Source organism: Diadema antillarum, unplaced genomic scaffold (genome assembly GCF_040938485.1).
Source record: "Diadema antillarum isolate AM-2024a unplaced genomic scaffold, OU_Dant_1.0 seq00000134_RagTag, whole genome shotgun sequence".
In the NCBI taxonomy this organism is placed as follows: Eukaryota; Metazoa; Echinodermata; class Echinoidea; order Diadematoida; family Diadematidae; genus Diadema; species Diadema antillarum.
Window position 1 is genome coordinate 252,758 of NW_027271211.1, and position 129,743 is coordinate 382,500.

Consider the following 129,743-nt stretch of genomic DNA (forward strand, 5'->3'; position numbering starts at 1 on the left):
AAATGCCAAGTGGTGCTCATACTTATTTTAGTTTTTTCTGTAACTTAGTCCATACAACAGTCAACACACTACCCAATAATAGTCAATCCCAATTTAATTAACTGTTACATTATAGATAAATTATTATAGACATCTACACAACTTCAACAAGGCCAGGCAAGCTCATCATGTCATGACACGAGTCATGACAGTCAATTACTATGAATTAGGCCTTGTGAGACGGAGCGCGGAGGCCCCCTCATGAGCGGATTTCCCAGAATTCCCAGACAGAATTGCACTCAATTATCGTAAATCTAACTTTAAATATATACTCTAACTCTACCTGTCATCAGGCACGTCCTCTTGATGTGCCCTGACTGGTCCGAGGCTGAGCTGAGCTGAGCCGAGCACTGCAGCACTGCAGCAGCTCGCAGCTAGCCTACATGTACGACGCCGGCGGTCCGGTAGCGTTACCGCTGCGCTGTCTGATAAGCCCTCGACCTAGCGCCTAGTCACAACGATACGTACAGACAGTGTTAACTCGTTACTGCCACTGCTTGCTATCTGCTGGTAAACCAACTTGAGTGCCTAGATATTGAATTCCTCAGTGGGTAAGAATTGACCAAACCGTTTAGTCGTGTAGAGATCAGCATGAAGTCGTCCCAACTCCAACTTTTCCCTTGGGAATACCTTGAACTCAATTTATATTTTTTGAGTTCCGCGCGCTGCTGTCAGGTGATCAGTCATTACATTTCGATGGCCGCGCCAACCGGTCGATTACTAGTATCTGGCTGGAGCTGTCGATCGGAATCAGATGATGATCGGAATACCAGTAGCGAGTTTGCTGCCCTCAACGTCTGCTGGTGGCTGAAACTAGGACAATTATTTTATTTCTATCGAACAGTAATTAACACATTTACTGTAAAACATGATATATTCGCGGCATGAAATTTTCGCGAATTGGAGCTGACAGCCCTTTTCGTGGCATGAGATTTTCGCGAATTGCCACTGGTGTTCAATGCATGTAGTGTAGACAAAAACTTTCGCGTGCATTTTAATTTCGCGAATTTTGGCGCTCGCGAAATTCTCGAAATTAAAATGCACGCGAAAATTTCTCGTTTTACAGTACTTTGAAATTCAAATCGCTCATTTTCTAGTCTTTTAATGTGATATAGACAGCCCTACCAGTCAGAAAGATCCATTCTTTATACAATGCTTATATTCCCTATTATTTACCAAATCCTTTATGTAGCCTATGTCAGAAGAATATCTCATCCCTCCACTGCTTAGCAGAATAGATAAACTCTGTGCCTTATTCTCCTCCAAATTCAAGACCTTCCTAGACCTCGGTTCATTTTGTGTAGGTTATACAGCATTTCTGCCATCCATTGATATCCTTGTGCATATTATAGTGGTAAACACGCAGGGGCGTCACCAGCTTTTTTTCAAGGGGGGTGCGTTTTGACACTAAATGTTTACGAGATTTTTTGGACAGACATTGGGAACATAGGAAGCTCTCAATCCCTAGACTTTTACTGTTTTTTTAGGGAAACCAAGCGGGGAAAGGGCACCGGCGTAGCTAGGATTTCATCTTGGGGGGGGGGGGGGGTAGTATGCCAGGGAGCGAGCAAGGGTGGGGGGAGGGTGTGGAAGTGCCGGAGGGGGTTGTACCCCCTATAAATGGATTATGGAATGACGGTGTGAAACGACAAATTACTGGCAGTGATATCAGGAGAATGGCATAACGACTGCATGCGAGCGAGCTGGAAAATTTTGACATTTTACAATCCAAACTCTGCCGTTTTTTGACATTTTGACATTTTACAGTCCAAAAACTGCCATTTGGAGCCATATTTTTTTCGCTTTGGAAATAAAGGAGGGGTGGGGGCGCACCTGGCGCAACTGCCGGTAATTACTGGTAGAGCTTGGTAGCAACATCAGGAGAATTGCATAACAATTAAATGCGAGCGAGCGAGCTTGAAAATTTTCACATTTTACAGTCCCAAAACTGCCATTTGTAGCCATATTTTTTTGCTTTGGAAATTAAGGGGGGCGGCACCGGGCGCAACTGCTGGCAATTACTGGCAGCAACATCAGGTGAATGGCATGACAGCGAGCGAAGAGAGCGAGCTTGAAAATTTTGACATTTTACGGTCCAAAAACTGCCATTTGGAGCCATATTTTTTCGCTTTGGAAATAAAGGAGGGGGCGGGCGCACCGGGCGCAACTGCCGGCAATTACTGGCAGCAACATCAGGAGAATTGTGTAACAATTAATTGCGAGCGAGCGAGCGAGCTTGAAAATTTTGACATTTTACAGTAAAAACCAAGCAAACTGCCGTTTGTAGCTATTTTTCTTCGCTTTAGAATTTAAGGGGGCGCATCGGGCGCAACTGCTGGCAAATACTGGCAGCAATATCAGGAGAGCATAATGATTACATTCGAGCGAGCGAAACGAGCGAGCTTGAAAATTTTACCTTTTACAGTCCAAAAACTGCCGTTCTTAGCCATATTTTTTCGCTTTGGAAATTAAGGGGGGAGGGGCACCGGGCAGAACTGCTGGCAATTACTGGCAGCAACATCAGGTGAATTGCATAACAATTAAATGCGAGCGAGCGAAGAGAGCGAGCTTGAAAATGTTGCATTTTACAGTCCAAAAACTGCCGTTCTTAGCCATATTTTTTCGCTTTGGAAATTAAGGGGGGGGGGGGGGGGGCGCACCAGGCGCAACTACCGGCAATTACTGGCAGCAACTTCAGGAGAATGGCATTACGACTAAATGCGAGCGAGAGGAGCGAGCGAGCTTGAAAATTTTGACATTTTACTGTCCAAAAACTGCCGTTTGCAGCTATTTTATTTTTTTTTTCGCTTTGGAAATTAAAGGGGGGGGGGGGGGACGCCCGGTGCACCCCTCCCCCTGGATCCGCCACTGGTAGTCAAGGGTGTGGGTTTATGTTCATGACTGGGGGAGGTATGACCAGCGAGATGGCGTCGAAGTGACCAAGCGGGGAAAGGATGTCCAAAATCTGCACTTCAGAGCATCCCCTAAACTAATTGTGCGTGTTTGTTTGTGTGTGTGTATTATATACATGGAAAAGTTAGGAATTAGCCCAGGTCAAGTCTTTTTATTGGCAATGCAAGACATTTTTATATAGACTAGTATGTAAAGCAACACTGCAAAATCAATGATCTAGCTTTGATATAACGAAGCGTAAGGTACAAAGGTGTACATTCTACATCACATTGCGCAACATTGTAGCGACTCTTCGTTCGGATGTACTGAGTGAGTACACTGCGCTCATCCTGCTTATAATATGCAGAATGCCAACCAGGAATCACAATCTTTTGTCGGGTCCGGGCTTTTTGAACAGTGTTTCACACTATATACCTATTTAATTATGGTTAAAAGAAATCATAGAAAAATATCTTATTTCTGGATCAGCCTTTCATTCAAAAGCAGTTTACTAACACTAATTGAACTACTATTTCGGTATTTTTGTATTTTTTATTTTTTTACCAGCGGATTGGGAGGGGGCGCACCCCCCCCCCCCCCCCCCGTAGTTACGCCACTGCTTTTGGGTGAAATAATTGGACAGATTTCTTGAATTCTAACAAAAAAGAAAGAAAATCATTTCATTGCGGGAATTATGATTATGTGGGGTGGGGCAAATGGTGCGCTTGCCTTCCAATATTTTTATGGGGGCAACATTTTTGTTTTCTTTCAAAAGCAAGAAAATCTTCTCATTTCGGGAATTTTTAATTATGGGGGGGGGGGGCAAAACTAAAATATGCTTGCCCCTCCATTTTTTTCTTTTTTTTTTAATGAGGCTAAGGCTCGCTCTTTGGCTGGCAATATGGATTGGTCAGAAGTAACGTACATAGACCACTTGTAAGTAGCACACGTAAATGCAAACGTGTATAAGTGCTCCGCATCGTACGGATGTACAGTACGGTCGATAAATAGTTAACACTGTAGAATACTAATAGATATGTATAAAATCAGTGCTGCCAGAACCAGGGGTGCGAATTGTTTTTGCCGACGATTTATTTTTTCTTGTGTGTGTGTGTGTCCCTGGTGCAAAATATTCAAAAAAAAAAAAGAAAAGAATAATTATTTAGCGTCCGGCGTTGAGGTCGCTCGCAGACTGATTTTTTTTTTTTTTTTTTTTTTTTTTTTTTTAAGGATCTGAAGGGGGGTGCGTTCGCACCCAACGCACCCCCCCCCCCCCCTGGTGACGCCCATGACACGGGCCGTTTCTTGCATTATTATATGGTAGGCGCGATATGTTTAACCAGATAGTTTATAGTTTATAATGTGAAAACAGAAACAAGTAGCCCTATTACATCCATTTTTTTTTGCAAATCTAACAAATTTCAGATGAGAGCTGCTGATATGCTGAAAATAATTCTAACATAATGTTATGCAGAAATGCAATTATGTCTTTAACAATATTTTTGTAATAATCATATCGATAATGCAATTCAATTGAATTCATTCACCATCTTATCAAGTGCATATATAGTTTCATGAAAAAAAAATTATCTTTGTCTACTTGACAAAACTTACTTTAAAGATTCGAAAATTCTCCTTTTCTTTTGTAATCATAATCTGACAAGTTTTCCATTAAACTGTATAGAAATCTTCAGTTTTGATAAATTCATCTTTTAACATAAAATTCAATAAAAATGGGATGTATCCTTCGCATCGAATTATAGTCTTGCATGTCAACCAATAATTACTCTTACAGGTGGTAGTAATGTTGGAGTTTCAATACTAGTATTACAGTAAATCACTAGTAACAAAAACTTCATCAGAATGATATATGAGTACAAACTAGAGATCTTGTCATTATTTCAGAAAGTTAACACTGGTAAGGTCAAGACCGATTGTGAGCCAGTGTAAAAATTATTATTTTAAAATTCAGGGCTTGTGTTGTGAAATACGACGACCTAAACCTTACTTTATGTGACTCACCTGAGAATTGGACTATATACCTGTTTCAGGGACCGTAGCATCGCATGCCAGTGCTCATTGGCAGAGATGTCCGCTCTGTATATGGTTATTATTATGTCCCCATCAGAGCTACAAGCTTAAATCCAAGCAGGCACATAACAGGGCTCTCAACCCTGCACCGCAACTTTACTCTGTATACTAAAACAAAGTTGGGTCCATGCAGGGGTCTTAGGTAATACACTAGTTTTGGTTAAGACCTCCCGACCTGGTCTCTAGCATCTTTTCATTTATTCATATATTTTTAGATGATGAGAAACCTCTTATATGAAGTAGGAAAGAGCATTATATTCCAAAAGGGATTCAACGTTTATTAATAGTCATAAAAATAATTGGTTTTGAAATGGCTGAGATATCCAAAGCAGAGCAATCCTAGTAAAAGGTGGGACCCACCGTAAGCATGTACTACATCCAATTTTGTTTTTTTTGGATAACTCAGCCATCCCAAAACCGATTTTAATCTAATGACTACTCTGAAAAAATGTGCGGATCAGGTGGAAAAGAGATTATAATCATGATCAATTAGCTAAAAACTTAGCTACCTCTTCAAAAGTACCGGCATTTCGCTAATGAAAATACCTTTGCGGTGATATACCAATACATAACACAACTGCACATGCATTTTGTTATCTTCTGCGCATTACTAGTTTATAGATTAAGTTTTTCAAAGCTGCGTTGTGTTTTGCCCCGGCTTGAGGGCGACGGAGTTGATCATACGATCAAAGCAGAGAAGAACGTTTAAAATGCTTTTGTGACACTTTTGACGTAGACAGAGGCATGCATTGTAGGTCTATGATTATAGGAACCATGATTATCCGGCTTCCTACAGAAACAGTTCCATCGGGCCTATGGCAGTACTTTCCCAAAGTTTGTGTTGGGGATACGTCACTTTGGTCTATTGTACGCCGTTTTAGTCGGAATATTGAGCTCCGGATCTCCATGCAGTATAGGCCAAGTCATGCAGCAGTGTATTATCAAAGAGCAAAGAAGCTATAATGCTAGCTTCTAGCTTGCTGTCAGAAGTAATCGAAAAAAAAAAAAAACCAACAACGATAAATCCGCGGCATTCCGGTGAGAATACAGTTTTAAAGTACTTTCTCATCATACAGCTCGAAGTTACATTTCCACACCTATTTCTTGACGTGATTTGATTTTGTTTGCTTGCTTTATCATGGGGTGAAATGTTATTTTATTCTATTTCATTTCATTTTCATCATACACTGAAAAAAAATGAAATGGTAAATCAAATTTTAAATGTCACTCCTCCAACCTTTGGTTAATGTCAAATTTTAAAAACGTCATTCAAAATGTTGAACTACCACTTCAGAAATGATAAATTTTGAGTAGTAAATGTAACATTTTACAAAAAGGTTCAAGGACTGACAATATTCAAAATGTTGATTTATACCATTAATGTAATTACGGTGTAAACAAGCAAAATATAGGCGTTAGATTGCTCAGAAAGACGGCGGCACCGAGCCCCATCATCATTGGCACAAATAAACCTCTCTAATTATTTTGTGCATCCATAGAAAACTGAGAGCTGTTTGAATAATACAGCCAGTTGGAACTCTGTCTCTTGAACCTCCTTTTGGTACGAAAAATGCGTCAAAAGCTAAGAAACCGAGATAATCGCGCTGTTGTTGTTTTTATTCTTATTATTTTGTATACACTGTACTCGCCTCGTGCAGTACTTGCCCGCAGATGGCGCACCACTTTTGACCTTTGACACTCGTTCCCTAACGACGGGCTGCCGCTGTATTTTGGTTTGTGCTTCGTTCACACGCGATGCTCGCGAGCTCCAGCGCAGCTTGCGTGGGTTTCATTGGGGAAGCATAGCGATCGCGAGAAGATCAAAGCCAAATAGCGATTGTATCTAACGCGACGCGAACGCTAACTGGCGAAACTGTGCTGTGGTGAGCTGCGAAGCTGTGTATCGACATCGACGAGTTGGTGTAAATTTATCAAGAATCTAAGCTTGGGGGATAAGCTGTAGAATTTATGAGGTTGAAAGGATCGCATCTAGACTCTATATTGCATCAGCGGGTGATGAACGAGTAAATAAAGCGTTTTCGTGCCTACCTCACTGTAAAAACTTTTAGATTTCAGGCAATCTAACCCGTGAGTAACCCACACGTCGGATCGGGAGATTGACACAGCATCAGCTGTGCAGTGACTGACGCAGTGACGGCAAGTCCCCCGTTGCCAAACAAGTGCCATGGCTGTTCCATTCTCAAACACAAAGTTACGAGTTCCAAGAGGTTTCCAAAACCTCTTGGAAGGTTTAGCTCGTGAGGTCTTGAGAAACCAACCGGACAACATCTACGCCTTTGCAGCAATCTACTTTGATAACCTGCTGCAAATGAGAGAACGTAAGTAGATTGGTACTGTTTTCGTGCATATTTAATCGTGGTTTTCGACATGATGATGCCGATCAGTTGCCGATGGAAGGTAATGTTTACCATGGGATGGCATTACACAGTATACTGTCAGTACTCTCCGCGTAATCGGGTATCGTTTAATAAAGAAGAAATTTACAGGAAATGATAAAATTGACTGTTTTCCGACATTTAATGTTATTTTGATTAATTTCTGACATAAAACATGCAATGAAGTTGTCTCTGCTTTGAATATTTAAGAATCTTTATTTTTACCAAATTTGAGCACTGGAAAAAGTTCAATACGGCTATGAAAAGTGCCAAATCTGCGACATCACCAAATGTGACATGGTATGCAACCCAGTGGGATTTGCTTATCTATACTAGGCAAACTGTGTGCACTTTTCAGGAAATTGGTGTGTAATTTGTTTTCAATCTAACTAACAGAATAAATCGTACGCCAAAACTACACATAGGACCTAGGTCTATATATTCATGTCATGAAATTGTTTGTTTGTGTTCATAGGAATCATTTTTTACACCCATAAATTTACGGAAAAACAAAGTTTAAAAAGCACAAAACCTATCGTCAGCTCAAGATTCACGATCGCCGTGATCAGCTGTTCCTTCGTACAGCCTAAATTTGTTGTTATTATTGACACAACAAATTGATCATTGTAGGGGAATTGCGTATAGCTGAGGTAATCTTACATGAAGGATGATAACTACAGTGTAAGTCAAAGAGCTGTAATTGATTGGAAATCATTTTTACACCCATAAATTTACGGAAATATGACGTTTGAAAAGCACAAAACCTACCGTAATTGGCTCAAGATTCATGATCGCCGTGATCAGCTGTTCCTTCGTACAGGCTACAGCCACAATTTGCTGATATTATTGACATAACAATGATGCAAATCGATCATTGTGGGGGAATTGCATATGATGTAGCTGAGGTAATCTTACATGTAGGATTTGCTTGAAAATCCCATATAATTTTCTTGGATGAGAATGAGATTTATTGTAAATACCAATGTTACATGGACACCACATTGAAAATGTTTTGTATCTCTCTCCTTTTCTCCGAGAAATGGCATGAGAACTGTAATTTAATAGCAGTAATATGACAAATGAAAGCCATTTACACTATGAACCAAGGATCAAATGCTCATGTCCTCAATTATCTGTTTTAGGGAAAATTTGATCTATCACTCAAAGAATGTGTTAAAATACTGCCGTTACAAAAATAATTTTTTATTATAATGCAAGACAGTCTTATGCTATTTGATAATGTGATACAGTGGTTATAGGTTATGGTGAAATCTACATTCCTGCACCAGGTAACAGCAAATTTCTTGTGTGTTTTTTTTGTGTCGCTCCAGTAGTAGAGTGATCTACTGATGTTACATCAATGGACAGCGTGTCTTAATTTCAAAAGCAGAAAAGGGGGCCTTTTTAAAACAAAAGGATTATTTGAAAGATATGTTCATTGTATACCATGTTGATATAAAGTATTTGAGCCAAAAACAGAATTATTCAATGACATCTCATGCAATTTTCTGTACCCCTTTCATACCAGTGTTACACAGAGGACACGGTGTCCATGTAACACTGGTACTTGTACTATTGTATCATCTCCAAAAAGTTTATTTTCTTGAAGATGTAGAAGCGTTTTTACCTTGGATGCTAAGTGATCCTTACTCAAGGAAAAGATATGTAAATAAGTCTTTGACTCTTTGCTCATTTGAGTCTTGAGTCGCAGTTCTAGTTGCTCGACTCATACGTCAGCAATGTTGACAATCTGCGGAAGGTATAATAAACAACAGAAAAGTAACACTATAACATACAAGTTCCTCTATGCCCCCCCCCCCCCCCCAGTCTTTGAGGCAGTCAAAGATTTGTCCATAAAATGTTCCCTTGTTAAGCTATACTGGGGGGTGGAGACGGGGGGATCGGCGAGGTCCTGGAGGCGCGGAGGTGGCAAGGTCAGCAACGGGGCGTTCCTTGAGACCTGGGGCGTTATGTGGGAGGAGAGAAGTAAGTGCCCGTGGAAGCCGTGCCGATGGACCAGGATCTTGGGGCGGGCATCCAGGTTGAGGGGCAGTTGCAGGGGGTGGGACGTCGTCGGCCTGTGAACGAATGGGTGGAACGGCTTGAGGAGTTGTGGCAGGAGGTGGGTCCAGACGGGCCGCTGGAGGTGCATCAGTGGAGGCAGGGCGGGACTGATACCACAGGATAGGAGGGTGACACAGCGGGCAGGGTGGGGGACATGCAGAGTGGTGCCCGGGGCACAACGGGTGTAAACTTGCGGAGGAAGCGCCGGTTCCGGAGGGTGACGCGGCCAGATCCATCAATGCGCACCACGTATTGGTCAAACTGGCGGACTTCCACAATGATGCCAGTCTTGTCCCATTTGGTGGGGTAAGGGCCAGTCTGGTTTTGGATGCGCACTGAGTCTCCAACGACCAAGGGTGGTAGATGGCGGGTGTGCTCGGACAAGCGCTCGGAAACCCGCATGTGTCGATGGCGGAGCGCTTCCTCTCGCGCACTTAAGGTGTCCTTCCAGGTGTGATGTGGATGGGTACCTCCCTGGGTGTATTGGGATGAAGTCCCGGATAGATCTGCCAAAAAAGCACATTGCGGGCGATAATCCTGTGTCCCGATCTGGCGTGTTCCTATACTGTAGCATCGCCCGTTGGAACTGATCAGAGTTCAGTTTGCCATCACTGTTGACGTTGCCGGTGAGAAGCCGCTTCACTGTCTTCACGCCCACTTCCGCATGCCAATTGCTGTGGGGGAAGGCAACGGACGATATCCTGTGTCGAACACCCCAGTTGTGGAGGAAGGTAGCCGTTTTGTGGGATGTGAATTCAGGCCCTCCATCAGAAGACAGCTCGTCACTGATGCCGTATGTGACGAAAATGCGCCGTAGGGCAGTAATGAGTCCATCAGCTCCAGTGGCGGCCTTCTCAACAATGGGCCAATTGCTGTACCTATCCACAATGACGAGGTAGTTGTGGCCCTGGAAGTGGAGATAGTCAGCGGCAATGCACTGGAAAGGGTAGGCTGGAGATGCGGGTGGAGTAGGGGGTGCAGCTGGCTGGGAGGGTGCCATGAGATTGCAGGAGGAACACCTTGTGCCCATCTCAGTGATGGCGGGGGTCATTCCAGGCCAAAATACATGTATGGACGATTCAGCCCGTGAGCACATTTGTGTGATACCTGATGCGCCGAGTGTAAGGCCTGCAGCACGCGGCCACGGAGGGAAGGGGGATGACTACAGGATCACGATACAATGCCACACCGTCAAAGTGGGAGAGGGAGTCTCTGAACTCATGAAACTGGCGCAGGTCAGGCGGGAGGTCATTGCGGTTCTCGGGGAAGCCCTGTTCTATGGCCTCCAGCAGCAGGGACATGGATGGATCACTTGTCATGGCTAGGCGCACAGCATCCCAAGTGACAGATTTGACAATCTCTGTAGGGGGAGAAGCACTTGCTGTGCAGGTCTGGGAAGTGGCCTCGGCAGGGGTATGTAAGTCAAGTAGGAACCCTGGAGGTAGTGGAGGTGGGGCATGGGTTGCAGCAGGGTACTGAAGGGCTGCAATGTCGTCGGGGAGAGACAATTGCTGAGGTTTCCCGACAGGGTGGCGGGAGACGGCATCGGCTGCTGCATGGCGGACACCTGGGACATGGACCATCCGAAAACGATAGCGTAGCGACTTTTCTTTCAAGTTGCGAAGACGGGGGTTCGGGATGTCATTGAGGGAACGATCGCCAAAGGTTTTGAGCTAGGGTTTGTGATCAACGGCCACGATGAGGTCAGAGCATCCGATGACGAAGTGGCGGGCCTTGTCTAAAGCATCGATGACAGCAAGAGCCTCGCCTTCTATTGGGGCATAGCGAGACTCTGCGCGAGACGTGAAGCGACTACCCACCAGGGTGGTCTTCCAGCCAGTTTTGCAACAGAAGGGCCTGGTGGATGAGCACGAGCAGTGTTTCTGGAGGAGCCAAAAGCCGATCCCATCATTACTCCAGTCAGTTGCAAGGCAGGTGGGACGACCTTTGTCGAAGATTTCCACTCCATTGTGAATCTCATTGATGATCAGGCGTTTGGATTCCTCAAACAAGGAATTCAGCTCTGCGGTCCAAACGAAGGGTGTGTCAGGTTTCAGCAGGGCACGGAATGGCAACATGCGCTCTGCTGAAGCGAAGGCATAGGATACCTGGTTGATCAAGCCAAACCAACTACGGATGTCGGTGATGCTTGTAGGGGCAGGAAAATGGCGAATGGCCCTCAAGAATTGCGGACAAGGTCGAACGGCAGTTGGGGTGATTTCCAAGCCTACGAATTCCACTGTTTGTTGCGCAAACACAAACTTGGAGGGGTTGAGTGTGATGCCATTGCGCCCACAGGTGTCATGCCAATTCGCGACCTGGAAGAATGGCTCTTCAATAGAGTCGGACCATATGAGGGTGTCATCCACACATTTTGTCTTCCTTGGGATGTTGGCAACAACCTCATCAAAACGTTGGCTGTAACCATCACCAGATGCAATGTATCCCTGGGGGGCAACACAATATCTGTAGCGACCCCAGGGGGTGATGAAGGTCGTGAGGTCCCGGTCGCGCTCGTCAAGAGCTATGCTGTGATAGCCATTCCATGCATCCAACACAGTCTTGCGGGTGTGTGGTGGAATGATTCTGGCCTGATGAAATGGTGATTGGGTGTGGTGGGTCTCGCGAACAGCATGCTCGTTCAACGGCTGGAAGTCAACTGTGCGTCTTGGCTTGCCTGACTTCTTGGGGCAGATCACCATCCTGTGACACCAGGTGACGGATGTGACAATGGGGACCGGTTCAATCACTCCGAGTCGAACGTCCTGGTCGAGGCCCGCTTTGACGTCGTCCTGCCAGTGAATCGGGACGGGTATCAGGGTGTGGAAGACCACGGGCTGGGTAGGCCACTGTGGGTGTCTACAATGTGGATGCCTAGTTCCAATCAATTCTTAGTACCATGAGTGATTCCATCCACCAGCACAGCACATACATTGTACAATGTAGATACAGATCATATATGCAAGAGTGTACCCAACTCGCAAAAGAGAGATTCACTTCTTGAAACTTGACTTCAAAACTAAATCTTCATTGCACAGTACTTTTCCAATGTATATCTGGGCCCCATTTCATAAAGAGCCGATTTGATGACAACTCTTTGCTGGAATGACAATTGTCATGGTAATGCAGTGGCGGATCTACGGGGGGGGGGGGGGGGTTGGGTTTTAGGGGGTTTAGGGGGTTTAAACCCCCCCCCCCCCCTTGGGCTGCCAAGTAAAAAATATAATGTGCATAGGAAAACGCCACCATAATGTCCAGACACATACAATATTTTCCTGTATAGCACTCTGTCTCAGGCTCAGCCTCAGGCAATAGGTTTTAACCCCCCCCCCCCCACTACCAAGTGAACATGTGTTAATTTTTCTCTATGCACATCACTGTGATGCGCACAGAAAAACGCCATCACGTATCTAGACCCATTATGATGCAGTGCGCGGCGCAAGCATGTAGCACTGATGACGGTGCGCGGTATTGCATCGGATGCATGCAGTGCGCGCGCGTATTGTATTGATGCAGTGTACATATATTGCACATTACATACACGCCGGCCTAGCGCTATTTATTCGCTATCGACAAGCGTATGTTCCCCGGGACCCTTGCTCGATCATCAACCGGCTCATCAACTTTGTGATTAATCATGGAAATTCACGTCCCCAAAAAACGATTAAATAACATTGTGTCCAAATATCATCTTCAATGCTCTGAAAGCATTCAAATTACAATGATTTAAGTGGAAGGATTGAAACTAACCAAAACGCATTTTTGCCCCCCCCAAAAAGCCCCCCCCCCCAAAAAAAAAATAATGATAATAATAAAAATAAATGAATAAACAAAGAAAATAAAATAAATATGTATATATATATGAATAAAAGGGAAAAAATATGGCTACAAACGGCAGCTTTTGGACTGTAAAATGTCAAAATTTTCAAGCTCGCTCGCTCGCATCCAGCAGTTGAGCCCGGTGCGCCTCCCCCTTAATTTCTAAAGCGAAAAACATAGCTACAACGGCAGTTGTTGGACTCTAGAATGTCAAAATTTTCAAGCTCGCTCGCATTGAATCGTTATGCCATTCTCCTAATGTTGCTGACAGTAATTGCCAGTAGTTGCGCCCGATGCCCCCACCCCTTAATTTCCAAAGCGAAAGATAAAATATAGCTACAAACGGGAGTTTTGGGACTGTAAAATGTCAAAATTTTCAAGCTTGCTCGCTTCGCTCGCTTGCATTGAATCGTTATGCCACTCTCTTAACGTTGCTGCCAGTAATTGCCAGCAGTTGCACCCGATGCCCCCCCTTAATTTCCAAAGTGAAAGGTATAGTTACAAACGGGAGTTTTTGGACTGTAACATGTCAAAATTTTCAAGCTCGCTCGCTTCGCTCGCTGGCATTGAATCGTTATGCCACTCTCCTAATGTTGCTGCCAGTAATTGCCAGCAGTTGCGCCCGATGCCCCCCCCCCCTTAATTTCCAAAGCGAAAGGTATAGTTACAAATGGGAGTTTTGGGACTGTAAAATGTCAAAATTTTCAAGCTCGCTCGCTTCGCTCGCTCGCTCGCAGTGAATCGTTATGCCACTCTCTTAACGTTGCTGCCAGTAATTGCCAGCAGTTGCACCCGATGCCCCCCCCTTAATTTCCAAAGCGAAAGGTAAAGTTACAAACGGGAGTTTTTGGACTGTAACATGTCAAAATTTTCAAGCTCACTCGCTTCGCTCGCTCGCATTGAATCGTTATGCCACTCTCCTAATGTTGCTGCCAGTAATTGCCAGCAGTTGCGCCCGATGCCCCCCCCCATAATTTCCAAAGCGAAAGGTATAGTTACAAACGGGAGTTTTTGGACTGTAAAATGTCAAAATTTTCAAGCTCGCTCGCTTCGCTCGCTCGCAGTGAATCGTTATGCCACTCTCTTAACGTTGCTGCCAGTAATTGCCAGCAGTTGCACCCGATGCCCCCCCCTTAATTTCCAAAGCGAAAGGTATAGTTACAAACGGGAGTTTTGGGACTGTAACATGTCAAAATTTTCAAGCTCGCTCGCTTCGCTCGCTCGCATTGAATCGTTATGCCACTCTCCTAATGTTGCTGCCAGTAATTGCCAGCAGTTGCGCCCGATGCCCCCCCCCCTTAATTTCCAAAGCGAAAGGTATAGTTACAAACGGGAGTTTTGGGACTGTAACATGTCAAAATTTTCAAGCTCGCTCACTTCGCTCGCTCGCATTGAATCGTTATGCCACTCTCTTAACGTTGCTGCCAGTAATTGCCAGCAGTTGCACCCGATGCCCCCCCCCTTAATTTCCAAAGCGAAAGATATAGCTACAAACGGGAGTTTTTGGACTGTTACATGTCAAAATTTTCAAGCTCGCTCGCTTCGCTCGCTCGCATTGAATCGTTATGCCACTCTCCTAACGTTACTGCCAGTAATTGCCAGCAGTTGCGCCCGATCCCCCCCCCCACCTTATAATTTCCAAAGCGAAAGATATAGCTACAAACGGGAGTTTTTGGACTGTAAAATGTCAAAATTCTCAAGTTAGTAGATGCCAGGAAAACATCACTTACGGGGTTCAAATAGCTAAAAAAAAAAAAAAAAAAAAATCGGCGCGACGCCACGCGGCTCCACGCGGCTCACAGACATCGCCATGTGGACGATGCTCTGCATCGCCATTGGGACATCACAAACCCAGGGACCGCGGAGCCAGGGTCGGCAAAAAAGACAAAAAATAGAGCATGCAAGTATGCTTAAAATCGCAAGCTGGCAACCCTAAAAATGAAAAATCTCCCTACTGTGGGAGGGGGGATACCCCCCTCCCACACCCTCCCCCCCTCGCTCGCTTGGCTCGCTCGGGCTTGGTCGCTACGCTCCCTCGCAATACCCAGCTCAGCCCCTCAAACCCCCACCTTGGAAAAAAGCTAGATCCGCCCCTGTAATGACAAGAATACAGCTTCCTGATTGGCTGTTTGCTGTGGGAAGTTCGAAGTCATCCCAGCATGAGTTGTCATCCTAACATCTTTTATGAAATGGGGCCCTGGTAGTGAAAAGATGATGAGGCTTTTTATATTCAAGCATATCGTGTAAATCATACCCAGAAAAATAGCCTATCTTGTAATTACATTTACTTTGATAGTCAACATTTAATTTTGTTTTATGTACATACAGAGCTGCAGGTGGGAAGAATGAGATGATTACCTAATCACTATAATTATTCAAAAACATGATCTAGAAACTATTTTCCCCCTAATGTGACATCAAATCCAGTGACACCATGAATCACACCTTCTCAGGCTGTTCAAAAAAAAATCCAAACTTTGGAAAACATTTTAAGACACTACAGGAGTTTCAGATTTATCAGGACCTATGGCGTTGTATTTTATGACATATAATCACAAATCAACTCTGGTTGAGTGTTGGTATGACATTTCGAATATAGGCACCAAGCTTCTAGCTTCTGTAGCTTCTGTCCAAAGCACAGAAATCTACACGCGTGCCTGTGCAGGCATGTGCTCTGCACGCACGTGGCATGAAACCATAGAAGCGTAATGACGTAATGCAAGCACTGAATGCAAGTGCTGTCCAATGAGAGAGCTTACTCTTGAGATTGCACGGTTTCAAGCTGACCAGCACTGACATCGATGTATATTTTACTGGTTCCTGACCGGATTAAGCAACAAATTGTCAAGATATTTACATGGATACAAAGATTAAGAGATGGGCTACCAAATAATAATGCATTTTCATTGAGACGCAAGGTGAATTTGGTATTCTTTTGACGTCTTGAACGTGTACTACACGAATTACTTTTTTCATAATTTTTCAAGCTCAAATTACGCTATGATATTTTTCATTTACAATAATTTGAGTAACATGTGACGATAACTTACATATTTTCCTTGGATTTGATACCAAATTTGTGAATATAAGGTGTATTTTTGTTGCCGAAAGCCCAAGGACAAAATCCCCTTCTGCAGTTCATTACGTATGGAAGCCTAGAGCGGGCTTGCGTACGAGTTGAATAAATACGAGCGAATTATCGGGTGCTGCGGTCTGACTGTGAAGTTCATACTTTGGGGTCATTATTCAAAGAAGAGTAGATTTTTTACTCAATTGAGGCTTGGAGTTACAGTTTACCTTTGATGTGCCTCTAGGCAGTTACATACAATTTATGCAGCTTAACTTATGTTTAAACATTTTCATCAGCATTCAGTGACCCAATATACATCCTTAACCATAACATGAGTGTAAGTTAGCAAGTTTACTCAGGTATACATTTTAGCAATGTGCCTCAGTCCAAGAGAAATGCCATGGTGACACATTGGGGATTAAAGGGGATTAGGAAATCTTTATTTATTGACAACATAGATTCCAGACATCTGTGCCAGTCAGCAAAGAAAGTTAATGCGTGTGCTTGTTGGTGAACAAAGCATGGTAAAAATTCAAATTCAATCTTGGCAGTCTGACCAAGCAATATTCTCTTGCCTGGTCTTGTTGCTTTGAATTTATGAAATACAGTAAGAAATCTGTTTCTTCTTTTAGAATGCAGATTGAAGAAAAATCCCTTTGGCCACATGATGCCAATTTTTTATTGTTGTTGTTGTTGTGGATTTCATGTGCTGACACTGTGCATACAACATTTGTCAGAATATGAAGCTTGCCAAATATCGTATGACATTTTTTTCTTTTCATTTCATTTTATTATTTTTATGAGGGAGCTGCTCGCTGCAATGTGAAATGTTGTGCTTGATAATTGACTCTAAATCAGATTTTGTTGCACTTCCTGCCTTGTTTGAAACTGTGCGGTATCGAGCTCTTCCCCCCTGCATCATTTGCCTTGTCTGACGTGGATTAGTGTGAAATCCCGTTCGTCTCAGATATAAATCTCTCGGGGGAAAAGGTCACAGCTGATATTTTATCTTAATTCCTGACTCGCATTTATAGAGTCATTAAAGCAATTTTTGATGCTGCCGTTGAATTATGAGTGTGTAAATGATACTGGTGGGGCATGTTATCGGGAAGTGCAAAATCTGAGAGAGTAGGCTATCAAAGAAATTGTGAGGAAACTTAAGTGGGAGATATCCAGAACTTCAAACATTACATTAGATTGAAAGCCCGGTAAGCTAGTGCGGATACAATGTATTTGATGTATTCTGAGATAGTCAGTTGAGAATGAGTGAGGGAAGACACGTAGTTCTGAATGTCATCTGGAGATTATCTTATATGTAGTAGCTGCAATCTGCCCACTATTTCAGGCATGTTACCAGAAAGAATGCAATCCCAATTGTAATGGTAGAAATCGTATTTGATCTGATATACAGGGCTGTAGACAATGATGGAAAACAAAACTTTTTTGATGAAATGATAGCTTCATTCTCAGCTTCAGGCACTTTTTTACATTGCATGCCCAAAATAGCTAGGTGAAGATATCTTTTGCTTGAAAAGATGTGAATCATTTTAGCATCACATGTAATGAAAATATTAAAGTTTCTGTAACAAAAGCAGACCTGCTGAAATCAAGAGGAACTTTCCCCCTCATCTTACAGCCTAGGGTGTGTCAGTGACTGTTGACAATGTTGAATTCATATTACATTTCATTTCTACTTGAGTGTAATTTTGTTATACATGTATGTTTGAACAGATACAACCTTGCACATTTGATTGAATTTGATTATCCTATCTCTCTGCCACTGTACAGGGGATGGTATTGATCCTGCAGAGATAGGTGCTAAGCATGAAGACCGCTACTACAACAACAAAGCCTTCCAGGTAAGCAACAGTTCCCCCCACCTCCCATGAATGAAGGAGAATTAGCGTTGAAAATAAACTGTTTGAAAGTCATTATCGAAATGCCAATCTCTTGAAGAACATACACTTGTGTTTGATAAAGAAAATCAACAGCAAACAATTTCAGTCCTTGCATGCCAGTAATAATTTGGCTTCCTGTTAGCACCTCAAAATAGCTTACACTTGTACCTCGGTCACGAGACGGTAGTATGGGTTGGGCTAAGAGCCTGGGATCAGGGCGACACATAGCAAATGTACACCACAGTATCAAGAGTCTTGTTCAGGGTTTTTTCCTATTTCTAGTTGCACCTACAGGTGTATGATATAGTCTTTGTATTTCTGTAATAGCGTGTTCCATTAGAGTTGTGTAGGTATGGTGCTCAAACAAGCAATCAGCAAACTTGTACAATCAACAAACTTGTACAATGATTTAAGCATCTAATCATGGACATTTTAGTGCAGTATCAGAAAGTGAAACTGCAGTGTAAGAATTTATTCTATTCTTGTGATGATGTTGATTATGAAAGAGATAAACAATCGTATATTGTTAAGATAGTAACTTACAAGGATTGCTCTCACCACTCACAAATGATCACAGTGAAGTAATGAAAATGATGTGATAGTGATGACCATAATGGCTTTTGGAATTCTCATATTAAATATTACAGGATTTGACACTAACTTTTTTTCTCTAGACTGATGGCCCACTTGGGTCACTAAAATCTTTGAATTTCAAATTTTGGTGGCCTGAAAGAGAAATGCTGTGGCCCCAAATAAAAGGAATGTAAAAATTCATTTTGAATTCTAGTTGCCCGATTGGACCACGAAAAGATAACATTTTTAGTTTGAGCCCCTGCTAATGTTGAGCCCTGCATTAATGTAGACATCTTTGTTTACTAAAAGAAAGACTGACATGACTGCAATGATAAGAAAAAGAAGAACACATTAATTACCTCCGCCAAGGGGGGAGGTTATGTTTTCGTTACCGTTTGTTTATTAGTTAGTTTGTCTGTGTGCAAAATAACTCAAAAAGTACTGGTAGTTGACGGATTGGGATGAAACTTGCAGGAAAGGTTGAGAATGACACAAGTGACAAACAATTAACTTTTGGTAGTGATCCGAGAATTTTTGGGGTATTTTTGAAGGATTTTTGATATTTTGGCAGGTAGGGTCAGTGAACGTGGGAGTTCAGGCTGCGCTTATTTGAGGTTTGCATGCGCGCACTAAAAGTGCGTGCTTTAGTTTCTGCTAGCGCTTGGGCGAGGGGTGCCGTGCAGCTGAGGGTTTATGACGTAACAAAGGCTTCTATTTGGGAAATCGGGCGACTCTCAGCACACAATGCTGTAAGTACATGTACGTATGGGTGGAAATCACTGATATCTCTATAAGAACAAGATCAGTGGTGGAAATGAGCTGCATACTTGGCGGAGGTCTGCGCTCTCTGTGCTTCTCTAGTTTTATTTGATTTCCATTGATTTCTCATGATATTACAAAATGAGTAGCATGCAGTATTATATTTAAGTACATGTGAGCAGATGGGATGGAGAAACCCTTTAATTTTCCCCTCACTTTTAATACCGCACCCTGCCTTCTTTGTGTTTCAGAGTGGTAACATAGGAGATGTCGGTGACCCCCAGCAGCAAGAAGCCGCAGTCAAGATCCAGTCAGCGGTCAGAGGACACCAATCCAGGGAGGCGTTAGAGGCGGAGACCAAACCCTCACCGGAAGATGCCGCCGTCAAAATCCAGGCCGTGTACCGGGGGTATGAGGCTCGCAAGCGTGTTCATGCATTGAAGTGCGTCTAACACACGTTTTCTGGTTTGAAGTTCTCCTTTAATACCTGCTCGTACATTGCTCGCCGAAAGTATCCTGTGGCACAAAACTCTAAATATGATCGCATGCCCAAATCATATTTTCATTATCATTATAATCATCTTTACTTTTATAGACCACTCAAAATTCATTATCGAGGCCAATTGTTTTATTGCTTTGACCAGTCGACAAGTGATCATAAGAATTTTGTGTCGCAGGGGGCTGTTTAAAGATATTTTCAGGACATACATTTGAAGTAATGTTTTCATTGGTTGTAAAATGACATGGGTTTACCATTATGAAAATGTAAGCAGTACTGATATTCAAGTTATATGCCAATATTACTGGTTTCTTATCTTCTCCCAGCATCATATGCATAAGAGGAAATGTTATTAACGTGATGAAGAACTGTAAGTACTGCAGGGATTGTTTTATGTTATTCATTCACCGTAGGCCCAACCATAGTCAAAAGTAAAATCAGAAGGTAAATGGTGAATATAAAAGCTGAAATTAATCAGGAAGCTCGAATCAGGCACGTCAGTTAAAGCAGAGAGGACTGGGTGTTGATATGACAACAAGTTTGCAGTCAAGGCTGAGTAGATGAACATTGTAAAGTGCAGTACGCGTACATGCCTTTGGCAGCTTGTTTGCATTGAAGCATTTATGCCTTTCCTGCATGGTGTTGATGTGTCGCCTTTAAGCCATAGTTATAGTTTGCATTTGAAGTTTAGTTTGCTTTGAAGTTCGATTTGCTTTAAAGGTCGGTTTGCTTTAAAGTTCAGTTTGCTTTAAAGTTCAGTTTACTGATGTTTGGCTCAGCACAATTGTTTTGATGTTGCTTGCTCAAAGTTTGCATGCACCTTAGTATTCAGTAGCATCCATCTTGCCTCCCCCTCCCTTCCCCCTCTCCTCCCCTGTCCCTCTCTATCCCTCCCCTCCCCTTCCCCTCTCCCCCTCCTCTCTCCTCTCTCCTCTCCTCTCCTTCCTCTTCCCTCCCTTCCCTATCTCCTTCCCCTCCCTTTCCCCTCCCTTCCCTATCCCCTCCTCCTCCCTTCCCCTCCCCTCCCTTCCCCTCCCTTCCCTTCTCCTCCCTTCCCTATCTCCTTCCCCTCCCTTCTCCCTCCCTTTCCCCTCTCTTCCCCTCCCCTCCCCTCCCTCCCCTCCTCTCCCTTGCCCCCTCCCCCTTTCCTGCCCTCCCCTTCCCCTTGCTTTGGTTGACTGACACTCTGTTGCATTTGCACTGTAGAGGTTTGGTGTTCTCACTTTTGAGCACAGGTTTTGGGGGAGAACATGTGACACTAAGTCTACAGACCACAGAAGATATATGCGTGGGCAGGTTTCCCTCTACAGCATCACAATATGGAGCAGGGAAAAGCCATTTAATGCTCTATGGGGGCATTGCCTCAACATCACTGAGGACATGACCTGAATAATTCCACAGTTGCCACAACAAATCCATATCAATTTCCTGTAAAGTCACTCCCTTAAAGTTGCAGGAAGTGGTGCTACATGTACCTTGATCTAAGACCCCCCTCCCCCCCCCCCAAAAAAAAAAAAAGATAAATACAGGATTTTCCAAAGATATTCGAAGATGCCACAGGGGAATAATGAAAAGTTGACTGACCACCATGTTTAAACAATATTGATGGCATTTATAGAAAGGCAAAACAACAGAAAAAATTGCTTGCATGACAGTATGAGAATCAAGCCATTTTAAATGTTTTTGTTTGGCTTTACTAAAGCTTTATGAAGAGGCAAATGTACAAAAACCCACCTGTATTATTCCTTGTCAGTTTTTGCAATCAGTGATGCTTTTTTGAACAGAGTACACTGCATCCATTGAAAACAATGCTAAACCTATCTTATCTGTGAATTGATCCTAATTGCTCATGTCTTTGAACTATTGAACCACTTGAACTGTTTGAAAACAAACAATACATGTGCTTTATGTTTTTTGATACTCCTCCCCCTCCTCATCCGTGACCTCAGGGAGAGTCAAGCAGAAGGTGCAGTGGAGGCCGAAGGGGCAGCACAGCCGCCCTCGGAGCCGCAGGAGGAAGAAGAAATCGATATTGACCTCACCGACCCAGAGGTGGAAAAGGCAGCGGTCAAGATTCAGTCCACATTCAAAGGCTTCAAGACGAGAAAAGACATGTCAGTGAAGAGTGCCAGTACCACACAAGTGAGTGATTTGTGATGAAGTGACAGTACCACAGGGATTACTTCACCCTGTCCTGAGTGAAATGTCTGCATTTTGTGAACAAGTCTGAATGTCAACCCATTGACTGTCTTTGAAAATGTTGCAAAAAAGGGTCAAATTTTGTTAAAATGTTTGTGTTACTATGCAGGGCTTGGCACTATTATTTTTCTCTAGTTGCCTGTTCGGGCCACTGAAATCTTTGCATTTGAAATTTGGGTGACCTGAAAAAGAAATGTAGCTTGAAGCAAAAGGAAATAGAGGGTTTGATATTTTTCAGGGAAAGGGTATTTTATCAGCTCTCCTAGAAAAGTTAATCCAAATTGTGCAATGAAACAGGAGAACTGTAGGTATTGGCAAAACAAATAATGTAACTTTAACATGTTGCATCATAAGCCAAGCTCTCTTTTCTCCTCATTTTAAAAAAATGCCTCCTTGGTAACTGCCACTTCCCCCCCCCCCCCCCCCCCCCCAAAGAAAAAAAAAAAAAATGGAGCAAGAGTAAGGCAGCATTTGGATCAATACTTTGCATTCAAAATGCCCTGTGTGTGTTCTTTTGGAGGTGCTTTGAGTAAGATGGTAATTCATGGCATTGTCATTTGAATCGCTTCCTCTCGTGTCCAGGCATCAGAACCTGCAGAACCGAGCCAAGCTGGGGAAGGTGGTGCAGAAGCTGCAGCGCAAGAAACAACGACAAAGCCAGAAGACACAGCACAGGAGGCACCAGCAGCGGCGCCAGCAGAGGCATCGGAGTCGCAGGCCAAGGATGGCGAGGAGGAGGAGGTCGACATTGATCTGGAAGATCCCGAGGTCGAGAAGGCTGCCATCAAGATCCAGGCGGGCTTCAAGGGCATGATGGCACGGAAGAGTGCGAAGGACAAGACGGAAGAAGGTGGAGAGACACCGGCAGCTCCTGCTGAGTCTGGCGAGGCCGCAGCACCGGAGGCCGAGGCAGCCCAGGAGACGGAGGCAAAACCAGCCGAGGCTGAGACCACGGAAGCAGCTGAGGTATGTGTAAGCCCAACTGCTTTTTGCTCAGATGCATGTCCTATGCAGAGATGTTGACTGTTACCTTATGCAGTATTTTTGTACTTTTTTCTTGCCAAGACCTACTGTAGCTTTCATGAAAAATACTTTGTTTCCTAAATTGTAATACTACACATGTCTGTTGCAGAAAAGGTGAAAATACTGTTCTTCCACAAAAATGTGCCTTTTCAGCTCTTAGAATATTGCACTGCCATGTTGTACTCCTATGTTGTGAGTCAGAAAGTGGCTTTCCAAAACCAAAGAGTATTAAGATCAGACAACAGAATACCCCCATATATTTCGCACACATGATATTTTGACAGGGGTTAGATTCATGCCCATGATTTTTTTTTTCAATTTTTTTTTTTATCATGGCTACTACTATAACACTTAATAATCACTGCCTGTCTACGTCGATGTAGGACAACTTGTCAATCAGTTGCAAGGGGTTAGATTTGCAATGGAGAAATCCACGGTGACAGAATGAACAGCATGTAGTATCCCTCGCAAAAGTAACAAGTCTGTGCAGCAAATGTGGACAGCTGAATGATGGGTAAATGAGCTCATCTCAATGGTCCTACCTTTGGTTCTGTTTCAGGCCCCCAAGGCAGAGGAGGCTCAGGCAGAGGAGGCCGCCCCAGCCGCAGAAGAGACCAAGAAAGCCGAGGATGAGGAGGTCGTCGACATCGACTTAGATGACCCCGACGTCAAGGATGCTGCCGTCAAGATTCAAGCTGGTTTCAAGGTGAGCATTATGATGTGAACTTTCATGCAACCATTACTTAACCCATTTCCCAGTGGAAAGCCAGAATTCCAGCCAAGACTGTGCTGTTTTCAGAATTATCTAAGCAATGGATTAATGGTTATTAGCATGATTTGCAGATACTATTGATAAAAGGGCATATGACAATATAGAGTGATAACAGAGTGGTTTCAATGTACAATATCAAAGCATTGAATTCATTGAATTAACAGCAACGACATCTGATGGCTACAAAAAGATTTTACCTTGTTTAAGCAGCATAATGCACACTTTCAGATGTCTCTACCAACCCAATCAAAAGTGAGACAGCTAATGAGAAAGAAAGAAAGAAAAAATCCCAAACAGATCACACCCTCACTTCATTCCACTTCAAAATGTATGGATTCTATTAATGGCTGATAAGCATCCTGCTTAAATCATTCTTGGGGAAAAGCAGTGGATTCTGCTGCAGAACACCTGCAATGCAATTTGTAACGAATATATCAGAATGACAGTTTAAAAAGCTTCTTACCTAGGTTATCCAGGGATTTTCCTGTAAACTTACTGTGGTTTGCATGATTTTTTTTTTCCTCAGGGAATGATGGCTAGAAAACAAATGAAGGAGAGCAAGTCAGAGGCAGGGTCTGTTGGCGGAGAGCAGGCAGCGCCCGCTGGTGACGCCACCCCAGCTCCCGGCGAAGCACCCACCGGAGAGGCAGAGGCCCCAGCTGCGGCAGCAGAAGAGACAAAGGCAGAAGAAGAAACGCCGCAGGCTGAGGGAGAGGCACCGAAGGAAGCTGAGGCGGAACCAGCGGCGCCCGCTGCAGAGGCAGAGGCAGAGCCAGCCGCCCAGCAGGCTGAGGCTGAGGCCCCACCGGCGGAGGGCTCGGACCAGACGCCGGCTGAGGAAGCCCCCAAGGCTGACGGGGATGCACCGACTGGTGAGGGAGAGGCACCGGCAGAAGAAGCACCAAAGGAAGATGCACCACAGGAGGAGGCACCAAAGGAAGAAGCACCTAAGGCAGAGGAGCAGGCAGCAGAACAGACAGCAGAAGACACACAAGGACAGGTAAGCTAGACACTCTCAGTGTTCAAGTTCTTCTCCCTTGTCCATGGTGTGGAATTCATGATATCTGTATACCCCATTCTAAGATTCATGAAATCATACAATTTACTATGAAACAGTGTTAAAGTTCTCGCTCGTTGCCATACCAAATAACAGCATATCATAGGACCTTTACTGATCATGTGACCTTACTATAAAATTCTGAATAAAGCCACATTTGCAACAATTGCCTTATCACACTCCAATTGCAAGTACAGCACACTGATGTGCTAGTGATATGATGAAATAACAGAGGCATAGCTGCATTTTCCACATACAGTGTGAAAGGCTATAATTTCTACATAAAGAATTGAACATCAGTAATACACAGTTTTTGCGTACAAACGTTGTTGAGATTATTGTACACCTGCCTAAACCTCACAAAAACATATCATATTTTTTGACATCTCTTGTGTGTGACACTGCACTTTGATACAAAATTTTCATAACCAACAGAAACAGTTCAGCATAATGATTATGCTCCATGTTCAGATAATGTTTGGACTATGTCCCAAAATGCTACACTTTGTGATTGTCAGAATGCTAGGAACATTCATTCTATTCATAATTCACCCAATGAAATATTCACAACTCTCCCTACAGGAAGCTGCGCAGTAAAGATAAATATATTGCACACTGAAAGGTAGGACATTGCTCTCATTAATTAATGTCTTCACGATTTGCTGTGTGCTTCACGGAGTAAACTCCATCACTACATCCCCTCTGACTCAATAATCTATTCTCTCACAGCATAATACTCTGTCAAGCACATTATGATGACTGTGATATTGGATGCACTAACTTCCAGCTACCCTCCTCACTAAACCTATTAATTCTGGAAAATGTTGCTCACTATTCGCTAATCTCCAGCATCTCCTGCTGTGAGGTATATGCACATATATGATGGGACAAAAAGGAATTCTTGAATTGTAAACAAGGGAAATTCCTTTGACTGTAAACTGAGTCCCTATCTCTTATTCATCAACATGCATCATGTGTGTATCATCACTATAATCATAACCAAATGCCATAAAATATGTTTCATAACAAACCAGAAATTTCATCTCCTTTATGTTTTGAAGGAACTTTTCCAAGTTGTACAATTAGCTATAAATCTGGGTGTTTTCTGCACACAACTACCTTTTTTTCAAGAGACTAGTAATTGAATAGTACTTCAATTTTTATTTAGATAAATATGTGCACTCAAAAACATTCACAAACTGTAACTTTGGTCATGCCATTGACTTTCCAAATGAAATCCAAGTTAACCAAAAGCTTTACACATCATTAAGTCATTCAGCTTTATATATTTTGCTTTAGACTTTGCATTCTTCTGCTATCTTTTCATGGTAATTCAAAACAGGTCAACCAGTGCAGTGCATGTTAATATTTAAATTATCCACGCAAACCTGGTTGTATGACTTTATACACTGAGCTGATTACTGCACAGTTTTTGCTAGCAAAGAGTATGAAAGCTATGGGGCAGTCCATGCTTGTAGTGTGTTTGTCCATCACTCTGTAGCCAGGGTAACAGGTGAGATTTTCTTTTTTTGTGGCAGCGCCCTCACTTGGTCAAACTAAGCACAGAAGGCATAGATAGGCACAGACGGTCCTGAGCTCAGAATGATCGGGTAATGCAGTCAGACATCATGACATACATCCCTTCAGCATACTATGCAACTAAACTGCATCTGCAACGCTGCACATCACATTATCAATCGTTACATTTATATCACATTCATATTACATTTTGACATTTAGAAATACTGGTATTGTGTGAAACAGACCACAATCAACCCAGTTGTGTGGTGTTTGGGCAGAAAAAAAAGTGTATTCTGCATGTGCCCTCATACAAATAAAATTTCAATCTGCAGAAGTATTTAGGAGCGGTTAATCTATATGGTAAAGCCATAATTGATTAATGAATAATTAAACATTGTCATACCATACACAATCTACACATGAATGCATTCAAGTCCCAGCTGTCATTTCACAAAATATATTCATTTACCCTATTTTGCATTTTATCAATTATACCTTCAAACTTATTCTTTCAGTTTATTACTATGCAAGATTACACAATTGACTCTCTGGTGTACATGGTTTGCCCTCAACGGATTTTGTCGTCCATGTTGTATGTGCCCTTGTAGTGTAACTATACCTCACGTCTGCTCATTTTAGTGATGATTGTCTAATTCCACCTCTGCACATTTATGTTATTCTATTGACATGAGGATGCCTAATTCTTTTGTCATGATTAATGTCCTCGAGTAATTTTTTTATCACTTCACCTAAATACGTCCTGTGTGTTATGTGTGACCCCAATCCTTTGTTGTTGCCACTCTCTATTGTCTGCCAATCTGTGCTTTCTGTATGCTGCTTGTCTGCACATCTTCTCAATATATCCTTCTATTCTGTTCCCTCCTACTGTTGCACACTTTTTCTGTCAGCCTTCTTTGTCTCCCAGCGCTGCTTCTGCCCAAGAGGGCCCACCCTTGTCATCCCCGTCCCAAGCCCCCTCACGCTCGGCACAGGATGTCAATGCCCAATCGGATGCCAGATTACCGAGCGATGATTTGCACGAGGTGACAAGTGGTGCAAATGAAGAGACTCAGATTGAGGCACCATCTGCATCAGCATCACTTGAAAATAGCAAGGAAGCCCCACAGACTGGTCAAGAAGACCTTGAGCAAGCTGCAACCGATGATGCTATTTCAGCGAGTAAGGCAGATCTGGTCACACTGTCTGCCAGCAGGGTTTCGGAGAAAGATGGACAAGATGCAATAGCAGCAGAAGAGAATGTCACTACAGATGGCCAAGGAGTGACAGAGACCACAGATGTCCAGGAGAGCAGGAGTGCATCAGATCAAAGGGATATTGCAGAGCCTGAAGAGGTTCCTGAAGAGGAGGGTGTCAGGGATACTGATCAACCTGTATCCGCAGAGCAGGAACTTGCAGATGTGGAAGGTGTCCAAGAAGATGCCAGCCCTGCAGATCAAGGAGTTACAAATGACGATGAAAGTAGTAGAGATCAAGCAACAGAACAAGATGAGGGACATGTCAGGGATAACGAGAGTGGTACAGATCAAACTGTCTCTGCAGATCAGGGAATGCCAGGTGTTGAAGTTGTCAAGGATAGTATGAGTGGTACAGAACAAATAATCCCTTCAGAACAAGGAATCCCAGATGTGGGGGGTGCCAAGGAAGAGGAAAGTGCTGCAGATCAACCCACGTCCTCAAATCATGGAATCTCAGAGGAGGGAGTTGTCAATGATGAAGGTAGCTCTACAGACCAAACAAGATCCACAGAAGGAGGCAAGGAGGAAGAAAGTTGTACAGACCCCACAGTCACCACAGATGATCAAGACGGAAGTGGATGTCAATTCGCTGAGAATGTTGCAAACCCTGAAGAGCAGACTGTTGCAACAGAAAGTGGAGAAGTCCCCTCGAAGGGTGAAGAAGTCGCAATCAAAGCTGAAGATGATAGTGAAGAAATGTGCCAAGAGGCAGTTCAGCCCTCTGAGGATAACCAGAGTGGGCATGGCCCCAGCGATGATTACCCTTCGGCAGCGGTTGAAGAAGTAAATCAGACTGCAGTCCAGGAGGAGAGAGATGCTGAAAAGAAGCCAAGTGCTGGTTCTGCTGGTGGTAGTGTCATCACATCCAAGCACAGCTTAGGGTCAGCTTCTGCCAAGAACGATGAAGAAGGGGACTCCCTCATTAAGGGTGAGAGTGTAGATGCAGGGATGGAGGGGCAAACAGGCGAGTCTGGTAGGGAGCCAGACCAGACAGGAAGCGGCTCGGAGTTGCCGAAGGAGGATGCTGCAACTGAAAATGTGAATGAAGAAGAGGTCACACCCAAGGAAGCAGTCTCCAATACAGAGAATGCATCCAAGAGAGAAGATGGCCAAGCAGTCAGTGACCCCAAAGCTGAAGAGGCTGAAGTCAAGAGCGAAGTCCAGTACTCCACAGGATCAAACATGGATCAGGAGGTGCCAACATCTGCACCAGGAGCAGAGACTGAGGAAGCTGCCGCTGATTTGGAGGATGCTCAGAGAACATCACAGGAAGGATCTGACAATCTGGGACAGGTTCAAGGAGATGGTGGAAGCCTGGACGAAAAGCAGGCGGAAAGTCAAGAGAGTGCCAAGCAGGATTTAGGACGTCAAAGTGCTGCAGACTTAGTAACAAACAGCGTCCAAGATAAGGAAGAGAAATTGGAGGAGAATAATCATGAAAACAAAAATGAAGAGTCGGGAAAAGATGTTCAAGAAGTGGAAAACGTCGAGCAACAGAGTGAGGACTCGACTGCAGTTGTGGAGGCTGCAGGGAAAAGCCAAAAGGTTATTTCTGGAACTGATTCAACAGCTGAAACGGGAGCATCTGCTGAAGTGGAGAGTCCAGCAGACAGCACAAAATATGCTGAAGGGAAGGAAGAGGCAGATGCAGAACCAGCAAGCCCAAGCTCATAGACACGTTTTTATATACAAAACTGTAAGTCTCTTGTAGAAGGTAGGACTTCTACTTTAGATTGCTGGATTTGAGTTTTAATTTTGCTTTTTTGCTTTTGTTTTGGTTCTGCTTTGGTTATGAAGTTGATTTGCTTGTGTATTCAGTTCCACAACCAAAGCTAACGTTGGCAAATCATCTTGTTTTACATCTTTCAGTATTGGCAGCTTGATTCACAATGCATTTCTTCCTGAATCACTCTGGCTTTTTTTTCTCTCTAATAAATCAAGTAACACAAATATGCTCAAGAGAATTTTATGATTCTGCAGAATCAAAAGCAACAGAAATTTCCATATATATGGGGGGGGGGGGTGATAGAAACATGCACAACTAGACTAAAGATCATTACAAATGACTAGTGAATAAAGTAATAAAGTTTAATGTTCTTGCACATGACGAGACGTCTTGCATTGTGTAAATCGTTGTGTTCTGTGTTATTCTGCTCCATTGATTAATTCCTTTGAAATGTTGTTTGAGCTTGAATTGGTTTGCATGCTATGCTTCAGTCTAACTGCTCTGTTGTAATTTAATGTTTTCGATTGTTCTTTGCTTCTATCAAAAAGGAATAATTCCAGACCCTTCTTGGTGAAGAGTCCTGTTAACTTGATACTTATCAAATCTAACCACCAACCACAATCAGCCAGTCAAGATACAGCATTTTAATCTTAAATGTGATTTCAAATATGATATTTTATGCACTTAATGACTTTTCAGTAAGGCAAGCATGCATCCCTTTTTGCAGTCATGTGACTTGGGAAATCATTTGTGTTGATTGACAGCTCATCGCTGTTAGGGCGACGAAACCTCGTATCTGAAAAATGTCAAATGTTCAGGAGAAAAACAAAAACAAAAAAATGTGGCAGCCAAAGCACCATAAGAAATGGGATTGTCTTTCCTTTGACATGTCGTGGTGTATTCATTTTGGGGCTAAGACAGCTAGGATATGGACTGGACATCACTTAACCGATTCTCTGGCGATTGCTCCCGCAATTTTTACCAAAATTTGATGTGAAAGGTTTTGTCACCCCAGCGAGGACGTGTTATTCCATTGTATCCTTCACCCAGTAAACTGAATGTTTCTTTCACGCTGGTTTGCAGCACCATTTAACAACTAATCCATCCACTATTTTTGCTACTTATAACCATATATTTTCAGTAATAACACACAAACAAGTGAACATTATCTATATTCAGCTAATGGAATAAGATATGATGCTGTGGTTTTAAGTGAGTTTTCAACAAAATGAAACTAGTATTGTCAGTGTATCTATTCGTGTTTCCTGTATATTGATTCCCCAACTGCCCAAAGGGAAATACTGTAAACGTCAATATTTTCGCGCGATTAATTTTTCGCGCTGAGCGGCTCGAAAACATATTCGCGGGTTCTTAAATTCGCGCTCCGCAGCGGGTTAATACACAGTCGCTGTTTTCATCCAGCGATGCCAGCGTATGAAAGCGACGTAGCGAGCGGCGCGAGTGTGAGTACAAGCGCTCAACTACACGATGTACGTAGTACATGTACACTGTACACGTATTTTACTCGATACATGTACTGTAGTACTAGTACTGTAGTCGCGGAGATGTAGCACATCAATCGGCCATGGGCTCGGTGCGTGCGGTGCGTGCGATGATACTGCTAATATTATGCGTAAACATGTCTGTACTATGTAGCAGTATCCTCGACGAAGCGCACGCAATTCAGGCCGTTCAAAATGTGCATAGAAAATTGCGAAGATATATTCGCGCGTTTTTGAATTCGCGCTAGCCGAACGTAGCGCGAAATCCGCGAAAATTAATGTACCGCGAAAATTTCCACGTTTACAGTATGTCGCAAGCTGCTAATGCTAGCCTGTTGATACAGGAATGACTTCCTGCCCCTTAAAAAGTCATGTTGAGGTCAGTCTCAACTCAGCATCAAGTCTAACTCTATTAGTGGAGTACAGGCATGAATATTTCATTTCAGTGGTACATGTGTTTCCTTGTTGTGTTTGCAACCACTTAAAGGGTGTGTACAGTTAAAATGCATTGATGGATGGTGAGAAAGAGAGAGAGATAGAGGGGGGGGGGGGAGGCAGGGAGGAAGAGGAGCGAAAAGCAAGAGGATGTTATTCATTGTGGGAGCTATTTTCTTTGTTGAAAAGCACAGTGTACTCTTCTCTGCTGAGAGAAGTTAAGCTTCTGGAATGGCCTGAGATAAGGTGTACACATCATGCAACTTGAATAAGGTTTGAAAATGCGCTTTCCTGTTGCATGCACCATGCATTGCATTAAATGAGCAAGCAGAGACTATGATTCATGCTGTAGACAGTCACTGTAGTCATTTGATTGATGACATTTCAAATGCAGTTAATGATCCTTTTATTTATTCATCCTTGTATTTAATGTTTTTTGTTTTTTGGGGCTTACTACAATTAATGTAGAATGTATCTTTGTTGTTTCTGATGGATTTCCATGATATTGTTCCATGCCGTATGATTGGTCAAAACTGACTACAGCTGTACTTACAATATTTTCCCCTTCAAAGGTTTTGTATGCGAGCGGTCTGTTCCGAGTTGCTTGCATCATTTGTTTCTTGTGTACTGTGTTTTGAATTTACTTTGTGACAATAGTAAAATGTGTCCCTTTAATGCCATATTTTCTAAACTGCTGATGTACGAAATGTGTCAGAATTCATCGCGTACCATAGCTCTTCTGTGCAGCGACAGTGCTCAGGAATGTTTGATCATGTTGATAAATTGATCACATTATTGATCAATTAACCTATTGCTAAAGAGGGGACGTTAACCCTTGAAGCGTGCAGATGATGTCTGTAACAATTACAAATAATACAAATCAGGAGACCCTGTCTAGCTATCATAGCTGAACCAGGAATTGAAGGCCATGTATCCCTTTTGCAAATGTCCTAAATTTTTGCGTGGTAAAAAAAATGATGTGTCCCAACATCGTGTAAGAAGCCTTACAGTATTAATACATCTTGAAGTTTTTCAAAAAGAAATGAAAAACTAACCCCATGCCATTTGAGAATATGCTCCTCCATTTTTTTTTTTTTTTTTAAACCGCGAGTAGTGGTGAAAATTTTTTCATGTCCAACTAGATTCACTGGAATTGTTGTATTGTTTCCCCCTCCGTCACAAAGAAGTCTCCAGTTTTATTCTGAGGAAAGGTCTGAATTACGTACATTGTACCTGCACAATATACCATGCTTATGAAAGAGATCTAACATTCAGGGTTGCAGAGAGAGAGGCACAAACTTTTAACTACCTAAAAACTGTACTCCTTTTATAGCTCTAATTACATAGTGCCCTTTTGCCTCAAGACTTGACTGGAATTGACAAGACTATTGACAGGGGGCTTCTACCTTTAAGTGAACTCATTGTCCTGCGTTGACTCGGCCATTTATTGTCATCGGCGCTTTACTCTTGACATCTGAAAGTTCATGGTGCAGCCATCACTTGAATTATTGAGAATGTGTAGCGAGGGTGGCAGGTGGTAAGGTAATTTAGACAAGACCTGTTCACATGGAAATAGTAATTGTATTCATCCGGTGTAATAGCGATGATGCTCTGTTTACTTAAGGCGCCTTTATATCTACTATGTAAGAACTGGGTGAGCAGCAGAAACAGTATGGAAGTGAGTGAGTGTGTACAGTGAATGTGTTTAGGGGAAGGGAATGGAGACTGTATGGGTTGGTATGACTATGTTTTTACATGTGTGTTATATGTGTGTATTTGAGAAAAAAAAAAGGGAAAGAGAACAACACAATGATCAAAGTAAAGAGATGAACTTATTCTGGCAAAGAATCATGTAATCAGAGACGGCCAGATATATGTCACTACTCTGTCTTGATGAGATGAAAGTTTAAATACCCACTTTGCACTTTAAAAGTTTGATCCAGTCTAAGAATGAGTGTCACATGGAAACATTCTACATCAACACTAGCCCCTTTTGCTGACCTAAAGTGTAGTGTAAAACATAGATTGTGTTCGGTGTGATTCCACAACAAGTTTATTTGGTGATGGTGGTACTCATTTCTAAAATGTGATCAGGGGAGTTGATATGAAATGGGCCAATTTCTGCTTAAAGATGAAATAGAGTTTTAGGGAACCCAACTTTGCGATCGTGAGCACTTCTCTTGAATTTTTTATGACACTAAATTATCGGCCTTTTTAAACGTTACCTGAAATTCATAATTGAACCTTTATAGAGCAATAAGCGATAGATTCTACACTAAAGATGCCGTCGGCCACTTCTTTGATTTCCATCTTCTGCCTGAACCATCACTTAGGATACAAAGTACGCACAGCATGGCAAAAGACGTTGTCATATCTCTACAAAACTGTTCTTTAAAATTTTTGTGCCCTAGCCCTTTAAGAAACCTCAAGCTTGCAATATACTGTACCTGCTGACAAAAAATCAAACATACAAAAGCCCAAGTCGCAAATAGTTTTTTAAAAGGTTTTGAAAACTTTGATAATTGTTGGTTGACTATTTATGAGTATTAAATTCACAGGCTCGTTCCTACATCTTTCCATGATTTTGAGAGTCTATCATAATTTGTAAGACTTGAACAGTATGGTACATGACAAGAATATTATGTTTAGATTTAAATTTCCAAAGTTAATCAGAAAGGAGAGAAGTAATTGTGGCCAGATCACATCAATGCAAGTGTACGCGGGATTTGTAAAAACATATATATTCATTTACATGGCATTGTAACATTTAATATTTGGCATTTATTACAGCAGCTGTCTAATGAAATATATTAATACCATTGTGTCTGTACCCATTATGCAAGAGAAAGATTCATCACCTTCCTTTTTAATTCAAGAAAATTGTAGGTATTTCTGCTAAAGTGAATGTGTCATAATTCTTATTTTACTTTAAATACCTAATAGAGCGCTAAGTTAATATGTGATCAAAACTCATATATACTATTTTTTTTTTAATATTTCTCCCAATTTTTTTGTAGTTGTATAACATCTATTATCCTGAACAAGAATAAGTACATTTATTTATTTATTTATTTATGTAGGCCTATGTATGTATGTCTGTCTGTATGTATGTATGTATCTACTGTACACGATGAATGTTCGCGTGCATTTTGATTTTGCGAATTTCGCGAGCGCCAAGATGCGCGAAATTAAAATGCACGCGAAATTTCTTATCTACACTATATGCATTGAACGCAAGTGGCAATTCGCGAAAATTTCTTACCACGAAAAAGGCCGTCGGCTCCAATTCGCGAAAATTTCGTGCCGCAAATATATCATGTTTTACAGTATTTATTTATTTATTTACTTACTTAGGTACTTTCATACGTACTTGCTTATTTGTTTATTTATTTATTTATTTATTTATTTATTTATTTCATTTATTTAGTTATAATAGCTCATTTTCTCCAGACACATCATTTAAAGGTGAAAGAGGAATTACTTGCAGTGATGATGAAAATGGTCAAATGATAGTAATAAGTTATGTTTTTATCAAGTGCTTTTCATTATGCAGGCATATCACAGCAGCTTACAAATTGTTGGGCAAGTATACAATGAATGGCAGTTCCTATGATATTAGTACAGTTAAATCAAAAGAGCTCCGTGTATCATATATGAATATTAGCAACACGAAAGCACACTGTAAAAGTGTGACATCAAAGTATGATAAACCCAGCAAGCAAGTTTATTCAAGGAGCAAAAAGCAGTGAAATAACATCAGATTAAACAGAGTAACAAATGATATAAACATCTGTCTGAATATCAGAAACTATGAAGCAATGTAAAGAACTAAAAGACAAAAAACAAACAAACAAAAAGTGGCTGTGTAATTTATGTGACTGTGACCAATGTGTCTTCAGTATGCAAGTAAATACTGAACAAAAGTCAAGAGTACATGTATACAAGTAAACAACAAAAACAAACAATGCACTGCATTCAACAATGGATTTTTCAAGAAATGTGAGAACTGCATTTAAGGATCTGATCTTCAAATGCTCTGGCAAGTGTATGTTTGGTTGTGATACCACAGTGCATTGTTTCATATTAAATAGTTGTGTGACTATTTCTTTGCCTTTCTGGATTATTCATTACCTCATTAATTTCTAATCATGATGCCAAGTCTTGTTACTATGATTTTCTGCTGGTAGGCCTTTCGAGCGTTATTTCCTTCTGAGCAAAATTAATGCGATTTTCTTAGCAAATTGGGAGTAATTAGGGCCTGATAAAGTCCTCGCTATTTTCGGTTGCATGGTTTTCGATGTGCACATGGCCGTGCAGCGGTTTCTATAGCAAATTTCTGTCGGTGATGTTCGTGGGACGAGCTACACATAGTAGACTACTTTACGTCTGTGGAAACAGACTCTACTCAGTTGTAGAGTGCAGCTGTCTATGTTGAAGACAGGGCTGATTTATCTACCAAGGCATTCCACTGATGCATCATTCCTCCTGAATGTTGTACAATGAAGTGATGCTCTAGAGGTATGCAGCTAATAATTTCCTGGAGTATTTTACAGACAATCACTAATACTTGACATGTCTTTTTTGGTATGATGGAAAATAGAGATTGCATGTTGGTACTTGTTGGCAGTGAGGACTGACATTGTGAAATACTAGAATTCTAGGTGACAGTTTGTGATGCTGAAGCTTAAAGATGCTGTAGAATTTCTCTGTGTGAGATTTTTAATGTATATTTTGAACTTGTACAACATTTGGTGAAAGATATTTTGCTTACATATATATATGTAACATATCATCCACAGTTAGAGTGTACTATAAAGATGACTAAAAAAAGATCAAAACTAACATGTATGGATGAGAAACATCCCACTGATGATAATGGAAGTTCTTAAAATCACATAAAGGTGTCCAAAAATGAAGGCCAGTTTGTCATATTTCTGAACTTGACCACTTTTTGTACAACAGAAAATCACCCAGTAATGAAAACTGGTAATCACCCAGTCACATGGAAAAAAAAATCAAACAGTTTCATCATAGAAACTTGTATCAGTCATGAAAATTTGACTGAAATTTTGTGACCTAGGAAAATCCTAATGCAGCTCTTCTTTTTTTGATTTTTTTTTTAAATTCACAAGTAGATTCTTGTTTTCTAAGGAGGGGGGGGGGGGGGGGGATACATGGTGCCATTTTACACGGGGGAAGGGGGGAATGGGAAAGATAGAGTGAGTTGAAAATTATGCATGAGGTAGACTGTGGAATGAGCTTTAATGTGATTAGCAGCAGAACTCACCCAGTAGTAAACTGATGTAGTCTGTGCTACTAGTGGAATGTCCTGTGTCTAGAAACATCCAAATCCAATGGAAATATGTCTGCATTAATTCAGTCTATTTTACAGTTTCTGAAGCTGGAAAGTTGTTCTAGATCTATCACCAGATTGGACGAAAATTACACTTAAAAAAAAAAACTGCAATTGCAGTTGATTTTAAGATGGTGTAGTATGTATGCAGTTTTGGGGTTTATTTCAGGAAATGCTGTTAAGACTAGTAGCTTGCAAACCTGTTAAAGCTTAACATGAATCTATGAGTAAACAAAACATAATTGCACTAAATGAAATACTAGTCCCAAAGCCCCATATCTGTGTTAGTACATTGTAGTCTATAGTGTGAAACAAGTTCTTTAGTGTCTACTTGTCAACAGGATTTACATGGTATTTTTCAGGAATTGTTCAACTGAACCATGCAGAATGAGGCTTACAAGTTGTTCAAGATGGATGCAAGATACCGTTTCACTACCAATACACCATTTAAGGGCTTCGGTCTCAAGCTAACAGCGCTCTTGACATAGATACGATTTATGCTGGCAACACATTGCTCATGTCACAGAAATGTGCCATGTTCAATGTCTGAAAAATGCAGACTAAGGCATTAGCAGGAGCATTGAGAGGCTTAGGCCAAGTAAAAAAAGAAACCAGTTTCTCGTCCTCGCGCGCATCGATTTTGGCCGCCGCGTCGATTTTTTAACTATTTACTATTTTCAAAATGGCGCTGAAAATACCAAGAAATTCATAATTCTCGTCCCAGCCCGCTCCCCGCTCGCATCGATTTTCAGTTGCCGCATCGACTTTTTTGATATTTTACTATTTTTTCGGCCGCCGAAAAAAAAATCGACAATTCACCTACCAATCGTGATGTCTCATTTCTAATTACGCCTTGCGTCCTCTACTTTATAGCTGTAGTACAGCTGTAGCTTCTGTAGTGCGTATGTAATAACGCATGCATTTCACACTGCGAGCTCGGCAAGAAGGAATGACCCACAAAGCAGTCGAACTGTAATTGGATGGGCGCGGGCGGGCGCGGCCTGGGCTGTGATGTACAGCGCACTCGGTACGTCGTGGTGTAGACAGGACGTTGAGCACCTTCTGTACATTTTTCTCGTGCTGTTGCCCGCTTCATGTGCTGCTAGATTGATTGCGCGATGTAACCACATGCTAGTCATAGAGGAGACCAGCCAGCCAGCATAGCATGCGCGCGTTCTGGAGCTGGAAAAAAAAAATCGTGGAGTGCAGTGATGGAGAGAACCGATCTCAAGCGCACGTGGGCACAGCGAACGGCTTTAATACCAGGGCCCCGTTTTATCAAAAGATATAAATCAATTTTAATTTTCCTTACTACACAGTCTGCCATAGACTTACAGTTGAAATCGACTTCATAATCAATTCTAACTCTTCATAAAACGGGGCCCAGAGCTGCCAACCTTTGGAAGCACAAATTAGTACTCAGCAGCTCCAAAATTCATATTTTTCCACCAGAATTCGTATTTTTTCAATCTCCCTCTTTTTGCTATTTTGAATTAAACTCGTCGACTTATGAGGCCTACAGGCTCTAAACATAACGTTATGACACATGCCGAAGCATCGAGCTGGTCACCAGCACGATAAAGATGCCAAACTACGCAATGTTCAGCGTTGATTGATTGCTTTCTCGCAGTGAATGTGTACAAGTGCAAGTATGTAGCTCCAAAAACTTGCTGGGATGATTATGGAAGCTTCCACTATCTAGCAGGTGACGTGGAATGCTTTCATCTTCTCAAGAGAGCTTCTTTGTGAGCGGATGCGATACCGGTACTCTGTTCCGTGTTTCCAATTATCGTTTACTATGAAAACATAATCACGCGTTGTTTTCAGGCTTTTTTCATTTCATTAGATTTTAAACATCAGTCTTTTCCGAAGTATTCCAATTCCTTTTCCCCTGACTGGAATCGGAAAGTCTGCTATAACGATGATCGCAAAATGCCGCGCTGTGTGTGGAAGCGCCGATGTACAAACACGTGGCTTCACTTTCAAGTTTAAAGGAATGCGCCATGTGCTCCTGCCTATAAGAGGTTACTGCAAGTTCGATGAATCGAATGCGCCGTAGCTGAGCTGAGCTGAATGGCTTATTTACGGTAAACATGCAGTTTACGTTCGATACGAAGAAATCATTACGTCTTTCACGAGGGAAAAACACACAAAACAAACAAATAAAATACACCCACAAACGAATGTTAATAGCCAAAACTTTGAAAAGTAATAAGCAGTTTTGATGAGCGTGAACTGAAATTGTCATTACACGTTGTATTTTGCTGTTTATATCACTGCTGCTTCTTGGTAGCACTGTAATGATGGCCATGGAAGAAATGAAGGGAGAATGTGACTTACCTGCACAGGTACATGTTTTACTACATTTATGTAGTTTTGGTATACAATAATTCATCATCCAAATGATGAGTGATTATCAAATGTCTTTTTAGAACATGAAGAAACATCTTTAAATGTTTAATGCTATAATGCCACATCAGTATCATTTTGACATCCATCTGCAATTGTACAAGCTAGTTTCCAGTTGAATGTGCTACAATTGTACTGTGAAGAACTATACATATCAGCTGTGTGGACTCAAAAAGTCATAAACACAAATGATAAATAAAGCAGTGTTTTGAATATCATGGAATTAATTTCAGTCGTACATTTGTTGAAAGACATGTTTTATACCTGTTTCAATTAATAGCACAATACATCAGAATTGCAAGTACACTGGTATCAGAAATACCAGTATTAAGATGGTCATTTTCCCTTTACATCTGTAGTGGAAAGAAAAAGCAAATGTATTTCTGCATGCATGAAGTTTCGTTTCAAGTATGGTACATAATATATCTATTTGTTTGAAAATGCACAGAGTGCAGGCAAGACATACACTTGGGACCTGGTCTCTCATAACACAGCTACCAGAGTGATATTTCATTTCATAAATTGGATATAGAAAATAGTAAACCCCTCTCTCGTTACCTTTCTCAGAATTACCGGACGAGAAACACATATTACTTTCATTTTGACAATCCTCGAAAAAATAGTAAGATATCAAATAGTAAGGACCTCCCTCATCGCCTTGCTCAAAAAACCCGGACGAGAAACTGCTTTCTTTTTTTACTTGGCCTTATGCACTTCTTTCCTAACTGTTGACCCGCTGTAGGGGTATGGGATTTATCAGGCAAAATTAGGGCCACGTGATGAGAGCAACATGAAAAAGCAATATTGTCTCGTTATCGCTAATAAAATGCGAAAAAAATGTTTTAGAAAAAATTACTCGCTGTAACATAATTTGCAGGCAAATGAGCATGCAGAATACTGGGCAGTGTTGATCTAGAGCTTTGTGCATACAACCTGTCATGCTTCAGCCATACTCTTTGTAAGAACATAAATTATGTCATAAAATACATTAATCAGTCATAATGTATAATGGTTTTGGTACATTATGTACAGGTATATTGTTTAACTTTTTGTGTGCTTTCATTGCCGATGGGTGCAGAAGACCTGATAGCATTGTACACACTGTCCAAAGTCCCCGGCACCAAAAGGGTTTGATAATAGACTATCTTCTCTCATATAAAAGGGAAGGGGGATATGTTGGACCTCTGTGAAATTACATGTACATACCTTTCTAGGCCTGAGGAGCCATACCTGTTCATACTACGCATGGATTTAAAGGACACAGCATCCCTCTATTTTGTGTTTTCATTTTATGCTTGGAAAAAAAAAGATGGAAAAGGGATTACTTATGAGTTTGTCATAAAAATGTCCCATTTGAATCCCCAAACAACATTATGTAGGTATCTGTTACGTCGCTTTGCTTGTCTTATAGAGACTGACATGTACATTGTAAAGACAAAGTTGTATATGTAAGGACAAAATGTATCAATTGTAAAATATAGATTGTATATATAATTGACACAAATGGAAACTTCTTAATAGATTAATTTGAGATGCCCATAGGCTGCCAGTAAACTCAAACTCTGAGTTGACTTGGCTGACACTGTCACAGTTATGACACTCCTATAATTACACTGACAAGTAGACTCTCCATTTAGAAAGAAAGACTCTCTACATATCACACCCGATAGAGAAGTGTTCACAATAAAGGCAATATGTATTGGTACTCTGTACTTGTCAATTCATTCCATGGATGCATTTCGTGTTGTTTCTGTATGCATAATGCTACAGAGCTCACGTTGTACCCGGTAAGCTATCATTTACAAGCCAATTTCTGTATGTGACTGTTTCTTCTACTGCTATTCTTTTGGAGGTGTACAATGCAATGACATGAGAATTTGGATGTAAAGATTCTTCTGTAACATGTTCTCTATCGAGGAAAGAAGTTACCTCCACCAAGGAGCTCATCTTTTTGCTGGCGTTTGTTTCTTTGTCTGTCTGTCTGTCTCTTTGCAAAAGTTGTGAATGGATTTGGATGAAATTTACAGGAGAATGATTTAATTGATACAGCAAATGATTACCGGTAACTCTTTATGCGCCACGTTCACACGTCGGACTCAGTCGACGGCGTGCCAACTTCGCATATTCTGCTCAAACGTTTTGAAGGATTCTTTCTTTTTGGCAAATGGAGTCTACACGGGAATTAGGGAATTCAAGCTGCACGTATTTGAGATGTGCATATTAACACTAATGAGAGTGTGCTCTAGGCGTAACTGGAAAATTAAGGTGGAAGAACTGGAAAGGGTTCTTTATCTTTGGGAGGTAAGGCCGTTTTAAGCATCCAAACTTGTATTAATTTTGTGGAAATATGCTGCTTGGTAGAGATCTGTGCTGAGTGCTTTTCTAGTTACCTACTAATATATGATGGCTTTCTTGCACTGAGTTGTGCCACAAGTGGTACTGTGAATTCTGTTTACCAAAGTAGCCCTTTTGAAATGCAAAAGATATCCGTATGCCAATTTAGGTATTGGGCAATATGAGGCTTATTAAACTTCTGCCTTGAGGTTTAAATAAACACTGAATGTATGTGGGGAAAAGTGGCATTGTTATTCACTTTGACCGTGAGATGCTGGTTTGGGCGATGATTGCTCTGCAATAAGCATACGATATCCAGTATTGATTTCTTTGAATGATTTTTGGCCCCCTTTGCCAGTGTGTACTCTGGGTGAGCCTGGTGGCAGTGACGCCTTGGGATCGATGGGCTACATGCTTGTCAATGTCATGTACGCCTTTCCCTCACCGCCGGATTGTGGCACGGGAGAGTGGGGCAGCGGCCTTCAGCACAGTGAAGGGATACTGGACGAGAGTCCGAATTTAATTGCATCCGACAAATCATATCTGTCGGCTTCTGGTACTACAGTACCATTCTCTCGTCAACACCACTCTGTGCAGGCGGATTGCGCTTATGATCGGTTTGTGGTGGATTTTGGGTGGCTGGCTGGCTGATATGAATTCGTGGTCTATGTTTGTGCGGGGGACTTTCCTGCCTGAGCAGTTTTAATGACCAAATGCAGAGGTCAGAATGATTGTAGAACTTGACAAAAGGAGAAGAAGAAAAGATATGGCTAGTTCAGGAGATGCACTAAATGGCAGAGAGTGACAGATAGGTCTAGATGTTATACTGTGTGTATTGTGTGCTAAATCTCCCTCCCTCCCTCCCTTTCTCGTCGCTCGATATAGTGAACAGTGTAACAACCTGCATCTATAGGTAGAGTGTACTCCTATATATTTGTGAAATAATGCAAACTGTAAGTCAGCGAAACAATGGCAAAACCACAAAGTTTACCAGACAGTACATAAAGCGGTTTGTCAGTTAAACACATATCCTCTTCAAGTTTTCAAAGAAAAGTTTCAAACCAAGCTAGGGGCCGTGATTGGACAAACTGTATGCTAGGGAAATCGGTGAAATAACTACGAAAAGTTGTGTCATTTTCATATTGTGGCCTCTGATACCAAATTTGATTCTAATGGTTAACTGAATTTGATGTCCAGATGCGGGCATGTTAATTCTATTCTTATTGCAGGAAATTGCTCGTAATGTGCAGTGTACAACAGTGCCATTAGACAGTTATTACAAAAAAGCAAAACAAAAACAAAAAAGGACAAATTAATCTTCAGTGATAATTTGAAGCTAATCAATATCCCTATCGTGGGGAAAAACATGATAATTGTCAGCATGGGATAAAAACTGAATTGCTGAGTTGATTAAATATCATTCTGCTGTACCGAGCAGAACTCCCATAAAAAATGACTAATCGAGTTCATTGTACTTTAATATTGTTACTACATGGTCATATTTGAATATATTGGGGAGGGGGGGGGGGGGGAGATAAAATAAGGAGGATCATTCAGACAGTATGTAAATAATTGCATTAAACATCTGTTCCACCTGAATTGAAAGAGTGCCTATCAATCGTTATCCAGTGACAGTACTATATGGCAGTAAATCAGTCAGATAAATTACAGAGAGCTGGACAAACAACTGCCGATCATCCAGGGGGAACCCTAGATGAAGGACATACGAAGAGATACAGGGGAAGGGAACTACAACACAAAGCACAACATATTTCATCCCACTTGTGGTGGGTGCTTTGAACGTCCCGTATCATACGCATGCGATTTCCAGCGGTGGTTCAGTGCCATGCGTTCTTGTGTGTGCATTCAGGAGTAAACGCATCGCGCCCCTACGTAGACACTTTATGTTTCCTTGCCGAGTTAACCCCTGTCAGTCTTTAGAAGCAGAAAGGCCAAACCTTTCATCTCGCTCTTGCTTTATCGATAATTTCATTTTGACATGCTCTCTGCTCTTCGCCTCACAGATGACATTTTGGAGCTCATTTATGATTAGTCTACACAAACATACTTTCTTCAGTGTTTGCACTGCAGAGGTCCCGTAGGCATGTTGTGAACATTTCCCCTTCCCTACAAATTCTCACACATTTCTTGAAATTCCTGCCACGTATCTTGCCTGCACGTAGACCTAGATTCATGTTCGTACAGAGATTTGAAGTATGCCTATCTTTCAAGACTATGCAGTAGGGCTGAGGAAGTCGTGACATTTGGTGAGATGAAATAAATTCATCCATCTCATAGAGTTTTTTTGATTTAGGGTTTGTCAGAGGAAATTCCCTCTTTCTCTCTGTGTTTTTCTCCCTCTGTCATACCAGGGGTGTCTGCTTTATACCCCTCATGGGCAGTGACACGCCCCCTGAGGCACATCATATGAGTTGATCATCTTACACCTTTATTGTGACATGTGCATCCTGTTCGTCGTCGTTTTTTTTATTAACTCTACAGTCCGTGTGGAGTGAAGGGGGACGGGTGGGGATGGGAGGAATATAAGTCAGCAGGGGTTGATGCTCTTTCATTAATGGAACATCCACTTGAGTGCCGTTGCTGTGTGAAATGGTCAGGGCATTTAGCCTCTTTCTAGAGGGGGAAAAACCGTGCTTACACATGGACAATGTGGCAGCATTGGGGTGCTGTGTGATGTTTAAACCAGGCATATTTCGCATCTGAGGTGTAATTGCTTGCTGTACCTGTGAGCCATGTTTCATCGAGTGAATCCTATTTTTTTTTTCTAACTCATAACTTAATGGGATAGACTTGAATTATTACATTATGAGCTTGTGCACTATAGTTATCCTCATTTTTGTGCTGATGATGATGATGATTATATTATTACTGGCTTTATTATAATTGCTGTTGATGTTATATTATTATTTTGATGATAATGAGAACAACGAAGATAATGATATTTACAATGATTAATGTGATAAAAGTAACAATAATATTATCATTATCATTATCATTGTTTTCATTGTCATCATCGTCCTCATCACCATCATTATTGCATGCATTATATCGCAATGTTAGAATCCTGGCATTTTAATCATTCCGTTATTTCAGTATGCATACTGGAGGGAAAACACTACTAGTATACTGTGCTTATTACTCCAGAAAGACATGGGCTTCCAGCAGTATTTTAGATCGTTTCGTCATGTGAATTGGCAGAGTGAGTTGTTGGTTTGGAGCTAATTCCATTATGCCCCTACAGCAAATATTCAATCACAGCTTTACTTCAGTTGTGAGGGTAATAAAAATGTGGATCTGCACTAGACGTAGGATTTTATCTCAATAGACAAATCCAGTTCAAGGCATTGTTTATTGTATGCTGGTGTTACAACAAGTGTGGTTAAGATTTCTGTCATTTTTAAATCCTGAGCAGAATGTACTATAAATGTCAATATTTTTATGTGATTAATTTTTTGCGCTGAGAGCTCAAAAACATATTCGCAGGTTCTTGAATTTTTCGCTGCATGATTGACGCACACAATTCAACCCATTCAATATTTGTAGTAACAATTTGCAAAGATATTTTTGCGGGTTTAGAATTCGCGCTAGCCAAAATCAGTGTGAAATACAGGAAAATTAATGTACTGCAAATATTTTCTTGTTAAGTTTATCATGTGCCTATATGTGTGTATTCATTGGACTATGTTTTTGTTTGTAAACTAGATACAGCTCTCCTGATGAGAAACATACAAATGATGTAGACTTGCTGCTTTAAGTTTAACCATCGTTTCTCAAATGAAATCAGATAGCCTTGATCAAATCATGCCACGAATCCATGACTAGTGAGCATTCATCTATTTGATGTTGAGAAGTGTGGGATGGGGGGGGGGGGGGGGAAGAGATTGTCAATGATTTTTTTTTTTTCCCTCACACATGGTCTTAGGTAGGCCCTGTTTCATTTGCTCAAGGGCTGTCGAGGGATATGATGTTCTGGAACAGCGCTCCGACACGCATGCCAGACTCGCGCAATCGTCAAAATTATTGAGACAGTGGCAGAGGTAATGCCAGAGCAAACGGAGTTTACATCCCTTAATGAGGAGAGAAATGGGCAGGCGGTCCTGGGCTCACCATCCTTTAAAGGGGAGTAAATGACTCCACATGGATGATGCATGGGGGTTGATAACTCCACATACTGTGTAGCTTCTGGCAGGCATGCATCAGCAGCTGATTGTATCTTGTAGATACCTTCCTTGAGACTTAAAGTTGTATGGACGGATTGAGTTTGACTCGTTACAGTTTGAGACTCTTACCTCTGACATTCCCTGTGCTGTCATAATTTTGATATAAGATTGATATTAGCTCTATCTGTGTGTTACGTACCCCTTAACTCACCATCTTGTGAAAGTGATTACATAGAGTACTTTTGTGGGTTATTCTTTGCTGTGAAGGCAAAGCCACTCTGTATTAAACATCACACAGCAAATGATAGTGCAACAAAAAAAATGAAATATGAGTAATGTATACTTTTAAAATCATTTCACTTCATACATATGCCAGTCACTTTAAATAGCTTTGGGTGTTCATTTAGGCATAGTTTGAAAGATTCAAGATGCAGTAAAACCAGAAAGCTTGCTTTGATAAGCTTTTATTTGAATATGAACGTGCCAGACATATTGCGAATGTGGTTTTGTAGCAACCGCAATGAAGTCTTTACAATAATAGACAGCAAAGTGTTAATGCATGGTACACTGGACACCTTTTAAGGAGTCCTACAAGCTACTTATCAAAGATGTGAAGTCCAGACACGATTTACTATATGTGCATTTGGGATTCACCGATTTGATAGCAGACTCTGAGACACAGAGATAAAACTGCTGCATTCACACACAAGCTGTTTACACTGTGTGTTAGTGGAAAGTGTCTATTCCTTGAACAGTATTCTTTTCTATGTTTGCCAACCATTAGGAGAGTCCCAAATGTAAATAGGATCAGTGTAAGAAGCTTCAGCCTCATTTGTCCACTGAGTGGATTATACACTGAGTACATTGGAAATGACAACACGCATTTGATGGTATTATATCTAAGAAAGAAATTCTATGAATCAATATTACTTAACCCCCCAGCCCAACATACACTAATGAAATAAGGGGAAGGTATTTGTTCTCTGTCATTAAACCAGAATGCAGCATTAGTTTATAATAAAGACAGATTGTTGTTGAGATGCTGATTGTCATGAAATCTTGATGAAAATAGGAAGCCACAGCAGTGAGTTCTGATACTGGCAAACCATATAGAATGTAGACATTTAAAGTTTTGGGCCATGGGGGTCAAAGGTCAAGGGTCAAAAGTCAGGTAAAAATACAAATATTTTACTATATTTGTCATCTTTTTGAAATGATTAAAGATATCCTCATGAAACTTATTATGTACATACATGCATTGCCAAGGTTCATTGGGGAAATATGGTTAGAGGCCAAGGGTGAAGGGTCAAAGGTGAAGACTAGGTCACAGGTCATATATGGTTATGAGGTCAATTATCAAACAAAATTGTAGCTTGACAGTGCACAGCAAGTGCAATAAAACTTGGTTCACATTTCCAAACATGGCGTTTTAATTTCTTTCAATTGCATACAGTGTTAGTAGGATCGTAGCATGGTGGGTATGAGAGGCTTTTTTTCCTCCATCCGATTTCCAGAGGGAAAGAGTTTGAAACACTGAAGCTGTGTCATTGTGTAGGCTGCAGCAAGTTTCATCCACTGTGTGGTAATTTCATTGCAAGCAAACCACTGGGAACCAACCGCGCTACATCTTGCTCGTGAGATATGTTTGTGTGACGTGCTTAGACTAGCGTAGCCTCTAATCATTCAGGAATTGTTGAGGGGGGGGGGGGGGGAGAGGAGTGCGCCTCTGAAATCAGCTGAAACCATGGATCTTGGGAGGAAGAGCATGCTCTGATCCTTTCAGATTATATGTCATGGGTTGAGAAGCAGAAGGATGTTGGCCACGCATAAATTTGGTGCCATTAGCTCCTTTTTGCTTCCGACACGACGGTGCAGAATTGTCCACAGGCATCTCATTAGTATTAACAGTATAGGAGGAGAAACGCTTGTTGGCAGTGATCAAGTGTGCAGGAAATGCACCGACTTGAATACTTCAGGGGAAATTTTGTGGGTATCATTTATGTATGATACACAGTTGTTAAGGTCATGATGTAATTTTTAAAGCTGGAGTTGAATAGATTTTTAGATGGAGAAAAAGAAATCAAAGAAAGCAGTTCAAATGTGTGGAGTGTGGAGTTGATAAAGGGATATACATTTGTGTAGCAATTTTAAGTAAGGAAAGTATGCTCACTTCTAAAGTGTCAATAAACACAGATTGTGGCCCTTTAATTGACAGGTTGGAGTTATTCTGATTTTGATGTATTGGCTTACATGTCTCTTGGCAACACTTCAGGTTGAATTCCATGAGGGTAATTCCATCATAGAGTTGTCACTCCTTGTTGGGATGAACTGATAAATGTTCTGGTATTAATCCTTTCAGTGTTTGCTGAACTACTGAACTCGGCAAATCATTCATTCTTTCCCTGACTGAGGGTTAGTTCAATATACTGGGTATGAAAGAGAGTGAGATGTATGGCCATCTTGTTTGACATGAGTGAGGAGAGATCCACCTCTTTGTTGTGCCATGTTTGTAAATAATATACTTTTTTTTTCTTGAAAGGGTGTGGGGGGGGGGGGAGGGAGCTGGGTGTTTGGGGTAAATATGCGCCTAAATCCATTACCCTAATTGGAGTAATGTGAGATTTGTTTGTTCCCCTGTCTTGCTGGATCTTCCAGTCCAGCCTCCCCCCCCCCCCCCACCCCTTTGCCTCGTTACAAGTCTCGCCTATGTAACATTCCATCAGTACTGTATGCTGAGAGGGGGCTATTTTTGTGGTCTGGTGCGGTCGAGACAGGAACAGTTTTCTCTTCTCTCTCTCTCTCTCTCTTTTTCATGCTAGCTCTTGGTGATTTCACGAGCATGTTGAGAGCTAGTTTAGTAAAGTGCTTTTAAAGGGATTTTTTAGTTTTGGTTGAGATGGAAGAATCAGATTTTAACTTTTTGCGAGATAGTTTAGAAACCACTCATGAAATATCAAAGAGCATACAATTCTCAAGAGGAATTAAATTTTATATCATGAGAATTGGTTTTGAAATGGCTGAAATGTGAAAGGCAAAGTAAAACTGAGTGGTCTTAATAAAGACCCACCTTTTATTGGGATGTCTTTGGTTTTGGGATATCTCAGCCATTTCAAAACCAGTTTTCATCAGATGAATTTTGAATTCCTCTTAAAATTGCACGCTCTTTCACATTTTGTAATAGGTTTCTCATTATCTCACAAGAAGAGTTGGAAACCTGAATCCCCATCTCAACCAGAACTATACTATCCCTTTAACAGGAACAACGTCACATCCCCCCGTCTCTCGCTCACTCTCATGTTAGCTTTCATTTGTTCCGTCAGTATGCTGAGAGCTATTTCAATGGACTGCTTGAAACAAGAACAACTTTTTCGTCACATCTCTCTTTCTCCCTCATGGTATATATAGCTTTCATTCTTGCCGTCAGTACACTGAGAGCTGTTTTAGAAGACTGCTTGAAACAAGAGCAGCTTTCTCATTACATGTCTTCTCTCTCTCTCTCTCTCTCTCTCTGTAGCATTCATGCTGTCTTGATGTTCATCCTTTCTGGTACATTATCCCTTGTGTGGTCTGCATTTGTGCAGGTGTACTTTTGCACTAAGAAGTCCTCTTCCCCTTCCCTATCGACCCTTCTGTAAGGCATGAAGCCATATTCCGTGACATACTACTTACAATGCAAGTAGACGCACTCTGTTTGCTTCCATTTAAACTCTCCCCTTCTCTCTTTACTCAGCATACTTTCTTTCCATCCTCTTCTTCATTTCATTAAACTTATCTTCTTCTTGCTAACCTCTTTGTCGATGTTGGGAGGGATTTCGCACTGATGGAAGAACTTGATCGCAATTGTGTTCGTGAAATACATTTCTATAATAATGTTTAGAGTTATGGAGTGTTTGGATGATGAAATTATTGAACTTTGCTGACTGCAAACTGTAAAGGACAACATGCACAATAGGTGTGGCGCAGTATCCATGTCTTTTCAGTCAAACATGAAACTCTCAAAATTCCTGCATGTAAGAGTACATACCTACATGGATGTGTCGTAGCTGAAGTTGATGCAGCGCCAAGCTGAGTGTCACCTGAATCATGTTGTACTGGTAACATACATTGTATATAAATGTTAACAGTTATGGAGTGTTTGGATAATGAAATTAGTTTACTTTGCCAACCGCAAACTGCATAGGACAGTGTGCACAACAGGTGTGGTGTAATATCCATGACTTTTCAGTCAAACATGGCTCTCTCAAAAATGCCTGCATGTAAGAGTTCACACCTATAAGCTGAGTGTCACCTGAATCATGTTGTTCAGGCCAGACCATTCAGGATTGCAAATTTAGGCATACACAGAATTCAGCAAGACAATTTAAAAGAAAAAAAAAGAAAGCTCAGGACTAGGATTGGCCGGATGCAATTTGAGAAAAATTCAGGGGAAAATGTGATTTACCTCTGTCTGCTTTCAGACCTGCAAAGTTATGACATGATTAGCTTGGAACGTGTTTCTATGTGTACAATTGTATGTATGTTTGCAGACAAGTTCCTTGGCAGTCTGAAAGGCCTCTACATCTCCCTATCCCTTGTCCATTTTTCTTTCCTCCATATCCTATATCTCCTCATCCTTCTTGGCTGTGCCATTTCATGCTCCTTTTTCCTTATCAGTGTATCATCATATAAATATGATTCATACTAGATAGATGCAATACACTGACATTCAAAGACAAAGCACTTTTGAGTGCAGAAGCAAGGCTTACCTTTCTCTTTGGCATGCTTTGGATGATGGCAGTGTTGAACTGCTCTTGTGGTTTCAACCCCCCTCCCCCCCCCCCCCCCCCCCCCCGCCACAAAAACAACAACAAAAGGTTTACTGTGTAGTTTTCACTCTTGAGCCACATTCAAGAAACATGAAGGGTAGCCCACTTGAGCGTTGGATTACATTTTATTCATCACTTTGCCTGCATTATTGATTAATTGATTAAATTGCAAGATCATCAATCACCGCCCTCATGGTATGTTGCAGAGTGGATGCTCTGTAGTTTGACATTGTTCTCAGTTGATGGAGAATCTGGTTATTTTTTTTTTGTTGATGCATCTTTCATTGCAAAACGGCAGACAGAGACAATGTTATTCCAAAACCAAGCCATCTATTTTCTCCCTCCGAGATGTTGAATAATCAAGGGATCGGAAAGAGAAGCCTTTTGCACCTGTACACCTGGATTGGGAGAACCTGTTTCAGAAAGAGTAGACCCTGTGGTGGTTGGTTGCACCTTGCTGTCTGTTTCCCTATCCCATGCTAGCTCTCACATTTGGCCTTGTCGGCCTTGATATGGAAGCTGGCGTCAAAACTAGGCCAGGGAAAACAATACCTCATCTTCCCTCGGTGCGCACGATACACAACGAGCTTGTTGTTTGCCGAAGAGGTCTGAAATGGGCAGACTAGCCCAATTCTGCCGCTCTACATACACGCTGAGCGGGAATACGCACAGGAGCTTAATCAAGTTGTGGCGGGCAAGACTCCGGCTGCTCATTTCATTACATCACGCATGCATCCCTTGGATCACACTGGGTTGCCTCTGTCTCTCCCCCCAAAAGAAATTCTGCTCTACTTTGATACGCTACGCCACTCGAATTTCTAATATCAGAACCTGGAGCCCTCTGTGCCAACTTAGCTGGATTTAACTTGTCTTTCTCAGTTTGTGACAATTTAAGATGGTGAGTACTGGAGGATTACTTTTTTTCATCTCACCTCTGCTTAAAACTTGCCTTTTGTGTATCTGCTATATCACTTTAATAGTTAAATATGAAGAAAAGATTGGTGAAATTCAATTATGTGCAGATTTTAGTGTGTGATAAGTGTATGAGAGACTAAAATGAAATGTCAAAAGCTTTTACTTGCTAATATGTGCTCTGAGGAATGGGTTTATCATAGCTTGAACAGCTTGAAAATGCCAGAAGTTCAAAGATACAGCTGTATGTTTAAGGATCTTGATAAAAACATTGCTTTTTACACTGTAAAAGAGTGTCCTTTTATTGCCACCTGTTAAATTTGTGTTTCACAATTTGTATTTGACAGATTTATTCATCCATGCAGTCACACTCCTGGAGGATTATGATAATTTGTGTCATTTCTTTTCCATCATGAACCTTTAGAAGCATGTATGCTGCTATGTTTGTTGTCTGAAGAAATGGAAAGGGGAATGAAATTGCTAATCAAATCAAAAGCAGTAAAAATAGTTTTCAAGTAATCGGCAGGTGAGAATTAAGTTACTTCTATTTCCCTCCCACATCACAACACAAAAGTCATTTCAAGGTGCTGAGAGATATACTCCACTATATGAAGTCCTCCTCCAAATCCTCCAAATTGCCTTCCCTGAAGATGCCATTTGCAATCAGAATATCAGATCGTGGGTCATTTTGCCTTCTGTGCTGGCTTCCAGAAATGACCTTTCTTTTTTGTTTCTTTTCTGCCCGGAATACTTCAGGCTTCTTGCAAGTCACTTATAGAAAACTCAAAATTGAATTTCCCAACCTATCATAATGTTATTACCATGAATGGAGTGCTGTGACATGTTTACTGCTGAAGTCATTACTACAAGCCACAATATTAACTTGATTTAAATGTGAAAAGCCACCCAACCTACATTGTACATTTGCTGCCTACAATGGCTGTCTCCTTTAGTAGGAAGTTTGCTGTTTTGCTCATTTTCACTAATATGAAAAAAAAAAACAACTCACAAAAACAAAAATAGAGGCATGAAAAAAAAAAAAAACCCAAAACAGAACATATAACATTTACTGATTCTCTGTTGCACGGTAATGTGATTGTATTCATAATATGTAATGAACTAATTTGATTTGCTGAAAGAGTGGAAATGTGAGGGTTCAGATGAAAGGATTTGGGAGGACGAGCATGGGAAGGAAATTGAGAGAAGAGAACCATGTTATGTCATCAATATACTTTTGCACACTAATATGTATACTCTGTTTGTGCCCAGTACTGTAAAAGTAGACATTTTCGTGCAACTAATTTTTCGCGCTTGGCCGGTAAGGAGAGTTTTGCATGTTTTTAATTCCGCGGAATCAAGACATCAACTACTGAAACATACAAATGTATGGCAAGCAGAAATATTCCTGTGCTTTTATTTTTGCGCTAGTTTCTGATTGCGCGAGATTGCGCGAAAATTTCAACACCGCGAAAATTCCCACTTTTACAGTGTGTACCTAATCATGTAGTAAACCTGTTTGTGGAATCTCTGACTTTAGATATTATGCACATTACTGGTGGTTGCTCTTAGAAATGAGTTAATTGATATCATTATAAAATTTAAGCTTGTTCAACTAGTCATAACTCTTCACTGCTGGGGGGGGGGGGTGGAGATCCAGAGTTATCTTTCTTTATAAGGTTTTCAGTTAATTGTTGATTGACTATGATGGCTTGCACATTGGAGATGTATTTTGAAGAATAACTCCAAAGACAAGTTTATCACTTGTAATTTCTGTAACTGTCTCGTGTTGTGTTAGATTATTTAATGGCACTCAATTGTGGTGGAATACTGTATACTGTAAAAGTGGATATTTTCGCGCAACTAATTTTTCGCGCTCGGCCGGGTAAGAAGAGTTTCGCGTGTTTTTAATTCTGCGGAATCAAGACATATACTGGAATATATGGCAAGCGAAAATATTCGCGTGCTTTTATTTTCGCGCAAGTTTCTGGTTGCGCGAAATGCGCGAACATTTCGATACCGCAAAAATTTCCACTTTTACAGTACGCTGAATATTTTGCGAGGTTCTTATTTTTGTGAATTTCGCGAATCAAGTGCTATTCACAAATTTAAAGACACGTGAAAATATTGACTCTGATCCCGATATAAATGTGACGTACACATACATTTCTCCATTCAGTTCTGTTCTGCACGATCATCTTTGAATTTAACTACTCATGATATTGTCGGGAAGTTCTGATTCGCGAAAATTTTGACACGCTCAATATATGCCATATACAGTGTATTAAGTAATTGATAATCAGCATTGGAGGACATTGAGTCCTGAATGCTGTGTTTGAGACTTATCCTTACGTCTAGAGCTTTTGATAAATCACATACCTTGTTTGTGCTGTTAGATTCAAAAGGAAGGTTATGTAAAACCAGAAACATCTGTAGCATGAAATTTGTGTGAATTGGAGCTGACAGCCTTATTTGTGGCATGACTTGTTTGCAAATTGACACTGGCATTGAATGCATTGTATGGACAAACACTTTCGCATGCATTTCCCTTAAGTTCCAAATTGTGGCTCCTCGCAAAATGAACAAAAGTTTCATGCCTGCAAAAATTTCTGGTTTTACAGTAGCTTATAAACTCTTGAGGCTTTTTTTGTGGCTAATCCATGCAATATTTTGCATTAAGCACTTATATAAAAGGGGGTGGTTTTCTTCAATATCAATTTATTTGTGATTTGTAGAGCAAGGAATATGACTTACATGTAGTTTGAAATATTCACCTTAGAATTGATTTACGTTCCGGAGAAATCTTTTCCACCCTTGGGGTACTTGGGAAGTGTACCAAGTATTCTATGACAAAATGGAATTGGAAGTCATTGTTCACTTTTAACGCAAATCAACATGGCAGGGTCTTCTAAAGATGGACTTGTGCTCTGATCCCATTACCATCAACAGAGGAAATTGTATTGGAATTCTGTGGTAGTGCTTTAGAAAGAGGGCTTTATCCCTCCAGGAATTGTGGTATCAATAATTACACAGGTGTAGAATTGATGCTGTGTCGAGTGATATTCATTAATTTATGGGAAGGGACGCAAGGGCGGCACAATTTTCTGCCTCATCTCTCGTTGCAAAGAGAGGGATTCTCAGAGATCAAATGCGCGGAAAATTACCCCTGCTGGGCTGTCTGCTCACAATCGTTACTGTACGGAAGCAGCTTGTGTTTTCGTCTAATGACATGGATGTTGCCATCAAGAAATATTGACCCGAAGCAAATTCTTTGTGATGATTACTAATATTGCATTGTTTTTATGGGAAGTTACGCACCTGAGACCATAATCCATACTAGTCTTTTCAGCATGGATGAGGTTTGGGTATGACACAGAAACACTTCATTAGCCCCAGATATTTTGAAATGCACTGTAAGGCAATGAGTTTATGAATTTTGTCACCATCTTGTGTTTCACAGCAGTGTCAGTGCTTTTGTAATAGTCATAATTGATGTTTGATGCATTTTAACATTTGTTGTTTTTCTGTAAGGATAAGCAGCACTATGTCATAGTGATTATGTATCGTGGTGTGTCTTTTGTCTTATACTTATTTAAACATTAAACATTTTTTATAGGAAAAATCCAGTGTTCAGCAACACAAAACAAAATAATGAAAAGTTATTTTGCTAGATCATGTTCTGTACAAGTAGGCATTTTTTTTTTCCCACTAACAATCTCAGTAAGAGAAAATAAACCTTTGGGTTTTTGACTTGTTTTATTAAGTTTGTACCTTCAAAAATCACAGAACAAAATCAATTGCATGAGAGACAAAGATTATAACTTTCCATGCTTGCATTTCTTATGGCAAATACCAATGAAAAAAATAAAAATTGTCCAAATGTTTTACAAAGAAAGAAAAAAAAAGTAGAAGAAGAATGTGAAGCGACAGATGAAATAACAGCAATGTACATTAGTGTGGCAGCTGTACATACAGGTAGTTCAAGAGTGGATTTTAGGATTTATGGCGTCTGCAAGAAAAAGTTTGCTTTCTGACTTCGCTGTTTAAAGAGTCTGAAATGTGTTTGTCCCTCACACTCAACAAACTGAACATGTGTGCATTCTTCTTGCCTTCCATGTACCTTGCTTGACAGACGGATAAGGCTGAATCAACGTTCCTGGCTGATTTCTTTAGGATTTCTGAAGGAATAAAGAAAGAAAATGCTCCAGACATGAGTTTGAACCATAATGACTGCACAAGAGTTTACGGGTACTCTTTGACCAAACTGTTTGACGCATGTAAAGTTATTTGTCATTCATGCTCGGCAAACTTGGATGTGTGTGCCTTCCGTTTCTATTTCACGTTTCATGGTTGACAAAAGAAATAAGCCTGAATCAACGTTCCTCAATGAACAAGTTATGGGGGAAAAGAGAGAGAGAGAAAAAAAAAAGGGAAAGATAAATGTGTGAGAACTTAATGTGGACTTCATCGACTGCGTAAGAATTTATTGTGTGGTTGGGCTCTCCAGTGAATCTGAAATTATTTGTCAGCTGCGCTCAACAAACTGAACATGTGTGCTTTGTGTTCATTATGCCTTGTGCTTGACAAAGAGATGAGGCTGAATTATCATGCATGAGTGAGATTTCTGAAAATGAAAACAATAAAAATTTACAAAAGATGGTGGGGGGATAAGTGTGCACAAACACCAAATGGTGAATGCATTTCCTCATAACTGTAACACAGTGGCCTTGCTCTCTGCTAGGTTTGTTGAGCTGTAAGTTATATCTAATTGAATTGAATGGAATTGAATTTATTGCCTAATAGGGAAAATTCATTGCTCACTTGTTAACATTTTTACAGCGTGTACACGTTATTTATAACATATGAATGACAAGTTAGATATGTTCGTGATTAAAAGAAGACTTTTTTTTTTCCTGGATCAGACCTGCATCATTACAGTGTGTGTGCATTTTAACATCATTGGGTGTCTCATTACCTTTGACCTCTAAATTGGGGTAAAGTTTCATCCCATGACTAAAACTGCCAAAGCTCTACTAGTGGAACAGATCAGCACCAAGACTCTGTCCACTTTTACATTCGCGCTCCTTTGTGCACAAGACTTGGTGTCATGAACTGTAACAATAGTCGTACATATTCTGGCAAGAACCACATGCAGATAGTTTGGATTTACTGGTTATTGTTTCTGTCAGTCAGGAATATACAGTATGTATAGGGCATCCAAAATGTAAAAGTACAAACAGCTTATGAACAGTCACTTGGTGTGACAGATGAGTTATTGTAAAAAATTCACAGATGTTAGAGATTAAAAGCATCCATTTTTGTTCTTATTCTGCACTTCTCATTTTAGATTAGAAAGAATGTGCCATTGACTTGTAATCAACAAATGACCTCCAAGTATAGTGTACCAGTAGCGCATGCCTTCAAAGAGTGAGGTCAGAAAATTTAGTGTTGGATTTGTGCGTGCCATTGACGGCCTTTGTCCCCACCCCTCTCACATTTCTCTTCCGCAGCATCTCATGTGTATCACAGACTGCACATCAATTAGTTCTCGGGGGGGGGGGGGGGGGGGGGGGACCATGAAAGAGATGATCCGATTGATGGATGACATGGCGTCTGGATCTTCCACGCTGTCATTTTCTTTGTGTTTGATTTCCTAGGAGCAAACCCAAGTTGCATGCCATTCACTGCTGGGTCCATTCTTCAAGTGTGCAAGAAGCCGTAGATAACTGTATTCCCGTAAAACCTGTCCTATGATATTCCATTGAAAGGCTCTTGGCCTAGTTCCATTATCTTTTGGGAGAGTGATGACATGCAGGCAAGGATGAAAAGTAAAAGAAAAAAAAATGACTGAATGTGGTATTTCAATAAGTGGAATGAAGATTGCAATTCATTTGTTGCTAATTCGACCAAGTCTCATTGCACCCCACAGACATGCTTTTTAGGTTGTCATTTCAATTCTTTGTGATGCAACTATCCATGAGATATTGGTATGTAGGTTAGGGTTTATTGTGGTGTGTTCTAGATTTAGCAGACTGTTGATTTCGGTACAAGCCTGTGCATCCTCCAAACACCTGTTCACTTTTTTTTTTCTTCATTTTGGCATTGATTTAATTGCAATTGAAACATCCAACATAATGCAAATCTCCAAGTCATTCTGTGTGGCTCATCAATGTCTGGTTTTTCTTTTTGAACATTTGAGTCTATTCATAGTGATTGGTTAAAAATCAAGAAATCTAGTACTTCTGATCATGTAAACCTTGATAACTTAAGGTTGATTTTTTGGGTGCTGAATATGTGCATTTAAACCTTTATAACTTTGGGTGGATCTTTTGGGGTGCTGAATACGTGCAATTGATCTGGATCAAATCTGTCGTATCGAGATTAATGTACTGCTCAAAATCAGTTGTGATTAAATGTGAGCATGATTCAGCTCTTTCCATCTTTCCTTGGGAGTGTAGGAGATATAAATTGAGTTGAAGTATAGATAGTGAACAGGGCTCTTGAAGTCACAGAAACCACTAAAGATTCAGGATGAATCTGGGCCACATTAGTTAAGGCAGTGCTCTCAAATAACAACTGGAAATCATGGGAAGTTTTGCAATGAATTATTCTGAGTTGCTGATTTATGTTTTTGTGAGGAATAGCTCTCCAGGGAATAAGGCAAAATGGAGATCTGATGGTCTTGATTTTCATGGTGCCTCTAAATCTTGTAATGGAGCTTGGTTTTATTGTACGGGTAGAATTGCGCTAGATCCAGGTTGCACCTGAAATTTGCAAAGTAGGTTTCCAAATTGGCATTTCTTAACTGTTGATTTATGAGCTGTATATGAGGTTCTTGAGGTTTACATTGAATGAAGATGTGGAAATCCAGTTTCATCTGATTTCATCATTCCTCCTGACCTTTTTAGGTAAACTACTCGTTTCTTCTGCAGCATATTAAATGCATCTGATACCTACTGAAGAGTCAATTGTATTTTGCGTGCAGTAGGTTAACGAATGAGTGATTCTTAATTGTCACCTGATGTGTATTGTGATTTAGAAGTAGCAAAGCGCACTCTAAACCACATTAGTCCTGCTCACATATCCTTTGCCCTTTGATCTATATAAAAAGTTCATGAGTTAGAAAGTACAAGGTTGTAATATTCTCAAATGATGTAAGACCTTTTGACATTGCAGACCTATAGATTTGTTTTCTTTTCTGTGTCAGGTTTTTTTTTTCCCAGCAGCAAGTACATACAGTTCTTCTCTTTCTGACAGGAAGTGAGATCCAGGGATGCTGTCATATTGCCCCAAATGTGCGTTTACATGCAAATATTATCATGCAAAGAAAAAAAGGAGAAGCTATTTCATTTTTTGCACCTGCAGTTGATACTGCCAGGAAATTTGCAGGGCCTACAGGCAGTCTTGGAACGCGAGAGACAAGCTCTGTTATCAGCAGTAGATATGAATGTTTTGTGTGTGGTGTAGCACATCATCTGTCCATCCTAGATTGTGGGCTGACTTCAAATCACTTCTTCAACAGCCACATGCAAGGTTCACCGAGAAGATGATTAAAACAACAACAACAACAACAACAACAAAGAGTAAAAAGGGAGGAGGGGAGACGTGGGTTATTTTTGAGTAACTGAATTCTGTGCACGTAAGTCTGAACATGCCACACCATACTTTGTGAAAGGTCACGGAAGCTTTGGATGAATGAATGCATAAGCTCAGAGTTTTATTAAGCCAGAAAACATACATATATCTATACATACAAAGAAAGACAGACAGACAGACAGACAGACACACATACTCACACACACACTTATGCATAACCCTATAGAAATATTTCTAACTTAGAAAAGAGACAGCACCATAGTCTTAGAATGCATGAAAGTATGAAGGTCATCTTACATACAGGAAAACAGAGAGAGAGAGAGAGAGAGAGAGAGAGAGAGAGAGAGAGAGAGAGTTAGGCTCACATGTATGAGATTGCACAGTGCTGTAAGTGATGCAGTTTGCATGAGTTGTTTTCTATTAAAGGGTGATAAGTGTGATGTTGCACCCTTACATGGCTGTACACTCTTTTTACAGGCAAGACACCTTGGTGCCAATTAGTCTCAGCATGCACTTCCATGCAGACTTCATAATTATGTTACAAAAGTGCCATGCAGAATTCAAGCACATGTACATGTTTTGTAGCTTCCTTTATGGGGGAGGGGACGATGGAGTTGAATGTCCATGTCAGAGAAAATTAAATCTGATTGAGAAATTGCAACTATGAATGTTGATGTGATATTCTATATAGAGTAGAAACCAGTAATGATAATAATAATGGTTACTAGATCAAAGCACCATATCCGTAGAAGTGCTCATTTGTTGTGCTTGAAATAAGTGAAAATGGAAAATTATACAAGTAGGGGGACAGTGTATGACAAACAAACAACATCAACAAAATAACCTACTTATATGCAAAGTAAAAAACAAAAATAAATGTGATCTGAGATTCACTGTAGATACCCCATAGATCAGTTGAAGTGAAATAGAGAGTGAGAAAGGGATAAAAAGAAGGAGACATAGAAAGGGAAGGATAGAAGAGAAATTTTAGGAGCAGAAGTGCGACAGGAAGATTGATGTTTGTGCACATGTGAGAGGTTTATTTTCATTCAGCCAGATATTTTGACAGCAGTGTGTATGTGAGGAGCTATGGTACACTCACAGTGGGAAGATGCCTTTAAAAAGTGCATGACCCTGCAGTGTGTGTGTGTGTGTGAGTTTGTAGACATTCTCTTGTGACATATAGGGGATACAGGTGCTATTTTAGCAGCCGAGCATTTAATGGAGGGTACTATATCTTCTTGAGTGAATAGTTGTCTGATATGATAATGAACCAGTGGACCCTGCTTAAGCTAGACATTGTGGGAGCTTTAAAACTGCCAATTTCCCAAGGTTTTCTCCCCTAGATTGTATCAGGTCAATTACCCCCCCCCCCCCCCCCCCCCCCCCTTCCCCTCCTGGCTAAATACAGGTTAGTGTAAAGATTAGGTTTAGGGTTAGAGTTTGGGTTGGGATTAGGCTCAGAATTAGGATTAGGGTTAGGTTCGGGGAAGGGTCCAAGGTAATCATCCAGGGGGAAATTGCCCTCAAAACTCCCTAGATACGTGTATGTTGAAGTACTGCTATGAATATACAGTGATGTATGCTGAAACAGTCTTTGAAAAAAAAAGACTATATCCTTTAATGGAGTCCCCTGTTACAGAGGCCGACTGTAAGGACAAGTGGTTTTGAGGCTGGCGAATTAGGCACGGCACGGCCACATTATTACCCTATAAGCAGATTTGATTAGCCTGTGGTCATGTCCTGTATACTGTATATGGGACTTAGCCTCCTCCAGTATTATAAAAACAGGTGAATAAACCAGCAAGTGAGTAGTACATGTCCAAGTGGAACTCAGAACTTGTAGACAAAATTAATAGACAGGAGTAAGGAGTGAGGACATTGTAAAACAATACTTAGCTTGATGCTCTGTCATCTTCTCTCTGAACGCTTTGGGAAAGAGAGTGTGGTTCATGCTTGCCTTGCAGTACACATTACGTGTATTACTTACTCTGTGCATCATCAATCATACTTTAACATGCCTTTCTCTTACATGCATGGAGCGGTAGTTGTCAGATGATTGCATGGTGCTGTACATTCTGTCAGACAAGTCTGGCACAACTCTGGATTTCTGAAATACTGCAATCTTGTTACTATGGATGATATTTTCCTGCCAATCCTATGTATCTACTATTTTCCTCTCTTTTTTTCTAGAACTTGAAATAAATCCATTATTTATTTCTGTGAGTTCCCATCATGTTCTGTTTAATTCTGATGGAATAGAACAGCAATGTAAACTCATTGAGGACGAGCTGACTTTGCTGTCCTAGGCATTTCCAATAGACACCTGCCTAAGTATACTTGGGACTAGTCCTTAACGGGTTAATACACTCAGGATGTGCTCCTGTTCAATATGTTTATATGTCACAAATGACTGTAAGGACAGTGACAGCTTTCATCACCCAACGAGCCCCCCTGTCTCACAGACACCGCAGTCGACACGGCTAGGTATCTAACCTGACAGCGATTGAGGCCGGTTCTGTTCAGGAGTGAACATCGTGAAAGATTAATGCTGAATTCACAAAGAGTATCCAGGCACTGCCCATGATCCTTGTGATTCGGTGAAAGTGGATGCTGACATGATATTTGAAAGCTGTGATGAGTGTGACCTTGTTTGCTCTTAGAAATTGGCGGCGCTGCCTTCTCTGGTCAAAAATCAATTTCCTTTGTGCTCTGCTCCCCAGCTCAAGATTACTGAGTATAGTATCTGAAAGAGTGTGGGCAGGAATGATGGGAATATGTGTTGTGGTGTAGGAAGCATTAAAAAAAGAATTAAAACCTAAAGCCAGTGTGTCTTTGTTACTGTAGTTTTGGAGTTAGCATGTGAATCATATGCATTTTCAGTTGTTTTGAAGTGGGTTTCCAGTACCTCATCATGACAATGAGTTGAATTGCCTTGTTTTGTGGAGAGATTGGTTGGGTTGCATGATTTCAGTTTGTTGAGTTGAGTTTGGGTTTTCATTTAGGAAGAGTGAAGTTGCCTCATGTTTAGTCAGGATGAGCTGAGCATTCTGTTTTGAGTCATGGTGAGATGATTTGTCTTGTTCTCATTTAGAATGAGCTGAGTTGCCTTTGTTTTTTGTTGGGATGGGATGACCTGCTTTATTACGAGTTGGTTGAAATGAAATGATATACACAGTAAAAATAACTAGACACAAAAACTTATTAGATTTGAGGAGTATACTGGCCTTTATCATGAGTTTTGTCTGTTTGTCTTGCAGGCAAACCCCAAGGCAGACCAGACCCCTACAGCAGACCCTTCCAAGCCAGCCAGCCAGGAGGAGGAGGAGGTGGACATTGACCTAGGCGACCCCGACGTCCAGAGTGCAGCCCTGAAAATCCAGGCAGGATTCCGGGGCATCAAGGCGAGAAAGGAAGTCAAGAAGCCGAAGGACGACAAAGCCCCTGACTCTTAATCAAGGAAACCCCATTTCCCCCTTATTTTAGGATGTATACTATATGTACTAGACTGAGAGGACTCATATATTTCAATGCCAGCAAGTGTAAGAATTGCCATGATCGAGAGTATACACGTATATCGTATGGATAGAGAATGATGCCTCACGTATAGAGGGTAATACTACATGTACATGTAACTCGATTTTACCCGTAGATCTGAATGACAGTTGGGGGCAGGCAAACGTTGCAAGGTTACACACAACTCTGCATGTTTTCCAAGAAACATAGCTGATCAGAAACAACTATTTCCCATTTCCTTTCGTGGCAGTTTAATTATATGCAAATATATTTGCATACATTTGCATACATTAACCAGATTCTAGCTTACAGGCTACTGCCATAAAGTCATTTCCAGGCAGACATGCTGGTACAATGTATTGGCAAACAATACCCTCCCCATCCTCATTCCAACGTCATGCACAATATAAAGTCTTTCTGTGGTAAGCTTTTGTAGTCTTTCCGAGGATAACCCCCATCCACTGTACATGAATAGGATTTGTTACCAAAAATTATCATACTGAGTACATTCATGTGAGTGTGTTTTATATATTTTACAAGAATTTGCAGAATTACTCCAAGGTAGATCAGATCTAAGACATTGTTACTGGTCTTATGTACTCTCTGTATCACCGAAAATTGCTCTTGTTAATTAAGCAAGGTTATATAACCATGTTCTGGCTAAATTTTACTCTGTAACAGCTTGCATGCATCCCAAAACTTCATATTAGCTAATTACACTTCAGAGAGTAGCGACTGTGTGCGCAATTACATTCATAGACTAGTATTGATATAGCTGCTGTTTCTCCCTGGAGACATATCAATTCTATAGTCCTTATTGGAATCGATTCCCTCAGCACCCTTTAGAAGCTGCCAGAAAATGTAGTTAGTACATTTTGTGGATCTTATGCTCTTTTTTGCTAATCTTTAGAAAAATAAACATTTTTGATCTAGATGCCTCCAAAATTACAATGGCACACTAAAGTCCCCCAATGCCCCTGAAAAGTAACTTTTGGTGCGACCAATATTTAGATAAATGAAAGCAAGGTGTCCACAGGATGCCCATAGAGGTTGTTCATTGTTGAAACCCTTTTTCATAATTTCCTTTAATCTTTTCACTGATCTATTACTGTACATTTCACTGCTGACATTCAAGGTTAAATACATTTCGAGGGTGATGATTTTCGCTCACCCCCCACCCCCTCCATTCTGCAACATTATGTGATGCGAGCATGGAGACATGCTAACCCCCAAATGAACCTTTGCTGCCACAAACCGACCCCCTCATGCATGTCCAATCATCCCGTTGAGCCATCTGCTCCTGTCGTTTGTCTTGGTGTTCTCTCCTGTCTCCGCGTCTTCTATCCTGTAGTCGTAGAATCATCGGTGGGAATCACATACCGCTACCGTCATGTCGCAAAACATTTGTGATGGAGTGCGTGCTAATGATCAAAACGTCAAAAAGGAGTCGGTATACAAAATGAGGCAACTCCATCATCCACATAAGCTCTTCGCGACAATTGCATCATAGCGATGGTGGGATGACTTGTCGGCAGTTTCTATAAATTGGATCAGGAGTTGTCGATGCACTTTGTACACCTGCAGTCCCAGGGAAACGTGTGACTGAAGCAATAAGTAGACAATGTTTAGACAGTGCCTTGCTATCATTCCATGGTTGATCACGAACCAGCATTCTTCTCTGTATAGAACTTTATACAAAGTTGTCATTGGTAGTTTTGTAAGTGAACTCTATGCACATTTTCATGGGATCTTGCAATTGTGTTTGGGTTTTTTTTCAAAACGAAACAAAGAAAAAAAATCATTGTACAAAAGACTTTCAATTGAATTGATTTACAGTAATTGCAGCCAGCATAGCATTGACATGAAAGTCTGTTAAGTTGAAGGACTGTTGTTACTGTTGGTGCAATTGCTGTATTTTGCTTCTGTAGTGAGACTTTTATGCAAGTAAGCCCAGATACGTGTAAGACAGAGTCAAATGCAAATTGTTCAGTTGGTACACATTGCTGCACTGTAAATGTCTAACAAAATCCAAGTGTTTTCATGAAAGGCTTTGTCTTGTGCTACCAAGTGCACCGAGTGTGAATTTCGTCATAACAAGTGTTTGATGTGCAACTGACATGCACACATTAGAAATCAGTATCTCCTGTATGTATGTACACGTATACTGTTTCAGGTTCACAATTTCGTGAAAGGGATGAATATACGAACCACAGCAGGGCAGCTGATATGAATTCGCCTTGAGCAATCTTATCTGCTACCCTATGTGGAAGCTGCACCGTGATGCTGTGCAAAATCAATGCAGGCCAGCATTATAGATTCAGTGCAGTGTTTATGCTGTCTCTAGCTAGCAGGAACGTTTGTTTTGCCATGCTGCGGTGAAGTGGATTTGAAGTGTCCCAGACAGGCTTCCCATCTTTTTGCCTTCGACAATCTCTTACCCATCGTATCGGATGCTCTTATCGGCGGTATAATTGCAAGTGCTGTTATCACATACGATATCACTTGCTGCATTGATGAGAGCAGGCATAGATATTTCCTCAATCTGTTAAACAGCGGTAGGAATCTGGAATACGTCCTTGCAGGTTGAATGGTCTAATACTGTAGACGGACTGATCCCTTAAATGTATTTGCTGTCTTGTTCAGATGGCCTGGTGAAATGTGAAGTGCCCCTTAAATGGAAAATGGAAACGTTCACACTGCTAGAATGAAGACGGCATTGCATTCATCTGTACCGGCACAAAGCGTTGTTTTGTATCCATAGCAAGTCTGTAGCTGGAATATAACATGTTGACATCATGTCTGAAATATGGTAGACATCCACAGTGATAAGAGAAGACCACAGATTTAACTTTAGTTCTTTAGGTCATATTGATTTTGAAAAGTTAAGGTATCATGTGTGTAGATGACAAACAATCAGCGGTGTGGCATGAACTAACAACACATCTATAAATGTCAGCAGTCTTTGAGCAAAGTCATCCACAAAGTATAGATGGTTAATTTCAGAGCTTTACATAAGAATATGGTCTATTGACCTGTTTGAGTAGATTTTGCGTAATGAAAAGATATGTCTAAACAGATAGTAACTGATTTTGATGAATCATATACATACCTATGATATTGATGTACAAATCTTCTTTAGTGCACTGAAATCGAATGATTCACATGGAAACTAAAGATTTTATTTCATTCTGAAGGTGTTCTGGAAACCAATGCATCTAGAAACTTTTGCAGTCTTGCATAATCTTGCAGAGAAAGTAAAATCTTTACGTGTAGATTAATACATTTGTTTTTTGTAGGATTGGATACATGACTTTATTTAAGTTTACACTTTGTAGATATCTGTTGCAGACTGTCATTGAAACTTGATAGGATGCAGTCAATTAAGGATGAAGCTGAAAAAATAATCTTTGTCCTGATACAAATCTCCATCAATGATACCTTGTCTGAACTGCCCCCCTCCTTCCCCTCCCCTCTTTCCCCCTGCCTGACTGGCAAAGACCTCCAAGATATCTGCTGTGCTACTCTATATCTGTATAATCTGCTTCTTACATATTCAAAAGCTTTGAATCATCAAGCAAGTGAGCCGTTCCATGTGTGTTAGTAGCTGTCGGTAAAAACAGGACACTAAGTCAAAGAAGCGACGAACTGGTATATGGTAGAGAGCTGTATCAGAAGCCGTGTTGTAGATACCAAGTGTTTTGTTGTACATAGATCTTATACCAGAGATTTGTATATCAGTCTTCAGTTCAAGTATATTTTGTCGCTGTACTCTTTTGTTTACTGTGTGGAGGAGTTGAAGGCAGTACCAGATGTGAAGAAACAAAGAAACAGACAACCAAACAAACCCGGCTGCTGTATGTATGATGTTAGGGAGAGTGTAGATGTGTGATGTTTTACAGTCAGTCCACGTTTGTCACAGAGATTGAGGGTACTTTAAAAAAAGATCGCTGTGATCTTTGTAGAGGTTGATAGGTAAATTATGGTAGTTACCTCGTTGAGAATATCATGTGAGTGTGGATCTACCAGAGTTCACCAGACCTTGGTATGATCACCCATAGTCAGAAGGATCTGTCTGTTCAGAGGAGTTTTATAACGTTTTTTGACTGTATACAGTGTAAGAGAGGGATTCTGTGAAACCAGACATAGTCTCCGTGGAACATATCCCTGATGATTGATACAGACCAATCTTTTTTGGTCTAGACTACACTGTACTACTTTTCCAGCTGTGAAATTGAGATACCTTCACACAACAGAAGAACAGGCTTTCAGTGTTGCATATAGCATCATACATCGTTTCATCATATGTATAAAAGCAAAAACAAATCCATGAATGTTTTTGACTCCTTCAACTTCTTTCAGTATTTATCACTTGCTTTCATGGTCACGCACCAACATGTGCTCCGCCTGTTTTTAATTGCTTGTGAATAAAGGCAAAGTTCACTTTAAGATTTTGGCGTATGTTCAGTGCGATTGTATATTTGTGTAGTCTCTGTTGATATATATGTATGTGTGTATGTCTGTGTGTGTGTGCGTGTGTGTGTGCGTGTGTGTGTGTGTGTTTCAAGCCAGGTCTCATGAAACAAGTCCCGTAGCTGTGAATCTACATGAAGCGTTTAAACGCAAATGAGTTAACTTCATTTGTGTTCAGTTGAGATACCTGCAATTAAAGGGATCCCAACTCTCCCGCTTTCGACGGGAGATCTCCTGCCGAAAGCACATTTTTGCAGAATCTCCCATTCTCCAGCTTGAGATTTAATTTCTCCCGCTTGAAATTATTTCTACATTAATTTCATTGTATGTTGAAAAATAAGCCTTAGATAGCACGAGAGAGCATCTAGAACCCTAGACTGCAAGGAACTTTGCGCTTGTAGTGTGCACGAAGCGCACATCAAGTTGGAGTCTTCCGTTTGCTAGGGGGTTTCAGGAGGGAGAATCTCCAGATCAGAAGATGCTTTGGGTTTGGAGTCTCTGGGTTTGGTTGAGACCTAACTTCAGGTTTCTAACATTTTTTGGTGAGATAATAAGAAACCTCATATGAAATGTGAAAGAGCATGTAATTCCAAGAGGAATTCAATGATTATTTGATCATTTGATATCCAAAACAGAGCGATCCTAATAAAAGGTGGGACCCACCTTTTATTGTATTACAATCGCTTTGTTTTACTGTGTTTTTGGATGTCTCAGCCATTTCAAAACCGTTTTTCATCAAATACAGTAAACTTTTAATTAGGTGATACGCTATCAGCGTATCACCTATTGTGATTGTCAAAATCTCTCTTTATTAGGTGATACGCTTTTAGCGTATCACCTATTGTGTTTGTCAAAATCTTCCTTTCTTTCTTTTTATTCTTCTTTCTTTCTGGCACATTTTGTGTCGTGAATATCTCAACATTGACATGACGGAATAGCATGACATTTTCAGTCAACATGTCTCATGACAATATCTAGCCACAATAAGGTTTTCATGACAGTAACGTATCTATGACGTCATCTAGGCGCCATTTTGTGATTTTCGGACATGTTACATGATCGATCATAACTTCATAACTAAAGGACATTTCCGTATCATTTTCGGTAGACATAAAGTTCAGGTCACGCTCAATCTTACTTTGTAATGCTAATTACCAAAGACATCTTTACGCGCGCGTACGCGCGTGTCAAACTTTTTAAAGGCTCAAAACAACTTCCCAATGGGAAATCTCGAAGTTTCAGACAATTTTAAGCGTTCCGCGCATTCGCGTCCGTCCGCGCATTTCCGCGCGCAGTGCGCGTAAGCAACATGAAAATGCACATTTTTTGACAGATTTGGATTCCTGATACATTAAGTAACAATATCCATTGATTTCCGATCAATTTCGACCTATAACAAAGGAATGCGCTGGCGTCAAAGTTGAAATTTTGTGTGCGCGTCTATGTGGAAATATAGCGAAAAACATGTCTTTGTTTATTTCGCCATAGCTCTTTAAAACGTCAGGTGACCCTATGATTTTATTGCATATTACAAAAGCATATGAATTGAAAATAACGTTTCAAGTATCAATATTTCCCTAAATACATTATGACGTCATCATATCATCATCTGAAATCAAAAAAGTGGAATTAATTTTTTTGAGGTACTGTTTCTGACATTCATTTGCTCGTATCTCTGTTGTTTAAGCTCAATATTATCCCAAATTCAGATATGTTGTACTTTGAACATTTGCCTTTCAAGTCCATGTCATAGTTTTGAAATTTGATGACGTCATCATGCTTTAAATTGTGTTTAAAGGTAAAGACGCAAAATCGGACAAGTTTACGTGTTATGTCTATGGGAGGTGATTTTTTTTTAAACCATGCATTGACTTGACAACGTTTAAGCACCTTTATCTCAGCTGATTTTGCTTCATTTCCTCTGAAACTTAAGTATGTTGTAGCTGTGACAATAAGCTGCAGTAATCATGCATTTTATTCTTTGAAATCTCCTCATGAGGTTGACAATTTTGCAATTTAAAACTGAAAATGAGAATGGAATGCGGACGAAACGATTCCTGATTCATCTTTCACGTACATAAGTTTACGTTCCTCTAATTTTCTCGTCGAGACGTATGGCCGAGTGGTTAGAGGCGTCGTCTCAGAAACGTGAGGTTGCACACGTACGGGTTCGATCCTCACAAGAGCAGGAAAGAAAATAATTATTTTTTTTTTTACATTTTTTTCTTCAATGGAGTACTACACCTTCGTCCATGTAGAAGTCACGTTTGCATGTAAACACACCTATACGCACACACTCACACAGTATACCTTTGTTTTGCGTTGGAGACTGCATTACTTCGACTGCTGCAGAATTTTGCAGGCTGGGCTTTTCAAACTGATATAGTATATTGTAACAAAATGAAATTTGTTCATATCAATTCAGTAACACAATGTAGTCGTAGTTACTTTGTGCTGATTTATACATGTAACAAGTTATACATTGTAAAAAAGGTATTTGCATTGTTCCTTTAAGTCAGTCTTCTGTATTGATGATTATTTGTCAATTAGTGGTTTTTGTGGAGTTTCAGATAGTGAAAAAAAGTATGGATGATAAGTGCAGCGATAATTCCTACAGTTAGTTCAAAGTTGTGTTACAGATGTTTGATACATACATTTAGCATTGTGTGTGTGTGTATATACGTGTGTATACAGGTTGGCCGTATGACACATTCTAGACAATTAATCTTAATTAATTAGCAAACGTGATCAGCTATGGAACTGAATATGGTACTAATGTATGATGTTAATGATTCTAATTTAACTGTGACGAGTTTAAAGGGATAGCATAACTGTGTGTAAAAATAAGGCAATTATAAGGAAATTTTAGGGGAATTTGATAACCATGCCTACAATAACTTCATACAGGTACTAATACCTGCCTCATATTCAAGTGATATATCGTTATGTCAATAGCAAACTGACAACGTACGATGAATGTGTTATATATTGAACAACTGTCTTTCAAGTCCATAACGTTCCCCATATTTTCTTGTCGAGACGTATGACCGAGTGGTTAAAGGCGACGTCTCAGAGACGTGAGGTTGCGGGTTCGAACCCCACAAGATCACGAAACAAAATACTTAGCTATTTTACTGTTTTTTTTCTTCAATTTTGTATTACATATTCGTCCATGTAGAAATCACGTTCGTATATAAACGCACCTATACACACACACAGACACACACACACACGCCATATCCCTCTTTTTTGTGTGTTGGAGACCACATTGCTTCGACTGCAGCAAAATTTTGCAGGTTGACTTTGTCAAACCGATCATAGTATGTAATGACGACGACGGAGGTGTTGTACTTTGAACAATTGTCTTTCAAGACGATGTCATTGTTTTGTAATTTGATGACGTCATCACACTGAAAATTGTGATTAAAGGCAAGGTATCAAAACCAGCCGATTATAGGTTTTATGTCTGTGGGACGTATTTTTCCCAAGTTGCCAGAAATGGCATAGCGACCTCAGTCGTTACAAGGCCGCTTTTCAGTCTAGCAATGCAATAGATGTTCACACGGCCACGTTAGTTGAGTGGGCATTGACTTTCCCCCCGTTATATCTATACATTGTTTGTTTTTTTTTGTCTTACCATTTCCGTGGATGACCCGTGGCCGAGTGGTTACAGAAACGGTTTCGCATGCACGCTCAATATAACTTCAAGGTGCCTATATCTCATTCTTTTCTTTGTCGATCACAGATGACTGTCATCTGGTGACCACAAGCGTATCACCTAACTCGTCCTCAATGTGACGAGTTTTCATGTCTCGTTTTTTATTCTTCTTTCTTTCTGGACAATTTTGTGTCGTCAATATCTCAAGAATGACATAACGAAATAACATGACATTTTCAGTCAACATGTCTCATGACAAAATCTAGCCACAATAAGGTTTTCATGACAGTAACATATCTATGACGTCATCTAGGCGCCATTTTGTGATTTTCGGACCTTGTCACATGATCGATCATAACTTCATAACTAGATGTCATTTCTGTATCATTTTCGGTGGACATGAAGTTCAGGTCACGCTCTATCTTACTTTTTAACGCTAGTTACACAGGTCATCATTACGCGCGCGTAAGCGCGCGTCAAAATTTTAAAAGGCTCAAAACGACTTCCCAATGGGAAATCTCGAAGTTTCAGACAATTTTAAGCGTTTCAAACATTTTCTCGCGTGCGCGTCCGTCCGCGCAATTCCGCGCGCAGAGCCCGTAAGCAACATGAAAATGCAATTTTTTTGACTGATTTGGATTCCTGATACTTTGAGTAACAATATCCATTGATTTCCGATCGATTTCGACCTATAACAAAGGAATGCACTGGCGTCAAAGTTGAAATTCCACGTGCGCGTCTTTCTGCAAATATAGTGAAAAAACATGTCTTTGTTTATTTCGCCATGGCTCTTTAAATCGTCCGTTGACCCTATATTTCTATTGCATATTACAAAAGTATATGAATTGTAAATAACATTCCTGGTATCAATATTGCCAGGAAAACGCGATGACGTCATCATATCGTCATTTTAGATGAAAAAAGTGGAATTGATTTTTTTGAGGTACTGTTTCTGACATTCATTTGCTCGTATCTCTGTTGTTTAAGCTCAATATTATCCCAAATTCAGATATGTTGCAGTTTGAACATTTGCCTTTCAAGTCCATGTGATGGTTTTGAAATATGATGACGTCATCACACTAGAAATTGTGATTAAAGGCAAAGACTCAAAATCAGACAAGTTTACGTGTTATGTCTATGGGAGGTGATTTTTTTTTTTAAACCATGCATTGACTTGACAACGTTTAAGCACCTTTACCTCATCTGATTTTGCTCCATTTCCTCTGAAACATAAATATGTTGTAGTTTAGACAATAAGCTTTAGTAATCATGCATTTTATGTTTTCAAATCTCCTCATCAGGTTGACAATTTTGCAATTTAAAACTGAAAATGAGAATGCAATCTGTACGGAACGATTCCCAATTTTTCTTTGCAACTGTATATTGATCGAATCCACGCTGCCACTTGTGAGAAATTGAATAGCGCCATCACAAGTCGACACTGTCACAATAGTATTTACATTTAAGTTTTGCACTCGATCTTCAGGACAGCAATGTGGCATAATCTGTTAGCGCGCTGGTTCTTCATAACGCCATACCGGAAGGCGAGAGGTTCGACCCCCGCAGGACTTTTATCCGTTCTTTCTTCTTTTTTTTTCTCTCTTTTTTTTTCGGCAGTTCAGCTTTACTCCGATGTCATTTATCGTATTATTTTATCAAGTGTACGTAACCCGTGAACACGGCTGCTCTATTTCCCTTGCTTTGTATTGGAGTTTGGAGATTGGGTTTGCTTCAATAATTTTGTCACACTTAATGTTGTAAATTTCCCCTTGTTACAGTGTCCCGCTTGCCACGATTCGTTTTCTCTTTCCTTTTCTCTTCATTTGTTCTTGTTATACTGTAGCAGAATATTTAGGAACGTGTTCGTTTACATAACTAACATGAATGGGAACTGAATTAATTAACTCTAGTCCAGGTGCATGGCGTCTCGCTTATCTCTTTGGAATTCCAGGTTATTGTTTGACCAAATAACGGAGTTAAAGACAGGCAGGGAAGGAAGTGACTTGATATTGCTTCATAATGAGGAATTTCGGGCAACACCTTTCCAAGTGTAGTGATTATGACGGGGTTCTCTGTCGTTTATTTTCGTCATGGCTGTTTCACTAGTTAGCCATAGGTGATATTATGTTGCTGGCATCTGGGAGAATAGAACAGATCAGTACCAAACTGGAATAGCCCTATAAGCAATGTGGTAAGCGTTCAATTTTTTGCATCATCTTTCTTCTTTAAAGTCAATCACTACTGATCGAAATACGCAATATAATATGACACGTTCCACTGGTAGTTTAGGCAAAGGGAGTTAATGCATGATGCAATGATAAATGTGCTACCATTGATTTTAGAGACGTCATTGTGGTGTGGTACTGGTGATGGTAAGGGAACCATAGATTGCTTTTAAAGTAATGAGACAATCATTGGACCTTTGCATCAAGACCGTATTCCCATCTAGAATATAATGCATGTTCGTGCGGCGTTTTTTTTTTAATCCTGACGTGGACATTTTTTTTTCTTGTTTTTAATTTAAGAATGTTATATCTAAATTTGTTTCTTTCCCCTAACATTTGTTTTTTGTTGAATATAGAGTTAGACGTTCCGTGATCGAGTAGAAGAGCAGCGATTTAGTTACAGTTTCAATGCATCTTGTTTACCATCTTCTCTGACATTAAATTGATGGTTTTTATATTTGACATTGTCTGTCTATTTGCCAGTTTATGCTCATAAACCACTGCTATAACAACTAATACATTTGCTTCACCTGTCACACGCAATGACATGGATTGCAGTTGTGCATGCAGTTTTCCTTTTGCCACCTCTCGTTTTTCTCTCCCCTTTTCCCTCACTTTGGTTTTGTTATACTGCAGATGGGAATGATTACAATAGCATAACCCAACTTAAAGTAGGAATGAGAACTGAATAAATTAACTCTGGGCCAGGTGTATATAGCGTCTCGCTCATCTCTTTGAAATTTCAGGTTGCCATTGTTCGACCAACGGAGTTGAAGACAGGCTTTATGTTGCTATAGAGGTATCTCGCGCCACATGAATGGAATGCATACGCTGTTTAGTATTAGTAATACACTTTTTCATGCCCATCCCTGCCAATAAAAGTGTGTTTGACGGGGTTCTGTGTCATTCTGCCTACGAGAAAGCAAAGTTTTATTTTCGCCATGGCTGTTTCTCTATGCGTAGCCGTGGGTGATGGGTGTTGTTGGCATCTGGGCAGTAAAGAACCGAGTATCATGCTATAATACCCCCCCCCCCCCGTTAGGTTCTAAGCGTTCAATACGGTGATATATCTTTCTTCTTTATTATATCGATCACTGCTGATGGAATTACAGAATTATGTTATGACACGTTTCACTCAAAGCTTAAAAAACAAAGTTTATGCACGATACAAGTAATGGTGCATGAGTCCTATAGGCCATTGATTTTAGATGAGAAATTATGATATGCCTAAAGTAGTGGTGTCATTGATTAGGAATTAATGACACGATTAAGCACTCCTTCCACTTCTAACTGTCCCCTTTGAATGTGTGTCGATCACGTGAGATCGTCATAAATTATCATTCACGTATAAGCTTACGTTCAAAGTGTACTCTTAGTTGGAGGAGACCTATAGTTACATGGTTAAAGGTGATGTTTTGCCCTTTTCTCTTTAATTGAGGTATCACTTTCGTCCAGGATAAATCACATTCTCATGTAAACAGACTCACTTGCTCTATATCCCCTGTTTTGTATCGGAGGCTTCATTGGTTTTACTGCTGGTAAATCTCACAGGCTTGTATATAGTTGTAAGAGCTCTCTGAACTGATCATTGTGATAGCAAGATTAGAGGGAGTCATATTGGTTATGTAAATAATGGTCAAAGGTCATGTTTTAAAAGGCCACTGTTAAAGCCAGGATGGTTATAAACACTTAATTGTCATGTTTTATTTGTACGTGCCGAGGATCACTTGGACCCCGTTTACAGTGCGAGGCTCGGCCGCGTTCGGTGTAAACGCGCAAAAGGCCAAATGCGGGGCCAAAATTGGCCTCGCATTAGGCCACGCTCTGGAGGTGGTCTCGGCCGCGGCCGAGCCGCGGTCGCGCCCGGCCTTTTTCTCAGTGTAAGCGCAAACTGGGCTAAATGCGCGGCCAATTTTAGTCTGGCTTCCAAACCCTCGCCTGTACTATTTCGCTATTCAGGATATTAACTACTTCAACGTCGAAAACTAGTATAGTTTAAGGTGGTTTTGTCCTGCAAAGGATTTTCTCCTTCGACAAAGGCCTTTGCCCGAACGGCGACTTCGTCGCCACGGAATTCAGTTGGCAAAGGATCTGAAAACCAGACAATACCAAATTGCGTTTGTTTAAAAGGGTAGAGCGCCACTACGACAAAATATTGAAAGGTTCGAATCAAAAGCGCGGCCGAGCCCGGCAGTGTAAACGGACTAAATTGCGGGGCTCGGCCTCGCAATTGAGGTTGTCCTTGATTGCAGCTCGGCCGCGGCTCGGCCCAGCCCCGCACCGTAAACGGGGTCTAAGTTTATGCACTGTAAGTACTCAAAAAGTCCGTAAATCGACTTAGTCGCACACGCACAGAATTTCCACTTAGTTTGTGTGACAGAAAAACAAATGTGATCTGAATAATGTAGGCCCAAAAAAGTTCAACTAAGTATCTCATTAGAACTTCAAGGTTCTGTATTACATTCTTTTCTTTGTCGATCACGGATGACCGACATCTGATGACCCCAAGCGTATCACCTAACTCGTCTTCAGTGTGACGAGTTTCATATCTTTTCTTTTTATTCTTCTTTCTTTCTGGACAATTTTGTGTCATCAATATCTCAAGAATGACATTACGGAATAACATGACATTTTCAGGGAACATGTCTCATGACAATATCTAGCCACAATAAGGTTTTCATGACAGTAACATATCTATGACGTCGTCTAGGCGCCATTTTGTGATTTTTGGACCATGTTACATGATCGATCATAACTTCATAACTAAAGGTCATTTCTGTATCATTTTTTGTGGACATAAAGTTCAGGTCACGTTCTATCTTACTTCTTTTGATGCTAATTACCTAGGACATCATTAAGTGCGCGTAAGCGCGTGTCAAAATTTTAAAAGGCTCAAAACAACTTTCCAATGGGAAATCTCGAAGTTTCAGACAATTTTATGCGTTTCAAACAATTTTGCGCGTGCGCGTCCGTCCGCGCATTTTCGCGCGCACAGCGCGTCAGCAACATGAAAATACACTTTTTTTGACAGATTTGGATTCCTGATACTTTGTGCAACAATATCCATTGATTTCTAATCGATTCCTACAAATAACAAAGCAATGCACTTGCGTCAAAGTTCAAATTTCGCCTGCGCGTCTATGTGCAAATATAGTGAAAAAACATGTCTTTGTTTATTTCGCCATAGCTCTTTAAAACGTCAGGTGACCCTATGTTTTTATTGCATATTACAAAAGCATATAAATTGGACTTGACGTTTCAAGTATCATTATTTCCATAATTACATTATGACGTCATCATATCGTCATCTGAAATCAAAAAAGTGGAATTAATTTTTTTGAGGTACTGTTTCTGACATTCATTTGCTCGTATCTCTGTTGTTTAAGCTCAATATTATCCCAAATTCAGATATGTTGTACTTTGAACATTTGCCTTTCAAGTCCATGTCATGGTTTTGAAATTTGATGACGTCATCATGCTTTAAATTGTGTTTAAAGGTAAAGACGCAAAATCGGACAAGTTTACGTGTATTGTCTATGGGAGGTGATTTTTTTAGAAACCATGCATTGACTTGACAACGTTTAAGCACCTTTATCTCAGCTGATTTTGCTTCATTTCCTCTGAAACTTATTTATGTTGTAGATGTGACAATAAGCTGCAGTAATCATGCATTTTATTCTTTGAAATCTCCTCATGAGGTTGACAATTTTGCAATTTAAAACTGAAAATGAGAATGGAATGCGGACCAAACGATTCGTGATTCATCTTTCACGTACATAAGCTTACGTTCCTCTAATTTTCTCGTCGAGACGTATGGCCGAGTGGTTAGAGGCGTCGTCTTAGAAACGTGAGGTTGCACACGTACGGGTTCGATCCTCACAAGAGCACGAAAGAAAATAATAATTTTTTTTTAACTTTTTTTCTTCAATGGAGTACTACACCTTCGTCCATGTAGAAATCACGTTTGCATGTAAACACACCTATACGCACACACTCACACAGTATACCTTTGTTTTGCGTTGGAGACTGCATTACTTCGTCTGCTGCAAAATTATAGTTTTGCAGGTTGGGCTTTTCAAACTGATACAGTATACTGTAACAAAATGAAATTTGTTCATATCAATTCAGTAACACAATGTAGTCGTGGTTACTTTGTGCTGATTTATACATGTAACAAGCTATACATTGTAAAAAAGGTATTCAGTCTTCTGTATTGATGATTATTTGTCAATTAGTGGTTTTTGTGGAGTTTCAGATAGTGATAAAAAGTATGGATGATAAGTGCAGCGATAATTCCTATAGTTAGTTCAAAGCTGTGTTACAGATGTTTGATACATACATTTAGCATTGTGTGTGTGTATATACGTGTGTATACAGGTTGGCCATATGACACATTCTAGACAATTACTCTTAATTGATTAGCAAACGTGATCAGCTATGGAACTGAATATGGTACTAATGTATGATGTTAATGATTCTAATTAAACTGTGACGAGTTTAAAGGGATAGCGTAACTGTGTGTAAAAATAAGGCAATTATAAGGATATTTTAGGGCAATTTGATAACCATGCCTATAATAATTTCATACAGGTACTAATGCCTCCCTCATATTCATGTGATAGATCGTCATGTAAATAGCAAACTGACAACGTATGATGAATGTGTTATATATTGAACAACTGTCTTTCAAGTCCATAACGTTCCCCATATTTTCCCGTCGAGACGTGTCGCCGAGTGGTTAAAGGCGACGTCTCAGAGACGTGAGGTTGCGGGTTCGAACCTCACAAGATCACGAAACAAAATACTTAGCTACTTTACTGTTTTTTTTTCTTCAATTTTGTATTACATATTCGTCCATGTAGAAATCACGTTCGTATATAAACGCACCTATACACACACACAGACACACACACACGCCATATCCCTCTTTTTTGTGTGTTGGAGACCACATTGCTTCGACTGCAGCAAAATTTTGCAGGTTGACTTTGTCAAACCGATCATAGTATGTAATGACGACGACTGAGGTGTTGTACTTTGAACAATTTTCTTTCAAGACCATGTCATTGTTTTGTAATTTGATGACGTCATTACACTGAAAATTGTGATTAAAGGCAAGGTATCAAAACCAGCCGATTATAGGTTTTATGTCTGCGGGACGTATTTTTCCCAAGTTGCCAGAAATGGTATAGCGACCTCAGTCGTTACAAGGCCGCTTTTCCGTCTAGCAATGCAATAGATGTTCACACGGCCGCGTTAGTTGAGTGGGCATTGACTTTCCCCCCGTTATATCTATACATTGTTGTTGTTTTTCTGTCTTACCATTTCCGTGGATGACCCGTGGCCGAGTGGTTACAGAAACGGTTTCGCATGCACGCTCAATATAACTTCAAGGTGCCTATATCACATTCTTTTCTTTGTCGATCACAGATGACTGTCATCTGATGACCACAAGCGTATCACCTAACTCGTCCTCAATGTGACGAGTTTTCATGTCTCGTTCTTCTTAGAATGGTATGCTCTGTACTTAGTAGTGCAAATATGTAACAAAATTTGGTCGAGATGCTCACATCCGGCGGAAAGTATGAAATTTTGCATATATAGGGGTATTTTGGGGCGCTGATTTCAAATATTGCCGGATCCAAGAGATCTGACCACGGGGTCGGCCGCCATTTTGAATTCCAATATGGCCGCCATCACAAAACAAATTTAAAGATCCCTATCTTCAGTTCTGAATGACCTGTGGCACCAAAATTTGGTACACATGAGCGTTTTGACATATTGAATTTGATGACGGATTGATTTGAAGTGTCGGACAAACATCGAATGACCACCATTTTGAATTCCAATATGGCCGCCTCGACGAAATATTCAAAATCCCTATCTCGATTGCTAGGTGGTGAGTGATGCTGAAATTAGGTGTAAACATGTATTTTAACATACTGAGTTAAAACATTAATGTGATGTGTCTGACAAACGCAATGCCTGCTATTTTGAATTCCAATGTGGCCACGAAGACAAACACCACAACTAACATTCACGAGCATGTCAAAAAGTGCAGCAAAAAGGAAGCATAATGCACCTTTCACTGACGTCACAATGTAAATACAGCAGCGCGCACTCAATCAGTTACAAACGCGCGCTCAATCAGGTAGCCTAATTTACAAACCCGAGATAGAGATTTTCAACACTCCAACATGGCAACTTTGTATAAAAATTCAAATTGGCTACCGTGCAGATTGTCAGACATATCAAATAAGTCTGTTATTAAAGTCATCATATCACCATGCTTTTATTTATCAAATTGCAATGGCTTATGTCATTCAGAACTGAAGATAGGGATCTTTAGTGGGATCCCGTGGCCAGATCTCTTGGATCCGGCAATTTTTGAAATCAGCGCCCCAAAATACCCCTATATGCAAAATTTCATACTTTCCGTCGGATGTGAGCATCTTTTTCACATATCTGCCCCACTAACTACTTCATAAATGGTTTCTTGGTACAAAAAGTTGAAAGCCCAATCTTCATCTCCACCAATAATATACCATCCCTTTAAAGCTGATAAAAAACCCCAAGAAATAAGGAGAAAATATTTTGATATCTTTAGTCATAAATTCAAGAATGATTTTCTTGTTATGTAACAAGTGAAGAGTCATTGGATATGTTTCATTTTGATCTACAGATATCTGATAATGGACCTACTTTAAAATGTCTAAAATTGGCGCCTAACCCATTATGCCATCAAACTCTTCACAGTCTGGGAACATGATACTGTGTGCAATGCAGATGGAAGCACACACACACACACACACACACACACACACACACACACACACACACACACACACACACATACCCACACACACACACACACATACACACAAACACAAGCTAACAAGTACACAGTGGCGAAGCCTTATGAAGTATATCTTACACTTGAGTCTTGTGCCACAAATATTAGTTGCGATACCGTACTGCTTTTGTGGGCATTAATACTGCACGTAAGCAAACTACTGGTGCTGTAAGAAATAGAAGTCGCCTGTCAGCCATACTGCTTCTGGGCAATGTTATCTTGAATGTCATAATATGTTGTACAGCATTTTCAGCAATATTTTCTGGGACTACTAGTATCACACAAGCTTTTGCTCAAACAAAGCAAAGAAAACTACATACGAATTCAAGACGGCAACAGGCACACTGTAGACTGAATGTGTATTTAAAGTAAAATGCTCCGCCAAATATCACAAGCTATAACATTTACATAGAGTGTAAAATTAGGAAAACAGAACTGTAGAAGTTTCATTTTAACTTGACACTGCATCAGACAGATAGAAGTTTATAGTTTCGTGTTGAAAAAACAATAAACAGTAAGATAATGATGTATTAATATTTGTAAATTAATGTTGGTGTTGCTGCACCTTTTGACCTGCTTACAAGTGTGCTAAATACTATTTGCGCGCGTGTGTGTATGTGTGTGAGTGTGCTTGTATGTGTGTGTGAAATAAGAATAAAACTAAATTATTATTCACATCAATTGATGTAGAGTTGCAAAAAAAGAAATATAGTGTACATCACAAAAAGTTGACAACTTGTATCGGAAACAATTTTTAATAAAACAGACTCTAAAAGCGTCCAAATCCATATACATACTTGATTTTTTTTTTCTTGCAAGAGTTGACCCTTCATTATTGGTGAAATGAAAGCATTCCCTGAGGAATTCGGACAACAACCAATTGCCGCCAAAGATCAGTTGGCCTGATGAAGCTTCCCGGAGAGGACGTGAAACGTCGCTACTCCAAATTACAAGTAAGTCCAGTTGACCAGATTTACCGATACAGTTCATGAGAATTTGGACAAAGAGACACAAAGGCGGATGAAAATTTATATGGAGACAGAAACTGGTTTATAACTTCAAACCCATCTCAAGGTTGTTGTTGTTGTTGTCGTTGTTGTTGTGGTTTTGATTTTTGTTTTGTTTTGTTTTGTTTTTTTTTTTGGGGGGGGGGGGGGAGGGGAATTCGGTGCACGTCACGAGACCGACACCCACGAGTCATACAGCTCAGAAGTCATACATCCCATGAGTTATACAGCTCACGAGTGATACAGCCCATTAGTTCGACACTAAGCTAACAAGGCCCTCGAGACCGACACATTAAGCCTCGTGTTGTATCTGTCGAACTCGTGGGCTGTTTTTACCTTGTGTCGAACTCATGGGTTTTATTTGCCTAGTGTCGAACTCATGGACTATATGACTCGTGAGCTGTATGACTCGGGAACCTTTTTCAATGTCGAACTCGTGGGCTGTATGACTCGTGGGTGTGGGTCTAGCGGAATGACTCCGTGTTTTAACACCCACCCCCTACCCCCCCCCCCCCCCCCCCCCCGATGGACACAGTTTATTCCATCGCAATCATGCTATATCCCGCTATATCCCGTCTCACAGAACATAATCGTAGAATGAACATTCAATCATGACACAATACAAGTTCAGGCAAACGTACTTATACGGAAAGAAATTTCAGACGTTATTCCAAGCAACCCACTTAACGTGGTATTTTTCATGTATTTTAGCATAGCACTGCTGACGCGTATACATACAGGCATACACTCGTTTCAGTAGCCGAATTACAGTACGACTTCTACAATCGTTGTTCGACTACAGACTAAGATTGATTCACTAACTCGAATCTTCTTTTTTCTCTTTTTTTCTTTTTTTTTGGGGGGGGGGGGGGGGTGGGGGGGGGGGCTTTTTTCTCTCTCTTTTGGCAAAGAGATGAACGTTCAATTTGACCTTTCTGAAACAATTTAGAGACCAAATCACGTGTGATTAACCTGAAGATAGGCTGGCATTGCTATTCTTTAACTTCAATATCTAACAGTTTCAATATCAACAATTGATATTACTGCAGCTTCGACAACGGACTCGTTCAAAAGTATCGTAGTCTTGGGGGAAACAAATATGTAAAAAGCCAGTTTTGTAACATACACAACAGGACTTTTACAAAATTCCACTGGTAAGTCTTCGATGGGATGAATTTTCTATAAATAAGAGTTTTGGACATTTTGCTGAATGGCGGCCAGCGAAGCAGGGAGAAACCAAGATGACTGTCACTCATAATGAGAAGTAATCCTACACAAAGAATTATATCACCTTTGCTATCTTGATTTTTAATTTTAATGCATATTCTTAGGAATGTAAAAACCATGAACACAATAATAATCAACAATCACAACAACAACAAGAACAATAATAAGATGATAGTAAAAAAGATTAATAACAACAACAACAACAATAATAACAACAATAACAACAGTTATTACAACCACAAAATTGACAATAGAAATAACAAGGACAATCTAATAACAGTAGCGATAACAACTCAAATCCTTGTAGCACGAGTAAAACTTCCCGGCTATGTGATTACCTACGTCATTGGACCACCTCGCTGCCCTCGACCGCGTCTAATTCACACCGAAGCTTGGAAAACATACAAGCAGCGCTTCTTGTTTATTGTGATTAGTCTTCTACTTCACAGCTCAATATCTATATAAAGTGCCCAAAGTGTTTTGGTGAAATCGAAATCCTTTTCATCCCAGTCTTATCTTTTTGCAAGATACTCTCCGTGTTCGCCATCCCTTCTCTTCTCCTCCCTTCTCTCCATATATCAATTCGCCCTATATATTACATTCAATTCAACTCCATTTGAATCATATTCAATTACAAAATCACATTTTCCCTATATACAATTACAAAACAAAATCAATGTGATACGTACATACATAAACATACAGAATATATTTATATTCTCTTTTTGTCCCCTGTTTCATACGACATATATATGTAACCTAGAAATATCTTTTAACATTGTTACACATTTTTTGATGACATTGCTCAGCTCACGCGATCTATCAACAACAGAATCAAGAACTTCCCCGAAGAAATTTTGATAGTTATCTTTTTAATGTGCAATCATAGTAATAAACATATACAACAATTTTCTAAATACCATCGATTTGATGCTTTTCCTGTGAAAGTAATTCACAAAGCAGTTAACAAAGAAAGGAATTACTAATTTCCATTTGGAGGACGTTAGCATTGTAGAGAGAGAGAGAGAGAGAGAGAGAGAGATGTATGGCTTTCCCTAAAAATAAAGCAAGATGCAAGTTTAAAGGAAAGCCACATAAAGTACAACAGTAATATACAATTTGCAGTATGCGCGCATGCGCGTATATATTGCATGTATATCAATTATACGGGCATGTATGCCTATATACAAAATATGTCATCAAACGTTTTGATATTACACTGTATTCCGAGGCAAAGTTGAATTTGTTTAACATCAACCAATTTATGACGTTCTATCAAGATAACACTGGCCAATAGCGTGGTCTCGTAATAAGATATCGCAGAATCGCTTTTTCCCCCTCACTTTGATCAGCGTAAAGTGGTGTCCATTGATGGCGGTTGTGCCAAAATATATGCATGATGCATGTTTGGCTTCACCATGCATGGTGAGCCTCAAGTTTCGTAGTAGTTGCAACCCGGCGCCGAGGCGAACAGCGTCACACTGACGTCACCTTTGGCGCGACTATTCACTTCGCAGACGCCCCCAACGATGTTGAACGACTCGCACCCCTCGTAGCGCTCGCACAACGATGCGCAGCGAACCGCGCTGTTTACTCGGATGCGATCAATCACGTGACCTTCAAGACATCTATTGGTAATGACATTCCCGCCAGCATCTTTCGACAAAGCGTACACCACCGCCTTGTAGCGTGGGGACGAAAACCAAGATATGGAGCTTATGGTTTGAGGGACTAGCGTCGAAACAGGTGCGTTGGTTGTCGCCTTGGGAACTGCTCGTGCAAACACACCCGCAAGAGAACACACGGATTTAGAGAAGGAAAGTAAATATAAAAAAAATGATTGAACACGATATAATTCAAACTAAGCATCGTGAAGTTCTCAACAATGGTGAAAAAAAGTCACAGTTCTTGTGAAGAAGGGAAGGAGATGGTAGGCAAATACACCCTGTATACATATATTATCTATGCCCATACATCTTTCTATATAGCTGTTTCTATCATGACATATGAACTAATGTTGTCTAGCATGTCATCCGTTAAAACGACGGAGGTAATTCAGATACTTCGTTTGCAGCTCTGTGAAAGTAGCTAGCGCTAAAATTCATACTGAAGCACATCCGAGACTGGAAGTATGAAGACATATCATAACATTCTTTGCAGATGCTTTATCTTTTTTTCAATGCTTTAAAACTTCGTTACGCCTCTCCGAAAGATAGCACCTCAAATTTTCTTTTCGAAGAGTCAGTACTGAGACAACAAAGATTATAATGGTGAAATTCTCACGATTTATCATCATACTTATAATAATCATCATCATCACCATCATTTCAGCGTTACCATTGCTTATAAACACATACACACACATGCACAAGCAAATATATATATATATATATATATATGTATACTATATGTATATGTATGTGTATGTGTATATGTATATGTATAAGTTGAATATGTATATATATATATATATATATATATATATATATATATGTATATGTATATATAAAATTATATGTATATGCATATGTATATTTATTCATATTATATCAGTGCTCGACATCAGCGATGGTCCGGTGGCCTGATCGGGTAATTAAGATTTAAAAGAAGATCGCTATGTTGTTTGTTCTTTTTTTTTATTTCGGGCCACCAAAGATAAAGTTTAGCGCTGAACTGAATCCTTCAAATACATGTATGAAGTACATAAAATACAATATATAACATATTGTATAATTATATGTATATACATATGCCTACGTTCTCAATATATATACCTATATAATTATGTATAATACATATTATTTTAGTTTACGTTGAATAAACACAGAGGAGGAAACAACCAGTAAATTTGATTGGTCGAGTGTGATCATGCCGTTTTGCTGCTGGCTATAATCAGTTTGCAAAGGGTCGTCATAACACTACAATTTCCATGTATATCTATAATTATAATTTCACACATCCGTGTTATCTTTGATATCAAATCAATAAAACAAACGAAAATCGGATAGCCCTGGGTATACTCTACCTTCGCACAGAACGTGCCTGGCATTGCCGCGACAGCTCCAGTTCTTCAGCCGACCAGCGTTCGAGAAAATTCCCTCGGCTAAGCAGTTCATAGTCGTGTTGTTAAACCTAGGATGACCGTCTCCCCACCATTCTTGACATTAGGAAATGAATAATCATTAAGGTGATGATGTCACAAAATAAAAATGTAGGCATAACGGAGTCAGAACTTCTTGTATCAGAGAATTTATCGTGGTTTTCTACAGTGCAATAATACTTCATAATTATTCAAGTGGACTTTTATGGGTAAAAAGAGCTAAAGCGAAGAAACAGAAAGATAATAGAACAATCAATCAGATGAATCAGACATGAAGTCAGAGAGTTATCATAGTACAAGGTGATCATAATCGCTGTACAACTCGAAGCTCTGTTGCAGATTTATTTCAAACCACTTGTCATCATGCTGTAAGGTCACTCTTTTTACTCTGGACTACAATTATATTGGACTTCATTTTCCTATTCTTGTAAGTCCCATGCTCTTTACTCTCGACTACAATTATATTGGACTTCATTTTCCTATTCCTATAAGTCTCATGTAAATCGTCTGCAACGTCTGCAGAACTGGGCAGCGGGTCTGTTGTGTGAGGTATGGGGAAAGTCCAGAAACTAGAATGCCTTCGCCTGAGGTGTGCCTGTTAGAAGAACCACTTATGCACACGTAATACAGCATTCGCAGCATTGAACGTATCTTGCAGAATCATGTAGGCCTACATTAGGAGCTTTTCAAGGAAAAGTATTACTGTGATACATTTGACTCCACAATATACTACCCCCCTCCCCCCCCCCACAAACACACACAGCTATGTGCGAAAGTTACTATTAATGATGCAGGATTTTGCCTGTCAACATATCAGCTGTAGATATTAACTTACTTTAACAATTAATTAGCATGTTCCATTCTGAATTCTGAAATCCCCATACACTTATTACACAGGCCACCAGGTTCCCGTATGTAACATGATAATACCTCCAAGTGCAGCGAGGGCAGGTGTATGACAGCAGCTATTTTTTTCAATTTCAATTTCAATTTATTTTCGTATTTCTCGATGGAAAATACATGGTATATAACAAAATATAATATGGAATGTCCAGCTTGGATATATACATGAAGAAATAGGAATACAAAAGTAATACATAACGGTCGATGTGTCATTTTCAATCAAAGTAAAGGATGCGAAGAGAAATACGATGGAACCAGGGGCGTCACCAGCTTTTTTTCAAGGGGGGTGCGTTTTGACACTAAATGTTTACGAGATTTTTTGGACAGACATTTGGAATACAGGAAGCTCTCAATTCCTAGACTTTTACTGTTTTTTGAGGGAAACCAAGCGGGGAAAGGGCACCGGCGCACCGATAGCTAGGATTTCATCTTTTTTTTTTTTTTTTTTTTTTGGGGGGGGGGGGGGGGGGGGGGTAGTATGCGAGGGAGCGAGCAAGGGTGGGGGGAGGGTGTGGAAGTGCCGGAGAGGGTTGTACCACTTATAAATGGATTATAGAATGACGGTGTGAAACGACAAATTACTTCCAGCGATATCAGGGGAACGGCATAACGACTACATGCGAGCGAGCGGAGCGAGCGAGCTTGAAAATGTTGACATTTTTTTTACAGTCCAAAAACTGCCGTTTGTAGCCATATTTTTTGCTTTGTAAATTAAGGGGGCGCACCGGGCGCAACGGCTGGCAATTACTGGCAGCAACATCAGGTGAATGGCATTATGATTAAATGCGAGCGAGCAATGAGAGCGAGCTTTGAAATTTTGACATTTTACAGTCCAAAAACTGCCAATTGGAGCCATATTTTTTCGCTTTGGTAATAAAGGAGGGGTGGGGCGCAACGGGCGCAACTGCCGGTAATTACTGGCAGCAACATCAGGAGAATTGCATAACAATTAAATGCGAGCGAGCGAGCTTGAAAATTTTGACATTTTACAGTCCAAAAACTGCCGTTTGTAGCCGTATTTTTTTTTTTTTTTTTTTGCTTTGGAAATTAAGGGGGGGGGGGGACGCACCGCGCGCAACTGCTGGCAATTATTGGCAGCAACATCAGGTGAATGGCATAACAATAATGCGAGCGAGCGAAGAGAGCGAGCTTGAAAATTTTGACATTTTACAGTCCAAACACTGCCATTTGGAGCCATATTTTTTTCGCTTTGGAAATAAAGGAGGGGTGGGGGCGCAACGGGCGCAACTGCCGGTAATTAGTGGCAGTAACATCAGAAGAATTGCATAACAATTAAATGCGAGCGAGCGAGTGAGCGAGCTTGAAATTTTTGACATTTTACAGTCCAAAAACTGCCGTTTGTAGCCGTATTAGTTTTGCTTTGGAAATTAAGGTGGCGCACCGGGCGCATCTTACTGCTGGCAATTACTGGCGGCAACATCAGGTGAATGGCATATCAATTAAATGCGAGCGAGCGAAGAGAGCGAGTTTGAAAATTTTGATATTTTACAGTCCCAAAACTGCCAATTGGAGCCATATTTTTTCGCTTTGGAAATAAAGGAGGTGTAGAGGGGCGCACCGGGCGCAACTGCCGGCAATTACTGGCAGCAACATCAGGAGAATTGCGTAACAATTAAATGCGAGCGAGCGAGTGAGCGAGCTTGAAAATTTTGACATTTTACAGTAAAAAACAAACAAACTGCCGTTTGAAGCTATGTTTCTTCGCTTTAGACTTTAAGGGGGCGCATCGGGCGCAACTGCTGGCAAATACTGGCAGCAATATCAGGAGAGCATAATGATTACATTCGAGCGAGCGGAACGAGCGAGCTTTAAAATATTACATTTTACAGTCCAAAAACTGTCGTTCTTTTCTTAGCAATATTTTTTTCGCTTTGGAAATTAAGGGGGGAGGGGCACCGGGTGGAACTGCTGGCAGTTACTGGCAGCAACATCAGATGAATTGCATAACGATTAAATGCGAGCGAGCGAAGAGAGCGAGCTTGAAAATTTTACATTTTACAGTCCAAAAACTGCCGTTCTTAGCCATATTTTTGCGCTTTGGAAATTAAGGGGGGCGCACCGGGCGCAACTGCAGGCAATTACTGGCGCAACATCAGAAGAATGGCATAAAGATTAAATGCGAGCGAACGGAGCGAGCGAGCTTGAAATTTTTGACATTTTACAGTCCCCAAATTGCCGTTTGTAGCTATCTTTTTTGCTTTGGAAATTAAGGGGGGCGCACCAGGCGCAACTGCTGGCAATTACTGGCAGCAACTTCAGGAGAATGGCATTACGACTAAATGCGAGCGAGAGGAGCGAGCGAGCTTGAAAATTTTGACATTTTACTGTCCAAAAACTGCCGTTTGAAGGTATATCATTATTTTTTTCGCTTTGGAAATTAAAGGGGGGGGGGGGACGCCCGGTGCGCCCGGTGCGCCCCTCTCCCTGGATCCGCCACTGGTAGTCAAGGGTGTGGGTTTATGTTCATGACCACTGGGGGAGGTATGACCAGCGAGGTGGCGTCGAAGTGACCAAGTGACCAAGCGGAGAAAGGATGTCCAAAATCTGCACTTTAGAGCATCCTCTAAACTAATTGTGCGTGTTTGTTTGTGTGTGTTTATTATATGTTCATGGAAAAGTTAGGAATTAGCCCAGGTCAAGTCTTTTCATTGGCAATGCAAGACATTTTTACATAGACTAGTATGTAAAGCAATACTGCAAAATCAATGATCTAGCTTTGATATACAAAGCGTAAGGTACAAAGGTGTACATTCTACATCACATTGCGCAACTGTAGCGACTCTTCGTTCGGATGTACTGAGTACACTGCGCACATCCTGCTTATGCAGAATGCCAACCAGGAATCACGCTGAATCACAATCTTTTGTCGGGTCCGGGGGTTTTGAACAATGTTTCACACTATATACCTATCTAATTATGGCTAAAATAAATCATAGAAAAATATCTTATTTCTTGATCACCCTTTCATTCAAAAGCAGTTTACTAACACTTGAATTACTATTTCGTTAAGTCTTTTTTTTTTTTACCAGCGGATTGGGAGGGGGGCGCACCCCACCCCCCCCCCCTCCGTAGTTACGCCACTGCTTTTGGGTGAAATAATTGGACAGATTTCTTGAATTCTAACAAAAAAGCAAGAAAATCTTTTCATCGCGGGAATTATGATTATGTGGGGTGGGGCGAATGGTGCGCTTGCCTTCCAATATTTTTATGGGGGCAACATTTTTGTTTTCTTTCAAAAGCAAGAAAATCTTCTCATTTCGGGAATTATTAATCATGGGGGGGGGGGGCAAAATCAAAATATGCTTGCCCCACCAAAATGTTTATGGGGGAAACTTTTTGTTTTTCTGTCAAAAAAAAAAGAAAATCTTCTCGTCTCTGGAATTATGGAGGGGGGGGGGGGTGGGCAAAATGATATGCTTGCCCCTCCATTTTTTTTTCATCTTTTTTTAGTGAGGCTAAGGCTCGCTCTTGGGCTGGCAATATGGATTGGTCAGAAGTAACGTACATAGACCCTACATACTTGTAAGTAGCACACGTACATACAAACATAAGTACTCCGTATCGTACGGATATACAGTACGGTCGATAGATAGTAAACACTGTAGAATACTAATAGGGCCTAGATATGTATAAAATCAGTGCTGCCAGAACCAGGGGTGCGAATTGATTTTGTGTGTGTGTGTGTGTGTGTGTGTGTGTGTCCCCGGTGCAAAATATTAAAAAAATAGAAAAGAGTAATTATTTAGCATCCGGCGTTGAGGTCGCTCGCAGACTGATTTTTTTTTTTTTTTTAGGATCTGAAGGGGGGTGCGTTCGCACCAAACGCACCCCCCCTGGTGACGCCCATGTGGAACCTACTAAAAAGCAAAGCTTGTTGAGTGTAGGTCCCAACAAAAGCCTAGTGAGGGGAACAGGATGAGGAGCACGGGTACAATTAAGATCAAAGTAAGGATAAACAAAAGAGAATGACTCTTACTCGGGGCTCAGAAGATTCTTCTCACATGCATTTATGAGAACAAGTAACCACATGCTGCACACTATAGCAGTTGCTCTAATAGCAATTTAGACATGGGAGTGATAATGACGTGAATACTTAAGTACTATTCCCCTGGGAGCCGGGGGTGCTGGGGGTGCTGCAGCACCCCTGACTTTTTGAGCAGGAGGGCATAGCACCTCTGTGATTACTGAAAAATAAAAGTTGGGGGTGCTTGTGCACCCCCAACTTATATCTTTTCACAGGGAAAATTGCTTGGGTTTTTTTTTCTATGGAAAATTGTCCAAATATCCCACCCAAAGGGAAACGGGGCAGTTGGACAAACAGAAAAAGTAGAAATACCTGTGGCGTGCCTGTGTAACGTTACACATCAATTAAAGCACTTTTGACTGAGCGTGCAGCATAGAGTTACGACACTTTTTACACACCGCTATATCTCACGCTACGGCGCACTAGTCCACAGCATCCTCATGCAGGGCTAGCGGCTAGTGGGAGGCGAGCCAGATGTGACGCCGCGACGGGGTAGCAGCGGAGCATGTGGTTAACGTGGGTGCATCGATGCAAGAAGCATCGATGCATCGTTCCATGTGTATGATACTGTATGGTGTCTTTGAATACATAAAAATGAAATGATAATAGTTTTGTTCGTGTCAACATACATGTACTATAAGTAATACATTAAATTTCTTTGCCCAAACCCGTGACCCAGCAGAAATTTATTCTAAGAACGTGTACAAAGAAAATCATGAAAATCTGCAACTCATACGCTTATGTGGGACATTATGCGATTATCCTTCTTTATCTCCTCCTTTATAAGTTCTTCTCCTTATTCTTCTCCTTTTTCTTCTCTTTCTCCTCTTTCTTTTGCTTCATCTTTTTCTTTTCTTTTTCTTCGATCTCTTTCTCTTCTTTTTCTACTTTTTTCCTTCCGTAATCTTCAAAAGAATATGCAGTCTATATCAAGATGAATTTATGAGACTGACTCGTGAGATGACACTTGTAGCAGCACGATTTTCTCACTGGTCAACACTGAAGGATATAGATGTTTTCGTCAATTCTCTGACCATATCAGCTCGTGGTCAGTCTGCAAGAACAATTTCAATTTCCCAACCTCATCATCTAAATCCAAACATCTCCCTCCAAACTCTCTCCCTCTCCCACTATCTATATATCTATCTATACAATGATTTGTCTGCCCCAACATTTCCGTTGGGGGGGGGGGGGGGAGGGCGCAAATGCCCCTCCCCCCACCCCCCCCCCCCCGAGATAGTTCGACGCCCCTGATCATCCATGGACAACTGCTGGGTATGCCCCAGTAAGATGTCATCAGAGTCATCATCGTTGCAGGAATGATTCAGGAAATGAAGGGGTTCATTATTATTAATTATGGCGGTATAGTTTTTGTTATTGTTTGTTTGTTTTCGTATACATAATTTGCAGATGGTCCTGAGTTGCTCGCGTCATTGTAGCATGTTTACATGTGGACATATAATTTTGACGTTGTCCACGTCTGAACCATACCTTATATGTCGATATGTATACATTATCCTACAAGATAGAATACTGTTCAGCTCGAGTCTGTTACCTGTCTGAAGGCGGGCGTACGAACGTCATGCAATAATGCCAAAATAGAATTGATACAATCACATTTCTGCTTCCTCCATTTTTGTCTCAAATTCCAGGGGGTGATTGTACAGGCTATCTCCCCTCCTCCATTTCCGGGGGGGGGGGGGGGGGGATGCATCCCCCATCCCCCCCACCCCCGGGATTTACGCCCATGACTCATATACCCCAAATACTGATTGGGCCCTGCACTGGCTCCCTGTAGAAAACGTATTAACTTCAAGATTCTTCTTCTTACTTACTGTACATTGCACAAATTTGCCCCTGCCTGCTTTCAAAAGACCAGTACTCTTCATCTTCACCAACCACCACGAAATATCAGGTCATCGAACTCGCAAAAAATTACGGGTACCTCGAATCAAGCAAAGTTATGGGATCGTGCTTTCTCATACAATGGGCCCAAAACTTTGGAATAGCCTGTCAAAATCTCTTCGACCAGCATCTTCTATTGATGGTTTTAAAAAGAACCTCAAGACATATCTTTTTTATATGAATTGGCAATTGTTTACCTGTAGTGTATATGTATATTGTTTGTTTGTATATTCTTCTTATTATCTTCTGTGATACTCTGTTGTAACGTGATACACATGCACTCTGTTCTACAGTGCCATTAGTATCTTTTTAGGTAGAATGAGTGTTTTATAAGAGTCTCTCTACTACTACTATTATTATTATTATTATTGTTATTATTATTATTATTATTATTATTATTATTATTATCATTATTATTATTATCAGTATTATTATCATCATCATTATTATTATCATTATTGACAATTCCAGATATTCCAACAAAAGTGTGCGCCAAATTGAAAGAGGTATCTTGCCACCTTCCCAATTGCTTGGTCCCCTCAATAGACTTAGTTCACTTTGGGAATGACAATTTCCGAATATCCTCCCCCCCCCCCAAAAAAAAAAAACACAAAAAAACAAAAAAACAAAGTGAAAAAGCTCCGTCGAGCGGGAGGGGAAATCCCCCTAACTCATCCATATGCACTCATCCATATACACAATTAGATGATGAGGTTGGGAAATAACTCATCCATATACACAGTGATGATGCACACGTGGAATAAGAGCTAAATTCCGTGATTTAGCTCTTTAACATCTCCCTGGAGAAAGCCCTAATTATCTAAAATTTACATCAAAATACCGCTCGTCGACTGTTTCAAGTCGATAAAGCAGATGTCCTGATGCAGTACACCACGTTAAATCTGAGAGCATACAGCGTTGGGGTTGGGGTTGGGTTAGGGTTAGGGTTAGGGTTAGGGTGTTAGGGTGTTAGGGTGTTAGGGTGTTAGGGTGTTAGGGTGTTAGGGTGTTAGGGTGTTAGGGTGTTAGGGTGTTAGGGTGTTAGGGTGTTAGGGTGTTAGGGTGTTAGGGTGTTAGGGTGTTAGGGTGTTAGGGTGTTAGGGTGTTAGGGTGTTAGGGTGTTAGGGTGTTAGGGTGTTAGGGTGTTAGGGTGTTAGGGTGTTAGGGTGTTAGGGTGTTAGGGTGTTAGGGTGTTAAGGTGTTAAGGTGTTAGGTGTTAGGTGTTAGGTGTTAGGTGTTAGGTGTTAGGTGTTAGGTGTTAGGTGTTAGGTGTTAGGTGTTAGGTGTTAGGTGTTTGGTGTTAGGTGTTTGGTGTTTGGTGTTTGGTGTTTGGTGTTTGGTGTTTGGTGTTTGGTGTTTGGTGTTTGGTGTTTGGTGTTTGGTGTTTGGTGTTTGGTGTTTGGTGTTTGGTGTTTGGTGTTTGGTGTTTGGTGTTTGGTGTGTGGTGTGTGGTGTGTGGTGTGTGGTGTGTTGTGTGTGGTGTGTGGTGCCAGACTACATGTGTATTTACTTTTTGCCCCATTACATAATTTGTGAATATTCTCCTAGGACCATCTTATAGATGACCACCTCAGATAGCCATACAGTCTTCCTGCATACAGTACGGAAACGATGTGTACACGAGTACACCTATGATTACACACACACATGGACACAACACCCAAAATAATACATATTAAATAGAGGTGGAAGTCTGTGGAGCCAGGAAATGTGCAAATGCTGGGAAAAGTGGAAACGTCTTGCCGGCGGGCAATGCGCAAATACAGGGAAAATTCTGTTATATACCACCAAAATGTTGTCATTCATGAAAACATGGTTACTCAAATTAGATCACACACACACACACACACACACACACACACACCTGAATTTGAATACTAGTATTCTTAAATATGCATGAATATTCATGATAAAGAAACCAATGACGAACACGTAGCGGACCAAATAAAAACGTTTTTCAAACGAAATCGACATAGCAGACCTAATAAAAACGTTCTGTAACCAAGAATCAAGCTACAAGGACAAACACAAAGCAGTGTGCACTCCTCCTTTCTCCTCGTTTGGTTCCAGGTGGAACGTTGAGGAAGAAGAAGAATTTTTGACTTTTTAAAATTGTATTTTATTAACATCACAGCACACTATTTCAATTGGTGAATATGGTGTTTGCATGCAAACTATTTAAAAGGGGAAAACACATTCGCCCTCGGCATTTTCTTTTGAAGAAGAAGAAGAAGCAGAAGAAGAAGGGGAAAAAAGCAGAAAGAGAAGAAGAGGAAGAAGAAAAAGATGATGATGATTTACACTTGGCGTTCCATAACTATTTTACACACCATCGCAAAACAACACGACGCTACTCGCTGTACTGTGACCCCTCTCTGCGTACACAAGCCCACTCGCACCACCCGAGCTTGTCGAGGCAAGAGCACTCACTGCATGCATTGGGTTCAACATCACTCAAGCCCCTGGGAGCCGGGGGTGCTGGGGGTGCTGCAGCACCCCTGACTTTTTGAGCAGGAGGGCATAGCACCTCTGTGATTACTGAAAAATAAAAGTTGGGGGTGCTTGTGCACCCCCAACTTATATCTTTTTACAGGGAAAATTGCTTGGTTTTTTTTTTCTATGGAAAATTGTCCAAATATCCCACCAAAAGTGTGCATCAGATTGCTAAATTTCACTTCTGAAAATGCGAAATCTCCATAGCGTGGGAGGGGTGTCTCCCTCCCACGCAGAACAAGCTTATAAGTGCAGACAGCACTATTAAAGCATTTTCATTGTCCCTGGATATTTTGCTTTTCCTACTTTTCTATTGTTTTTTTTTTAGACAAAGCTATCTGAAGGGCTCACTAACCTGATTGCTGGATTTCAAATCTAAGAATGCAGAAGTTCCCTCATTTAGGGGGAGGGTACCCCCTTCAGGAGAGCGTCGATGGAGGGGACAGCATATCATTTGCCCCCCCCCCCCCAGTAATTTACAAGATGTGGATTTTTTTTTTATTCGACAATGTCCAAATCTTCACACAAAGTGTACAGCAGTCAATTCTGAAATGCGAAATCTCCCTCGTATTGGAGGAAAATACCCCCTCCCACGATATTTTCCTTTCTATTCTAGAATAATGCAAAAGCTTCCTCGTACGCAGGGGGTGCGGGGCGATTGCCATGATATTACCCCCCTCCCAATGATTTTCGGGATGTCGGAGATTTTCTTGCTTTTTGTGATGGAAACTGTCCAGATATTTTACCGAAACTGTGCAAGGCATTATTGCAGTCTAATTCTGAAAATATAATGGGTTTATACCCCCTTCCACATCCTCCACCTTTGGTCCTTTCCCATAAGATTGACATATCTCCGAATGATTCTTTCATCAATAGATCTGTCATTTCTGTTCAAAAAATGCAAAAGTTTCCTCGTGTGGGAATGTAATATCCTCCTTTCATTTAGGCCCTAACCATTTCCCCGCTTAGTTCCCCTCCATACGTTCCATAGACGCAGTAGTAGTACACTTTGTGGATTGATAATTTCCCTAATTCCACCAAAATGTGTTTGCGAGATAATGTCAATTGGATTCTAAAAGTGCCACAGTTTCCTCGTATTAAATAGCATCAATCCTGGAATAAAAATATTGTGTGGGAGCTATGCAAACACATAACTTTGCCCCCCTCCCCATCCCCCCCCCCCCCCCCACGATGCGGAAAAATTTCTAGCATTTTTTTAATAGAAACTGTCCAGATATTTCACCAAAAGTGCACAAGATCGTTTAATTTCAATTCTGAAAATGGAAAATGCCCCTAGTGTGGAAGGGATACACCCTCCCCCGTTAGGCCAACTTCCATCCACTTAGTAGACTTTTGAGATCGACACTTTCTAAATATTTCATCAAAAAGTGCGCACCAGATCTGTCACTTTAATTTAAACAAATCCAAACGTGCCAAAATTGATGGGAAGGGGATAATAAATTATTCTCTTTCAGTTTACCTTTATTCCCCTACTACACATTGAGTATGCTTATGCTTCTTTGACAGTTTTTCAAATATTCCATCATTAAAAAAAGACTATATTGTGTAGAACCAACATATATTATTTTCATTTCAATCCTTAAAATACAAAGGCTCTCTCGAATGGGAGGGGTTAGAGGACACCCCCTTCTAAAACCCTCCCCCTTGCTGTATTAGCCTCCACCCCTTGCATTGATTATGGCTATACATTACATAACATATTAAGTCAAGAGTGTGCGCCAGAAATTCCACATCTTTGAATCACAATCATAAAGATGCAAAAGCTCTCTCATGTAGGAAGGGGATACATCCTCCCATATCCTTCCCCCGCTTGGTCTTCCTCCATAGATGACTTATATACTACGCTTGTCTGAAACAAATTCCAGGATATTCCACCTATTTTGCATCAGATCATTGTACATTGTATTTCAATTCTAAAAAAATGCAAAAGCTCCGTCGTGTGAGAGGGGGCTACCCCTCCCAACCCCGCCTCCTCAACTTCCATACATTTATTACACAGTGATGATGCACACGCAGAACAAGACCTGATTATACCCCGATTTAATGATCATTCACATTTCTGTGAATAAATTATCTATTTTCATACTTTTTTTAAAATTTCACCAAGAGTGTGCACCAGATCGCTGAATTTGAGGTCTGAAATCTCAAAATCTCCCTTGTGTGGGAAGGTATGTCCTCCCACACCCTCCCCCTTTATGTCCACTTCCATGAACTTATACAAAATGAAGATCCACACACACAAACGCTGATACAACTTTCAAAATATTCCACCAAGAGTGTACATCAGATCATTGTATTTCAACTCTAAAAATGCAAAGTTCTATCGTGTTGCAGGGACCTGGCTACCCCTCCCATCCTCGCCTCATCAACTTCCATACAGTTATTACACAGTGATGACGCACACCCAGAACAAGAGCTGATCATACCCTGATTTAATGGATATTCACATTTCTGTGAATATTTACCTTTCATACTTTTTTTTTTAATTTCACCAAAAGTGTGCACCGGGTCGCGGAATTTCAGGTCTGAAAATCCAAAATCTCCCTTGTGTGGGAAGGTATATCTTCCCACACCCTTCCCCCTTTATAGGTCCCCTTCCATGGACTTATACAAAGTAAAGACAACAAACGATTCTCTGATACAAATATGGGAATAGTCCACCAATATTGTGCATCATATCGTTGTAATTAAATTCTACAAATGCAAAAGCTCCATCTCATTGTAGCCACCTCCCATCCCCGCCTCATCAACTTCCATATAGTTATTTCACAGTGATGACGCACACACGGAACAAGAGTTGATTGTAACCCAATGTATTGGTCGTTCACATTTCTGTCAATATTTCATTTTCATACTTTTTGAAAAAAATTCACCAAGTGTCTGCCAGATCACTGAATGTCAGGAATGAAAATTTAAAATTTCACCAGGTTGGGAGGGGATACCTAATCACAGTGATGACGCACACACGGAACGAGAGTTGATTGTACCCGATTTAATGGTCATTCACATTTCTGTTAATATTTTTTTTTTTACTTTTCAAGAAATTTCTCCAAAAGTGTGCACCATAACACAGATCGCTGAATTTCAGGTCAGAAAATTCAAAATCTCTCCAGTGTGGGAGCGGGATACCCCCTCCCACACCCTTCCCCGTAGGTCCCCTTCCATGGACTTATACAAAGTGAGGACACACACACACACGAATCAAGAGATAGCAGATACCTCATTCAACAATATATTCATCCATGAACATAGTCCACGAGTATTCACTTTTTTTTGGGGGGGGGGGCCAAGGGGGGATTGAAGAATTTCGAAATTTACCACATAAAGTGTGTTGAATTTCACTAAGAGTGGAAAAGTTTCCTTGTGTGGTGGAGGGCTTTCTCACCTGGTTTCGATGTCCCCATCCCGTCCCTTCACCTCCCCTGCCCCCCCCACCCCCATTTACTGAAACGCTACTAATATGATCCGGCAACCGAACAGGTGGGTCAGGGTTCAGCACCCCTGTGAAAAAAGTTGCTCCTAGGGGCCTGTTAGGGTTTAAACATTCCGGCTTCCATAGACACGGGGAAAGATTTGAAAAATGGAGAACATGAATCAATTGCAATTCCTATATGTGATATACCAGCCAGCTGCAATGATGCATAAAAGAAAGGAAAGAAAGAAAGGAGGGGAAAACTATGCGACACGACCAAGGTCTTACTAGAAGTGGAAGGAAAAACACCGATGGGAAGGAATTTGAGAGAGCATGCAACTAAAATGTATATGCATGAGTCTGTTCACATGGCAACAACCGAGTATAGTATAACAGAGCAGCCATCAGCATAATAATAAGGAATTTTAGTGCACTTGTGTGTTGTAGCTATTCAATACATGCTGTCTGAGTTTACGCTTAAAGGATGATAATGACAGACAGCTATGAGACGGGATAATATAGTATTGCTATTACCACTTGTAAACTCTATCCGAGTTCCGTCGACGCAATCAAACTCGCCCTCTACGGCTTCGTCCGTACAGCCCACCCAGATTTGTCTGCCTGGTAGGGTATGGTTTTTAATCACTTCCGAGGATCTCACTGCAGTTCGCTCTGCATCGGTGTTAGGGACGTAGAGCTGCATGCCCACATCAGTGCATAGGACCTCCGCTTGACTGTACTTGGCTACAACGCCAGTTGAGCCAAATGCGTAGCATCCATACCTCAAGGCCAACATCCCATCGGGGCAAGCCAGTCCTTGAATGAAGATACACATGCGAGTTACCGTAAAGATCAAGTGCATATCAAAAAGGTCAACAAACAATTTCAATTCCACCGTAAAATGCGTAAAGAAAGACATACCGATTTCTTGCTCACCAAGAGACACAATGTAATCTTTCTTTCCCATGTTGACTCCCCCTATCGTACACTCTCTCATCTGCTGAGGGGAGAGTACTATTGGAATGTATGCAAAAAACAAACAAACAAACAAACAAACAAACAAACAAACAAACAAACAAACAAACAAACAAACGACGGTAGTCTGCCTCATCTGTGTGCCATTATCAAATTGCGCGGCTACTGTATGAGTATCTCCAAATAATGCTGCAAGACAGAGAGTTTTCACTTACTGACTTACGACCACAAAATTTGACCCGAGGATTGCCCAATATTACAGCAACAACAAATCACGCAACTAGATCCCAGGGATAGGCAAACTGATTAATTGACTAACTTTTTTTTTTTTTTTTTTTTTTGCGAAATCATCAATGTGAAACAACAAACGCAAGAATAAAGAAACATTTAAGTTAGCTCAATTCGAGTTTTTGCCCCTCCCTGTTGACCTTGATCGTTCAATAGGCAGCAAATCGCCAAAAACAAAACAAAACAAAAAACACTAGGAAATCAAGCATGCATCTTACGGGAAGGTGTTATTTTATTATTTTTCCTAGGAAATCGAATGATTGCGGTATACGTAGTTGTCGTCTTTAACACGTGATTAAGTTGGTTCATCCGAAGTTTCGTTTTTCCGAAGGTTTGTTAATCCCAAAATGAAATGAAGTTCGTTCTTCCTGAGGTTCATTTGTACGAAATGGAAGATTCGTTCTCAAGAAGGTTCGTTAATCCGAAAATGAAATAAAGTTCGTCATTCCTATACATAGGCCTAGGTTCGATAGTATAATACGCACCTTCTTTTCAATTTCGGATTAACGAACCTCCGGAATAGCGGATCTTATTTCATTTTCGGGTGAACGAACCTACCTTCGATATAACGATCTGTATAACTGTCTTTGCCACTGATATGTGTTTCCTTAATGTAATACTAAAGACAGAAATGCATTGTGTTGATACAACACGTGAAACAACCAAATTACTGTATACTACTTGCGTATCTTTCTCATATTAATCATACTCACCAGCAACAACTAAATGTTATTTATTGTTATAAAATGTGTATTAACGAGAAAATCACGTTCCTGACTGAAGCATTTCCATTCTTACACGCTTACGCGTTCAGAATGTAAACATACCTGATATTCAACTGAGGAATGTTTTAGAGTTTATCGGGTACTTCTGTGATAGGAACACATCCTAAAATTTGGCCGACAAAACTAACAAACAACCTAAACATCAAAAGGATTAGGACGAAATTGTGTATTATGTATTGGAGTAGTCAAATCATTGGTTAATTTCAGTATCCAATCTTAAATTTCCTCCGATATCTTTCCACTGTTTTTTTTTTTCTTGAGCGTGGCGTCAGGAAGTAGGTTTATGTTCAAACTCCTTTTTTTCTTATGCTTTTTGTTAATTAGGATTTTGCTTTGAGTAAAATTGAAAATTTACTAACGATTTATTATGTTGAGCCCTGACATGGTACAACAGCATCGGCTCTGGCCCTCATTCATTTATTCGTTCTTGAGTGTGTGTGTGTGTGTGTGTGTGTGTGTGTGTGTGTGTGTGTGTGTGTTGTTTTGTTTTGTTAGATAAATTTCAAAGATAGATTGGATACGGGGGGGGGGGGGTTATACTGATCGCTTTCCAGTCGTATTTGATTCAATTTGTGCGTACAAAGAGGGCGAAAATAATCATGATGATTACTGAAATGGGATTTGGAAGGAGCGGTCAAGCGTGGCGTATAGGATCTAATGGTCAAGGCGGACGGAGGATCAGTACAACGGACCTTCGCGGAGACACCACTGATTCTAAAAATAGACTGATTTGCAATAAGAGAGATGGCAACAATGCCTTATTTCACCCCATCAGCTTTTGGTCATTAAGATACAAGCTTGATTGTTTGAATTATAGGTCGTATATCTTTTTGTATAAGAGCCACGAAATTTTGCACGGTTGTCAGAGATATTACGAATATAATTTTATATAAAATATGTTATTCATATATTAATGTTTATATAAGATATGTTATTTATATACGAATATTTCAGGTATGCTCTCTTGGCAAGTATTCAAACCAATCAATAGATTGGGACGAACTTTAATTGACAATGTCGACATTGATTCTTTTGTAAAGTAAGGGAAAATAGAAATGAATATATAAAGCATTGATAGTCTTCATTTCGATTTTATGTGATCTAATGCATTTGTTTTGTTTTCTTGTCATATTACATGAGCCAGTGCAAGTTGCGGCTATCGTCTTTGAAAGGAATGTAGTTGTGAGCAATAGGCCAAGAGAGATGTATGTGATTAATATAGTGAATGTATATAGAAGGTCTACGGCTTAATCAAGGATTGACGCGCTTACGGGTCTCGTGGCAAACATATATATATATATATATATATATATATATATATATATATATATATGTGTGTATATATATATATATATATATATATTCAATTCAATTCAATAGTTTATTTCAATCATAAAAAGATTAGGTTAATACGTTAAAAGTGCATGGTTTGCTCAAAAGAAGAAGAGTAAAGAAAAAAGAGGAGGGTGCATAATTGTATTGTTCAAATGGAGATATTAAAATGGAGATTGGATGTTGGATGGAAGGAATGAATCGCACTTGCGTTATCAACTGAGGCGTTACTCGTAGATGTTTTTAAATTGTTACCAAAATGACTTCCAGTATGACCATTTTTACGACTCTCCTTTCATGTTATTTGATTTGAAATCAGAATCAACTTCTGTCAAACTTAACCATATCAACTGGTCATGTAATGTTCAAATGAAAAAAAAAAAAACAGCGACATAAAAAAGTTAGTATAAATTCCTGTGTAACCCTTCCTATCTTTTAGATACCTTTCGAGCCTTATTTGGCTAAGTGGTCGGTTATGTGTCTTGTTATAAGAATTATCATTTTTATTTGTTAGCTTTCAAATAAGGTGAATTAGTAAGATTGAAATTATTATTTTTTATTAGAAATAATTTTGCCCATAATATCATTGTTTGCTTTGATTGTGGAATTTTCCGCGCCACTACTTATTGTCAAGTAAATTTTGTGATTCTGCTTTTTATTGATAACAGTCTATATCAATCATAATCAATGATTTGTTGTATCACGCGTGGGGAGGGGGAATGCACCCTACAAGTACTGCTTTCTAGTAATCCTCCCAATTATACTTAAGTTATTCTGTAAATTTATCTTTTATCATGTATTACTTGTGACGTAATTTATGTATCCAATTTATATATAACATTTACATGTTTCTGTGGGAAATGAAAAAAATTGAATGAATGAAAATACAAATCTATAATTGGCTACTATTTCATAGCTGTTTCTCTGTCAAATTTGTAGGTATCTGCAATATTTCTCTCTATTTTGAAGGACACTATACACTCAGTGTATATCGAGAAATACTTTAACTTACTAGTAACATATTACATGACGCATCAAAATGGCAAATTACAAAAGTGCATTTGGCCAGATAACTACAAATAATTCACAGAAAACCGATGACAATATAAGTAAACAGTACAAATTTGACGAGCACATCTTGACGAATGTTTGTCTTGTTGAAGTTAAACATGATGCTTTCAATGCGGTTGGACGTGGAGCTCTAGGATCCTCAGCGTATGCAAACGACATACTAGAGACTCAACAATTAAGAAGACGAAACTTAACTTCTTTCCAGTTGGTCATCTTTATTAACGGTGACGAATTAATGCTATACGACTCCGCACCGCTAACGAAAACGGTGTTTTGAAATATTGTCAGGACAGGGGCGTCACCAGCTTTTTTTCAAGGGGGGTGCGTTTTGACACTAAATGTTTACGAGATTTTTTGGACAGACATTTGGAATACAGGAAGCTCTCAATCCCTAGACTTTTACTGTTTTTTGAGGGAAACCAAGCGGGGAAAGGGCACCGGCGCACCGATAGCTAGGATTTCATTTTTTTTTTTTTTTTTTGGGGGGGGGGGGGGGGGGGGGGTAGTATGCGAGGGAGCGAGCAAGGGTGGGGGGGAGGGTGTGGAAGTGCCGGAGAGGGTTGTACCACTTATAAATGGATTATAGAATGACGGTGTGAAACGACAAATTACTTCCAGCGATATCAGGGGAACGGCATAACGACTACATGCGAGCGAGCGGAGCGAGCGAGCTTGAAAATGTTGACATTTTTTTTACAGTCCAAAAACTGCCGTTTGTAGCCATATTTTTTGCTTTGTAAATTAAGGGGGCGCACCGGGCGCAACGGCTGGCAATTACTGGCAGCAACATCAGGTGAATGGCATTATGATTAAATGCGAGCGAGCAATGAGAGCGAGCTTTGAAATTTTGACATTTTACAGTCCAAAAACTGCCAATTGGAGCCATATTTTTTCGCTTTGGTAATAAAGGAGGGGTGGGGCGCAACGGGCGCAACTGCCGGTAATTACTGGCAGCAACATCAGGAGAATTGCATAACAATTAAATGCGAGCGAGCGAGCTTGAAAATTTTGACATTTTACAGTCCAAAAACTGCCGTTTGTAGCCGTATTTTTTTTTTTTTTTTTTTTGCTTTGGAAATTAAGGGGGGGGGGACGCACCGCGCGCAACTGCTGGCAATTATTGGCAGCAACATCAGGTGAATGGCATAACAATAATGCGAGCGAGCGAAGAGAGCGAGCTTGAAAATTTTGACATTTTACAGTCCAAACACTGCCATTTGGAGCCATATTTTTTTCGCTTTGGAGATAAAGGAGGGGTGGGGGCGCAACGGGCGCAACTGCCGGTAATTAGTGGCAGTAACATCAGAAGAATTGCATAACAATTAAATGCGAGCGAGCGAGTGAGCGAGCTTGAAATTTTTGACATTTTACAGTCCAAAAACTGCCGTTTGTAGCCGTATTAGTTTTGCTTTGGAAATTAAGGTGGCGCACCGGGCGCATCTTACTGCTGGCAATTACTGGCGGCAACATCAGGTGAATGGCATATCAATTAAATGCGAGCGAGCGAAGAGAGCGAGTTTGAAAATTTTGATATTTTACAGTCCCAAAACTGCCAATTGGAGCCATATTTTTTCGCTTTGGAAATAAAGGAGGTGTAGAGGGGCGCACCGGGCGCAACTGCCGGCAATTACTGGCAGCAACATCAGGAGAATTGCGTAACAATTAAATGCGAGCGAGCGAGTGAGCGAGCTTGAAAATTTTGACATTTTACAGTAAAAAACAAACAAACTGCCGTTTGAAGCTATGTTTCTTCGCTTTAGACTTTAAGGGGGCGCATCGGGCGCAACTGCTGGCAAATACTGGCAGCAATATCAGGAGAGCATAATGATTACATTCGAGCGAGCGGAACGAGCGAGCTTTAAAATATTACATTTTACAGTCCAAAAACTGTCGTTCTTTTCTTAGCAATATTTTTTTCGCTTTGGAAATTAAGGGGGGAGGGGCACCGGGTGGAACTGCTGGCAGTTACTGGCAGCAACATCAGATGAATTGCATAACGATTAAATGCGAGCGAGCGAAGAGAGCGAGCTTGAAAATTTTACATTTTACAGTCCAAAAACTGCCGTTCTTAGCCATATTTTTGCGCTTTGGAAATTAAGGGGGGCGCACCGGGCGCAACTGCAGGCAATTACTGGCGCAACATCAGAAGAATGGCATAAAGATTAAATGCGAGCGAACGGAGCGAGCGAGCTTGAAATTTTTGACATTTTACAGTCCCCAAATTGCCGTTTGTAGCTATCTTTTTTGCTTTGGAAATTAAGGGGGGCGCACCAGGCGCAACTGCTGGCAATTACTGGCAGCAACTTCAGGAGAATGGCATTACGACTAAATGCGAGCGAGAGGAGCGAGCGAGCTTGAAAATTTTGACATTTTACTGTCCAAAAACTGCCGTTTGAAGGTATATCATTATTTTTTTCGCTTTGGAAATTAAAGGGGGGGGGGGGGACGCCCGGTGCGCCCGGTGCGCCCCTCTCCCTGGATCCGCCACTGGTAGTCAAGGGTGTGGGTTTATGTTCATGACCACTGGGGGAGGTATGACCAGCGAGGTGGCGTCGAAGTGACCAAGTGACCAAGCGGAGAAAGGATGTCCAAAATCTGCACTTTAGAGCATCCTCTAAACTAATTGTGCGTGTTTGTTTGTGTGTGTTTATTATATGTTCATGGAAAAGTTAGGAATTAGCCCAGGTCAAGTCTTTTCATTGGCAATGCAAGACATTTTTACATAGACTAGTATGTAAAGCAATACTGCAAAATCAATGATCTAGCTTTGATATACAAAGCGTAAGGTACAAAGGTGTACATTCTACATCACATTGCGCAACTGTAGCGACTCTTCGTTCGGATGTACTGAGTACACTGCGCACATCCTGCTTATGCAGAATGCCAACCAGGAATCACGCTGAATCACAATCTTTTGTCGGGTCCGGGGGTTTTGAACAATGTTTCACACTATATACCTATCTAATTATGGCTAAAATAAATCATAGAAAAATATCTTATTTCTTGATCACCCTTTCATTCAAAAGCAGTTTACTAACACTTGAATTACTATTTCGTTAAGTCTTTTTTTTTTTTTACCAGCGGATTGGGAGGGGGGCGCACCCCACCCCCCCCCCCCCCTCCGTAGTTACGCCACTGCTTTTGGGTGAAATAATTGGACAGATTTCTTGAATTCTAACAAAAAAGCAAGAAAATCTTTTCATCGCGGGAATTATGATTATGTGGGGTGGGGCGAATGGTGCGCTTGCCTTCCAATATTTTTATGGGGGCAACATTTTTGTTTTCTTTCAAAAGCAAGAAAATCTTCTCATTTCGGGAATTATTAATCATGGGGGGGGGGGGCAAAATCAAAATATGCTTGCCCCACCAAAATGTTTATGGGGGAAACTTTTTGTTTTTCTGTCAAAAAAAAAAGAAAATCTTCTCGTCTCTGGAATTATGGAGGGGGGGGGGTGGGCAAAATGATATGCTTGCCCCTCCATTTTTTTTTCATCTTTTTTTAGTGAGGCTAAGGCTCGCTCTTGGGCTGGCAATATGGATTGGTCAGAAGTAACGTACATAGACCCTACATACTTGTAAGTAGCACACGTACATACAAACATAAGTGCTCCGTATCGTACGGATATACAGTACGGTCGATAGATAGTAAACACTGTAGAATACTAATAGGGCCTAGATATGTATAAAATCAGTGCTGCCAGAACCAGGGGTGCGAATTGATTTTGTGTGTGTGTGTGTGTGTGTGTGTGTGTGTCCCCGGTGCAAAATATTAAAAAAATAGAAAAGAGTAATTATTTAGCATCCGGCGTTGAGGTCGCTCGCAGACTGATTTTTTTTTTTTTTAGGATCTGAAGGGGGGTGCGTTCGCACCAAACGCACCCCCCCTGGTGACGCCCATGCAGGACTAGTACAAAAAAAAAACACAACCTGACTAACGCTAATCTCCATGTAAGTTTTGTATCACGATTCCCGAGTATTAGTTATCTCACTTCTGAATAAACCGATCAGCCGATTTTATTTAACCGATTTGTTTCCAAACAGTATTCACCATCTTCATTTGTTTTGATACATATTATGTATATATATATATATATATATATATATATATTCTCTCTATAGTAAGCAGCCTACTAAGTTTGATAACTTCATGGGGAACCATGGGAGATGATAATCTCGTCAACGAATATCTGAATATCATTTAATAACTACAGTCGTCCAGGTAATTTCATTTTCATTTCATTTTCATTTCATCTTTTCCATATCCAAATAATACAAAATTATTGCCAAGCAGCATTAACAATTTGTGCAAGGAGGCGGAATGTCATGAATGAAATAAAGATACAATGAAAAGTATAACAAATGTATTATACACATTTTCACCTAGAAGTACATAATGAATACACGTAATATACAAATAATTTGATCTTCATAACACCACTTCGAGTTGAAAAGATAAACAGCAAATAGCAAATAGAAGACAAATTCAGCTTACCCATATTTCAACCATTTTGACACCTTTTGAGATTTTTTTTTCCTTTTGAGGGGGAGGAGTAAGAGTATTGCGGAAACATTATCTTTATCTGGGGCTATCTTCCTAGTCAAACTCTGCTTATAAAGATGGTCCCCTGCATTTCCAATTTTATACGATACTGTATGTTTATATATTCTTTTATACACCAATGTGAATTGTTCCTTTTCGTACAATTTACTTTAAATTTGACATTGTCACTTTCCCTACAAGTACATCACTCCAAATGTACCCCACAATCTGTATTAATGCGTTGTTACAATTCAAATGATTGATAACATGTCGTCAAATTTTGTTATACATTGCAATGAAAACAGGATGCAGAAATGAACCGAACTGAACAAAACTAAACTGAACTGGATGCCAGGAGGAGGTGATCGGAGAGAGCTAATTAGTTTTGCAATCATTAAAGGTTTTCAGTCATTACCTGCGGTGATAAAAGCTGTCAGAGCCGCAGGCGTGAGAAACGTCAAACCATAGCAGTTTCTCCAGCGTGCCATGGCGAATCGCATCCACTGCTGAGGAAACCGGTCCTCTAGCTCTGTAAACGTTCGCTCCGAATGAGTGGACGTAAGGGTCTGATATGCCTTGCCACTGTCGGACCATGGAACTATTATACACAAATTGTAGTAGCTCCATGGTTGGACTATTTTCCCGCGTCAGTGACATCACGACCCGCATCACAATTCAGCCAATCACAAAGATCCTTATGCCGCATGGTGGGAGTAACGATATGTTAGTAGCTTTTAAAGCAACGAAGCGTTTACAGATCTCAGAGGGAAAAAGGACAATGCAAAACGAAACCGACTAAACAATAATTGAGAGAACGCTATCATTGTTTACCACCGTGTATTAAGCAAATATATAATTTGGTTGTCACTGAGAATCAAGGTCAACCTAAAGGGTACGAGTCCACTTGTCCGCGACGTACTTGCTGTATAACCACTCAAGTTTGGGCCACCACATCCAGTCGAAAGGAATAGAAGTGAATGAATAAAACACCAATCTCTCTGACGAGTAACGCTCGCCTTACATGTTCACTTTAAATGAACTGAATTGTAATGAATACTTCTCATTCCCTGCTTATCTTCTTTTTTTTCTATGTGCGAAAACTGCTTAAAACATACGGGTAGGCAAATGAAGAAGCAAACAAGCAAACAAATAAACAAACAAACAAACAAATACGATACACAACTTTATCTAAGATCACTATTCATAACCCCAGACAAAAATCTGATGCAATTAAAAAAAAAATACATACTCTGACGAAAAGAGCTGCACTTTGCGTAATAAGGGGGAGTGGGTGTTCGATATGAAGTCTATATTATTGTTTTCTTCTTCCATATTTTGAGAGGTAGATATGTCCTAACATTTAAATAATGATTCAAATTTAAGACATTGGATCATGAAGAACGTGATAGATTAAGATGATTGCTGACAGTTTTTTTTAAATCATCGCAAGTCTAAATCAAATTTGAAAAAAGCACTTCCGTTTCACAGTCCAAAACGCACTACTGATTTTAGCCGATTTGCTTAGGGTTGTGCGAACGTAATAAAGGTCATGTCTAATGAAACTCCATGTGAAAGGGACCAGCAGTAAGATTTTTATTTTTTTCGGTGTGAAGAGGAATGACTGTCCCTCATCACACTAAATAAATTTTCCCAAACGTCCCTGAACACTGTCGATCCAATTAAAACCCGTTCCACCGTGAATCTAATCCAGCACTCCATGACATGATTATTAATAATGATGTCGAAAGAAATTTCAACAATACCAACAAAATTCCCTGCAGAACGCATAACAGTGCCGTGACATCTCTGTGCGCTAGGTTAAATTGTGGTGATCAATTCGTGACGATGACTGATCTGAATCAACAATCTACATTAGAATAACAAATATAGGTTAGAACTGTCATTGGATCACGGTAATAAGCCAGTTCAGAGTTAGCTCATGTGTGCATTGGTACAAATGACCTTTTTCCAGTTGGTTAGGCACTTCACTTATTCTAAAAGCAGCACGTTGTATGAGCTTGATCGACGTAACTATTTATGGAATTCATGATCGAATAAAAAATAAATTTGTGCAGAGCATGTGACAAGAATGAGCTGCCGATAACAGTCTTGGGAAAGCATGTCATTTTTTTCCATTGAATGGATTAAGTTTTTTTTTTGTATCAATACTGCGAACTACCAGATTAAAGCTGCGTTTACCCATGATGTTCCCAGCGGCCACGGCAGCCCCGTTTGCCCAAAACGTAATGCGCTGTGGGTAGATGAAACATTCTCCTGTTACCCCCTTTGTATTCTAGTCTTGTTCGTTCAAATCCTCGCCCCGGTGAACATTATTACTCAGATGCTGTTATCATTGCGTCTGGTCAGGCTAGACTATCAATGTTTTCTGTCTCGTCCCGTTACGGTTTTGTTACAGCCTATTCCTTGCCGTCACGTGTTGTTGCGTTCAACCCGTTTTATTACGGCATACAAGGTTCTTCATCAGCACCGGGACTGACGTGGCAAATTTTTTGACAGTTTAAAAATCTGACATGGCAACCTCAGCAATCACGGCCTGTCATGTTCCTATGCCGTCTCACTGCGTTGTCTCACGTCCATCACGTTTTGTCCACAATGGCCTGAAACGTGAATGGCCACTGGGAACATGATGTAAACGCAGCATGATACTGTCTGCTGGATGTGCTGGAAAGCACTATTCATAAGGATCACATGATAATAATTACGTCACAGATGCTTATCTCAGTGAATTTACAAACCAACATGCCAACTCGGTTTAATGACCTTTTCCTGCTCATGCTGAAAGTGAAATTGCGAACTGTTCTATTCATGCAATAGGTCCAAGAATAGGACACAAACCAAACTTGTTCTTTATGATTTTAATGTTGAATCAGATCTTGTTGATCGTTTCTAAAAATAGATGCATTTCGTTGCTTTGTCTTCTTTCTTTACATGACTCGACAAGACCATCGTGAATATGCTTGGATTCGTCTGTACAACATCAACAGCTCTGTTGAATAGGGGATATAGGGGTTATATCCACCACATCATTTAACCACCTTCACGCTCTGATTGTTGAAGTATACCCGTCTGTCCTTAGATAACTGCTATGCATGAATGCAATAGCTTTACCGAAAAGAGGACACACTGTTATAGAAAGTGCGCAATGTTCTGAGTGCTACTTGATCCTATGCCCACATTTACTTTGTGACCCCTTGATCTTCTCTTAAAGACCCCCGTCCAATGCTAGCCCTGTTTCCATGATAAATCATCTCCTGGCACAGCTTAACGTCTTTACATCGTTAATGCATGCTGGGGTTGCTTCATTGTGTCAAGTGTAGTTTATGTATCGAATGTTTTCAGAGGCATTACTAGTATTTACCATTTGCAGATGATAGTGCTTTAAAATATTTCTAAGGGGCTGATGTGAGTTTAGGATAGAAACAACCAATGCAAAAATTTGAATCAGTATAATCAATGTTGTTAAGTATCTTTATATATACAAAATGTGAACAATAGTTGTAATAAGAATGTTTCCAGACTAAACCGTCTACACTTATGGTTTAATGAGAAAATCGTGATATCTACTTATGATCTAGAAGACTTTATTGCAATATTTTTATATGATAGAATGTTTTGTGATACAACTGACCAGCAGAATAAGTAGAATAAGAATAGTTACTTAATATTAACGAGGCTTGCCTTGGTGCCGTGTGTATTTTCTGCGTCAAATTTGTACGCAAATTTGTCAAAGAATATAAAGCAACAACAACGACAAAAGTACACATCCCTGAACGAGTGGATAAAGGCGGCTCGCTCCACTCGCCGGCCAACAGGTTTGTGGGGTAAACGCGCTATACGGGGGCACGCAGAGCGAGTCGCCTTGTTTAAAGGCTAGCCTCCTATAAGCTTTCATCTCAAGCGGACTGTAAAGATAAATATGACAGTGAGTGCGCCAAGGTTTTTTGTTTTTGTTTTTGTTTTTTGCCTTTACCTTGACTACCTCGACATTAAAGGGAAGATAAACCCAAAGAGCAATGTGGATTGAGTGAAAGCAGCAAAATTAGTAGAACACATCCGTGAAAGTTTGAGGAAAATCGGACAATTGATGCAAAAGTTATGAATTTTTAAAGTTTTGGTGTTGGAACCGCTTGATGAGGAGACTACTAGAGGATATGACGGATGAGTGGACAACAATACAAAGAAAATATAAAGGAAATTCAACAAAAATTCACTTTTCTAGAATTATGAAAGAGCAATTGACCAACCGCTTCCAGAAAGCAGGGGGAATAATTGCTACCCTTAACATATGTAAATATCAAGTTGATGGAATTTGTAATTTTCATGGAAAATGGATTTTTGTAGTAAATAACCGGTAAATAAACGGGGTCATCCCACGAGCTTTGACTCCCACGAGTCATGCGGTGAACGAGCTACAGACATTGAAACATGCCCCATGAGTTATACGCCCACAAGTCATTTATAGCACGTGAGCTAGACACCAAGTAAAACAGGCCCACCAGCTGGACACTAAAACAGGCCCATGAGCTTGACACTTCGCAAGAAAAGTTCCACGAGCCCGCAACTACGTACATCAAGCCCCGTGATGCAATGTCGAGATAGGCAATGGGCCTCTTCGCGTATAGTGTCGAACTCACAGGCCTCATAGACTTAAAGTGTCTAGCTCATGGACTGTATAGCACGTGGGGCAAGGGTTGATGCCGAGCTCGTAGGCCTTGTTCACTTGTTGTCTAGCTCGTGGGCTGTGTGACTCGTGGGCTGTATGACTCGTGGATGGCAAGCTCGTGACGTGAGAATATTCCCTGTTGAGTTGACGTATATGGCAAATGAACACGTTAACTTGCATGGCATGAAACATGACATTTGTCTTGCTATTGTAAGGTGGCACACCTGGGCCCCTTTTCATAAAAAGTTACCACGATAGCGACTCCAGTTTCTTGAGTGGCAAATGTCAAGAAAACGACAAAAGTCCTGCTTCCTGATTGGCTGTTGCTACGAGAATCTACTATTTGCAGATTTAGGATGAGTTGGTATCCCAAAACGTTTTATAAATGGGGTCCTGGATATGCTAAGATGGACCTAATAATTAATGTCTCTTTTTAGCAGTTAGCTGAGCAACAACCGTCTAACCTTAATAGTATTTTTCCGCTTTTGCTTCGCGTGCGACTTGTAAACGCCACCAACAACTCATAAACGTGCTTCTCTTTTTTGAAATTGACAAACAAGTCTCATTGTAGCTTTGAATTGTTTTTCCTTTATGTAGGTAAATACGCCTGGAAATATCCAAGTAATGATAAAAGTCGACAATCTTTCCTCTGCGTTGTTATTCTATTTCTTTTGGACAACAGAATGACCTGGGATATTTCAGAAAAAGCGGAAATAGAGAAATGCGACAACTGCATGAAGTAGATGATAACATACTATTGTTGTTGTTGTTGCTTTTTTGTCGTTGTTGTTGTTGTTGTTTCTCTCACTCGCGTCGTCTCCTTCCCAAAAATTAGTGGAACTGCCAGCAAACAAAGCAAGCATATTTGCCTTTGAGTGTATATTTTAACCCGCGTTCCATACGGGATACTGGTGGCATGTGTATTAATACGTGTATGACAATTTCAGAATTCAGCATGGAACATCTTAAGATATTGATTCAGAGTTATTGGGAAACACACTGCAGAATTCAGATGTGAACACCGGTTATATATTCCTTAAATTGAATATCCGGGATACCAACATGAAATTCTCTCGTATGAAGTTGATCTTTACGTTTCATGAAGTTGCTTATCAGTATATCATATGAACTCTGTTTCAGTACACTAATTTGGCGCCCGTTTCCAAAGTAGCACTTATCACGATAACGTTTACATCACTGGCGTTTGACAGTAAGCTACACACTATTTACATGCAAAGTTTGATAATTTGTAGCTGGCTTCTCGCATTTTGTAATAGCTACTAACACATAGCGTACTAGTTTTTGTTTGTATGGCTGTTATTATGAGTAATTAGTAAAAGTATATCATTGTTACTGAACGCTGTGTACAATATGACTATACATATACGGTTTCCGCGATGTTGATCGGCTGTTATCGGTTATGCTTTCACGTACGTCACGGGTCAGTTGGCAATCTACCAGTAATTCCTAATACTGATTGGTCATACTCCAGTTGTGCTGATCTCCCTTTTAATCAATTTATGCAATTGGACGGATTGATGTCAACTTTCGTCCTAATAACAGTTATGGCTCTCGGAAGTATAAGTGCACTCGAAATGATGTCATATCATTGTAACCAATTATAATCGAGCTCTATTGCAGCCAGGCGTATAAAAATGCTTGTTTTTCTTTCGCACTGTCATAGTCTTTGATCAAGACTCTGAGCGTCTTTATGCCGCTGCCGCATGCTATGCACAATTATGAGTGTTAGATTGCATCGGAATATCAGTACAGTTTCTAGAATAGAAATAGACAAGTGGTAACCATGTAAGCCTTGAATAGAGGTTATTGTCTTTTGCGGTGGTATGCCATTACGGCGATTGATTGCACTTTTTGTAAGAAAGGAAGTCAATTTCACGGCAAGCACAGAAATCTGTGGTCTAGTATTGTCTTTCCAACTCACTCATTGTATGCCTATATCCACTACTTTGTTCTGAGCGAGATTTGCCAATCTGCCAATGGCTGATTGTATTTGCTGATGATATGACTTTGAATAAATCACTACTTTGGGGTGAGTTTATTTCCACTTTGTTATTTTCATCACCAATCAATTTACAATCGATATATATAACAATCAGGTCAAGGATACAATATAGAAACGCGAAACTTTGGCATCCAGCATTAATTTGTCGATGAGTGTTTGTAGTGTACATGGTATTGTGTATTTGTTTTAGAAAATTATTAGCAGTATAATCATAGGGCGTATACCGCTTACACACTAGTACATTTTTAGCATATCTATTTCTACCGGTAAATATCTCAATTTCTATATTACAAAATAGCTGAAGTCTTCACTCTTGACATATCATCGATTGATATCTATATAACCCATATCTTTCTAACATTCTAGAAAAAAAGAATTATTCACAACCTGTTACATATTTTCCTAAATAGCCTTCATTTGCTTTTGGCTTTAAAAAGATTTACAGATTAAGCTATTGTCTACCATGGAACAAAGTGACAGAATGCTTTGGGAATATTTCCGTTTACTTTGTGCCACATTGTGTGATAAAGAAATCCAGAAAATCAATCAATCAATCAATCAATCAATCAATCAATCAATCAATCAATCAATCAAGCAATCAATCAATCAATCAATCCATCAATCAACCAACCAATCAATAAATAAATCAATCAATCAATCAATCAATCAATCAATCAATCAATCAATCAATCAATCAATCAATCAATCAATCAAAATAACAAAGCGAACCTTGTAAACTGCGAACGTAAATTCTACTGAATAATTTGTTCAAACATTCTACTGAATTAATTGTTGAACCCGATTGAAATCAAGGTTTGTAAAGCTTTGGTGGGAAGATAGGCAAAAGTGAAATATTTATTCAGAGCAGCCTTGGCAAGTTTGTGGATTATTCCCATTAAAGTATTCGTCTTCACAGAAATTTGAATTACAAAACTCGGAAGCACATCTACAGATAGTGCGAGTGCCTTGAACGAGGCTGTATACAACTTAAAGCGGATACCGAAAAGGCACACACTGCAGAACTGAAACATTAAAAGTAAAATTTGGCGTGAATACTACCAAACGAGTACATTAACACAAGACACGGGCAAACATGAAATATGTTGATTCTGAAAGGTACAACAAAAACAAACGGAAATAGAAATGGAGAAAGGAATAAGGAACCAGAGAAAGTGAGAAGAGAGAGAGATGAAGGGAGAGAGAGAGAGAGAAAGAGAGAGAGAGAAAAAGAGAGGGCAGAAAGGGAGGGGAGGGGAGGGAGAGTAACATGGAGAGGGACAAACAGACAGACAAACAGACAGACAGACATTGAGATGGATTGGATGCACACGTGCCTACAGAACAAGATAATAAAATAGCTGTTACCAGCGTAACAATTCGATAGCAATTCGTCTAACATAATTAGTATATATATACGCAGTATTATATGTTTATATTGAGTAATTGTTAATTGATCTTGACTGTGCGGAATTTTGACTTGTCATCCATTCTATTTCCAGCTTTCCGAGAACTCCTGTGCCGTTTCTGTGGTTTATTTGTCTATTTGCACACCGAATCCAGTGCCTTTGAATAGTGAGAAACAGGATGTATTAATAGAAAATAATGCTATTCGAAGTAAAGATTTGTGAAGATTTTATCATTTGACTAATCTTAATTGATGTGATTTTTGTTGGCAGTGATTGTTCACGTTAAGAATATGCAATCCTCACATTAAAGCAACACAGAAATTTATAATAGTAGGATTTTCCCCCTGTCATTTCATGAACCTTAATTAATAATAGATTCCCCGGCCTCATTGCACGATGGAGTTTGAAACATGCTGGATTGTGACGTATTATCTTCAATTCATTACTTGAAGAAAAAAAAAAAAACCAGCAGCAACCTTAAATCCTAGGGGACGCATTGTTTCTGGAACCCGTCCCGTGCATCCAAATCTACGCATGATTTTCAAAATCGAGAACAACCTGTCACAAACACCTTCCTTATCCAATTAGCCAGTTTGGAGTTACCTCATGTGCACATTTGGTACAAGTACCGGGAGATTTTGGACTCCCACTTGTTTCCATGCATTGAAACATCTTTGTCTACGTGCAACACTCGTTTATTTTCCAGGATGACAACAAATACAGTGGCATAAAGCTTCCCGAATGGATCAATGGTATAACGAAAATGGCGTCAACAGGGTGTAGGCAGGGCCGGAGGTGAGATACACCTCCCTGGTGCAGGTGTCGGTGCAATCACAATCACCAGATGCTATGCATCGAGAGAGAATCTATGGGACGACATCCAAGGACCAACCACCATGTGGGAAGGTGAGATCTGTTCTATCTAGAGCAGTGTTCGGGAACCCCCCCCCCCCCCAATAAAGAAGAAGAAGAAGAAGAAGAAGAAGAAGAAGAAGAAGAAGAAGAAGAAGAAGAAGAAGAAAAAAAAGAAAAGAAAGAGAAGACAGCACAGTCTCTATAGTGACTCTACCAAGAGGGTGTCTGTATCATCAGAAAGCACGCGTACCCAACAAAATGTTAGAATTTCATGAACTCAAATGGCTTTTGACATTAATATTGATTAAAATGCCTGATACCATTTTGAGCCATTTATACTACACAAATTCATAAAAACGGCACTTGTTTTTTATGCCATTAATTGTCTATTGTGTAATGCAAGTGTGTATGCAATAATACTTTGAAAATGTATACTAAATCATATATACATACACACACACACACACACACACACACACATATATATATATATATATATATATATATATGATAGAACAGAAGTCAAGAAATGTATCATGCTGTCATACCAACAGTTTATTTGAAGAACACACAAATTTTCGGGGTCCCAGCCCTGTATATATGTATAATCGGTGTCGATACATTAGAAGCATAATCTATAGATAGGCATACGGAGAATTGACAGAAACACGATTAAATGTAGTCATTAAAGTTTACTTTGTGAGCACAAAAATGAAGATGTTATATAACACGCCATATTTCCATCATTATTTCAAAGAAGTGCCCTATGATTCTTTACCACCATGTATTTTGCGTGACACAGTTATAATTTCAGTGAGTACGATATGTGCCAATCTCGGTATTGAAATGACTTCACAAACTAAAACACGTCTTGATTTGCATTTTGTGTGTGTGTGTGTGTGTGTTTTTTTTTTCCCCTTCTGCAATCCCAAGAAAGCCCTTGGATCTCTGCAAAGATGTCCATTTGAAAAATGGCGGACACACCTTAGGGGTGGATCCAGGTAAATTCCGTATAAGGAGGCTCCTTTACAAAATTAAGGGGGGACGCACGAGGCCCCCCCCCCTTTTAATTTTTATTTCTTTTGTTTTAGTAAAAAATACAAGGGGCGCCCGGTGATTTCCACCTGGACCCGCCACTGGACCTTCAGGTCCGCAGGGACATTCGATGCTTGGGAATCCGTCTAGCTGTCTGCGAATAGTCTTTGTAAGTTCTTTCGAGGAATCTGTGAAGGAAGAAGATATCGTCTACCAATACAGCAGAGACATTGTATACTCACCGTTTTATGTTGAGGGCATTCATGCTGGCTTGAATAATACAATGATATCAGATAAACACACGGATCTGAGCACTCAGACACCTACACCCATATGCCAGACAAATCACGTGGTTTCATGTGGTAGGTGAACTAATATATGGCTTTGAACTCTTATCACAATGAGCTCGGTGAATTTCAATTGGGTTTCAGATTTGGGGAGTTGCGTACAATTAGGCCTAATCGAGAATTCAATCGCGAATTCATCAAGATAATATCGAGATAACAAATACTTACCTCAAGCTAGGGACTATAGGTTACTTTTTTAAAGACATATCTATCAGGTCAGACATTCCCCAATTGAGTGAGTTGTTGCTCTCTGGTGTACAAAGCTTGTGGAAACTAATGATGATGCTTCAATGCACCTTGTTCCCCCCGAAAAAAAAGGTAAGGCGCCACACACTCTTTCCTCAGAACTTTGGTATCCATTGTGCCTGGGCATCAGAGCGGAGCTGAATACGCCCCTTACGAAGTAGACGCTATCGGGAGCCCCAAACAGATTTCATTTTCATGGTAACTCTGTCATGTTGGCCCTCTGAGTGTGTGCGTGTGTGTGTTTAAGATAGAATCATTTTCCTGATTGTTATTATGTTTCTCTCTCTATAATTATCGCACCATCTCTCCAGGACGAACTGCAAGTTCCTCTGATGAGATGAATACAGGAGAGTCGAGAACTATCTTAATGCGATTCAGATAACTCGGCCTAAAGGTTTGGAATCAGGCTACAGCTCTAAAAAAAAAAACTATCTTTCACATTTTTTCCCCCTTTTTTGCGTTCTACCTGGAGTCACCCACCGAAGCCGTTCAGTCACGATTGTCGCAAAGGCGGTGCAGGATGCAACCTATGGCTCACAGCTGCCGCACTGCGCTGTACTTCTCAATCTGTTGACTGGGGAGGATTACCGCTACAGAAGGATCTTTCTCAAACTTCTTCTGAAGCGACTTTCTCTGACCTTTGACCCTTCATCCCGGCACCATCATCGACAACAGGAGTATAGGTTTCGTTTAGTCGCCGTGGATCGCAGTGATACGAGTTCACCATGGCGGACGTAGATACCCAATTTCAGGTAAAAAAGCCCCCTAAATTCAGTTCTTTCTTAGTTTAGAAAGCTACTCTTTTAGCAATTAATGATAGTCTTCGATTTCCCTTTTTTGACGTTATGCAGCAACATTTTGGCGAGAGTCTTCTTGGGTACAATGTTTTTGAAAAAGTTGACCAAATTCTGACTTATTCTATTTATTATTTTTTGTGTGTGAAGAACCACCCTTTCAATGTTGCAAAACGATGTGTTTAACAGTGTTACACAAATTACTTTCATAATGCTTCAGAGAGCAATACTTTCAAACCATGTTGAGTGTCCATACTATCTACCAATTTAGTTCATTCATGGAGCTACAACAAACTTCATATAGTTCATCTGCTAAAATGACCATAATGCTTCTGATTTTAGCAAACCAAAATAATTCGTAGTTCTGACCCCCCCCCCCTCCAAAAAAAAAATCACATGGAGTTTTCCATCATTACAGACAATCACTGTAAACAAAGAATGGTTTAAAGCAGCAGGGAAAATTAACAGCTCATGCGTATTATACGCCTTAATCCTCCTGTACGTAATTCGCGATATTGACCTGTTTAACACCTTCGTTACGTAAAGTCATCATTTCAACCAGCCAATGCGTTTTCACGTTTTCCTCACTACTTTTCATTTTCGTATTTCGTATATGCTATATAACTACTTTCGCTTTAGATAAAACCTTCGGAAATGTGTGGATGAGTAGTGTTCCGTGACTGTGGACAAATATTATGCACCAGCTCTCTGCACAATTGTCCGTAAACGTGGTTTGTGTGTGTGTACGTGTGTGTGTGTGTGTGTGTGTGTGTGCGTGTGTGTGTATGTGTGTTTGATAGTAGTGTAAGTTTAATCGGAATTACTTGTATTCTCGATGCAGCTTTTTCACTGTATGATGTGTAATTATGACCTCAATAATATGACCAGCAACCCTTCCCCAAGAGAACGCTTCTGTTGACTTCAGTCCGCCAGTGCATGACGATCGCGGAGGTGACCGTCCGACCATAGATATCATCAATAACTGTGGAGGTTGCGTGCCACTTGCCATTTTGTACTTCCTATCCTATTTAGCAGACAGATAACATGCACCTTCATTGAAATGTTTTTATTCTAAATTGTTTGGCTCGCCTTTTAAAACAAGACATCTAGTTTGGGCTTCACCCGTTTAATATTTTTGATATAAAGTTTTTGAAAAGGTCACAATCTACCAGTGTCAACGGAAATAAAAAATCAGTTACAGTGTGTACTTATTGTCATAAGGTACAAATAATTTAGTGTATACAAAGTTTACCAGCTGTCCGCATGAGATGAATATTCAGTCCAAGTAAAAAGATAATTGTATGAAAAATTTGTTACAACCAAACAGACAAACTAAACAACGTCATTATCAAGGCATCGTTACTCGAATCAGAATGATGTCAGTTGTTGGTGTTTCTCAAAACTTTTCCGCAAAGAACACGGGGCAATTTCTAACGTCATCAGCACTCCGTATTTACCAGATTGGGTTGTAGTAATTAGACATCTTCTTTATAGAGTTAACAATGCTCGTCTTCTATCGGAATTTCCTACTGGAACACGGCGTCCTACAGTGTGAAACACAGTGTGTGAAATATCTTCTCACTGTTAAATTCGAGCGTTTTAACAATTTTAACAGTACACATTGTATGTTAAGTATTGTGATGTGATACCTTTAACATTTTAAAATCACTCCTCCCAAAGGTAAACACGACCTTTACCAGTGTAAAACAGAACATTATCATGTGAACTCTGCGTGCAAATTCAAACCACAATGTGAAATCATCTTCACACTGTTAGATTCGAGTGTTTTCTCATACTGATTATGTGAACACATTGCGCACATATATACTGTACGTGGACACTGTATTTTTTCCAGCTTGGAGAAAAATCATCTAAGAAATTATGCATGATCGACTGCCTTCACATTGTAATAGTTAAAGAACTAAAACAAAAATTCTAGTTGGTTCTTTCGACAAGAGACGAATTTTCTTTGTCGTGAGAAGATTATTTATTGAGCTCAACAAAAGAGAAATTGATGTCAGTCGGAAGTCTCCAAGCGGTGCCATGTTAACAGAGGCTTCCTCCCGCCTGGAAAATGTGTGTACGTCAGGAGTTTGATACCCACGAATTATACAGCCCTTGCGCCATACAGCCCACTAGTTGTACTGCCCACGAGTCGACACTAAGACAGCAATGCCAACGGGACCGACACATTAAAGGGATGGTATGGTGCAGATCAGGATTGGGCTTTTAACTTTTTGCGAGATACCAAGAAACCACTTATGAAATAGTACAGGGCATACCATTCCAAAAGAAATTCAATTTTTTTTAATGAAAATTGATTTTAGAATGGCTGAGACATTGCCCCCCCCCCAAAAAAAAAAACAAAGAATAGAAGTGAAAGCGATTATTACAAAAGGTTGGTCCCACCTTCACTGACCTTTTATTAGGATCACGTTATAATGGATATCACAGCCATTTAACAACCAATTTTCATCAAATAACGTTTAATTCCTCCTAGAATTACATCTTCTTCAACATTTCATAAGAGGGTTCTCATTATCTCACCCAAAAATGTTAAAAGTACGTGAAGTAAGGTCTCAACCGAAACTATACAATCCCTTTAAACTCTTGTTGTAATGTCGAGCTCGTGGGCTGTTTTTACTTAGTGTGGAACTCATGGGCTGTATGACTCGTGGGTGTCGGTCTTGTGGGGTGACCTCCAGAAAAGTGTCCTATATCTCAGGCCGCCAAGCAGGCCAGGAATTGGCAATAAATCACTGGTGGCTGGTCACATTTCGCATCGTGATAAAGTCAATGCTAAGTAATGGGAGCTTGAAACTTCTTATTCAAAATCAAAGGAAATCTGTTGATATTCGTACTCGCCAAGCACATTTTGTTCTAAGACTTCTTGATAGGATAGAGATGATCTCTCAGGTGTATACAGATAAATTGTTTACAAATACTTTTTGTTGTTGTTGATTTTTTAATTCTTTCTATTCATGTAACATAAGCTCTCTCGTCTTCTATACGGGAAATAATCATGAATTTCAGATACAATTGCTTACAGAATCATAGGTCTAAATATCGGTGAACAACCTTTCACAGATTTGTAGATTATGGGAGATTCAACCCTGTGAAAAGTAGGCCTATGTCACAATCTCAAGATTCTTGCACCGACCTATAAACTGTTCTTGTCTGAAAATCTCCTCCCATTGTATCTGTTTTCATATTTCTAGATAGGTGACAGTGAAATAGACGCACTCAGTGAAACAATGTTTTCTTTACACTATTCACATTGCAATTCGCATGAGCAAAATGCATCCGAAAAAAAAAATAAAGGCAAGTGGAAATCACTCTGTTGGGTAAATAATGTGCTCATGCAGCCATTCTCATAATTGGCCCGGTTTTTGTCACGAAACAGTCTTCAACGCTTTGGGGTTTATTTAACCCTGAAACAAGTAGGCCTGTGCCACAATATTCTCAAGATTCATGCCGATTGGGAAACTGTTTTTGTCCCTAACGTTCCCCCTACATTGTATACTGAAATTTTTTTTTGTGTGAAAATGTTGATGAATTTGGGTAGTGAGGATTCAGCAAACCAATGTCATCATAAGTTAATGGTGTAATGATTATGATGATATAATCTCATGATATGATGTCAAAGAGTGCATACGTTTGTGCTGTGCAAAGTGTAAAGTTGGGCAGTGTCAACATCAACGGGAATTTCTGCCTCTGCGGAGTAATATTGCCACCATTTAGAAGGGATTTTGTTTGGTTTATTAAAGGAGACCTCCGGATGATTTTCAGACTTATACATTCGAACAACTATAAATAAGTTATAGGCCTACTGAGTACAGAGTTTCAGAAGTTATAGTGATTGGGTTGAAAAATAAGAATGTTTTCAAAATTTAAAACAAATTGCATTGAACAAGGATGATGACAATCATGGCAGCCTCACCATAAGAATGATTGAGTTGGGGCTCAAGGAAGCAGAACAAAATAAGACGGCATGCATCCCATATATTCCACTTAGGTGAACTTGTAAAGCAAGCGGTATCGTAATGGGATTACACTGCTGCATTTCTGAAATATGTGAGGCTCTTATGTCACTGTTCAGTGTAATTTGTTTAAGATTTTTCAGAGTATTGGTTTCTCTGCCCAAGGACCACAATAAATTCCACAAATCTCTACATGGAGTTGTCGATTTATGTTCTACATGATGGGAAATCATGAAAATCGTCTGGAATGCCCCTTTCATGGGAATTTTGACTTTACGAAGTAACATTGCCATCGTTCAAAAGGCATTTTGCATGGTTTAAGGAGAAAGGAAGGGAAAGCACACTCGGGTCATGACATTAAAATCAAACAATTATGATTTTTTTTTCTTACGGTCTCACAGGAAGACAAAGATATAATAAGACAGCTTTTACATATTCGGGTAATGATTTGGATTTGGATTTGGATTTATTTATTCAATTTATTTATTCAATCTATTTATTCAATTCATTGAATTGAATTTCATTCGTCAAAACAATCAATTGGGTCTTCTGATTTGTTTTTGTGTTTGCTTTTTCTTTGCGCTGGGAGTAGTCTGGGGTTACTCAAGTGAAGATCAAAAGAATGACGAGTATTATGAACGCAGAGGTTTATGACAGCGTTTTGAAAAAAAAATACAGTTGTATCAATTCTAGAATTTAGATAATGTATTGAGATAACCGTTTCGAATAGGCCTACGTGAATACCATTTACGAATTTAAATTCTTCAAACAATGTATCGGTATCCTGAACTTACGGTAAATAATGCGGAAACGTATTCACATTCGCAGCTTTTTCCTCTTTCTTTTAAGATATAGAGAGAGTTCATACTTGTTTTGCTAGAATAATTTCTCCCCAGCTAAATTGCAGTATAGGGGAGATAAAGATAAACCAGTGATCCCACGGTCTCAGTTTGATCAAATAGGGCTTACTCGCTAAGAGCTTGTCAGCCCATATTAGCTGCGCCTGAAGTACTTCGGCCTACATCATACATAAACATTTACACAAACCTCTAATAAGTATATGTATATATATATATATATATATATATATATAATCCATGACCGACATTGCTAGTCCCGGCTCCTAGTTTGTTGCGCGTATAATACCTTTGTAATGTATATATATATATATATATATATATATATATATATATATATATATATATATATATATATATATTATATATATATGATATATGCGTGTGTGTGTGTACATATATATGAAAATAATAACAATCTGTATCTGTGTTTGTACAAGTATAATGTAATACATTGTACGGTTTCTGTTTTTGGTGTATGTCTGTGACTGTAGACATGCATTTTGTCGACTTCTGTTGCAAAGTAGCAAAGGTATAGTGTGAAACTCTGTAGAATTTTGGCGAGACTCACGAGGCTAATGATGCAGTAAACCAATCCGACCAGTTATAAAGGATTGTTGATTAATCCAGCCCTTCTAGGCCCATCTCAGATTCTTTAGAAGGCGACATATTTCAGACAACCAGTCTGTTGCACTGTGAGCTGTTTGTTATAGGCAGTAAACTTGTTTACGAATTTCCACACTTCTCACTTTGAATGGGATAGACATACACACACACACACACACACACACACACACACACACACACACACGCACACACACACACACACACACAACACACACCTACTCACGCACACTATGAAGAAGATGTGTATTCAACCATTTATGAAGTGAAATGGTCCTATGGTCAAGGTTACTTCGTTAAGCGAAAGAGAGAAAAAACAAACAAACAAAAGCAGACGAGGGGAGAGAAAAGAAAGATGCTGTAGATAGGCCTACACTTTTGATAACCCTATACATCAGTCTGACATTGCACTTCAGTGCCTCCAGAAAGTTGATGTAAGGTCAAAGTTTCAAAAGGATAGTGAGTGAGGGTACTTGTGTCCTCTAATCTGTATAGATTGATGAAATGATGATAGTCGAAAACTCTACATGATGAATACTCCGAATTGGTCCCATTTCAAAACCATCACCCCCACCACCACCACCAACAACAAGAATGACAACAACATACAAAAAAAAAAAACCAAAACCCAACAACAACAACAACAAAACAGCATAAAATGCCGGACATGAGCTACCTGGGTGACCACGTACTCCCATTCACGAAGACTCTGGATCCGAGACCGCGCCGGCAGTTGCAGCGGTAACGCCCTTCTTGTTATCGCTAATGTGCCCATACAACTTGCACTCTTTTTTTTTCAAATTTTCATACGAGGGAGTTTAACAAGTCTCAAAATTCCAACAAGCAACATAATGTGTTTTTTTTACACGTTTTATGATTAATACGGCATACATGTTCATTCAATGATTTATTTTCATTTGAATGAAAACGCTTCTTGGAAAAAAAAAAAGAATCTGACAAGAACAAATTGAACAATGTATGTAATGCAATGCGTAGTGAAGTCATGGGGAATTACCGAATAGAACGCAAGCTACTTCAAATAGAACACCTATACGAATAGCGCATTTAAACTTGACAATACTGGTCCGAGAAAAATGTTACCACGAAATGTATGTTGAATGACTCAAGGTTTATTCTTATTCAAACGACAACGTGTTATACATAAAGAGATACATCTGTTTCCTAGACCCAGAGCCTTTAGTTGTTCAGTAGTTGGTTTTACTTCCATGGGTTGTCTATATAGGTGTGTCTGTATGCGTGCTTGTTTGTGTGTCTTTATGTATGTGTGCGTGAGTGTGTGTGTGTGTGTGTGTGTGTGTGTGTGTATGTGTGTAATTTTGTATCATTCCTTTAGTGGGATCTATATTTTTCAAACGTTTTAGTTAAATTCTTCTTAATTTTTCTTTACTGGACAGATATAGTTTCATATTGTAATAACAATTAAAAAAAAAAAAACACTTTTGAACACCCAATTTAATGATATGGGGAAAACTTATACCTGAGGAAATTTCTCTGTTCATGATTCCTGAATACCAAGATGTACACAAATTTTGCAACGGCCATGATATTCTTTCTCCGTCCCTTCTTTCTCTTGATTTTTTAAGAGATTGACAAATTGACAATTGACAAGCGACAATTGACAAAGGAGTCATCTCACTAGACCGACACCCACGAGTCATACAGACCACGAGTTCGACATTGAAAATAGGTCCATGAGTCATACAGCCCATGAGTTCGACACTAAGTAAAAACAGCCCATGAGTTCGACAGGTACAACACGGGGCTTAGTATGTCCAGTGAGGTGTCTCACCTCCCTGCTGTATGTCGGTCTCGTGGGCCTTGTTAGCTTAGTGTCGAACTCATGGGCTGTATGATTCGTGAGCTGTATAACTCATGGGCTGTATCACTTGTGAGCTCTACGACTCGTGGGCTGTATGACTCGTGGGTGTCGGTCTCGTGACGTGCACCCGATTTATATTGGCCTATACTGTTGTGGAGAGAATTTGATTTCATTGCTCACTGACTGCTCTAAAAGTGAATCGGGGAATGATCAAAGATATTCATATCTCCATTCTGCGTTTTACCTGCAGTCAAAGTCGTCCAGAAGCAATTCTTATATAAATTATGTTATTCATTTTTATTTGAATCACAAATTTCATTTATGCCATTATTGATAGTATATTAAGGAATAAGGAGAATGACTAGTACGTCTTACATGCTTATGCTCAAAGACCCTCCCCCAACAAAAAAAGAAAAAAAAGAAAAGAAAAAAAATCGAGGTTGTATGGGAGATCAGAAAAATAAATCACTTAAATACTCGCACAGAATTTTTTCTATTAAAACTTGCTTAGAATTGGTACTGTGAGAAATTGTTAGCGAGTGACTAATGACATTGGCATAGATGCCAAGTTTCTCAACTGGCTGGGAGTAAGAAACTGCGATTTAGCGAAGCAACCGAAGGGGAGGGGTGGTGGAACAGATGCCTCCCCCAATTTTAGAATTAGAAGTTGTGAAATTTTGGGGCACATTTTATAAGACAATTTTACTTGCATAAATCTCATCTAATCGTTATAGAACATAGTCCCGCAAGACTTCATTTTGAACATTTTTTTTTTTTTTGGGGGGGGGGGAATTTTGGTCAAGGTTGACTGAGTCCATTTTGTATGAATGACATGACTTAGTTGATGGCTTAATCTTTAGAGACCCCTTTGGATTACTAAGAAAGGAAAATAGAATGTACGCACAGCCCTGTAGGTATCCTCCTGCAAAAAAAGGAAAAAGTTTACCTTAACTTAGGTTAACCGTACGCAGGGTGTTTAAGCAGGTGAAGTGGTCCCGCCTTACATCAAACTGGACCTCATGGAAGACCAGTTATTGCAGCTGAATATTGGCTATCCAGCCATCTTCTCAGATGCAAATGAAACGCACACACAAACTCAATTCAGTTCAGATTCGCATCCAATGTTTGTTTGATTATTGATCTACCTACCGTGTTTATTATTTTTTTTTTCATTTCTGGGAGGTTTGAAAAAATGATTGCTGAGCGGATGAACGTGAGATGGGTTGCGGGGAGGAAGGCTCACGCCGTAGGCGTGAGACGGCGCGAGCCTTGGTAGGTATGCATCCGCAATCAAGTATTGGGGAAATACCAAATAAAATGTAGGAAAAGTAGGTTCGTATAGGAATCACCTATTGGGCCCATAGGGAAGCCTACCCATGGGCATATACAAATTCTACAAGAGCCAAACGTCCTTGAATCCCCCTTCTGCAACAAAACGTAAGCCAAATCATTCTTGCGGAGCGTGCGTGTTGCGTCATACATGTAACCAAGGAGCTTCAAGCTCCTTGATGTAACCAGGGAGGTGAGAGGAAACTTGTCTCACCTCCCTGATGTAACATAGCCGCAGGCGCATACCGACGATCTTACGGAGGGGAATTCCCTGAGTAATACGGGTAACTAGACGAAATTGCACAAGCGACACACAAAATAGATTCCTTCTAGATGAATACTGCCAGACTGTATTGATGCCGTCAGCATGAACAAGCAAGGAATCCACCCTCAAACCATTAACACACCTTTGAATTGAATTGAATAGAATTGAATTGAATGGAATATATTTCTCATATTCACGCTAACAACCACATAAGAAATATCAAAATAATGAAAATACAATTCAAAACAAAGAAATTAGCACATAAGGTAAATGCAGTATAACTAATACTATGCGTTGCTATGGGCGAGTAGATAACACAAGGATATTTTTGATAAGTGACGGAACCAAAGTTTTAGCCCAAACATAAACCCCTACATGCCACTGCAATACTTTAAATAATCTTAGATGGTATCTATCGGCTCTTATTATTCTCTCAAGTCGCGGACGTAATGATCTATTTGAACAATAAGTCTATCTGTAAAACAAAAAAAAAAATCCACCCACAACACAGCAGATCACACACAAAAAGGAAACTAACCCCTGCTAATTTTCCCACTGCGACTACTGTATTACTTATTCTACTACCACTGCTACTACTGTTGCTGCTGCTGCTGCTACTACTACTACTATTACTACTACTACCACCACTACTACTACTACTACTACTACTAATAATAATAATACTGATATACTTCTACTATACACTACTACCACTTCTACTGCTTTTACTGTAATACTACTACATGTACTTCTCCTGTTACGATATAAAACTACAAGAATACTAATACTATTTCTCATCTAATCGTTATAGAACATAGTCCCGCAAGACTTCATTTTGAACATTTTTTTTTTTTTTTGGGGGGGGGGGAATTTTGGTCAAGGTTGACTGAGTCCATTTTGTATGAATGACATGACTTAGTTGATGGCTTAATCTTTAGAGACCCCTTTGGATTACTAAGAAAGGAAAATAGAATGTACGCACAGCCCTGTAGGTATCCTCCTGCAAAAAAAGGAAAAAGTTTACCTTAACTTAGGTTAACCGTACGCAGGGTGTTTAAGCAGGTGAAGTGGTCCCGCCTTACATCAAACTGGACCTCATGGAAGACCAGTTATTGCAGCTGAATATTGGCTATCCAGCCATCTTCTCAGATGCAAATGAAACGCACACACAAACTCAATTCAGTTCAGATTCGCATCCAATGTTTGTTTGATTATTGATCTACCTACCGTGTTTATTATTTTTTTTTCATTTCTGGGAGGTTTGAAAAAATGATTGCTGAGCGGATGAACGTGAGATGGGTTGCGGGGAGGAAGGCTCACGCCGTAGGCGTGAGACGGCGCGAGCCTTGGTAGGTATGCATCCGCAATCAAGTATTGGGGAAATACCAAATAAAATGTAGGAAAAGTAGGTTCGTATAGGAATCACCTATTGGGCCCATAGGGAAGCCTACCCATGGGCATATACAAATTCTACAAGAGCCAAACGTCCTTGAATCCCCCTTCTGCAACAAAACGTAAGCCAAATCATTCTTGCGGAGCGTGCGTGTTGCGTCATACATGTAACCAAGGAGCTTCAAGCTCCTTGATGTAACCAGGGAGGTGAGAGGAAACTTGTCTCACCTCCCTGATGTAACATAGCCGCAGGCGCATACCGACGATCTTACGGAGGGGAATTCCCTGAGTAATACGGGTAACTAGACGAAATTGCACAAGCGACACACAAAATAGATTCCTTCTAGATGAATACTGCCAGACTGTATTGATGCCGTCAGCATGAACAAGCAAGGAATCCACCCTCAAACCATTAACACACCTTTGAATTGAATTGAATAGAATTGAATTGAATGGAATATATTTCTCATATTCACGCTAACAACCACATAAGAAATATCAAAATAATGAAAATACAATTCAAAACAAAGAAATTAGCACATAAGGTAAATGCAGTATAACTAATACTATGCGTTGCTATGGGCGAGTAGATAACACAAGGATATTTTTGATAAGTGACGGAACCAAAGTTTTAGCCCAAACATAAACCCCTACATGCCACTGCAATACTTTAAATAATCTTAGATGGTATCTATCGGCTCTTATTATTCTCTCAAGTCGCGGACGTAATGATCTATTTGAACAATAAGTCTATCTGTAAAACAAAAAAAAAAATCCACCCACAACACAGCAGATCACACACAAAAAGGAAACTAACCCCTGCTAATTTTCCCACTGCGACTACTGTATTACTTATTCTACTACCACTGCTACTACTGTTGCTGCTGCTGCTGCTACTACTACTACTATTACTACTACTACCACCACTACTACTACTACTACTACTACTAATAATAATAATACTGATATACTTCTACTATACACTACTACCACTTCTACTGCTTTTACTGTAATACTACTACATGTACTTCTCCTGTTACGATATAAAACTACAAGAATACTAAT

The 129,743-nt window shown here is 40.2% G+C and overlaps 2 protein-coding genes across 2 annotated transcripts in view; both read left to right on the forward strand.

Moving 5' to 3' along the window:
• The first annotated feature begins 7,157 nt into the window (after positions 1-7,157).
• LOC139727502 (uncharacterized) lies at positions 7,158-63,511 on the forward strand. The gene is made up of 8 exons (XM_071638476.1): positions 7,158-7,361; positions 18,160-18,230; positions 19,853-20,043; positions 22,050-22,242; positions 22,882-23,265; positions 23,882-24,028; positions 24,621-25,094; positions 62,439-63,511. The coding sequence occupies exons 1-8, from the start codon at positions 7,208-7,210 to the stop codon at positions 62,631-62,633; spliced, it is 1,809 nt and encodes a 602-aa protein (XP_071494577.1). The 5' UTR covers positions 7,158-7,207; the 3' UTR covers positions 62,634-63,511.
• Positions 63,512-128,581: 65,070 nt separating this feature from the next.
• The window catches only part of LOC139727503 (uncharacterized), a 102,046-nt gene continuing 100,884 nt past the window's right edge, over positions 128,582-129,743 (forward strand). The window contains exon 1 of the mRNA XM_071638477.1: positions 128,582-128,635. Coding sequence (XP_071494578.1) covers positions 128,582-128,635 — 54 coding nt within the window. The remainder of the gene's footprint in view (positions 128,636-129,743) is intronic.

Excerpts from the sequence above, each read along its gene's own strand:
- LOC139727502 (XM_071638476.1), top strand. The coding sequence starts at position 7,208 with ATGGCTGTTCCATTCTCAAACACAAAGTTACGAGTTCCAAGAGGTTTC. Across the intron at positions 24,029-24,620 it reads AGATTCAAGCTGGTTTCAAG|GGAATGATGGCTAGAAAACA; the intron begins GTGAGCATTATG and ends TTTTTTCCTCAG. Across the intron at positions 25,095-62,438 it reads CAGAAGACACACAAGGACAG|GCAAACCCCAAGGCAGACCA; the intron begins GTAAGCTAGACA and ends TTTGTCTTGCAG.